This window comes from Tenrec ecaudatus, chromosome X (genome assembly GCF_050624435.1).
Source record: "Tenrec ecaudatus isolate mTenEca1 chromosome X, mTenEca1.hap1, whole genome shotgun sequence".
In the NCBI taxonomy this organism is placed as follows: domain Eukaryota; kingdom Metazoa; phylum Chordata; class Mammalia; order Afrosoricida; family Tenrecidae; genus Tenrec; species Tenrec ecaudatus.
This window is the reverse complement of record NC_134548.1, coordinates 49,178,244-49,322,422: the sequence shown is the minus strand read 5'-3', so window position 1 is coordinate 49,322,422 and position 144,179 is coordinate 49,178,244. Positions and strand designations below refer to the sequence as shown.

At 39.6% G+C, this 144,179-nt stretch overlaps 1 protein-coding gene across 1 annotated transcript; it reads left to right on the top strand.

Moving 5' to 3' along the window:
• The first annotated feature begins 59,033 nt into the window (after nucleotides 1–59,033).
• LOC142433996 (amine oxidase [flavin-containing] B) lies at nucleotides 59,034–134,379 on the top strand. Its single transcript, XM_075538643.1, has 14 exons — nucleotides 59,034–59,126; nucleotides 61,073–61,210; nucleotides 109,736–109,840; nucleotides 110,629–110,720; nucleotides 115,435–115,576; nucleotides 118,468–118,617; nucleotides 120,434–120,593; nucleotides 123,926–124,022; nucleotides 124,946–124,999; nucleotides 127,277–127,334; nucleotides 131,182–131,279; nucleotides 132,134–132,245; nucleotides 132,930–132,992; nucleotides 134,212–134,379. The coding sequence occupies exons 1-14, from the start codon at nucleotides 59,034–59,036 to the stop codon at nucleotides 134,362–134,364; spliced, it is 1,515 nt and encodes a 504-aa protein (XP_075394758.1). The 3' UTR covers nucleotides 134,365–134,379.
• Nucleotides 134,380–144,179: the final 9,800 nt, after the last annotated feature.

Sequence of the window (144,179 nt, the reverse complement as noted above, 5' to 3'; positions counted from 1 at the left end):
TCCCTAGGCTAAGCTGCCTAACACTACTATCTAGTCAATGCTGACTCTGAGAAAGCCCCTGTGGGTTTCCAAGACTGTAACTTTTTACTGGAGTAAAAGCCTAGTCTTTCTCCTGAGGACCTGTGGGTGATTTTGAACTTCCAGCGATGCAGATCACAGTCCAACTCATAATTACCTCCTGGGCTGTTGCAAAGTATTTTGTGTCACATAGTTTAACGATTGGGACTAAACTCTGAAACAGAACAAAAATACAAACCTATTTTCCTCTGCCAATGCTTTCAAGAGTAAACAGAATTTCTCCAATCATCCTGGCCTCTGTTTATAGCTACATTGACAGGCTCTCTTGGACCCCTTGCAGGCAACAACAATATAAGTGTGTTTTATACAATAAGTAGAACATACTTATATTAAAAATTATCATTATTTTTCTAAAATTTAAATTTGATTGAGCATTCTGTATTCATATTTGCTAGTCAGGCAACACAGTTTATTTATTTATTTTTTAATTGAAATACATTTGAGAGCAAAGGTTTGTTAATACTTTCTCTAGGGACTTGGAGGGAAGATGGTGTCCAGGTAGATTTACCTACCCAGAGCTCCTGCTGCCAGACCAGAAAATTAAGAGGTAAGGAGAACAAGACTGTGAAGCCGAGTCCTAAAATTAGAATCAGGATCCTGGAGTCTGACCCAGACCCCTGATTTGTTTTTTAAATTTTTCACTCACAAAACAAACTGAGAAGGCACTGAAACACTCTTGTTCTGGGCTCACGGGCTTTGGACCCGAACCCCTGCCAACGCTCTAGTCCCAAAGTGAGCAGCGATTAATCCAGGCTTCTCTCTAAAAGTGGTCCAGATTTTAACATGGGTAAAGCGGGACACCAGTGGGACACCATTTATAAAACTCATATCCTGGCGAAATAGCCACATGGCAGTAAAAAACCACATACCCTAGCTTGTCGTGGATTCTTTAAAAAAAATCGGGACTTTAAAAAAATGCTGCGGGACGCGGGAAAAATTGTCAAAAATCGGGACTGTCCTGCCAAAAGCAGGATGTCTGCTCACCTTAAGCTAGTCACAAGACCCCATACCAAAGTACCCTGCGCTTTTAGCTACCTTGTGCTCATAGCCTAAGTGTCGGGGTCTGTGCAGGTAGCCATAGATTTGCAGCAATTGAAAAGACCTCAGGAAATTTACCTGAGTCAGATTGCAGCATGGCAGAGCAAAAGTGGGTAGCCATAGCCTGGGGGAAGAATTCAATTCCAGTTGGCTAAGAAGAAAACAACCTCTCTGATAAGCTAGGTCTCCTCCCATGGAGGTCAGCTTGACAGGCCCCAAATCAGTGTACTCCACAAGCCAAATATAAAAAAGAGAAAAATTATTTTCCCCATAAAAACTGCAAATCCAAGGCTCATTGTTTAACTACAAGACAAACCTGCAGAACAGGTCCTTTAGCATACATTAGCATAATAAGGGAGCCACAGCTAATGAATGCTAGAAGGTAACTACAGAGTTCAGAGGCTTTCAATGTAACAAAGAGCCTCTGGAGCAAACAATAGTCCCAGAATGATTTCACTGAGCAAAAAACCCAGAGCCTATAGCCAGGGGACCATTTAATTTAATGCAATTCCAGTTGGCGCGGGAAAAAAAACCAAGGAACTTCTTAGAGCTACTAGGGCATCAATGGTCTTGGCACAACCTAGGGCAAACCCACAAGCCTAATGCAGGGAGCTACTGTCCTCCCTCAGTGGTCCTACATGCAACTGGGGAGGCCCTGTCTGACTTTCACATGGCTGGAGGGTCCCCTGCCTGTCCTGGGACCTACATGTGGCTGAGGGAATTTCCCCCTGTTTGTTGCTGTGCTGCATACGTCACAAGGCAGCTATATCAGTCATATCCAGTGCTCCACACCACTGCGGGAATCTCTGCCTGACCTCCGCTGTGATATTGCCTACGGGGGTAACTCTGCCCAACATCTCTGGGTCACTACAGCAAGCAGGAACACCACCCTGCCACCTTGGAGCACGGATTAAACCCCTCCAACCCTATGTTCAGGTGATCAGGGATCAGCTATCTCTCTACTCTTTATTTTTTCTTCTCTCATTCCCAGCAGTCAGTCTTAGCACAGTTGTTTGTTTTTTGTCTTTCTCTTTCTTTTCTTGTTATTTCTTCATCTTCTTGGTCCTCTCCCTCTTTTTCCTTCCACATGCCACTGCTTGCTTCCAGGCCACCACCCTCTACTTAGGGCAACTCTACTTACCCAGCAGGGAGAGCTCCAGCCTGCCCACTGTGGCAGTATTGCACACAAAACGAGGCAGTGCTGCACACAGCACAGCAAGGGGCTCAGCTATTTTTTTAATCTAACTTTTCCTTTCTTCTTCTTTCCCCTTTTCTTCTTTTTCCTCTTCTTCAACCTCTTCTCTCTTCCCCGCCACAAACTCAGCAGGCTTAGTTTTTTCTTTTTTGTTGTTTCTTTTATTTTTTGTTTTATCTTTGCTTTTGGAGGGTGTGTTAGTTTGTTTATTTTGGCTTTTGGCTTTGTTTTCTTCTTTCTTTTTCTTCTCTCCCCATTTCTTTCCTTTCACAAGCCACTACTGGCCTCCAAGCAATTCCTGTGTGCCTAGGGAAACTCTGCCCATTTGGGGGTGCTTCGACTCACGATATTTGGATTTACCCACAGCTAGAGAAATCACACCCTCTGTTGCACCCCAAACGGCTGGGGGGCTTACCCTTCAAATAGCTGGGGGAACTCCCACCTACACCCTAAGGCCCTAGAAGTGGCAGGGCAACTCCTGTCTGCAGTTTGTGGTGCTCCACGCTGCTGGGGTACATCGACCCAACCTTCACAGCAATCTCTCTGACTAGGGTAATTTTGTCTGCCATCCAAGGTGCTCTACATCAAGAAGAGTATTCCCACCTGCCCTCTGCAGCACTCCAGTTGCAGAGGGAAACACCCCACACCATCCGAGGTGCTCCAAGCCCTATAGGACACACCACCATGGCTTCCTGGGAGATCAGCCAGTGAAGGACCATCCATATGGGCCCACAACCACCTGACCAGAGTCCTATGAGAAGAGTATCCAACTCACATTCCAAATAACGGAATACCGGTTTGCCACAGTAAGAGTGAAACCATAGGAAGATACAGCATTAGCCTGACACCCCAGTGCAGCTACCTGATAGTAGTTCGAAGAAGCACCCCTTTGAGCCCAGGGCTCTTCAACTGTCTGGAAAGTGTCATCAGGATCCTCTAAAACAACACGTAAAGAGCAACCAGCCCCAACAGCCTCAACAAAAAAGCAGGAGACATAGAGGACAATGCCAGAAGAAGTCATGAACCTAACAACGTTCATAGAAGAAGCAGACATTGACCTGGCCCAGAAAGAAATCTTCAGAATGCTGCTTGGAGTCATACAGGGGGAAGCAATACAGAAAAATGGTGAAATAATACAGGAGATAATGGCCACACACCAAAGAGAAATACAAGACCTAAGGGATGAAATAACAAAATCAAGTAGCAAATTAACAGACTTTGCCAACAGAATTGAGGAGGCAGAAAACTGCACTATTGACTTAGCAGATAACCAGGAAGACTTCAACAAACTGTAAAGGCAGTCAAATAAGACAATCAGAGAAGCTGAAGAAAACCAGAGAGCCTATCTGATGCTATGAAGAGGAACAATATTAGAATAATTGGACTACTGGAACAGACCCAACAAAGAATTCAACAGCAAGGGAATTCTTAGAGAAAAACTTCCCCAGCTTAATAAACGAAAATCAGGCTGTAATCTAGGAAGCCTAAAGAACACTAGCCAGACTAAATCCCAAGAAGAAGTCACCAAGACACATAATAGTTAAATTATCCAACTCCGAGGAAAAGTAGAAAAGCATAAGAGCAGCTAGGGAAAAACAGTCACATACATAGATGCCCAAATAAGAAAATGCTTTGCCTTATCAGCAGACACAATGAAGAAGAGGGAATGGAGTAACATATTTTAAAAATTGAAGGAAAGTAGCACGAACCCAGGAATACTATACCCAGCCAATTTATCTATTAAGATAAATGGAGAAGTAAGAGTCTTTCAAGACAAGGAAATACTCAAAGAATAGGTAAAAAGAAACCCAGCCCTACAAAAGATCTGTGTTGACCCAATATGGGAAGATGATCAACATTCACTGAGCACAAATAAGAGACCATCACATAGAACAACTCCACCCAAAGGGTGACAAAGTGAAAAGAGCCCCCAATATAGCATTAGTTCAATGGTGGAAAGAAGGCAAGAATGAACCACAGACACACAACACAAACTGATAAGATAGGTAGGTAGGAAAACACCCAACATAAAAGATACAAGATAATATCAGAGTCCACTGGTGGATGTAATAACACTGAAATTCAATGGATTGAACTCAGACTAGCAGACTGGCTTAGAAAACATAACACATTGATCTTCTGCCTACAGGAGACATATCTCAAGCTTACAGACAAAAACTGGCTGAGAATTAAAAGCTGAGAAAAATATACCGAGCAAATGTCAATATAAAAAAAACATAAGGGTACCAATCATAATCTCTCACAAATTGATCTCAAAGTACAAGCCATAACAATGACAAGGAGGGGTACTACATAATGCTCAAGGAAATAGTAGACCAACAACCAGTGAGCATAATAAATATATATGTGCTCAATGAGAGACCCGAGAAATTCATAAATGAAACACTTCAAAAGATGAAAAAAGAAATCACAGACTCAACCATTATAGTAGGTGACTTTAATACACCAATCTCTGAAAATGACACATCACAGGGGAAAAATGTTAAAAGTAGGCTATAAATCTAAACAGCACAATTGGATGACTTGATAGTTTTCAGAGCTTTCCACTCAAATATAAAAATAATTCACATTATTTTCAAGGGAACATGGCACATGCTCAAAGATAGACAACATGCTAGAACACAAGGTGAACCTGAGTACATTCAAGAAAATATAGATTATACAGGTGTCTGTCTCCGACCACTGGGCCAAAAGGGTGGAAATCAACCAAAGGACGATCAAGAAAACAAGGGTAAACAATTAGAGGATGAATAACTATTACAAAATGAGTGGGTATTGGCCCTGATCAGAGATAAAATCAGGAAGTTTCTAGAAACCAATGAGAACGAAAATATGACATATAAAAACCCTTGGGACACAGCAAAGACATTTATCAGAGGAAGTTTGATAGCAGTACATGCACACATGAGAAAGGAAGAGACTTATGTTTCATATGCTGGCATAAAACGTACACAATTAGAGCAGAGTCAACAGGACAACCCTACTAATAGCAAAAGGAAAGAAATAATAAAAATCAGGGCTGAGAAACAGGAGAGGGAAAACAAGAAAACTATGTCCAAAGAAAGGAAGGAACAAATTTATATAGCGAGGATGAGGGATGAAATGGAACATTACAACAGACCCTAATGAAATCAAAAGGATAATTGCACAGTACTACAATGAATTAAACAACTTGGAAGACATGGGAAAATACTTGGAAAATCAATCCCTCTCTAGACTATTCCAGATGGTTTTCAAGGATCTCAACAGACTCATAACAATTGAAGAAATAGACAAGGTTATTAGGGATTACCAACAAAAAATCCCCCAGGCCAGATGGCTTCACAGGAGAATTCTGCCAAGCACTCAGGGACGAACTGGCACCAGTCCTACACAAACTCTTCCAGAACACTGGAAAAGATGGAAAAGTCCCAAACTTTTTTTTATGAAGCTAGTATAACTCTGATACATAAAGTGGGCATGGATCCCATAAGAATTGAGAACTACAGACCAATATCCCTAATGAACATCGATGCAAAGATCCTTAACAAAATACTGGCCAATAGAATACAAAAGTATATAAAACAAATAATTCACCATGACCCAGTGGGATTTATACCAGGGATGCACAGATAGTTCAACATACGTTGGACCATTAGTATTATTAGCCGCATCGACAGGAAATATGATAAGAACCACATGATAATATCGATAGATGTGGGAAAAGCATTCAACATCGAGCACATATTCCTGTTTAAGACACCCAAGAAAGTAGGAATGGAAAGAAAATTCCTCAATTATACAACCTATATATTAAAAACCATCAGCCAACGTGGTTATCAATGGAGAAAAGACTAAAACAATTCCACTGGAAAAGGAGACCAGGCAAGTATGCCCCTTGTTTCCACTCCTATTTAACATCATAGTACTTTCCACTCCTCCCTCCTGTAGAATATTTTCTTCCCTTGTGGAGGTGAGTTCCAAGACTTTTTCAGGCATGATAATATATGTTTTCTGAAGTGGTCCTGACTACCCACACTTATTGAAAGCACTGCCAAGATGGTGGAACAGTAATTGAGTCTGGCTAATATCCTCACTGACAAATAGATCTCAATTCTGAAATATGTCATAATATAAGGGTAAGCATAATTGTATTGCTACAAAATCATAGAAGCTCTTAGTAAATAAAAAACATGAAGCTATTGTTTTCAACATATTTCATCTGAGATAGTTAAGGTTTTGTGTGTCAAACTGGTCGCTAAACACATGCGGGGTTAATTGAAGGGTGGAGAGATAAATGGCTCGGTGAGCTTCACCTTTCTATTTCTCATGTCTCCTGCTCTCTGATGGTTGAACCAATGTGCGGCTGGCTACCTTAGCTAGTTTTCTGCCTCAGCTGGCAAGGTTCACTTCCTGTGAGATCCCTGAGGAGAAGCCACATGGACTTAACTTGATGCAGCCCTGGGTGCTGGAGAAGCCACGTGGAGACCTCTGTCAGCGCTGAGATGCCTACACCGCCACTGGATTCAGAGGCTTTCTACTCACTGGCCTGTGATCCTTCTGCATTTGGCGTCATTGTGTGTGTTTTGTGAGTTTGAGGCGGACTTCGTAGACTGGTGTCGGACATATAGTCTATGTTGGACTCATGAGCTTGGACTGGATGGGGTTGGGATGCTTTCTGAATGTACACTAACCCTTTATATAAAACTTTCTCTTATACATATATGAGTTTCTGTGGATATGTTTCTCTATTCTACCCAGATTAACTCACCATCTAAGCCTAGACACTTTTGAAGGTTGAGTTTATATCTTTCTTACATTCCCTAAGTGGTACTGTTGGGCAAGTATTGGATTGCTAACCTTAAAGTCATTGGTTCAAACCCACCATCTGCTCCAAGGGAGAAAGATGAACCTCTTTGCTCATATTGATACCCTTTGCAACCTTATATTGAGTCATTATGAGTCAAAATTGACTCCATTGCAGTTGATTAACCTTCCCTTCAGGAATTCTTTGTTCTTCAATTTACATGTCAAAATGGATGTTTTGGCATTCTCAAAAGATGGTCTTGCAATGAAATGTTCAAAGTGTTTTCCTTTCTGCCCTCAAAACTTAAACTGGTGTATTGCCACAATTGAACAAATTCTTCAGTAATACTTCCTGAGCTTTTTATCACCAATGCAGTTTTCAATTTTCTGAATATATCTTCTTATTAAACCTACATAGTTATCCGGTGTCCTTCAATATAATCTTTTAAGATTGCTCCTTTGGACTTCCCCCTGGTTACATAATATTTTGAGCTGACTACTCTAGCTGGAATAACTGGCCCAGCGGGCCTCTTTAGTAGCTATTAATTTTACTGAACCTTTTTATAGGAGTCACCTGCATAAGACTAAGTCTGTATTACTGAGAGAACTTGTGTGCAGCTATGCAAAGACATGTTTAAATACAATTTACTTTGGTAAAACCTCTGCACGTATGAACTGGAACTTCGGTAGCAATACTCTTTTATTTATCCTCATATATAATATTTAATATACAGTGTACCTATGTTAATATGTATAAATGTACATACGTTAATGTAAAATATATTTTTAAAATTTTAACAGATGTGCATAATGTTATAATATTGCAGAGGCACATTTTAGGTTTTTCTCACTTGTAGTACATTATTGGTTTTCTAACATATGTTCTGTACTTATTTTTACAAATGTCAGTGGTACAAAACCTTCACAATCAGAACATCCACAGAGAGGAATAGTTTTTTTTTCCAGGTCCCTAAGCACCCTTTTTTCAAATATGTAATCCAAACAGGCTTTCTGCTTCTTAGAAGAGTTCAAGTCAATACACGTCCCAGCTATAGCATCATTTAGTTCAGCCAGAAATATGAGCTACTTTGCTCATCTAAGAACTATAGGAGCCAGATCCTTTATTGAAATTGTTGTCTGGAATCTATGGGATATAAATACCTATGCATAATACAAATATGCAGATATAATTTCACTCAAAGCTTTATAACGATAGCCAAAGAATTGATTCTGCTTCAGTGAACCCACACTATTGAATTAGAACCTTATGAAGCAGAACAGCTCATTGAAACATAACTCAGTTTAACAACCAATAATTAGTATGCAGTGAAGTGCTAAGAATCATTTCTAATTTCTTCTTCATGAAAGAATTGGTTAAAGAAATATACAGCCTGGTGTACTTGGGAAGTGTCTGTTCTGATTTTCTTCTCTACTTGAGCTGGACATTTTGTTAGTTGCCCTTTCTGTGTGTGTCCTAATTTGTTATTATCATCTGTTCTGATATGCCATCTTCTGTTTAAGCACCTTTAATCTGATCTGTAAGGATCTCTGGTGGCATAGAGGTTTATTCGTTGGGCTGCTAACTGAAAAGTCAGTAGTTTGACACCACCAGCCACTTTTCAAGAAAAAGATGAGGCTTTCTTCTCTGGTAGAGTTATACATTCAGAAATCCATAGGGACAGTTCTTCTCTGTATTACAGACTCTCTATCAGGCAGAATCCACTTTATGGTAGATAATATGATCTGTAGAAATGTTAGTCTTTTCTTAGTCTTGACATCAGTCATGGTGAAGCATTCACTTTGTGTACAGATCGCTTAAAGTTTAGATCCCAAGTAACTTTGTTTGTTTTAATTGTTGTTAGCTCCCTGAGGTAGTTAGCTTATTGTGCCAACCTGGCCGATAAACACATGTGGAGTTAATTGAAGGGCTGAGGGATAAATGGCTTGGTGAGCTTCGCCTTTCGAGTTCCTGGGTCTCTTGCTTTCTGATGGTTGGACTAGGGTGCACCTGCCTTAGCCAGTCCCTGCTTCAGCTGGCAAGGCTCACTTCCTGCAAGACATCCCCAAGGAGAAGACACATGGACCTACCCTGATGCAGCCCTGGGTGCTGGAGAAGCTGTGTGGAGACCCCTGCTAGCACAGTGATGCTTACACATTCACTGATTTGGCTTTCCTCCTGCAGTCGGCATCATAGTGTGAGTTTTGTGAGATGGAGCAGGACTTTGTGGATTGGTGTTGGACATATGGGTTAATGTTGGACTTGTGAGCTTGGGCAGCACTGGGTTGGGGTGTTTTCTTGATGTGCACTTACCCTTTATGTAAAACACCCACTTATACATGAGTTTCTGTGGATTTGTTTCTCTAAATTACCCAGACTAACACACCCCCATTTCCCCTCATCCTCCTTGGTCATGCCCCTAGGGAATTATAAATCCAGCTTTTGTCTCCATAGTTCTACATATCCTGGATTATATATATATAAATGATACAAAACACAGACAGGAAGCAAACAAGCACTTAACAAAAAAACGCCATGACTACACAAAACATAGAAAATCCTTAATCAAAAAGAAAGGGAAATATATTAAAACCTGAAACACCTTTAGAATGTGTCAAAAGGGAAATCTAATGATAAGGAATACTAACTACATCTGCCAAAATTGACATTACAATTCCCTCTGTCTGATAGCAAAGCTAGCTTTGTTTGTTTTCAATATGTATTGTTATATGTCTATGTATGACTTCTATCTTCCTGAAACCTTGTAGCTTGGTTCTTCTGACTCTTTGGATCTGGGGCTAACCCGTTGTGTTAAGGTCCTAGGTTCCCTGTTTTATCTTTTCTATATTAATTTGAATTTGGGGAAAGGAGACACATTCAGGCTCTTTGGGCAGGAAGAGTATTTTTTCTCTCCATCTCAACCTTGTCTCTATAAGCCAAGCCAGTGCATCCACATAGACGCTGGCCTGTTAACATGAGTTATGCACATCTATCTGTTATTTTGCTTTTTCTGATCTAATTCTAGATTAGGATACCTGCTCAAGGAAAAGTCAAAAGTAATGCTACAAAAGTAATTACTAAAAAACAATACCAAAACGTGAAAATATTGCTTTTCAACCTATCCTCCATCTGGATCTGTATACTTCTGAAGGCAGTGTTTCTGTTTCTCTAAACCTTCCCTGAAGAATTCAGCACCCTTCAATTTACACCATGTCAAAACATTTGTTTTGGTATTGAGGAACTCTAATCAAGTTCATTTTAAATGCTCTTTGAGTTTGGGGGACAAAAAGAAGTTTGAAGGGTTAATATCAGGGGTGTAGGGTGTGTGGACTAAGGTTCTCCCCCTCCCCCTCCCAACCCATATTCCCATAGGACAGTCCTTGCTACTCTCTTGAAATGTGCTGGGGCCTTGTCAGGATATAAAAAAACAAAAAAACCTTGGCACAATGTCCCTTACCTTTCTACCACTGATAGAGTTTATCATTTTCTTTAAATGTCTTCATAAAAGTCCCTTGGATATCCCTGTGTCCTTTGAGGAACTCCATCCAAATGAACACTTTAGCAACCCTAAATGAGTCACCATACCCTTCTGAGCTGACTTCTAAGCCTTGAATTTAATGAGCTCAGAAGATCCCATTGGAAGCCATCTTTTAATTAAAGATAAACTAACGAGATTAAGATAAGTGTATTACTAAAAGAACAAGTCTACAACCTTCCACTGACAACAGAGACATGCTTAAACATTAAAAAAATAGCAAACCAGTACAAGCATGACCTGGATTCATAACAACTTTTTTATTTATCTTGGTATTTCATTTGGTGGCTTAAACCACCCTATGGGATTCTGAGTCCTCTAGTCCAGCTTCCTTTGGAGGGCTTTGATTTGGGTTAAAGCTGGGATCCCCCAACTTTTGGGCTGTTGATGGATATGATATCTCCCCGTGCAAGTCTTTGGGGCCAAATGCAAGGTCTTGGCCCATTAAAGGATTTCCTACTGCCTTCTCATTGCCGACAAGGAATGGCTTTCAACAGTCTCTAACTAGGATCCAAGGCGATTATGGATATTTTACTACAAAAACCTAGGAATCCTAGAACACTTCCAAGTTAATATTATTTAAAAGTAATGCTGACTGCATTTGCTGACCCTGTTGCCATTTTTATCCTTCAACATATGTTTTTAAAAAGTAATAAGTGTATGGGGGGGGGGAGTTCATAGGCTCTAAAGAATCTAATTAAAAAATAAAAATCTTTCCTCTGCTGTCAAGCTTCCAGCATTTAAAAAAAGAGAACTAGACCCAACTTAGATAATATCTGATGAACTCTGTTCTGCACAGCCTGCTTCTTTATTGAAACCTCCTGTGGCATCACAAGAAACCCACTGAAATATCCGTTAATAAAAAGCTGGACAGCGAGCAAGAGGTAATAAGGACATTTTATCTCTTTGGCAGTCTTCTAATAAAAAATGAAAGGCAAGTAAGTTCATTTTAATCGATGAAAGCAACATGGATTTCATCAATTCCAAAGGCAAAGTGCCAGAGGCCAGGAGCACTCCTTGGCACTTCTTGGTTAAAGATGCACTTCTTGCATCATTTCATAGGCACATAAATCAGGTTTATAGTAATTGTCTGTTTTCATATCTTGTTTTGCCAGGATTAGCATCCTTTCCTGTTTATAATGCTGAATACAATAACTAACAGAGTTGGTGCTTAATAAATTGTTCTGATTTTAGAGGTTCCATCGGCCCACAGATGAGAGAGAAAACTCAGAAATTACTGCGCCCAGGAGACAGCATACGCCTGATGATTACATTTATATGCAGAGATGGATCCAGAGAGAGCTTCTAAAGGCTCCTGGTCCTCCTCAAGTTCTAGTTCAACCCATTTTTAACCCCTTAATGAGCAATTGCCTGGGGACAAATTGCATTTGTCAATGAGCTTTCCTCACAAACACCATGGAGCTGTAGTTCCTCATCTGGCCTCACTGTCAGTCGGCACTAAAGAAGGAATATTAACCCTGAATTGGACACAGAACCTTGTATACCCAGGCCCCTGATTGACTTTGCATTGTTGCATCTAAACACAATGATCCCAAGTAGATCGCACAAAGATTCTCTCCACATATCTCATGTCACCTAACAGAAGACTGATTTGTAGACTAGAGGAAGGGACAGAGTGTCCACAACTAAAGAGCTTGCAGCTTCTGGGCCCTATGAATGGAGTTGGTCCCGGAAATGCATGCAAGGAGGAGACCAGTACAGGCCATATACAAGGTGAAGTGGCTTCATGCCCTGTATTGAGGGGATAAGGTAGGACTCAGGGTTCAGAGCCCCAAGTACAGCTGAGGTTCAAGGTCTGTCTGTTTTATCTCAAAGCAGAAGAGAAGGAAGTTTATAGAACCTGTATTAGTCTGGGTATTTTAAAGAAACAAATCCACAGAAGCTCATTTATAAGAGAGGTTTTATATAAAGGTTAAGTGCGCATCAAGAAAATATTCCAACCCAGTGCTGCCCAAGCCCACAAGTCCAACCTTAACCTATTAACCCATATGTCCAACACCAGTCCACAAAGTCCTCCTCCATCTCACAAAACAGATGCAATGATGCTGACTGCAGGGGGAAAGCTAAGTCAGTCAACTTGTAAGCATCTCAGCGCTGGCAGGGGTCTCCACATGGCTGCTCCAGCACCCAGGGCTGCATCGGGGTAGGTCCATGTGGCTTCTCCTCAGGGATGTCTCGCAGGAAGTGAGCCTTGCCCACTAAAGCAGGGAACTGGCTAAGGCAGTTGCACCCTGGTCCAACCATCACAAAGCAAGAGACCCGAGAACTCGAAAGGCAAGGCTCACCGAGACATTTATCTCTCCTCCCTTCAATTAGCCCCACATGTGTTTATCACCCAGGTTGGCACAATAAACGAACTACCTCAGAACCCCAGTCAGAGCTGCACCAAACTTTCTCTGATACTAGTGATTTTTCAATCACAGATGTGCCCAACCCCCCTTCTGGTTTGGGGCTGTCAGAAGTTCAGAATATTTTAGTGGCAAGTGGACACACAGAATGGGGCAGGATAATGTAGAGATTAGCTTCAGGCTTTCGTCAATTCACCAGACTTGGAACTTAGAATCCTCATCTGAACAGAAGCACTGCCCACATCATTTCTGGGAAATCTCCCCTCATTTCTTCCCACTTTTTGCTGCCACAGGAGGCTGTCCTAGTGTTTTACAGAGATACACCTCTGTTTGACCCGAAACCATCTCAGCTGAAATACATAAAGTATTGTTGAGCCGCCCTACGGTTAGCAAAGTCGGAGTCTCCAGCTCCGCCTCCCAGAGCCACATAACTAATGCTGATGGCTGCCCTGAGGGATCTCAGAACTTGGCTGTGGCCAGGGGAGGCTTCTCCACATCTCAGCCTCCAGGGCTATTTCCTCCATAGCACCAAGCCCTGATACCTTGGGTTGCTCAGCATTCAGTTGGCTCTTTTGATTATTTGCCAACATGGAGCAAGTTAAGGTAGGGGAGACTATTTCTCTGCAGGTGCTGTGTTTGGGAAAATCCTGGGGGTAATTGTGGCCCTAAGGCTGAGTGCATGCCGTGGAAAGTGGTGTGGGAGGAGGGCATTACCAGAAGCTGGATTAGTGTTGGCCTTGGAATCGCCCTGGCTTATTTCTTTCTATTTGTCGTGTTGCTTTCTCCACTCATTTTGCCATCTGTAAACTGAATGTAAAAATGTTGGAAGGTTTAAGTGGAAGAATGCATGTAAACTGCGGTGCTTAGAACCTTGAAACAAGCTCAGGAAATGTTTACTTCTTGCATCACGAAGGCCTTCTGGTGGTGTGGTGGGTGCGGTGTTGGACTACTATGGCAAGGCCAGCAGTTTGAACCCACCAGTGTCACCTGGGAAGAAAGCGGGCGGAGGCTGTCTGCTCTGATAGACGTTTACTGTTTCAGAAACCCTACATGGGGTCGCTGTGAGTTGGAGTTGACTTGGTGGCAGTGGGTGTAGCTTTGGGGGTTTATTATCCTTATTAGGGACCCTGGTGTCGCAGTGGTTAAGCATTCCATTGTGGGGGGTTGAAAGCTGTGACAGTCTACTTCCATGAAGATGACAGCCTGGCAGTTCGACTCCTTCCTATAGGGTAACTAGAAGTTAGAATTGGCCCCATGGCGCAGCACGACCTAGTCATTATGGCTCCACACGGGAACATCACTAGCACACTGAAGGCCTGAATCCTGATGCGCCCCCCCCACACACACTCCCGCCCCCATCCCCCAGCCCCTACGTGCCACAGTGCACTAGGGCAGCCAACAGGAAAACACCTGCAGGTCAAAGGGTGGTGGCCTGAAGAAGGGCCTCCCAGGAGCTCGCTCCAGGTGACCTCCTCGCCCCTGCCAACCCCGCTCCCTCCCGCCTCAAGCTGGCGCTGCGGGGCGTCCGTCCTGGGGCGGTCGCCCAGCTCCCTGCCCAGGGCTGCGAATCAGCAGCAGGCGGGGCTCGGCTTCCTGGCACGCCCGCCAGGAAGGCCCATATAGGGGATCTGCAGAGGCTTGAGCAGGCCGGGCAGCGAGCTGCGGAGGGCGGAGGCCGAGTCTGAGACCTGATCTGCAGCCGCCCGGGCTTTCCAGAACTGCTTGAGCGCCATGAGCAGCAAATGCGATGTGGTCGTGGTGGGGGGCGGCATCTCAGGTCAGTCTGGAAGCGCTGCAGGGCTTCCTCCTTTGTACCTTTAGCGCTCCCACAGGTGGCTGGCTGAGGGCCCGGTGACGTGCAGGGTCTGTGGGGTGGGGGTGGCCCCTGGGGGCTGCCATAGTCTTCCTTCCTGGGTGGGCATCAAGCGGGTTCAGACCACTGGGACAGGGACTCTCACCCCCAAGAAGGGTTTAGGGTGTCCCTGGACAGCAGCCCTGAGACTGGAAGTCTGCTGAAGGGCTGGGGCCTGATTGAGAACTTCTCCCCACTCTCAACACCCCTCTCAAGGCTCTCGTGCCTGCGGTGGCTGGACTCCACGCTGTACTTGGAAAGGGCTCAGTAAGGCAGGGGTTTCCTACTGAAGGGTGCTATAAAGGTCAGTTCTTGACTGAGTCTGACCTCTCCAGGAGGCTCTGCACCCCCACTTGCATGCACCACAGTGCAGTGCTTTGCTGGTACCTGGAAAGCGAGTTTGAACAGTTCCCAGGAGAAGAGAAAGGACGGGCCCTGAACAAGACCTTCATGGTCTGGACTCTATGGTTCCCTAATTGTCATGGGTTTACCTGAGATTGCAGAGCCTTCTTCTTAAATGCCTCCCTCCCTATTCCTCCCCCCCCATGGTCAAGCCACCCAGCAGGGGTGGTGGGGTAAGCTCAATGACAGGGAGGACAGGTGGCCTGTGTTTATACAAGGCCCCCCAAATCTGAAGTCAGAAGGGGGACTGGGCTTAATGGGATACCCTTTCTTGAAGAAAGGTCAGGTAGATCCTCCAGGGTAGGGCCAGTGGAATTAGTAATGCTTCCAGAAGAGCCTGTCGAACACAAACTCCCTCACTGTCCGGGGCTTGTGGAACCCACGGGTGGGTTGTCTAGAGACTTCCCTAACCAGATTTCAAGTGGCCTCTTTAGCTTTCAAAAGCACTGGGACATGGTGCCACGAGGAGAGTTTGAAGTACAGGGACGATCCACATGTGTGTGATGACTATTTGATCTTGTCAGATCATTATGTAGAGGATTTGGAAAATATTTATAACAGAACGGTTAAGTACAGCCTTGGAAACAGGTGGCAAGCTGAGGGCTTCCACCATTGTGTAGATTCGGTTTTCTTTCAGTTTGTGTAACATCACTCCTAAAACAAAGTGGTTAAATTGTAGGGACCATTACTAAGTACCTCTTGATACTGCCATACACAGCACCCCAACTTATACAGGCTGATGAATCTCTTTTCAGACCCCCCAGAATATTTTCCTTGCTCAAAATATTTATTCAGTTTCTTCTGTCCCCTGCCCCTTTACTTTATCCTCTTATATACACTCCAAACCTTCATATTCAGTCAAATAATTCATATTGGCCTCATTCAGAGGTGTAGATAAGAATCTAGCTACACCACCACCCTGCCCCACAGCACTGGTGAACCTCTAGAGTTATCATCGAATTCTGAACAAAACCAAGGAACTGATGAAGAGATCTGAGCTTTCTCTTAAGAAGATTGCACAGAGTAAACACTGGCAAGTAGGGCTCCAAGTGTTTGATCCGCCCCTGCGTTTTCTGTTGCGCAGAGATAATACCAACCAGCCAGCCATACATGGAAAACTCACTCACTGACATGGAGTTGATATTGATGCACAGTCACCCTGTATGACAGGGTAGAGCCGTCCCTGTGGGTTCCTGAGACTGTAACTATTTAAAGGATTGGAAAGCCCTATTTTTCTCCTGTGGAAAGTCTGGTGGTTTCAAACTGCCAAGCGTTCGGACGGCAGCACAACTCATAACCACTATGCCATAGGGTTATTGCAAAGGGAAAATGGAATAAAACATGTGAAATAGCTTTGTAAAGTGTGAAGTGGGTTACCAGATCAAAGAATGTTACTCATTTTTTCAAACAGCAGGCATCATGGTAGACTATAGAGGTGCTGGTACTGGTTGCTGTTGAGTTTGCTTTTACTCATGGTGGTCCATGACCTGAGGTAACAATGCCAGTCCCACGCCATACTTATGAGTGCTGACATACTTGTGTCCGATTCTGTATTTTGGTGCCTTCCAGCTTAGAGTGCTCATCTTTCAGCACTGTGTTAGACAATATTCTTCTGTGCTTTATAGTAAAACACCATTTCATTTTCCTTGCCAGTCATAGCATTGAGTTCTAAGACCCATGTCCACTATAGGTGACCCTGACGATATTTGAGAGACCTGTTGCATAGATTCCAGGCCACCAAAGAAATACAAACTGAACAATGGGTGGTGGAGGCTTGATTGGGGAAGCAAATGTCAATCACATTTTTCTAGTTCTGGAAGACTTTTTGATCTAAGAAGAGATGGGGGTATACTCAATGACAACACAGGGTAGAAAATGGTACATGCGACCAGTGGGGCTCATTCATTAACTTACTCTTTATTTGTTCATGGCACAGTTATTATCTATTCTACAGGCTGTTCCAAAGTGAACAGAAGGTGAGTTATATGGAGCAACTGCCCTAGAGACGATCATGGATAATTAACAATGATAGTCTAGGGTAGGTGATTTCGTAGCCCCTGTACAAAGTATGAGGGAAGGCATTAGGAGGGAGTCCAAAGTTCTGCCCAAGACAATTTGAGAAGAATTTATAAAGAAGGTAACACTTGAATGCGAGGTTGTTTTCATTAGTTGTTGTCGGGTTGATTCTGACTCATGGTAATGTGTATATGCAGAGACATGCTCTATAAGGCTTTTAAGACTGTGGCCTTTTGGAAGCACATCATCACGCCTTTCTTCAGAGGTGTCTCTGGGCGGGTTCAAACTGCTGAATTTAACTATTGACACCAGTCAATTACGAGGATTAGTGTGACTTCACCAGGAGACCACAGGGAGGAAGCATTTTAAACTAAAGAACAATTAATATGAAGTCACCAATATGTGAACAAACAGGATGGCTTATTTGGGAAACCTTAAAAACTTTGGAATGTTACAAAGCTACCTTTAGTATAGGAGCCCTGGTGGTGTAGTGGCTACAGTTCCGAGTTGGGCTGCAATCCTTATGGTCAGCAGTTTGAAACTACCAGCAGCTCCATGGGAGAAAGACTGAGCTTTCTACTCCCATAAACTGTTACAGTCTCAGAAACCTACAGGGGGTTACTATGAGTTGGCATTGACTCAATAGGAATGAGTTTGAGTTAGGAACTTGAGTGTGAAATATTTGGGGCACTGGTGAGATACAAAACCAGATAGCTCAGTAGGGATGAATTGTGTGTGTGTGTGTGTGTGTGTGTGTGTGTGTGTGTGTAGCGATAACAGAAGAGTAGCAGGAAGTTGGGAAGAGTAAAGGAAAAAGGGAGAAACTATCGAAATGATCAACACATAACCACCATTCCTCCCCCCCTTTCAGGAGGACGAACATTAGAAGTTGTGGGAGAAGGGAGACAGTACTCAGTGTAAGATACGAAAATAATAATAATTTATAATTTATCAAGGGGTCATGAGGGTGGAGGGGAGGCAGGGAAAATAGAGGAGCTTATACCAAGGCCTCAATTGACAGTAAATATCTAGAAAATAATTATGGCAACATATGTACAAATATGCTTGATACAATTGATGTATGAATTGTTAGAAGAGCTGTAAGAGCCCCCAACAAAAAAGTTTAGAGCCTCCAATAAAATTATAAGAAAGTTTAGCTGCTTTTGTAGTTAATAAGTGCCCACTATTATTTTTCATTCACTGAGTCCCATGTATTAAGCGACTGAGACTATGATAAATGTATCCTTATGCCATCAAGTAGATTGCAATTCATGGTACCCCAACAGGACAAAATCTCTTTTGTTTTCTGAAACTTTAAATCTTTATGGGACCAGACAGTCTCATCTTTCCCCCCTTAGATTGACTGATGGATTCAAACTGATGACTGACAGATGACTGGTGGATTCAAACTGATGACCTTCTGGTTAGCAGTGCAATGTGTGACCCACTATGCCACCAAAGCAAAAGATCAAATTCACCACCATGGAGGCAATGAAGACTCATAGTGACCCTTATAGAGCAGGGTAGCACTGCTGCCTGTGAGTTTCTGAGACTGGAACGATTTATAGGAGTAGAAAGCCCAGTCTTTTTTTCCCCTCGGAGTGGGTCCCAATTCCGAACTGCTTACCTTTCAGATCTCAGCCAACTATGTAACAACTACACCACCAGGGTTCCTTAATATGGTGATAGTGTTGACAAAAAGGGCGGGGGGGGGGAATAGAAAAGAGAATATTTGGGGGAAAGATGAGACCTACAGAGTTGGAAGTGCTTGGTGAGGGAGAAAATTCTGGTATTTGGAAATGTGAGCATGGAGTTGGGGTAACAGACATGTGAGGCAGAGACATTTTAGTTAGAGCCACTGACATAGAGGAATTGACTAAAACCACGAGATATGAGATGGAATCTAGGATAGAACTGTGAGGGTGTTTACTTCCCCCATGGGGAGACAAAGAAGATATTTCCCTCAGCCCACAGGTTCATGAGAAAGATGAAGAAATAGGAATGGAAAAATATTTAACCTCTAGTCTTAGCTCAGATGTCGTTTTGAAGGCAACCTTCTCTAATTCCAGAAAATTGCATTAGGTGCCTCTGTTTAATTCTTGCCTGCCTTTATTGTCCTTTCCATGAACTTTTAATTCTTCTTCATTTGGCTTTTATTCTTACCAGATCCTATGTCCCGGGAGGATAGGAATGTATTTTTTTTTTTTTTGCCATGCTGTGAAGGCCCTAGCACCTATCCCTAGAACTTTGCTTTTTACAGTGAGTGTTCGATACACATGTTGAATTAATGAACTTTAGCTTTACACAAGCAAATTGGCAATGTACTGGGTCTGAAGTTCAAATCCATTTATTATCAAGTCTTTGGCTTTTCCTACCAAATCGCATTGTGAATGGCAAAAGTCGTAAACATCAGAGTTTTAGAATGAATAAATGACTATCAGTATGATTAATTTTCTGAAGTCTCTGCATTTTACTCTGGTCTTTAAGCCTTGTTAACTATTAAACACGGGGCATTCTGGTCATTCTCAGATAATGTTGAATGTTGCACGTGTCAGCACATTTTAGTCACTCCCTTCAAGATAAATAGAGATGTACTAGGAGTATAGGTGGTTACTCTATAACTTTTTGTTTTGATGAGGGGAAAAATTTCAAGGCAACTGTAGAACAGCATTTTAAAAATAAATGCATCCTGATCCAAACATCGTTCATCCACGAATCAGGTCATCTCTGGATTCTTGGCAGAACAATGCCATCTTTTCCATGGAAGGAGAGAACAGCATGTATCTTCCAGTCCAGCCTTTTTATTTTAATGTTTGGGCTGTTGGAACCATGAGAACTTTCTTTTGAAATCCTTTAATGCCCCTTGCTTAATCCTCCAAATAAAAGCTAAAACAGCAAAACTCAAAGGAGAAGGAGAAAATTTGGGCCAGACTTGGGAGAGGAGATTCAGTCATCAGGCACTTGGCTGAGATCTCTGAAAGAACTGGAGCCAACCCTTCCAATTTGACCCAATACCTGAAGGTGGTATGCGTGGTCAGGGAAGCAAGCCTGGCTACAATTGGTGTGATTGGTGGCGCGGGTCTGGCAGAGAGAGGGCATTGTAAACATTCTTTACAAAAGATTGTGAATTGAGAGTTGGAGTGGGCAGATACTGTCACTTTGGATGAAGGGTCCTGTAATACACTCAAAAGTTCTAGAAAAACAACAGCATAGATACACTTGGAAATATGTATATTGTAGTCAAAGAGAAAACACACACAGAGAGAGAGAGAGAGAGAGAGAGAGAGAGAGAGAGAGAGAGAGAGAGAGAGAGAGAGAGAAATGGTGATGCTAAAACAGTATATGGCTCATTGCTACACAGAAACTGTTTTCTTCCACTTAATGTGACTCTTAGCAACCCTATAAGAGAGCGTAGAACTACTGCCCCACAGAGTTTCCAAGACTATGAATCTTTACAAAAGTAGATTTCTGCATCTGGTTCCTTGTGAAGTAGGTAGCTGTGGGGTTTCGATTGAAAAGCCACTGTTTCAGTCAATAGCCAATCATTTGAATCACTGCCACCAGGCCCTTGTAAGAGGAGTCTTGATTCCTTCACTTAGCTGCTGTGTTACATAAACTCCCTATTTTAGTTTCCTCATTTTTAAAAATCTTTTTATTGGGGCTCATAAGGCTCTTATCACAGTCTGTGCATACATCAATTGAGCAAAGCACCCTTATACATTCGTTGCACTCATCATTCTCATAATTCACCTTCCACTTGGGTTCCTGGAATCAGCTCCATTTCCCTTTTTTTCCCCGTCCCCCTCCCTCCCCGATCCCACCCCTGTTCCCTTGACAGTTTATAAATAATTATTATATCTTATCTTACACTCCCCGGCGTCTCCCCTCACCCGCCTCCCCATTGCCCATCTCCCAGAGAGGAGGTTACACATAGATCTCCAAGATCGGTTCTCCCTTTCTACACCCCCTTCCCTCCTGGTGTCGCCACTCCCACCGCTGGTGTTGAGGGGTTCGTCTGACCTAGATTCCCTGTGCCTCCAGATCCCCACTGCACCGCTGTACATCCTCTGGTCTAACCAGGTCCGCAAGGCAAGGCAGAATTGGGGTCATGATGATTGGGAGGGGAGGAAGCGTTCAGGAACTAGAGGAAGTTTTTGAGTTTCATTGTTGCTACACTGAACCCTGAGTGGCCCATCTCCTCCTCACTACCCCTCTGGAAGGGGTGTCTAGCTGTCTACAGATGGGCATTGGGACCCCATCACACACTCCCCCTCTTTCACGGTGATGTGATTCTCACCACCACCCCACCTTTGTTGTTGGAGACCTGGTCTCCTCTGCCCTTCATGGTCACCTATGTTGGTGTGCTGCTTCCGTGTGGGCTTGGTTGCTTCTGGGCTAGATGGCCGCTTGTTTGCTTTCAAGCCTTTAAGTCGGTTTCCTCATATTTTGAATAATACTCACAACTTCTTCATGGCAGGGTTGTGGTGAAGACAAGAAAGCATTTACCAGAAGGACTACACACAGGGTCGTTATGGGTTCAGTTTTTAGATGACTTATTCTGCTTTGGGAAACGTTTATCCTTATTTGGCTTCTAAAATTTTTTACTCTATGGGAGCAGAAACAAGCATTTATGTGTAATCATGGCTTATTCTTCACTAACCATATAGTTATTTTGTATTTGAAGCTTTTTAAAGGGGAAAAATAGGATGTCAAGTATTCAAATAGGCATCTGCAGGGACTTTCCTGGTTCTAGACTCTTCTGGCCCCACTTCATCCTTTTATTTCCTCCAGCTAAGGGTCTAAGGCTTATCTCGGGCTCTGAGACCCTCTGTTTATCATCAGGAGAAAATTTGGGGAGGCCTAGCCTCATACTTGTCTTTTAGCACCTTCCCAACCTAGCTATTTTTCTGACCCTGAACTGGTGGTCCTTTCAGCCACCTAATTGGTGTCTTAGCTGGAGTTAAGATTGACCTGTCACAATCAATGCATAGATGTCTTAATACAAAGAGATAGCATTATTAAAGGCTCATTGCATGTTGGGGAGTGTCATAAGAAGCTGATTCTGAACAGCAGCTCTGTGAAGGTATAAGGGTTAAAGGTATATATCAATTTGTCTAAGCAAACCCTGATTCCCAGTGGTTTTTGTTTGTGATCTGCTGGTAGGGGAGTTGAAGGGGGAGTTGCTCTGGTGGCGTGACCATCAATCAACAAAGCTTTGCCTCTCTTGATCTTGCATGCAACTCATCCTACTCTGACCTCTGGTCTTGGCACACGAGTCAGCAGATTCCTTTCAAATCTTCCGACTTCAGCTCCTGCAACAATGTGAGTCAGGGAAGGTCTCCAGCTTGATGTCCAACTCAGGGGTTTGGGATTTGCCTGCCTCCAAATGGCCTGAGCCATGTTTCCATAAGAAAATGACAGCCTCATCATTTTCCCGAGGAGAAGCGGGTTAGCTTGAACGTTAACCTGGCACTTAGCAGCCCAATGCTTAACCCACAGCACAACCAGGGTTCCTTTCTTATTCTAGCTACCAGTAATAGTCACTATATCTTGCTTGTCTGTGTGATCAATTTCAGACTGCTGAAGTTGCTAAAATATTTAATTTCTCCAGGTTTGACCTTCAAGATTGGTGCATACATTTTAATAATAATCATATTAACTGGTCTTTTTTGGTAGGTCTGTGGATAGCATCCTATTGCTAGCAGTGTTGAGCTTTGGGTTAGATTTTGAAATGATCTTTTTGATGATGAATGAAACACCATTCCTCTTCAATATGTCATTCCTAGCATTGTAGACTACATGTTTATTCAATTCAAAATTCATTTCAGCTCACCCAAATCCTGCATGTTGGTCTCTATGTAGTGTATTTTATTTTTGATCACTTAAAATTTTCCTGGATTCATATTTTATACATTCCACGTTTTGATGATTAATGGATGTTTGCAGCTCTCTCTTCTTATTTCGAGCTGTGCAACATCAGCAAAGGAAGCTTCTTAAAACGTTAGTGCACTCACATCCTTATGGTGACTCCATGCTGTGGAGGCACCTCTTCCTTCCTCAGCTGTACTTTTAGCCCGAGGGGCTCGTCTCCTGGCACACGCCAATGTTCTGTTGCTGTGCATGTGCGTTTCCCCGGACAATATTTTCAGACGTAGATCACCAGGTCGTCCTTTCTTGTCTGTCTTCGTGTGAAAGCTCTGCTGATACCTGTCCACCATGGTTGACAGTGCTGATATTTGAGATGCTTGTGGCATAGGTTCCAGCATCACAGCAATATGCAAGGCACCAGAGCATGGCAAATGGACAGGTGAGTGGTGAACGCAAATGTGTGCACAGGCATGTGTGCACATGAGGGCAAGTTAAAAGGTGTCACTACTGGGGTTTCAATTTATGCACGCATGATTTTATTCCACAGAAAATGTATTTAAGCATATCTCTGTGATTAGTGGACGGTTGCAGACAAGTTCTCTCAATAAGACACTTGTCTTAGCCTCATTAGATTGCCTTCTAAAAAGATCCAAGGAAAACATTGACTTCTGAGGTGATCCGTGAGACCAGTTACATTCAAGACAGAATGGTCAGCTCAGAAGCTTGTGGTGTCTGGGTTTTGGAATCTCCAAGGGAAATTGATAGATTTTCTCAAAGGACACCAGATGGTCATGGGAACTTATTGCGAAGAAGTGTTAACAAAAATTGAAAGCTGGTGAGAAAAGATCAGGAAAGTTTCACTGAGGAATTTTTCCCCCATCATGACAATGTACTGATTCATTTTTCAAGGGTGGCAAGGGCTGACTGGAAAACGTTACTTCATTCACACCACAGCCCTGATCTTGACTCTTCAGACTGCTTTTTGTTCCCCAAACTAAAAGGATATTTAAAAAGAACATGATTTCAGTCCCCTAAGATGCCAAAGCTGCCATTTTGAATTATTGTAAATCGGGGAGCACAGCATTCTTAGGGGAAGGGCTTGAAATATGAAAACACCATCTTCATAAGTGTATAGACCTAGAAAGGTTACATTGAGAACAGTAGTTTCAGATTTGATATTTTTGTCTAGTGCATTTTGGGTTGGAGTCAGATTATATCATGATAGGGTGTAGTTTAAGAAGATGCCTATGTGTTTCAATTTGACAAGGGTTGGGCAATGATGTCTAAGATTATTTGTCAACTTAGGTTAGGCTATGATTCTTGTTGGTTTGGTAGATGTTATGTAATTGTCCTCCATTTTGTGATCTGATGGGCAATTTCCTCACTGGTGCAACCTGTATAAAATATACATGAATATTCTGGCAAAGTTTACTTTCTCTTAATCCTGAATCTGACTCTTCAGTCTCTGACATCTGGTTCTTGGGATGTGAGTCAGCAGCCTCTCTGACTTACTGATTTTGAGATCATCAGTTCCTGTAACCACATGAATTGGGAGAAGCCCCCAGCCTGACACCTGACTCACAGATTTGGGACTTGCCTACTTCTATAACTCTATGAGACATATCCTTGAGATCTCTGTCATCCTCTCTCTCATAATATATATATTACGAGTTTATCTATTATGTGTGTATATATGTATATATACATATATATATGTATATATATACACACACACACACTGCATTCATTTTGATCCTCTGTAGAATCCTGCCTATGACAGGGGTCAGGAATGGCAAATTCAAATGCCTTCTGTTCTATTCAAACACCAGTGATAGATTAGCTGGAGGGGCTGGATTGGTGGGTTATGTGGGTACCACTGGAGCCACAGCTTCGAGGCCCTTCTATACCTTCAGTGCTCCTTAGAAGCAAGGAGCAAGCATCTGACATACTTGGGACATGCTGTCAGTAGAGACCAAGCCCTGGAGAAGGATATCATGTTTGGCAGAGTAGAAGAGCAGTGGAAAGGAGGAGGGCCTCCAAGACAGAGTATGGACACAGTGGCTACAACAATGGGCTCAGACATCGGAAGAGTCTGAAGAATGATGCAGGACTATGCAGTGTTTCCTTCCATTGTTCATTATGTGTCGGAGTTGACTCACTGTCACCTAAGAGCAACAATATACCTTCAAATGTTTCCAGGGAATATTGTAGGCCCAGCTTGGCCTTTGATGGTTGTAATAGTTTTGTTCCCAAGGTAGATGCCTAGTTCTAGTCACCCTGAAACACAAGGGAATTGGTAGAGTAGAGAGACTGAGAGTATGGAGTCTATCCTAGTTCCACCACTACCTAGATATGCCACCTTGAGGAAGCAGTTACTTTTTCATGTCTTTGCTTCCTCATCTGGAAAATTGGGATGACAGTAATAAATACTTCATAAGGAGGTTGAGAGAATTAACAGAGAAAATGCAATAGAATACCTGAAATTGAGCTTGTCTTCTGGCAGGCACACAATAGACATTGGTAATTAATCAGATGAAATGGCCACTACTCACAAGTAAGTACAAAGAGTCAGTGTGTCCACCCACTCCACTATCAAAATTTGGGTTAAGAAAGTTTTTTGTCACTGCATATGAATATGCCTTGATATACCTACCCACTCATATATACTCCCATCCCAACACACATGCATACCTACATATACATCTTGACACACACAAGCATGCACAGACACACATACACTCATAGAATCTTATTCTGTAACAAGAATGCTGGTATGAGCCTGATTTTCTTGGCCTGCTTATGATTTACTAAGAAAAAACCCCAAAACAAAACTCACTGCCATAGAGTTGATGCTGACTCATGGTGATCCTATAGGACAGGGTGGAATTGCCCCTGTGAGTTTCTGAGACTGTAACTCTTTATGGGAGTAGAAAGTTCCGTCTTCCTCCTAAGTAGCAGGTGGTGGTTCTGAACTGTTGGCCTTGCTGATAACAGCCCAATGACTAACCACTATGCCAACTGGCAGTTAAATATAAGGAAAAGGCTTAACCTGTGAATTTTTTAAATATACATCTAAAATCTAAATATATCAGAAACTATAAACACAAAATGTTTTTCTATGTGAATATTTTAAGTTCATTTGGTGTCTGGAAGATGTTTGGTTAATAATAGGGACATCTCCGCATTACTCCATTTACAAGTACGATACGTTCCCTGTTTCATTGCTTCTACCCTGAAGAAGATGCCATTCTAAGTGAAACTAATTCTGATCTCTTAACCTTTGCCCAGGGTTCTCCCCCCTCACATGGTCACGGACACACACGCACTGAGAGAGTTTTCATAAAGTGTTTTATCTTGTGCAACTGGTATGTATCTAATAAAAGTTTATTTGAAAAATCCTACCACATTGGGCAAACCTGCTGCACAAGACTTCATTCCTTTGAGGACCGAGGTGCTCCATGGTCTTTTCATGTAAAAGTTGGACATCAATTAGGGAAGACTGAGGGAGAATCGGTGCATTTGGATTGTGGTGCTGGAAAGGATGGTGCTGGAGAGCACCATCGACTGCTAAAAGGATAAACATAGTTCTCTTGGAAGAAGTACAGCCAAAGTGCTCCTTAGGGGCAAGGATGGGGAGACTTTGACTTGGAGGCTTTGGACATGGTTCAGGAGAGACTAGCTCTTGGAGAAGCGCATCATGCTTGGTAAAGTCGAGAGACAGTGAAAGAGTGTGTTGACACAGTGGCTGCCGCAATGGGCTCCAACATAGGAACGAGTGAGGATGGTGCCGGACCTGGCAGTTTTCGATCTGTTGTACCTCAGGTCACTATGGGTCAGAACCGACTCCATAGCACCTAATAACAACAACTACTTATAATGGAAGAAATTGACTTTTAATATTTTCTGCATTCTTGACAGTCCTCAGGTCAAATTGTTCTCAAGAATGAAAAGAGCTCATTCAGTTTTGTTCTATCTCAAACAATACTTCCTTATCAAGGTTCTACAGTGCATTACAATGGCCACACAGAACTCACAGACAATGTTCATTATTAAAGGGTTTATTAAGGAAGTTAATAGGTTATAATGTGGGCGAGAAATGCTCAGGATATAGCTGTTCAGTCAGAGCAGGCTACAAAGTTCTGGTAGGACTGCTCAAAAATGCCCAAAGTGTATGCCACTTTGAATTCTGCTCTGCTCCAAGGCACTCCGCATTAGCTCCATGGGTCAGCAAACTTAGCTCCTCAACTCGACAATTCAGTCTCCTGTCCCCAAACACTCAGCTTGACTGGCTCTTCGAGTTGTGAAGTCCACCACTCTGTCTTATGATCAGGCTCATTATCTTGCTGCTCCTCTGCCATTCTTCTGATGTCACAGCTGCCTTCTGGATCAAGGAGGTTCACTGTAGGGATCGCGGGGTTCAAGAGGACACACTCCAATCCCAGCTCTTCTTGGAAGTGGAATCCACCCTTTCCCCTCTTGCATCTCCGAAGGATAATTTTATACCCAGCAGCATGCCAATCACAATGAATGCTGTTAACAATTACTCACAGGGGAATCCTTTCAGTGTCTTCTCCCCTTAACCTCAACCTCACTACCCAGATCCCTCCAGGGAAAAATTTCTCCTTTGGAGTTAGAGATTTTGCTTGGAAGAGTCCTATGAAATAATTCACTGCCCTGAAAGTTTCTGAATTTTTCTCGAATCTTTTGGCTGCCAGTAATCCATATAGTGTTGTTTGGAAGTCCAGTATTATCTCTCTAGGTATTGATAATGATAACTAGCACATTATTACATTTTAAAATTTCTGTCAAGATTTATACTGTATATAAATTATGCATTACTTTATATATTATAAATTGAATGAGGACTGCCATAACTTAAATAACATCAAATGAGTATTAGATTATTGCCTGAGATAAGATGATAGCAGATGCATACTGGTACCTGGGACAAATGAAATGTGCAGAGTTGCATGTGACCCTGAACTTCAGTTTCATCTTTGGACAGTTAATGCAGTAAACAAGCATACTACAGAAAGCCAAGGTCCAATACGTTTTATTTCCCAAATTAGTATGGATTTATTTACTGAAGGGTGGTACAGAAAAAGAATAGGAGACACATCTGACAATAAATAGTTGGCGACAAAAGACGAGCAAATACTACCAATAAACACGTTATTCTTTTTTCTACTTACTCTCGGAATTGAGGCTCTGCTTTTATGTGAGTCATCTCTTTCCTCGGCTATCTCCCACTCTGGCCTCGGAGGTATCAGCATCGGTCAGAATTGCACAATGGTGAGGGAAGATGTCCTCCTGAATATTTTTCCCCCTCTTCTTTCTTCCTAAGTCACCTCTCCTTTTGCTAACTTCTCAAGCATTCTTGCTTATTATTTTATAATAAATTTGAAATCTTAGCACCTTTGGTTAGAGTTAGATTCACTTTTTATTCCTGTGATTCTAGTTGTGTTTCTATCTTAAATTGTTTTATTATATTTATTTTCATGGAATTGTACCTGTAGAAACTGTTGAATTGGTGTATGTTTTGCTGTGTGTATTCTGACAACATGATAAAATAAACAAATACCTATTTAAAAAATGATCGTTAACTATACCTCATTTTTTGGAACTATTTTCTAATTTTCTCTATTAAAATATGTTTTTTGGAAGAGAGCTACAGTTTTAATCTAATAAAATATCTTTTAAAATAAATTTCCGTTAAGATAAAATTAAAAATAAAGTGAATTAATAAGAAAATCAATGATAACCAAGATTCTCTCAGATTTTAAGAAGACAGATCATTGATAAATGATAGATGTAGTCACATTCACTCTTGATTTATGTTTGTGCAATTCTTTTTAGAGAATGGGGGATATTTTTGATAAAAGAAATTTAAAAAAAGTACATACTCAATGGGAAATTTTGTAAACAATAGAAAAATGCAAAAATTATGTTGAAATAATCTAGAATTTAAATCCACAGGAAATTAACCCCTGTTACTATTGCCATCTACATTTTCTTTTTACAAGTGACAGGTGTGTTTTCTTTACTCATTGGAAGCCCTCATAAATAATAACATATTAATAATGCTTAACCATGGTTTAGATGTTCTTCTCCCATATAATTTTGATACCTACAACATTATACCATATGATTTATTGTTTTTAACCCATCTCCTATGACTAGATAGGATTCTTGGGGGGCAGTGATTTTAAGGAAATAAAAGTAGAATCATTTGCAAAAGCACAGTGAGGATGTTAGCACAATTTGGAGAGTTGCAGCAACGTCACTGAACAATGCATGCAAAAATTTTTGAAATGGCATATCTTTGAGTATACTTTTATCCAAAAAAATAATTGAATAAAAAGAACCAAAGTACAATATTAATGAACTAACCTTCTACCTTAAGATGCTGGTTATGAAGAGCAGGTATAAAAAATTGTTTTTAAGTATAAGGAAAGAAATAATAAAGAACGGAAATCAATAGTATGGCAAACAATCATTAGATAGAACTTGTAAGACCCAATGTTGGTTCATTAACAGTATCAGAAAATGGATACATGTATAACTAGGCTAATTGAGAAAAAGAGATTTTAGTTACAAATATAATGAATAAGAGTGGAGACATTCCACAGATACTATGCCAAGGAAGTTACTTCGTGGTTGTATTTCCATAATGGGCTTCTTATCCACTTAATCAGAAATCAACATTTTCTACCTGGTAGCCCAGTAGACAGAAAACCAGGCTGCATACCCAGTTCCTAGTTACAATTAGAGGAATTGTAGATACTACACATTACAAGTAATTTTTTAATAAAATTTGAGTAGTGGCAAATAAATTTTACTTTCTATAAACCAGTTTTGCAATGTATACTTCATGCTTATCATTAAATGCTGGGGGAAAATATATATGATAGCACTTTAAAATTTATTGGATACTATTTACCTTGTGCTCCTAGAAGTTCAATATCATTCAATAATTCTACTGTGTTTTCAGTGCAAAAAATAGTCCTGTAACCAACCATTTTCTACAATTAATTTTTTCTTACTGTCTAGATAAGACATGAATATAGCCTTTGTCCACAGCATATTGTTACAGCTGATCAAACAGCTGTTTTATGTCGTACACTTTAATTTCCTTTCTAGTTTGCATTCAAATCCTGTGTGAGATTTTCATTTGTTTAGGAGATCTGTAAGATAGAGTTGACAGAGAGCAGCCCTTTCATGCTGTGCCAGTTAGTTGAAATCAAATAGCCATTGGAAAGCACTGATGGTAAGCACACATAAAGGTGGATGCTAACATGACTTATCCTCATTTTATGATAGATGTTTTCCTTGATTGTTTTTATACTGCAGAGCAGAAACATAAGCCAAGTTTATCCCTTCTTTCATTCCTTTCACAAACCCTTACTGAGTGGGGATACACAGGTGGGTACCCCTCTTTGAGGAGGACACCAAGCAAAGGGAGGTAGATATGCACAGGTGTATGCTCTGGGGGATGGTGTGATGTGAAAGGCATGTTCATCTAATTCAGCTAGGAAAGGATGACAATTTATCCTCAGGATGAAAGCCTAATGATAAGAGTTATTGGAGAGAAATTCAGTCTATTCAAGGGTTACTCATTAAACATATAGTTCCAAGTGGTTAAAACTCAAATCTATGCTGTGATACGAGGGCATTGAAATTTCATTTTCAATCTTTTTTTCTATTTGCCCTAAAAAAACCCTGTGGTAGACACGGGGCTCCTCAATATCCCTTCAGCACTGAAGCAATTATTGACCACATGTTAAGAATGTAGTCTTCTGTTCACTCATAGTAAATCCTCTAGAAACTACCCTTATCTGAAGGGAGTTGACTTGGCCAAGGTTATGTTCTCTCCCTGGGGCCATCTCTCAACAAATGTGGGGAAAAAGCCTGCTCGCCTTGCCTTGGCACAGGGCCTTGCAGCCAGACAGAGCCAAATAAAATCGACTTATGTCTTTCTTGTAACTGCATCACAGTTCAACAGCTTCCTCTGCTCAGTGTACTTCCCGCATTGCTTTGTTGGTGTGAGCTGCCATCCAACACAGGCTGCCCAGTCTCATGCCATCTTTATGCAGCTTTGCAGACCAGACGATAGTGATCCACATGATTTCCATTGGCAGATCTTTGGGAATGGGCCTTTCTGTCTCTTCTGCCTTAATCTGGAAACTGCATGAAACTTGTTCATCATAGCAACAGGAAAGCCTCTACTGATAGATCGGTGTGGCTTGCATTTTTTTCAAGTGTTGAACCTAAATAAATCTTTTGCGTGCAAACTTGTCTGAGTTTTCTTGATAAACTCACTGCCATCTAGTTGCCACTCAGCGTACTCTTTCTCCTAGAGTGGCTGGTGGTTTCAAACCTCTCACCTGGACATTAGCAGCCTACCACATACCTACTGTGCCACCAGGGCGCCTCCTTAGTTTACTTGATAGGGAGACTAATTTGGACAGATAGTGATTAAACAATATGTTGGTTCTTATACATCGATGAAGCTGTAGTCTCTCTCAGCACAGTCAATTGGGGGTGGAGCATCCCTTAAAGGACGCAGTGTTTTCAAGGATGCAAGAAACCAACAAGGCCTGGTTTCTATTTAAAAATTATTCCACTAAGTCTTATCCTTGGTCCTGGAAGACCTCTTCCAAATGCTCTGGGAGCTGCTGGGACAAGGGGGAGGGGAGGCTCACTGCTACAGCAGTCCATAGCAGCCCCGTGGACCCAAATTCATCTCCATCATTCTGTGGGCTGAGTTAGAGCTCAGATTCAAACTCCAAACTGAAGGTTTGTGGCAGTTCAACCTAGGGACAAATTATGAAACACACAACTATTAATTTGTGCAGACTAAATAGAGAGTGTTGAAAGCTGTTTATCTATCCCAGGCCATTCTGAGTTCGGACTCTGGATTCTTAGGAAAATAAGACTGATGTACCCCTTAAATTTCCCCAGAATCCTCCCACCATTTTATCCAGATTTGTAGTATTTCTCAGAGAGGTGGAGATCCTTCAAGGGATTATAAACATGGACTATGGAATAAATCCCAGTTGGATAAGGGAGAAAGTGTGGTTGTGAGGGAGCTGGTTGCTAATGATCTAGTGAAGAGTTAATTAAGTGAAAATCTCTGTCTAGTTGGTGGAGATTTATAGAAGAGGGATTTGAGCAAGTGAACTATCAAATCATAGTTGTGAGAAGGTGTGTTATAGGGTTTTGACTATTTACGACAATTCTTGGAAATGGCCTATTGATGGCAATTCTTGGGAATGGCCATTCGTAATGTTTAAACAAGTTGAAATATTCTGAATCAGTTATGTACAGAGTAATTATTTTCCTGTGTGGTTCAGCAGATGATTTAAGGACCAGGAAAATACCTTAAACTTAAAAAAAAAGTAATCTACTGTTGGTTTTGCAGTTGGGCAGATGTAATAGCTATTCATTTGGTTCAAGTTTAGAGAAGACTGGAAGATTCTTATATTTTCTGCTAGACAGAGGAGGGTAGGAAGCTTGCACTTTGGGTCCTGAAAATTCTAATTAGAGGTCTCAGTTAAAATTGCATGTGTATCTTCCATGACATGAATAAACCTTGAAAGCATTATGCTGAGTGAGATAAGCCAGTCACAAAAGGATGAGCACTGTGTAATCTCGTTAATCTGAAAAAGCAAATATATGGAACCCAAAGCTTAGTTGTAACTTTCAGGCATGGGAGGAAGGGGAATTAAGGGGGGGTCTTGGCTCAGGGACACTGAACTTTGTTAATGGTCGTGGAATAATTTTTAAATAGAAACCAGTGATGTTTGCACAGCGTGATCAGTGTTACTGATTTTTATGTGTAAAAAATATGCTATTGGAAAATGTCTTGTTACATATATTTTTACCATACTAAGGGAACAATAACATTTCAACTGCTGGTATGTGTGACTGATAGATAGCAGAATGGGCAGGTGCTATGAATTGAATTATGTCTCCCCCAAATATGTGTGTCAACTCTAACTTCTATTCCTGGGATTTTTAAGGACCCCTGGTTGCATACTCATTGGGCTGCTAATATCAAGGCCAAAAGTTGAAACCCACAAAATGCTCCACAGGAGAAAAGTGAGGCTTTCTGGTCCCAGAAAGATTTACAGCATTGGAAACACAAAGGGGACATTCTACTCTGTCCTACAGGGTAGCTATGAGTCAGGATCTACTCCATGGAAATGGTTGTGCCTATGCTTATCATCTGATTTGTTATGTTAAGAAGGCAAAGTAGAGTATATCTTGAGTCATTTTCTTCTCACATATAAAAATCATGAAATACGTAAGCAAGTGTGAGAAGCAGAGAAGCGAAAAGATAGATGCCAAGACACATGGAGATATCCAAGGCACTAGGAAGCAGGAGCTAAAGAAAGCAGAGCTTTCCTCCAGAGCCAACACAGACCAGCACCCACATTCAGACTCCAAACCTCCCTTAAAGCCATTCATTTGTATTCCTACTATTTCAGCAAAGTAGCTAAGCTAAGACGCAGTGTGCTCAGGATCTAGCAACTTGAAGCTTCTGGCACACAAGGACAGAATTTACTGCCTGCCACTGTTTATTTGTTTGTTTCTTTGCTGTTTTAAAAAAAGGACCAGTAAACTAGGAAAGAAAGAAAAAACAGAGACTATATATAATTCAGCATTCAATGAAGACAGCACTTTTTCCCATTCTGTGGCAAAACATAATAGAGAGAGTGAGATTCTGTCCTCTTGCCTCAGCAAACCAAAGATTTTAGAGCCAGACTATAAGTATTATAATGACATTACCCTTTGGTGATCTGTTCTGTGATTGAAAAAGAGAAAGCACATTATTTATTGAAGTGTCGTTAAAAGGAAATTGTGGGCTAGATTTTAATCCTGTGATTCAGCCACTGATATTTACTATCTACCCGAAATCTTCTCTGGGAGCATGCCACTCAATTTCCATCTGTCTGTTGCTAGTCTTTCATTTAGAAAACATTAAGTCGGTGCTTTCTCCATGTTGGGTGCTAGGAATGAACAATCGGGACCAATTTCAGCTACATAAACATAGGAAATTATATTAAATTACATGTCTTGTAATTTGTTGGCTCATGCAAAAAAGCCTTTGTACCTTTAAAATCTTGCTTTTAGACAAAATCAGAATGGAGGAAGATCATATTTTTATATATGCTTTCCAAGTGCTCTGTCCTGTTTTATTTCTCTCTCTCTCTCCCGCTCTATCTCGCACACACAGTTTTGTTCATAGCTAGATTGGTGTTTCTGGCCTTATGAGGGGTAAGTGGACTATCACACATGCTACTTATGTAATCAGGAATCTGGCCGCATGCAGGAACAACAAGAGTCTGAAAGGAAATCACATGATCCCGGCTGACAGAAGACAAAACATCCTAACTGTATTGCTTGTGCTCAGCCTTCCTCCCCAGGGTCCTTTCCCCCTGATTTCTTGGGGACAGTGTCTAAGAGCACGCTGAGTTTTCTGTAGATAAATCAGTCCACTAGTCAACCATATTGAGCTTCCAGTTGTTAGGTCAGGGAGATGGGGAAGAGTACAAAGAGGCAGAAATTTCTAGGTGTAGGGGAGGCAAACCCATAAGGAAAATCATTTTGTTGTTCTGCTTGCTTTATTTCTGTATTTCAGTATGTGAGCAGATAACTATAAAAAGATGATGGAAATGAAAAAGTATTTTCTGCTAGTGTGTACTTTTAAAGAGACATTTCAATAAAAACACATATCTTTTAAATCTAGCTTCCTTCTCCATTGAATGATTCCTTTGAAAGGAGTTCATAAATTTAAAGATAGCTTGCAAGTAAATTTAAAATATTTTTTACAATTAAAAGCAGCTGTGAACTTTAAATTTCCAATTAATGTATATGCAGGGACTTCAAAAAGTTTGTGGAAAAAATGTGTTGATAATTGAAGTTTCTCAAGAACTTTTTTAAAGCTCATTCATGTATGTGTGAATATCTTTTCTTCAAAATCAGGTTTTGCTTAAAAGAAATGTATTAGCAGTTAGAATATAAACTGATTTTTAAGTAATATATTCTATATGTAAAATTTGCCACAACTTCCCAATATTTTTCAAATATTTACAAAATGAAGACATTAATGATTTGGATAAATGCTATTCTGAAAGTAATTTTTGCATTTCCTTTTTTAAATTATATTTTTATTTTTAAGTAATTGTATATTTAAATGCACAAATCAGACAAAGAACTTTCCATGACTCCAGTTTTCACAATAATCATTCCTAGCCAAATTACAGCACAGCACAACATCTCAACCTAGAGATTGGCATGAACACAAGGAATATCCAAACCCCTCCAGGCCCTTTTCATCGAAACCCAGTTCCTCCTTAGCCTTTGGCTCTTATGGCTGTTAACGGGTTAATTCTCTAATTTTATCATTTCATGTATGTGATATAAATGGCAGCTTTGAAGATTGGCTTTGTAATTCACACAGTTCTCTGAAAAGTCACCCAGGTTGTTGCACTATCAATAGCTCCCTTTTGTGGCTGACTAGAAGCCCTGGTGGAGCAATGGCTGTTCATCCCAAGGTCAGCAGTTCAGAGGGAGAAGGATAACATTTTCTATTCCCATGAAGACTCACAGTCTTGGAAACCCATGAAGGCAGATGTATTCTGTCTTAGGGTCACTATGAATTGGGATTGACTCAATGGAAGTGAATTTGACTTTTTGGTTAGAAGCCCTGGGTGTAATGGTAAAACTGAAAGATCTTCAGTTTTTAACCACTAACCATGTCATAGGAGAAAGCTGGGGCTTTCTGCTCCCATAAAGATTTGTCGTTGGTAGGTGCCGTGAAGGTGGTTCTGACTCATAGCAATGCTCTGGACAACAGAAGTAAGCAATGTCCAGGCCTGCACCATCCTCATAATTGTTTTATTTGAGACCACTGTTTCAGACACTGTATCCATTCATCTCATTGAGGATTCCTCTGGTAAAGATTTACAGCCTAGGAAACCCACAGGGTCAGTTCTAATCTGTCCTATAGGGTCGTCATCAACTTGGTAGCAATGAGTTTGGAGTCCTGATGGCGTGCTGGGTTAGGGATTGCGTGGATAATGACAAGGTCAGGAGTTGGAAACCACCAGCTCTTCAAGAGTAAAAGGTAGGCATTCTACTCCCATAAAGATTTACAGTCTCAGAAGCTCACAGGGGAAGTTCTGTACTGTCCTATAGGGTGGCAATTAGTTGGGATCAACTTGATGGCAGTGTTAGTTTTGCTATGTTTTTTATCTTTATAATAGTTTTATTGGCATTTAATTCACATACGACACAATTCAATGGTTTGAATATATTAAGAGTTGCGTGAGCATCAACACAATCTATTTTAGAACATTTTCTTCATGTTTGTACTCACTGTATTAACTTCCCATTTCCCCACAACCTCCCCTGCCATAACATTAAGACACTATTGTTTTAGTTACTTTCTCCAGAGATTTACGTTTCCTGGATTTCATATTTAAAAAAATCATGCTCACCAAAAGCAACAACAACAACAAAATAAAACACAAACCTCAATCCCAAAGAAATCAGAAAATAATTTTTAAAACAGGACAAATTAAAAATGGGTCAAAACGGAGAGAACACATGATAAGATGTTAAAATTTAGTAAATTCTATCTTTATCAATCCATTTTCTGATGCGTTCTGTCTGAAGGCAAGATTTTTCACATTCCTGGTCAATGATCTAAGGGAATTCAATGGAGGCTTAATGCCGACAGGTACTCTGAAAGGGATTTGGGCTTTCACTCTCATCCATAGCCATCTGCCAACCGTATGCTCCAAATTTAAGCTCTGATTTTGGGTTTTATTATTTACAGCCATTGGATCACACAGGCAGGTGGGCTCCTTCAGTGTGGGCTTAGCTGGCACCGCACTTAGATGGCTGCTTGTTTTAACAAAAGCGTTGGGACCCCAGGCACCATTCACTTTCATCACCACATTTTGCTACAGCACGCATTTTTCTTCAGTGGTTTCTTCATGAGAGTAATTATTAAGCAGGGTTGCACCATAAGAATTGATTGTTTTTAGGCTAGAGCTCGCGGTTAAGTGTGAGTCCAAAATCCATTCCTATATCTAAGGTTTATATATAACCCTGTCCCACTACAGTGGCGACAGTGTCAGCACTGGAGAGATAACATAAATAACCTCCACGAGGCCTTTGGTAATTCTAGTTATCGTATCATGAAAACAGCCAAGTGTACATGATTTAAAATACCATTGAGATAAGGGCGATATTTGTGTATGTGAAAGCTTTGTAGACAAAAATACACGAGATGTTCACATAGACATATTTAAAACTTAATAGGCTGAATTCTGGTTATAAAACAATGAGGGCACAAAGTACAGTAACACTTATTTGCTGCAGCAGAATTATGTCTGCAGAACTAAGACATGTTTTTAAAAGCTAGGAACTTATGAATGTGGCAACTATATGGTATCTTTAAGTTGCTTATTACTGGACCGTCTCAAAAGGACGAGGTTTAAATAAAATCCCTGTGACTTCCAAATCCATGGCCTTAGGGTAGCAGCCGCTCTCTTCTTCTCTCATTGCAGCGCTGCAGCTCAAAGTCCCAAGGAGTCTATCCGTTCCTTTAATCTGCAACAGATGTGTTTAAAGTAACCTTTGGTTCACTTGGGTTTTTCTACGCAGAGCCTTTGATGTGGCTTCTGTAGTATACAGCACACCTCGAGAAGACTGATTCTGCTGGTCTCAAGGGGGAAGAGAGAGCCATTGACTAGATCATCTCATGAAACCATGGCCCCAAGCCCCCAGGCCAAAAGAACAAATTGCATGAGGTGATTGATTATGTCGAATTAGTGTCAGTTAGGTGTGGTTCTGCCCCCTTTGGTGGACTGTTATCGTTGCAAAACCATACACAACGTAGCATGACCGCAGTCACCCATTATTCCTAAACACAGATTATTGACATCAGTTAATATAAGTCATGCTTTGAGAAAAAAATGGAGAATTTAATCAATTTTGCTGTTAAAATAATTGGAGCTATGTGGGAAGAACAAAGTAATACATGTGCACAATATAATAATTGGGCGAAATTTCTGGAGGGTTTGGTTGCATACAATTCTTGTACAAATGATAATCATGTTCATATTTCTGAGCATCACATCCTATGTATTAATGGGAGATTTTAAATATCACTCCTCATTACTCCCACGGCACTACAGTTTCATGGTTCCCTCCTGTCTTTCCAACTACGTCCTCACCATCTCCTTTGACAGCTTTCTTTAGTTGCCTCCTCCAATTTACTTCAAATGGAACCACTTCAAGCTCAGTTTTACATTGGTAGCAGATAATGTAGGCGCCCCACCCGTATTCCCTCAACTATCATTCTCAGACACATGAATCTATGACTTCAAACTGCTACAGATCTTTGCTATAGATCTTTGCTATGACCCCTGGAACCTCTCTTTGCTCACACTCATAGCAGGCCAGGATTTAGGGCAGGAATAAATGCCCCAGGAGCATTCCTTAGCCTACCACTTACATGATCTGTGAGCCAATCATCCAGCTTTCACACCAAGTAACCATGGTTACTTCGTTAGCTCACTTCCCCAGTTTCCTACCAAGGCTTCTTTTACTTACATCCCAAATAATCGCTTGCTCCGAAATAATTGTTTCAGAGTGTGCTTTTGGACAAACCCAAAACCCAAACAAAAATCATTGTAGATACTTTCTTCTATTTTAATCACTAACACCCTTTTAGTTGCATTTTCAGAATATAACTTAAACGTGTCCACCTCACTGCCTCCACTGCCCTTTCCTAATCCAGGGTTCTCACCCAGACCACCGTAAATCTAAGAGTGAACTCATTAATATCCACATCGCAGTCAAGTCTCCTGAAGCAAAAGAACTTTGTTTATAATTGGAAAATATACACACTTGATGTTTTTAGCTTACAAAAAAAGTCATAAAAACGAAACGAATGGGGCTGTGCAAAGAAACAGCTATTCCTTTCTCCGCTCTCCCAACAGTCCTGACATGCTAGCAGCATAATCTGTGTCCTTCCAGGGATTTCTCCTCGCGGAGCGGCCTTTCTCAAATGTAAATCTCAGGAGACCGACCACTCTGCTCGAAACCCTTCGGTGGCCTTCCATTACCACCACCAAGCACAGGGGTCTCCTTTCAAGTCCAGGAATAATTCATCACGTTCTCTTGTCTTTGTATACACACTTTTCCATTTATAGAATCTCTGCCTACCACCGTGCCTCTCATCCACCCCTTAGATAACTTACACACCCTTCAAAACACTTGGTAGGGTCTACTTATGTGCGAAACCTATGCAGACTACAGAGGATCACCAGTCTACTCTCTCATAGCATCTTGTTGCAGGCAGACCTGGAATTTAGTTCTTCTTTTTCTGATCTCCCCCATTGTAAGCTCAAGGAGGGAAGGGCCTGTGTCTGTCATAGTCACCACCTGCTGCTGTGTCAGGTTCATAGTAAGTTCACAATACATGCCGATTGATGGATCTAACCTTTCTTTTAGGAATACGTTTAGTGTTTGGGGGCTTTAAATTGTATTTAAGCCCCCGTGTTGATATTATTTTCTAGGTTTTACTTTACTGTAGTGATTATATTGGACTAAAGAGCATAATTTATTTATAGTTGTTTTGAAATAACCTTTTTGGTAGAAAAATATATATTTATAGTGAAGAGGATTTCCTTATTTTCCCATTCTCAACAACCATCACCTCCTCAACTAATTAAGGAAAGCTGTTGCTCCAGTTCTCTGTATGACAAGGTGCACCTCTGTATCTGCTTTCCTCAAAGCTCCAGAGCTTGAAAACGTTGAAATGACTTTCTGGAATTCATAGCAGACTTCATTAGGAGCAACCCCCAGGAAGAACTGGTGCATCCAGATTTCCACTCATCAGGTGCTTCACCACCGAGAAACTAACTCAGGTGATTGCAGCATGGCTGTCCTTGCGGTCACTAGGGGCATGACATAACATGCACATATGTGCTATATTGTCTCTCTAAAATCTGAAACATTCTAAATTCTGAACCACATTTTCCCCCACAATCAGATAACCAAATTAAATAACATACATTGGACTATATAGTACCCATATTGAGATGGCTACAGATTGTTTTATTCACCATGTGACTTTTGTTGATTGGTTGATGGTTTTTCACTCATGTCTATAGTCCCACTATTTTTACCACCATATTGGAGACCCAGATTCTGTTCTTGTTCACTGTACTTCATGCACAGCCACCACACACATTTCAGCAGAGGCTTGCATGATGCTGTAATGCTGAACAGGTTTCAGTGCCAGCTTCCAGGCTAGCTTGACCGGGAAGAAAGGGCTGGTGATCTATGTCTGATAATAAACCCTTGAAAACCCCACGGATTACAAAGTTTCACTCAGCAACAGATCATGGGGATGACACATGACAGTCAACATTTTACTCTATTGCACATGAAATTCTCATGAGTCATGGTTGAGTTGAAGACAACTAACACCACATTCATCTAACTCAAAAGTTCAGTAAAGCCTCTGAAAGCCTGAACCTGTGCAAGAAAAAACCTGCATAGGAAGGAAAATTGAAAAATTGTGGTAAGACAGCTGGCTCTCAAACATCTAAAAACATAAGACCAGGAAACCCAAGGCAGCCCTATCAAATTCTGGAATGCATGCTTTCCCTATATTTTCCACCACAATAAACAATAGAAAGTTGGAAAGATTACATCTTGCCAAAGACAGAAAACTTCCAAGACCCACCTAAAAACAAGGCTGTCCTATTGAGTCCCAGCTCTCACCGGTTCCATTGGAAAGTATGGGGATTCTCCAAAGTTCTCTCGATTTTATGCCCTCAATACCTTTATGGCAGCACATCCATGGTAGAAACTTTTCTGTCCATATGAGAGCACCATTATTCAAACTGAGTGTCAGAGGACATAGAGGTTTCCCTCCTCACTAACAATCTCCTGACGGGAAATACAGACTTACTGTCATTCCTAGGCTCCTTGCTCTGCTTCTGGAAGCCTCTCATGCTGATTCTATGGTCTAGAGATGCTACATTTATTCACTCCACCAGCTTCCGCTGGGAACTGCTCTGTTTATATCTGCAGGGCGGAGGTCTCAGAAGCCCTTGCTTGGAGACTCCAGGGCTCCAGAGACTCTTGTCCCAATGACATAAGCTATCCCTTGGAGCCTGGTCTGTCACTTCACTCCTCCTTTAAAATTGGATATATATATAACATTTTATTGGGGGTTTGTAAAACTCTTATCACAATCCATGCAACATTTGAATCAGGAATGTTTGTACATATGTTGCCTTCATTTTTTCTAGATATTTACTTTCTATTGAGCCCTTGATATCAGCTCTTCTTCCCCGCCCCCTCCACACCACCACCCTCATAATCCCCCTAATCAATTGTGCGTTGTTATTATTTTCACCTCTCACACCGACCTCTTTCTTCCCCTCCCCGTATTTTCTGTTGTTCTTCCCCCTGTAGAGGGGTGTATGGTTATGTGTTGATCACTGCAATCAGTTTCCCCTTTCGCCCTTCCTCTCCCCTTCTTTCCCCTACTTTTCTGGTATCACTATTCCCACTTCTGTCCCTGGATTCTGTGTGTCATGAGTTCCCATCTTTTATGTGTTGATGTTCCTGTATAGTCTGAATTTAGAAATAGCATTGGGGTCATGATAGTGGGGGGTGAGGAAGCCTCAAGGAACCAGAGGAATACAGTGTGTTTCATTAATGCTTTACTGAACCCTGGTGACTCATCCCTTCCCTGTGGCCCCTCTGTGGGAAGATTGTTCCATTGTCTACAGATGGGCTTTGGGTCTCTCCTCCAACCCCCTCATTCTCAGCAATATTTTTGTTTGTTATGTATCTGCTGATGCTTATTACCTGGTCCCTATGACTCCTCATGATCGCACAGGTGGTATGCTTCTTCCATGTGGACTTGCTTCACTGCTGAGTGGGAGGCTTGTTTAACTTCAAGCCTTTAAGACCCCAAACACTATATATTTCAATAGCCAGACACCATCAGCTTCCTTCACCACATTTGCTTATGCACCCATTATGTCTTTAGTGATTATGTCAGGAGGGTGAATATCTCAGACTGATATTTTGGTAGAACAAAATGTTTTTGTATTGGCTGGCCAATATTTGCCCACATAAATCAGCAGATCTAATTCTAAATCCCTTTCTTTGTGTTGAGTAAACATATTACCCCAGAATTTTAATTATTTGGCCAATGTCACTTCAGACGTTTCTAGTGAGGAAAGATACTGCTATTCATTGATAAGCCAAGAGTCCAATTTATGTACATTGGAATGGGTTCCTACAGAAGCAGGCCGTGAAACAAGGATCTGAGGAAAGGAGGAAGGTGAATGAAAATGAGGGTAACCCTTAATGATTACAAAGATCGCACAGGACTGGGGAATGCTCCCATGGGGTTGCCTATGAATTGGAGCTGACTGGACAGAAACTTAAAACAACCAGTGTGAGAGTAGAGGAGAAAGGCAGGCAGCCAATGCAGGGTGTGAGATCAGGGCTGCTTTCACTGTGGAGTTCAGCTCTATTGGGGAGCTGGAGCAGAGAGCATAAGCTACTCCCCTAGGATAGGTTTGAGGGAGCCAGAGACTTCATGTCCTGTGAGAGATGCTGTGACAGATTCTCAAGAAATTAATGATTGCAAAAGGATGTGACTGAGGAGGAAATATGAGTGGGGCATTAATACACCAGCCATGGCTTTCATTAATACCTTCACATCCACTTTAAAAGGCAATAGCAATGATAATAGGGCACTCGGGTGGTACTGTCGGGTAAGCATTGGACTACTAACCTCACAACGGGTCTTCTAATCCTGCCAATGAATCTATGGAGGAAAGAGGAAGCTACCTGATCCTGTAAAGATGGATAGACTGGGAAGCCTATGAGTTGGAATCCACTCAACCTCAGTGGGTTGGTTTTAGGGTTGGAGTAGTAGTAATAATAACAATAATCATTAGTAGTGACTTCTAACATTTGGTCTTTGTAACCTTTTAAATAACAACTTCATTAAATGAAACTCACATGTCGTGTATTTCACTCACTGAAAGTCAATTCAACAATTTTTAGTATATTGATAGGGTTCTGAAATGATCAACCCAATGCAATTTTAGAACATTTTTCTCCCACCAATTATTGCCAATTTCTTTCCATTTTCCAACACTGCTTTCCATCCAGCCTCTGGCAACTATTCATTCATCTACCTTATGACTTTGTATGTTTGCCTATTCTAGAATTCTGCTTGAGGTGATTGAACTATGCAATCATACGATATATGTATTAACTCCAAAATAATAATAATATTTTTAAACCTGTAATAAAAAATATAATCATAAATTATGTGCTCCTTTGTAACAAGTTTCTTTCACTTAGCACCATGTATCAAAGTTTTGGACAGTATCAGCATTTCATGCTACCTCACTACTTGCAGTAAAGTGAATTATTTAATGATTCACCTAGTTTTGGTCTTTGTAACCTTCACTAAATGACTTTTTCCTGGTGAGTCTGCTAAGAGAAGATAGAAGAAGATATAAATGGAATTACACGATTCTGTTGTAAGTGATTGGCAACGGGGTTGGATTGTGATTGTCAATCTGCCTGGGATAAAAAGAACCATCTCAGAGACAGGAGGAAGGGAGATTGTACTTCCCCAGAAGTGGAGCACTCATTGGGGGCACGGAAATCACTGCACATTGAACTTCCTTTAACCAGGAGACATTTGTGACACCAGAGAAGCAACAGAGGAGAGGCAGGGGAGCAGCAGCAGCAAGAGAACTAAAGGCCAGAGCATCAAATAAAGCGGTGGCCATCCTGGTCCACAGAGAAAGTAAAGCCTCTGGTTAGGAAGCTGACTGTGGAGGGGGGTGCCTCCAGGGACTTAATTGAGGGAAGCTAGGTTTGTTGACCCACAGAGCGACAGCCAAGTGCCTTTTGGCTAAGTATTTTTGGGGAGACGGGATGCTGTTGGGCATTTATTGACAGTCCTAAAAGAGTTTTGTAACATTGCCCAATCTAGGCAGAGGCCAAGCAAGGAGGCTGGGGTCCAAAGAGAAACCTGCCTGAGCAACTGTCTTCTGAGCATTTCTCACCTCAGTGGTAGCCTCCTAACTTCCCTACTAAACTCCGTAATTTGAATATTGTCTGTGAGCTCTGCAAAGCCACTGTAATGAATTGTAGAGCCCAGATGAGAAGCGGAGGGCACAGCCAGAGAAATGGTTCCTGTCCAAATTTGTAAGAAGGTTGAGGGGTGGAGGCATGTCTGACTTCAACTTCCTAGGAATTAGTCTTAGTTAGGAAGTCAGAGGAGGGCATACATCAACCCATGTCATTCTTTTATACACTACTGAATAATATATTTCGATATAATACACCACAGTCCGTTTATCCATTTGTGCAATTTCCATGTTTTGACTACCATCAATGGTGCTATTACGAACTTTTATACATGCCCTTTTCTGTAAGCGTAAGTTATTTCTCTTGGGACTATACCGAGGAGTGGGGTGTCTGTGTTATAATTTTATGTTCAACCTTTGGAGCACTGTCTTTTAAATAAGTCGTTAAAGGCTACTATACATTGCCTTCTGGGGAGAGAAGTTGATTCTTGCAGTCAAGGAAGCTGGCCAGAAAAAGCAGCAGGGGCCTCAAACTTGAGTGTAGGCATACAAGCAGAAAGCGTGCCTTATTGGGTTGCCTGTCCCTCCATTATGCATTCTTCCCTTTTGTTGAGCCTGGAAGAGCTTGATGGGGATTTTCTTAACCTACTCCACTCATTCCAGCATGTTGCTGCCCTGAAAATGACCTAGTTTCTGACCTTATTCAACCTTCCAAAAGACATGATTAGCAGAGGCGTGATTAGGAAATATCCATGTGTCTTGCCAAACCACACTATTCCCATCTTTTAAAAGCTGACATGAAGCCTTTGAGTGTTCCAGTAACAATCACCCCTCTTTGATGTAGTTAATCCCCACGACCAAATAAGATCTCATATTTGCAGGAATAAATCCATGCATCAATGTGCTGCATATCCATCTGTTGTTTGAAGTCTTTATTTGCTGGATTATGCAATGATTATAGGTGTTTCTGGGAGATGGTGTGAAACAAAGTACATGCCTGGGGATGGAATGTAAACCAAGAGTAAATTCAGATCCAGGTTCCTTTGCTATTTATCAATGACACTTGTGAGAACAGTGAACATGAAACACCTTATTACTTTAAAATTATTTTCTTTAACAATATGTGTGGCAAGCATATTTTCCACAAAGGTAGATAGATAATATGTGTGTGTATATGAGTATTTATTTAGGATTAATTTATACACTAGTTAATACCTGCTTTAAATGTGTAGACACTTTCACAGCTATGAGAGAATTTGCCAAGCTGCATTTCTCACAGGGTTTTGACCCATCGCTCATCAAGCCAGCTTTTCCCCCCTCACGTTGGCAGTATTATGGTTTTAGCTTTTAAACTCTTTCAAATTGAGAGGCGAAAATGGTGGTTTTTCACTTGTAATGACTAGTAAAGTTGGGCATTTTTTTCTTGCATCTGTTACTCAATTTTGATTCCTGATAGGCATATTTTTATTTCATTGTCTCTGTTTTAAAAACAATTTTATTAGCGCACAATCCATATATCATACAATTCATGTTTAATTTGCTCTTGACTTAGGTTTAGAATATGGGGTGGGATCCATTCTTTTCTTGCATCTGCTCTCATGAAGATTCATAGTCTCAGAAACCCTTTATCGGGTCACTCTGAGTTGGAATCGACTCGATGGCAGTGGTATGTTTTATGTTCATTTATATTTATGTTTCTGAACTGATAGGTAACTATTACTGTAAATGCCGTAACACTTAGGCTAACAGTTAACAGTTTAAATGCTCTACCTTCAAGAGCCCTGTGACCTTCTAGTATATATATAACCTTTGAAGCTCACAACCATTTTCAGTGTATGGATTTCACACCCAGGTAGATGACCAAAAGATTCTGGTGTCCTTCAGCGGGGCAAAGAGTTCATGCACATGGCTGCCAACCAAAGGGTTGGAGGTGTGAGTCCATCAAAGGCTTGGTGATCTGCTTCCCAAACCCCTATGGAGCCATTGAAAATCCTATGCAACACGGTTCTAGTCTGAAACACATGGGAGTTCATTCTCCATCCTTCCCAACTGAATCAATTGACTTGACTGAGTTCTTTCATGCCAGCAACAAGTATTTCTCGAGCACGTCTACATGCCAAGTCTTCTTCCAGCTGTTGAAGGTAAAGCAGGATGAGTACTGCCTTCACAGAGACTATATTCGAGTGGAGATGGCTACAAAATAAATAATGAACCATGTAGACACCTACTTACAGGCAAAGAGACTAAAGTGAATGGAGAACATGGATCCCAGCTACAGACAACCCTGAAATAATTACCCAAACAGTAATCAAAGCTTTGTAGTTCTCCAAATCCTTTCACTGATGTAGGTTTGGGGTGAGAAGGCCTCTGCTGATACACAGTCTAAACTCTGAGTCCCAGGCCTTTCGCTGAGATCTAGCATAATCCCTTTTCTTTAATTTTGAAAGTATAATTTTCTCTAGAAAGGGCTGAGCCTAATAAACTCATGAGCATTTAAATCAGAGTTTCATTTATGACTCTTTCTTTGAAAACATTGCCAGCTTGTTTTGCCTTTTTATCTAGTCTTATCAAAGCTCAAGATGGGCTTTGGCAAGAAGTGGGGAGGTTCCCATCCATCTCCCCAGTCAGTTGACAGGAAATAACAGGAACAACCTCTTCAAAAATAATTCCACTTAGAAGTTTAAAATTGGGGCACTCCCAAGAGACTTTTGAGGACTGAAAGGAAACTCTGCCTACGTCGCTTTCTCCCGGCCTGCCATGGTCTCTCTATTTTTTGATTTGTTGCTAGTGATCTAGTAAAGGGTTCATTGGTTACTATGGAAACCTCTCGCTAGGGCTGCTACACTACCTGGAGGCTGTTAAGAGCAAACTGCATAGGAGAGTTGACACTTGAGTTATGTTTTGGAGGATGAGTTGGAATTAGGTGATAATTTCCCAGCAGAACCAAGGTCTAGCGTGGGGTAAGCAGTGACTCAAGGGAAATGGTGTTCAGCGTATGGTACAGGGTTGGGATTGGGATGATAATAGGCTAGAGAAGTTGGCAGGGCCCAGGTCATGCTGAACCTCAGAATGTTTTATTAGTAAACTGGAATGTGAAACCAGGACGATTCAAGGAAACAGCTCTGGTTTATAGACTTGAGCTCCTGAGCAGATGACTAGGCCCAAATAATAAAGCAAATAAAGCAAAGCACTAATAACAACAAAACTGAGAAAATGGGTAAGATTTGATTATTCATTGGTGTGAGATTTGTTGAATATCCCTACATTGTAAACCCGCCGCAAAGGGGTGATTTCCTTGGTGTTCAGATGAGAATCTTTATTTCAGAAGAGGAAAAAGGCACCCTCTGCTGAAGCTCCTTTTCGCTTGGTGACAGCAGGCCAAGGTGCCGGTGTAGAGCAAAAGTCCTAAGCTGTCCCCACAGGCTGAATCTCTTGAAATTGTTTCCCTGGACTTGAACTCTTCAGCCCTCCCCAGCGCTTGCCTCTCGCTACACTGTTTGAGACTTACCAGCTGCACACTTTACCTACCGTTCTGGGTGAAATCATGACAACCCCTCAACACAAAGGGGAAAAAAGCATGTGTTCAAGTCCTAACCCAGAATGCTTGTGAATAGGACCTTTCTTGTCCTTAGAAGAGAAGAGACACAATGGAGATGCGTATGTGAAGATGGAGCAGAGATGAGCGTGATGCACGTACTCCGAGGCTGGCCAGCTCTTGCCGCGTGCTTGGAAAAGGCAGCGGGGAGCTTTTTTCAGAACCTTGGGAAAATGACTTGGCCAAAACCTTGATTTCAGGCTTCTACTATTAAAAGCATTAGAGAATTCATTTCTATTGTAAGCTATCAATGTGTGGTACTTTGTTATGACAAGAACATAGGAAACTAGACAATGAATACATGTACCCTGCCTTGGAACAAAAGTAGAAGAGACCTTTGTGAAGCCCAAGAGCTACACTGCAGAGTAACACGCCCAGGTCATGCAACTTCCAGAGTCGAGGACTTTGGAGGTATGAGGTAGAAGTAGCTTGTCAGAATATCCAGAGGTGTGGGAGAAAATTCTTTGTCCGGAAAGCAGAGTTCAGGAGAAGATGTATTTCATTCATGCAATAAAGAGCTTGTGGCACTTCAGCGTCTCCCTGAGCTCTAATTTTATGTCAAGATAATCATGGAATGTGGAATCCATGTTGAGGTGCAAGAGAAAGGGTTTTCTAGCTGGTGATGGTGTTGGGGGACGCTGCTCCTGGTGATGGAGAGGGCAGAGACTTAGATGGTTTTTGGTTTAAAAGGTGCTTACCTAAATTTTTAGTTGAATAGAGCAAACAAAAACGGAGAGAGGAAGTAGATCTAAGCATGGTATAAACCATTGCTACAGTTGAACTTTTTCCAACTAGGATTTAAGGGTCTTTTAAGGAAACCCGCTGCTGCTGTCAGGTCGGCTTTGGATTGTTAGCTGCAAGGCCAGTGATTGGAACCCACTGGCTGCTCCACTGAATCGGATAAGGCTGTCGGTTCCCATTACGTTTTACAGCCCCAGAAATGCTGTACAAGGTTGGTATGAGTCAGAATCCATGACAGGGGGTTTTATCAGAAGTAAAATAATTGAAGACTTCTCAATATATCATGTAGAGTCTCTCTCTCTCTCTCTCTCTCTCTCTCTCTCTCTCTCCTCTTTCCTTCTTTTTAGAGGGTGCATTCCTAAGCCCTGAGAGGGGGGTTGCCAGCTCGCTCCAGTGATGGAGAATGTTCTTTAGCTTTTCTCCTCCAGGCTGCTGCCAGAGACGCTTGTCTTAGGCCAGAGGGAAAAATCAGGCGCCATCAGCTTGCAAGCAGTTGGGACGAGGCCATGCTCAGTGAAACGGCTCACACGAAAGCACTGGGTGCGTGGCCCTCACACCAGCTCCCCGTGGCAGGCGTGCCCGGCACGCAGTTCCGCACGGACTTACCTTCATGGTGTTTGCTGGCAGCACAGTACTTTTTACTTTTTTCCTTGGCCATCTGCTTACCTGCTTAAAATTTGTCCCTTTTTCAGAAAATTTAACAGGATTATTTGTATTTGTTATACAGGTGAGCTGCTAAAGCATGTCACCAAAACACTGACTTGCAATAATGATTTATGTCTTGGCATTTATATGAAAAATTCCCACACAAATGAAAGTGGAAAAACTGCCAATACCTGGTTTCTGTCCTCTGTTTTTCCGTTTGCAATCATATACTTAGGTACCTTTTAACCCATGATGGGAAAAACCTAATGTTCAGAACTGCCAATAACAGGAAGAAGATAATTTTTTAAAGAGAATGAAGTGTTTCCCATCATAGTGGATTCTGATGCACATCCTCTACATATGTTGCATGCTACCTGGTTGTCTTTGGGCATAATTGTTAAATGCTTGGTGGCTAGCACACAGGTTGGTATCTTCAAAAAGGCCAATCAGATAGGCCCCACTTGCCTCCCGCAAAGCACCAATAACTGTGCTCTGGAAGAGCAGATATGTTTTGAAGTTCTGAGCAATTTTTCGCACCAGACACAGGAAGGGAAGTTGGTGAATCACCAGTGGACTTTTGATAACATCTGATTTCACGAAGTGCCATGGGAGCCGGCCTGTAACCATGAAGTTTCTTCCAGTAGAGGGCGCACTCTTGCGGGAGGCTTTTGTAGCCAGCTGCTTCCGGTGTGCTTTACCACCGGGTTGATTTGCTTTGTACAGGTAAGCAGATGGCCAGGAAGAAAAGCCCTAAAAGATTTTTCTAGCTTTCTAACATTACCTTATCAAGGCAGAGGCCAGCCAATGAGACCAGAGTGCGGAGAAAGGCCTGCCTGTCCCTTGACAGAAAAGAGGCTTTTCTGACCAAACAATTGTATCCTGAGCATTTCTCAACTAAATTGTAACCTGTTAAGTTACCTAATAAACCTAATAAGTGGAGTCATCCTCATGAGTATTAACTGCGAATTGTTCAGTTTTGTGTGTGTATGTGTGGCCAGTGTAATTCATCATCAGACCCAGTTAAGAGTGTTGGAGACGGGATGGTTGTTAGGAAGATTGGAGAGTGGATCACTTCTGGACTCTTCTTCATAGGAACTGACCTTGGGCAGCTGCTTATGATGTTCTTCCTCCCACCTTGTGTAGCAAAATGAAGTCAGATGCCACCCTTACGTCACACTTTTTACACTAGCTGTTACTCTTGGTCATGTATGTTGCTCCTGTTTACAACATAAACACCCACACACCAATGTGCTAGACGGTGAGCATGAGGATATGTGCTCTAAATGGACCTAAATCTAAACAGCCTAAAGATAGGATGATAAAGTTTTAGTATGAGTCTTTGGTGTTATATTTTAAAGTAAACACACATATAAACAAGGGAATCTGCTTTGCTCATTATTTATAAAACGTTTTCTTGTCTCTCTGCGAAAGTACATCAATTTCTGCATATATTACTCAGTGTCATTGGTTACAGTCTTTACGTTGTGTCAAAATTCTCATTTCCATTCTAATGACTCCACTCACATTAACTTTTCTCCCTGCCTCTGCTTTAGAATCTCTGTTAAGCATTTGGTCTCATATAGATTTTTTTCCAGAGTGCAATTCTCAAGAATGGCATATTTTACATTTTGAGTTAACCTGCTAATTTCTTTTTTTACAAAGGTGGCTTTAGAACTACCAATAACAGGAAAAAGACAATTTTGTTTTGAGAAATAAATATTTCACATCGTAGCTGATTCTTTTTTTGGTTGTTGTTTGTTGTGTTTTTTGCTTTGTTTTTTTTTTCATCATAGCGGATTCTTAAGCCGCTTCAGTCGAAGATTGTAAGTGTATCTGAATGTCTTGGGGGTATCTCTGGTCTCAATGGCTCCAGTAGGTCTGGTTTCTTTAAGAATGGTAACTTCCACATTTTCTATCAGGATATAACTCCTGTAATTGGATCAGAATGCTCCATGTGGTATCCAGGCAATATCTAGACTTTTTTTTATATCAAGGTAGAGGAAGTTTTGGTTCTTGGAGAAAATTAGTCCTGTACACCAGTTTCTTCTCTGATTCCTGAATTTCCATCTTTTCATTTGGCTCCAGAGAGTAATTGCCTCTTCGATGGTCATTCATCCAACATCCGAGATGCTGCTTAGCGAACTACAAAGCTGAACATAATTTTTGAACTATATAATGTCAATTGACCGATTTTGTTTCATGAGACTATAACCCTAAGTCTTCAAACCAACAAAACAAATCTTGTGATATTGGTCATGTCTGAGAATTATCAGCACCTGTATCCCCTATTTCTGTAAGATGCCGATTCATACATACACATATATATTTTGGTAGAAAGCCAGCAAAATCAAAGAACAATCTTGGCACGCCGGACGACCTGGTGACTGGACGCCGTTTTGTTCTGTTATACACACGGTCTCCAGAAGGTGGAGCCCACTCCACAGCAGCTCCCCGCAATGAGCACAGGGATGGGCTACTATAAAGAAAGGGCAATAGTGTATCCTCAGACTACAGTCAAGAAAACTACCATAACATATGATTTTTCTCTCTATTATTAAAACTATTATTTGGAAATGTGTGCTTACTTATACATATCTTTTCTAACTCATATGTGGATTCGAGGCAGACGAGTGTAGATTAGAATTATAAAACATTTAAAAAATAAGTAATACAACATGCAAACTCGAAAAAGGCAAATCTATAATTTCTGGCTTTCCTCCATTTTTTTTAATCATAGGAGACCATGTCGAGGTAAAGAGAAAACACATTTTGTCTACCATGATTACAATATACAAAAGCTATTCCACCCTTTTCAAACAACAAAGGGTAAAGAGAAAAGCTTGGATATGAAACAAGACTCATTATGATGGGTGCCATTTCATGAAAATGCAATCATTTGCATTTGCATATAAAGCATGATGAAGAAACAATTTTTGTGGTTATAGATGCATTCTGAAAGACCTTGAACGCAATCTCACTCTAGTATCTTGAAGTAGCAGCAGTTGGATAAAGGTTTCTATGGCAACTTGTGAAAGCTTGCTGTCTTTTATCCATTTTAAGAGCATAAATCATCCAACTGTCTGAGGCCTCCGTAGAGATACCCTTTAAAAAAAAACAAGAATAAAAACCCCTAATGCCGTTGGATTTGAGATATACGTTTTGGTGGCATTCAAGCAAACAGTGTCAGGATAACAGTGCTTCCAAGAAAGCATGGGATTGATTTTTGAACATTTTTTAGGTACGATGTGAATAATGTAATTCTAGACTTTGCTTCTCAGTGACCAAATTGATGGTACTCATTTGTACATCTAGTTTATGTCAGGCAGAGTGTGGCTTTCCCAAAAATTATGAATGTCTGCAGATCTTCCTATAATGACATGGTCTCAGGCCTTTGCACACGGACAGGCTGTAGGTGATTTTCATTAAGTTAGTCTTTCTGAGAAAATTAATAAAAACTTAATTTGCTTTTGAAAACTTTGCATGCTCTGAGAATTTTGATGTGGCAACATAGGCCTTTTGTGTTCGAGGGAAAGTAATGCAGCAGAAATGCTCTGTGCGTTTCAGACCTAGTTTTGTCATTGCTGGCTGTTTAACTGGAACAAGTCCCTTAATTTCCATTAGGCTCCATTTCCTATCTGAAAAACGGGAATAATAATTCCAACTTCACAGGGTTACTGTTAAGGGTTCATGTGTATGAGGGTTGGCAACTGCAGTGTTTTCAACCCTTTCTCTTTGAAAGAGTCAAGGACATCCTAAAACATTTTTGGTGTGACCCGAGGAAACCAGTTTCAGCATGTGTAAATACCTTAGTTTCTTGTAACATATTAAATATACAATTTATATGAGTATAGGCACATGAGGAATCAATTTATTTATTGACTAAATAATCACATACCATCTTTGCTGACAGGTAATAAACCTACTCAACAAACTTTTAAGTGCCAACTGAAGTAACATTGGAGAGACAAAAGTAGGTTGAGGTGGTTAGTTTATTGTGCAAACCTGGCCGATAAACACACGTGGGGTTAATTGAAGGGCAGCGAAATAAATGACTCGTTGAGCCTCACCTTTCTAGTTCTTGGGTCTCTTGCTTTCTGATGATCTGACCATGGTGCAGCTGCCTTAGCCACTTCCCTGCTTTAGCTGGCAAGGCTCACTTCTGCAAAACTACCATGAGGAGAAGCCACATGGACCTACCCCAATTCGGTTCCAGGTGCTGGAGCACCCGTGTGGAGACCCCTGTCAGCACTGAGATGCTTACACGCTCACTGACTCAGCTTTCCTCCTGCAGTTGGCACCATTGTGCGTGTTTTGTGAGATGGAGGAGGACTTTGTGGATTGGTGTTGGACATATGGGTTAATGTTGGACTTGTGGGCTTGGGCAGCACTGGGTTGGGATGTTTTCTGGATGCAAACTTAACCTTTATATAAAACTCTCTCTTATACATGAGTTTCTGTGGATTTGTTTCTCTAATGTACCCAGACTAATACAATGGTTTAGGGTTCCAGAATAAATCATCCAATTCTTATCATGCAGAAAATTTGTTTGTTTTTTCAATTTCAAGGCCACAGCATAAAGCTGTTGGGGTGATCTCCTGGACAAAAGTACCTGCTGATGCAGTGACAGGGAAGGATGTAACCCAGGCCACACTCTGTTGGCCAAGCTATTTAAGTGATGGGGTTTGCATTAGCGTGGAGGAAAGACACTCTGGAAATTTCCCTACCAGGAAAGTATGCCTTCCTGTAATATGCACAAAGGCACTAAATATGCTAGCAGTATCCCTGCAGGGGAGCACCATTGTATTGGCAGTGGTGTCCAGTGGAATCTTTCAGTGTAATGTTGGGAAAATAAATTATGGATAAACCTCTTAGAAGCTGCCATGCCATCAGTGCTCAATAATGTGAGCTATTTTTAGTGATACTTTTACCTGTGCAGAGTCTCTTATCTCTGGATGAAAAACGAAACTGTTAATGTCCAAGTTTCACCTACTTGTTGCTCTCAGTTGCCATCATGTCAGCCCACAATTCATGACTATACCATTGGTATACTCCTTCACAGCTCCAGGATCAGTTGTAGATCGAGCCATTGTAATCCACAGGGTTTCCATTGGCTGTTTTTTTTTTCTGGAAATAGATCACCAGGCTTTTCTTTTTTTTAAAAAAATATTTATTTTTAATCGTTTTATTAGGGGCTCATACAACTCTTATCACAATCCATACATACATCAGTTGTGTAAAGCACATTTGTAGTTTCATTGCCCTCATCATTCTCAAAACAGTTGCTCTCTACTTAAGACCCTGGCATCAGGTCCTCATTTTTCCCCTCCCTCCCCACTCTCCCCTCCCTCATGAGCCCTTGATAATTTATAAATTATTATTTTGTCATATCTTGCCCTGTCCGATGTCTCCCTTCACCCACTTTTCTGTTGTCCGTCCCCCAGGGAGGTCATATGTAGATCCTTGTAATCGGTTCCCCACCAGGCCTTTCTTCCTACTCTCTTAGTCTAGAAGTATTGCAGCAGCATACAAGCTTCCACGGACAGGTGGGGGGTAGCTGTGCTTGAGATGCAGTTGCTTGGAATTGAACTAGAATTTTCCACTTGACAAGTGAGAATTCTACCATCGAGTCACCAAGGCTTTCTCTCCTACAGACACCACTTCCCTTCAATAAATTTGCTTTCAAATTGTGGAGATTTTGCTTCCTATCACAGATTGCATGTGCTTGCATAGCTGTATTAAATAACTTTTTAAAAACAACTTTCTTTTTAGCGACATCAAAAGAATTTGAGTTCTTTGATCCAAGGAACACTTAGTTGTTTCTAGAATTTCTTTATAAAACCACTGTATTTCCTCAGAAATGACAGAGGTGCTAGGGATATTTGCATATTCTTGGCTTTGATCCTTCTTGGGGGAATGCTTATCATTTACCAGCATTACAAGATTGGGGATGTTTTGAAGTAGGGTTAGTTTGTTTGTTAATTTTGGCTAGGATGATTTTTTTTAATAGTAGATTTAAACTGGGGAAAAATGTAATCCATATCAAAGTACAAATGTTACATAATGTGTTCAAATAACTGAATTTTGAAACATTTTAAAAGTCATTTTTAAACATTAGAGCTTTGATATGAAGGACATGGAACATACTGACAAAGAATGAAGCTGTTGGTGATCTCCCCCCTTGCCTCTATATCCTAACTCCCCTCCTTGTATAGTTCCATTTTACTTTGAACAAGCTAATTTCTGTGTTACTGCCAGTCTCCTAAAGCATCTAACGCTTGGACCAATTTCCATGGCACAGAATTAAAGTACAGAATGCCAATGTTGGCTACACACTACCAATTTATAGGGAAGTCAATATAATATGGGTATAAAGTTATGATCTATATAGTTATCAACTTGATGAAACATTTTTCAAATGAACAGAAATTCAACATTTTTACAGTGTGCACCATTAGACTGCCAAACTTGATTTGTGTCATTCTATGATTATTCCTCCATTGGAGACTCCCTGAGATAAATGCTATTAAACCAGCAACATTTGGAGACAAAAGTAGAGGCGACAGCCAGTTCAGAGGCCTGTCATGGGTGTAAAATATATTCAATTAGTGAAATAGTAATTGATCCTGCTCATTGAATTCTAGATTAATTCACTTTTTGAAAAGTATACAGTAATTATAAACATTAATTCTTGCAAAAATAGATATCTTATTTTAAGAATTTTTAATATTTAGATGTAGAGTAGATTATGAGGTATTCATCTTATTTTGAGTTTTTGTTTTTCCCTTTGGTTTCAAAGGTGCTACGAGTTCATGTTTACTAAATTTGTAACCTTATGAAAGGTCAGTGAACTCATCTAAGTCCCCCTGTTTACATGTGTAAACGAGCCTAGTAATACTTCTCAGCATTGTGGTGAGGGCCAAATGGGCTATTATGTAAGGCACATCACATAGGCCAAAGAAAGTGCTCAGTACTTAATGGTGGTGGCTGCTGTTATTGTGAATGTTTTCATTTTTAAACTGCTTTTGTGTAAATATTTAGACAGAGCCAATGACATTGGCCAGTTTTTAGAGCAAGGGTGTTTCTGTTACTTTATTATTTTTAAAGACTATTTTATTTCATTTTAGCATTTCTAGACTCAGCAGAGAAAGTAATATCTCCCATCTTTTGGTTTCTATGGAAAAAATATGTAAGAAATTCCAAGTAATCAGCATAGAAATCACTTGGGAAGTAACCTTCTTGTAAGATAGAAAGGCTGTTTGTAGGCAAGTATTTTTTATTCTTTTATTAGCCAAACTATTAGTTCTTAATCCATCTCCTCAGTTTCTTCCATAACCCAAACCAAAACCCACTGCCATTTAGCAGACAGCCTCCTATCATAATGGTTGTACATATCTTTATTTTTAGGGTACATAACAAGTAGAGAGATTGCTGGGTCATCTAGTATTTCTATGGGGCTCACCCAGGTGTGTTAGCACGGGGGAGGGGGTGACTTGTTTGAACAAGTGAGGGGTGTAGGATTTTGAGGATTCCCCCCTCACAAATTGTTTTCTGTGTCTCTCTCCTAGTGCTTTTTCAAAAAATTAAATGAAGGGAAACACCCCCCCCCCCCACACACACACAAACACACAAAAGCAAAACTAAAAGTTAAAAAAAAATGCTTAAAATCTGAATTGGTCACTACTTTTACTCAAGAATCCCATCTCAAGGTTGATGTCTGTGGATGACAAGGGGTGTGAATATTAGGAGTGGTCTCACTCTTATTGGGGCTATGATGGTGGTTTATCAAAATAAAAGAAAGAAGGGGGGATGTCCCAATCAGTTCTCCTAGCTACTGTAGTCCCATGTCACTCATGGAGATCAGGGACTCTGCTGGACCCAATTGCCAGGCTGGGTGGACATATCAGCCTCTGCCACCTCTGAGCATATGGGTGTGTGGACCAGCATTCCCTCCATGCACCAGAGAATCCTTGGGAATTTGGAATAATGATTCAGTATCTGCCTTCCCTAACCTCCTGAGCTGTGCAGCATTCCCATTTGCTCCAGCCTCTCTCAGACTGCACGTTCAGCCCAAGGAATGTGAAGGGAGGGGTGCAACCAGCATCTGGGTGCACTAGTTCAGGTACCATTCACTCCTCTGTTCACCTGGTTGGTATGGGAAGCCAATGGAGAGCCTACATTTTTCATCGTTAGGTGCTGGAGATTGTGCTGCACTGTGAGAGGAGTTAATTGGCTCATGCTAGCCAGCAGAGAATTCACTGTTCCTCTTGCAGCTATTGAGTTCCTGAGATGGCTCTGCACTATGGGCAGAGCAGTTCAACCCATTGCAGGTTACAGGAAAACTCATGTCTGATGTCCATGTGTAGATTTTTCCCTTTGTTCCCCTTATTGGTGAGCTCAGCTAACTCAGCCACCCCTTTCTCAGGGATTCAGAGCTCCAGGTATCTCCTCCACATGCTCTTGCTGATGCCCTCTTTGCAGATAAATCTGTTGAGGTTGTTGTCAGCCAATACAGAGTTTTTTTTGGAAACAAACATTTTGAATACCTCTCAATATGAAGAGTAGTGAAAAAAAGTATTTCCCAAATAATGCTTTCCTATTGTCTTGTTTAAACATATTTTAAAAAATAATTTTTCTATTCATGATTTTTAAGGCACATGAGCACTAGTGGACTCTGTTCAATGGTTTGATAAGAACCTGGATTATTTTAACAGCTGTTTCTATTTAGCATCAGATAAGAGTATGTGCCTTCACTTGTGTAATATAGCATGCTAGTGTATACAAGTAATGCTGTATTTCACTCTGAAGCCTTTTGTTTAAACCTCAACATGCTCAGAGAGTCTATCTGAGCTCACTGATAACAGCCGTTACCATGGCTGCATGTTTTTTTCATTTGTTGAATTGATGCTTGATAAGAGAAATGTCATTGAATTGTCTGCAATTTTGAATTTAACTAGAAGGTTCTTTTTGTTTGTTTGTTTGCTTGCTTGCTCTTGGAGATAGAATTAGGATATTGCCGTTAAGGATGCCAGCTCATTATTCCTGGAATTGCACAATGCTTGCGTGTAATATCCGGGGCTGCCTATGGAGGCATTATGCTGCCACTCTCCTAAGGAACTGGAAGCCCAGGAATTTGTATCAGAAGATTGATTAACACCAATAATGAAATGTCAGATCAGGCTTTCTAAAAAAAAAAATAGGTTCCCTCTTTTCAGAAATCCAATAAATGGTGACTGAAACCTTGGCATTTCATTATGACTTTTACCTTAGGATCATATTTTATGTTGTAGGGACTCCTGTCAAAGCACAGATACAAGTGTGTTCTAAGGACATATCGATCTAGATAAAGTTAAAAATATCTTTTGTATAATTTCTTCCTGTAGCAAAAACTGGGCAGATGTAATCAAAGGCGAGGATGGATATGAGGTGCGATGGATAGAAGAATGGCATAATAGATACATACAGAGACATTGAAGCTAGATCTGTCGGCTTTGCCACCTTCTCCAATATGTGCCCTTGAGTGTCTCTCTGTACTTCAATTTTCTTTAACGTAAAGTGGGATTATCAACAGTCGGTTTCCCCCACCTTTTGTGATACTGTGAATCGTGCTGCAATAAGCAGAGGTGTGGGCATGTTTGTTTGTGTCATTTCTCTTAAATTCCTAAGCTCTGTAACTTGGAGTAGGACCTGTAAGGTATTTTATTTGTATGCTGTTGTATTTTCTTTCAGGTATGGCAGCAGCTAAACTTCTCCACGAGTCTGGCTTGAATGTGGTGGTTTTGGAAGCCCGCAACCGTGTTGGAGGCAGGACCTATACCATTAGGGTAAGACATTACCTAGGGTGGGTGAAGAAAGTGAGACTAAAGCTGATTTTGTTGTTTTGGGTTTGTTTTGTTTTTCTTGAAAGATTTTACTGAGATGGTAAAAATTTCTTTAAAACTATCGCCTCTCTCTCAGTTATCCTCCTTTAAAAATTTTTTGTCTCTTTTCTCATCTTACCTCATGATCTTTGGCACTATAGAGTTGTGTTTGTGTGTGTGTCGTATGTGTGGGGGTATAGATTATTTAATAGGTATGTATAATACAAAGAAAAAATATCAAAATTATTTGTATTTTCCATCCTTAACTTTGAACTTCAAGGCCTTTCTAACACCAACACTATCATTCTAACCAATTGCACTAAATAAATTTTAACTGTCTAATTTTCCTTTTTTCTATTTATCTAGTGTGTCATCATAATTTTTAAATGAAGTCTTAGTAATTTTATTAGTAACTTTATTACAATTGCTAGTTAATTGTTTTGATTTTGACACTATTGACTAAAATTAATTATTTTCTATTATATCCAATATAAACCCTAGTAAAGCAGATTTCTCTGCAAAGAAATCCGCTATCTCCAGGCATTCAGAATTTGAGTGGTATCAATTAAATTTGATGCTAAGAGGGTAGTTTCAGTCCCAGGGAGAAGAAAAACATAAAATCTCAATTTAAAGCTTAAAATAACTTTGGCTGATACATGTCTAGCAGACTACTCATTGCTTATTTAGGTCCTTTCCTTCACAGTTAAAATTATCGTCATCAAATGTCCATTGAGTGCTTTTTTTGTTTGTTTGCTTTTAAATACTTTTATTGGGGGCTCTTACATCTCTTATCATAATCCATACATTCCTGCAATGTGTCAAGCATATTTGCACATCTGCCACCATCATCATTTTCAAAGCATTCTCTTTCCATTTGAGCCCCTAATATCAGCTCCCCATTTCTTTCCCCTCCCTCTTCCACCCGCCCTCCCTCATAAACCTCTGATAAGTTATAGATTATTTTTTCGATATCTTACACCATCCTCCATCACCCCTCACCCACTTTTCTGTTATCCGTCCCCCTGGGAGGGTGTTCTAGATTGATCCTTGTGATCAATTCTTATCAAGCATAGTAAGCACCAAAGGATGGCTTTGCTCAAGTAATTCATAGTCTGCTTCTAATTATAATTGTAATTACAGTTACAACCCATCAAGAGACATGCTACAGTGGAAGTAGGTTTCAGCCTGGAGTGGTATGTACCATAGGATATATGAGAGGACATCTCCCCCAGTTGTGAAGATCAGAAGTATCTCTGCCTGGAAACTTTGCCATTGACCCTGATATAAATCATATACCTTAGTTATTTGTGATTCCATAGAGTTCTCCAAACTTGCCCTAGTCCTCTTATCTTTGGGCCATTGTTTATGCCCTCAAAACCAAAAGCAACCTTTTTCCTGTGTGGAAGATTCTGACTCGTTGCAGTCTCATGTAATGCTGAGTAGAACTCTCCCAAAATCGTACACAGGGAGATCCTATCAAAATCAAAAATTTCTGCAGAGGCAATTCCACATTGTGGTATAGAGTCCATATGAGTCAAAATTGACTTAATGGCATAAGCCTTTATTTTGGTTTGGTTAACAAGATTAAGACAAATGTATTACCAAGAGAATGTGTCTGGGATATTCACTGAAAGTAGAGACACGCTTAAACACCCTTTGTTTGGAATAACCCCATGCATGCATGACTGAAACTCTTAATACCAATACTTTAAAATTTTATCCTTATATTGCGGATAATGGGGTTGAAAAGTCTGCCACCAGTTTTAAATTCAATGTTGATTTACATTGTTGAAAGATAATTTGGTTCTCCATGGATACACCTCGACATTTCTCTATAACCTGTGACATATAAATGTGTTCATTTGCTTATTTTAAAATTTTTGTTTCAATTGTTTTTCATTGCAAAACAGAATCAAAAAGTTAAATATGTGGACCTTGGTGGATCCTATGTTGGGCCAACTCAGAATCGTATTTTAAGATTATCCAAGGAGCTAGGATTGGAGACCTACAAAGTGAATGAAGTAGAGCGTCTAATCCACCATGTAAAGGTAAGCCTAGGACAGCTTTTGACGCATTTCAAGACTATTCAGTGAATATTGCTATATTTGAGATCCAGATCATCTTAAAAATCTCTCATTAGCTCAGAAAATCTCTGAATGATGCTCATGTATTTTAGACACTTTTATCAAAGGGCAATTAGGTGACTACTCCAAGCCTATTTAGGAAAGTTCTTGATGAGATGATATAATCCATTTGGTAAAACTTCTGACAACATGGATAGAGGAAAAAAAAGCAGGGGGAGTTGGTTTATTAAATAACTTCCTTTAAATATCTAAGACTGCTTTGGTTTATAAAAACAAACAAACCTGTATACAATTTTATAAACATTGCCATAGATTCACATTTGAAAAAGTATTTATGTCTATTTTGAAAGTTTGTCATTGTGTTTCATATATCAGTTAAGATTATCCTACTTTCCAGATTTTCTATAAAAAAATAGTTCAAGTTCCAAATTTCATTTTTTTTGTGTTGGAGCACCATTGATCTTCCTAAGATTTATGTGAATGTACTGGGTTTCCCATTCTCATAATCATTGTGGCTCATAGTTCCTACTTCCACTGACACCAATACCCATTCTTATATCTTATCCTGGGACTCCCTTTGCTTTATGGAAACCCAAGTTCAAACTCGTCACGTTGTCTCTATTTTCTTCAAACCATCCAATTCATTGCTGTGCAGAAAATTTGACTGAGGTTTGGAGCACAGGGGTGGTTTTAAATTTCAGAGTCAAACAATTTAGAAGCCAATACTAGACATTTTGAGTATAATAACCCCTACACTATTGCGCCACTGGAGAGTTCTCATTTGCCACATTTCTCTGTGAATCCCAGCCTCTTGACAAATTACTGATCCTCAGAACCCCATTACACCTCTTTGCTACTCTGTTTTTCCAACTCCTGTCTCTTCATCTAAAAGTTACAGATGGTCTCTGAAGAGACAGTTACTTCATTGGATTGCACCCTGAGTCCCTTAGGAAAACTGAGAGGGATTTTGAATTTCAGTCTTTTTTGCCCCATTTCTCCATCACTTGTCTCACTAGATGGATATGAGCAACATAGAAACACACCTTCCCACAGACAGAAATCATCCCCGAGTTCTGGGAAGATGTGCTGAGATAGTTTCCTGCCTAGAATTCCCCTTGGTAGTCCAGAGACTGACAGGTGAGGATGCCAGTTCTGAGAATGTAGATGTGCCCTCTAGAATCTCAACATTCCAGGAATATTTTAGAGCTCCCTCTCCTATTTTCACCCATGGAAAATTCTGCTGTCTCCCCCTTCCGGCTACCTCAGTAAAGTCAGTGTAGCAGCGAATTACAGCTTCCTCCCTTCTACCCTAGTTTTGAGACTTGCCAGTGTGGTGAATATCCTAAGCCAGACCATCTACCAAGTGGAAACCACAGTCCTACACTCTCCTGGACCACTAAGAGACTTAGATCTTGAAGCTCACTTCGGTCAGCAGAACAGAACCTTCAAAATGATTACTCTCTCTTACTGGACCCCCTCTCCTCCCCTTACTGAATGGACACAGCTCTAATCATTGCCAGATAAAAACTCCCAGCTAACTCAAAAGGGGTCCAGTCCTAATAAGACGGGAACACACTTGAACAATATGGGACCTTCAAGAATATATTAAATTTGCTCCTATATTCTTTTGAGGAAGAAAATCACTAAACTCTTTTTTCAACCAGATGGACATGAAACCCAGAATTTCTGTGTTTCTCAGTGTCTTCTTCTCCCCCAGCTAGGTGTCTGACAAAGGGACTTAGGTCCTTAGCAGGACCACCTAGCCTACTGATCAGAAGTCTCCCCTCTCCCCCTTCCTTGGGCACCCACTCCAATAGTCTACTTCCCCCCTGGGATCACATGCAAAGAGCAGATAATAATGAGTTGGGCAGAACCCACAATGAAGGATGTTTTATTATAAACACCATAAAATAGGGCTGTACTTTCCCTAAATAATATATAGGGTCAATACATAACTGGTAGATTTCTTAAACTACCCCTCACCTACTCCAACCACTATTACCTAAAGACCCCGCTTCCTCCACCTTAGTAACACACACTTTTATAACCTACTGAGTAACAGCATATCTCTTATACCCCTCTGTTCCAACTCATCAAAAATTACTATATTTAACAGGAAGGCTTCCTATGATTAATATTACCACTTAAAGCCTTATTCCTCCTATCTTATAATTCCCTCCTATTCTGCAGACCATATGATTTTTAGCTCTTATCTGATCCTCCTCTAATCTAAAAATCCAATACCTCCCCCCACGACACAACACAGAAACCTACACATCATCTGTTGCTCAACAATTATGTGGTGCAAACAACAGCAATCAGCATCTACCAGAAAAAATAAATAAATTGAAGCAAAATTCAACAACGGAAGATTACTCAAACCCAAGGAAATACACAGAAGAAAAAGTCTTGAACTTCCAGATAGAGAATTCAAAAAAATGATGCTTAGGCCCTTACAAGAGATAAGGGGCTCATTCCTAAAAAGAGATGAAAATAATGGAGCTACTAGATACCTCACACCCAAAGGAAATTCAGGAACTAAGGAAAAATGTAGCAGAAATAAAAAACAAAGTGCAAGACATGACCAATAGAATGGAAAATGGAATCAGCAAACAAAAAGAAAACAAAGCATAATTCAGCAAAGGAGACAAACAAAAAAGCAACAGAATCTGAAGAAAGTCTGAGCATGATGTGGGATACCATGAATCAAAACAATGCTTGAATTATTGGGGTGCCTAGGCAGGAAGAAACAAATAAGTCTACAGCAATTAGTAACGGAAATTGTGAAAGAAAATTTACTAATTATCACAAAGGAGGAGATGATAACCATCTAGGAAGCAGAGAGACCAAATAGATCTCTCTCTCTCTCTCTCTCTTTCTCTCTCTCTCTCTCTCTTTCTCTCTCTCTCTCTTTCACACACACACACACACACACACACACACACACAAAATATATCAACACAATTAGTACTCAAGTTATCCAACTTGAAGGAATAGGAGAGAATCAGGAGAGGAGCTCGAGAGAGAAAAATCAGTCATATATAAAGGTAAACAGATAAGAATAAGCTCAGACCACTCTGGAGTGACCATGCAGGAAAGAAGAATTTTGAGCACCATATTCTGAAAGTTCAAAGACAACAACAGCAATCCAAGAATCCTGTATCCAGCAAAGATATTCATCAAATTAGAAGGAGAAATAAAATTTTCTCAAACAAGGAAATATTTACAGAATTTGTAAAAACAAAACCAGCATTATAAAACAACAATGAAAAAACTAACTAGTTCTTTATGGGCATAAACCAATAGCTGCAGCCCTTAAACATGAGACTCCTGCAGGATGCAACACCACCCAGAAACCAACACATTGAAACATTACAGATATAGTAGAGAAATGAAGACACAAATAAGCTCCTCACACACACACACACACAATCCCATAAAAGGGAAGAAATGAAAATGTCAAGCACAAATAAAATGGGGTGACAGTGGCTAATCTACATTCAGATGTAATTACACCCACAGTCAATGGACTAAACACACCAATCAAAAGACCAAAAGTAACAGACTGGATTAGACAATAATATCCTGCTGCCTTCAAGAGACACATCTAAAACTCATGGACAAAAATAGACTCAGAGTTAAAGGATGGCAAAAAATTTATGAAGCTAATAGCAATAAAAACTTCAAGGGTGGAAATATTAATCTCCAACAAAATAGACTTCAAGGTACATGATATAACAAGAGACAAAAATGGACATTACATAATGCCAAAGGAATCAGTAGACCAAGAACACATAACCATAATAAGCATATATGCACCCGAAAGACCCTGGAAATGTATCAATAAAATCCTCAAATAGATGAAAAGAGAAATCACGAGATCAACATTAATAGTAAGTGATTTCAAGACACTACTCTTGAAGAAAAATAGATCAACAGGTAAGAAACTCAATAAAGGAACAGAATAACTGAACAACACAATCGAACCTCCTAGACCTCCTAGAGCTCTACAACCAACAGCGAGAGAAAAAAAAACCCACATTCTTCTACAATGTGCATGACTCTTATTCTAAAATAGGCCACCTGCTGGGCCATAAAACAAGCCAGAGAAAATTCAAACACATAGAGATATTCAAGCCATTTTATCCGATCACAGTGCCATAAAGCTGGAAATCAGCAATAGGAAGAATAAAAATTTTTAAAAAGGACAAAATCTTGGAGACTCAACAGCATACTACTAAAACGAAAACTGGGTAATAACCCAAATAACAGAGTAAATGAGGAAGTTCTTCAAAACTAATAAAAATGGTAGCACAAAATGTGGTACAAAAAAGTGGTATCAGAGGTCACTTTATAACAAAATTCACATGAAAAAGAGGAGAGAATCATGTTCAACACTTCACACAACACCTCTAACAATTAGAACAGAGTCAACAGCATACATTTCCCACCAGAAAATAGACAACATAAAAATCAGAGCAGAAATAAATGAACTGGAAAAGAGAAGATAAATGAAAAAAATCAACAAAGCAAAATGTTGATTCTTTGAAAGGATCAACAAAATTGACAAACCACTAGCAAACTTAGCAAAATAAATAAAATGAAGTAGCACATGGCATATTAGGGATGAAACAGAGGAAGTCACAACAGACCCTAATGAAATAAAAAGATTAATAACACATTATTATGAAATATTGTGTTCTAACAAATTCAATAATCTGGATGACTTGGACAAATACTTAGAAAAACACTCTCTACCCAAATTAACGCATGTGGACATTAAGAACTTCAACAGACCCACATCACAAGAGGAAACAGACAAGGTCGTCAAGAAATTCCCAACTAGAAAAAAGCCCTAGTCCAGATGGCTTCACAGAATTCTACCAAAATATTCAGAGAAAATCTTACATAAACCCTACACAAACTCTTCCAGAACATAAAAAGGGACAGCAAACTCCAAAATTCATTCTATGAAGCCAGCATAACGTTGATATCCAAACAAGTTTAAGACCCCACAAGAATAGAGAACTACAGACGGATATCCCTCATGAACATAGATGCAAAAATTTTCAATGAAATCTTGGCGGATAGAATCCAACTATATATAGATATATCATGACATCATGACCAAGTGGGATTCAAAACATGGATGCAGGGATGGTTCAACTTTTGGAAAAAAAATGTAATCCACTACATTAACAATAAAAAGGATGATCATATGATCGTATCAATTAAGGCAGAAAAAGCATTAGAAGATCTCCAATACCCATTCCTAATAAAAGCTCTCAAAAAGATAGGATTAGATGGGGAAATCCTCTAGACAATAAAGACCATATTTGAAAAGCCAATAGACAGTATTACACTCATGGAGAAAACTGAAAACATTTCCATCGACTAAACTAATCCAACAAGTTTGTCCTTTAGTCATATTCCTATATACCAGTGATGAGAATATCGAACTAGACTTCAAGGAAACAATACCATCACAATAAATATGCAAACGCTGAAATACTGAGGAATAAACTAACCATAAAAAGGAAACCTGTACAAAGAAAACTATAGATCATTACTGCAAGAAACTGAATGGAATCTACGTAAGTGGAAGAATATTCCATGTCCAGAGAGCAGAAGACTCATATAGTGAAAAAGTCAATCTTATCTAAACCAATCTACAAATTAAATGCAATCCTGACCCATATTCTAGCTTCATTCTTTAAAGAAATGGAAAAAGGTGATTACTAACTTCACATGGAGAAGGGAGACGCCCAGGATAGGCAAAGAACTCCAAAAGAACAACAAAGTAGGTGATATTTCACTACCTGACCTCAAACCTACTGTACAGTCACAATTGTTAAAACATTCTGGTATTGGTATAAGGAGAGATCCATGCAGGACAGAAAACCCAGAAATAAAAACATCCGCACACAGACAACTAATTTTTGACAAAGCCCCCAAAATAATTAAATGGGAAGCAAATTCCCTCTTCAATAAATGGTGCTGGAAAAACTGCAAAAGAATGAAACAAGATCAATATGTCACCTCATGCACAAAAACAAACTCAAAGTGGACCAAAAACCCAAAGCTATCAGGATCATCCATGAAAAAATTGGGACAAACCTAAGTGACCTAGTGCACGGAATACATGGGCTATCAGATAACAAAGGAAACAATCCATGAAAGACAAAATAGATGAGTGGGACTTATTAAAAATAGAAAACGTGTGTACACCGAAAGGCTTCATAGGTCAGTAAAAAGAGAGCCCAGAGATTGGGAAAAGATATTTAGTAATGAAATAACAAATAAAGGACTAATTACTGAAATCTACATTATATTATAAGCATACAACAAGAAAGAAACTAATAACCCTTTGAGAAGGTGGGTAGAGACCTGAACAGATGATTCACAAAGGATGACATTCAAATGGCTAACAAACACATGAGGAAATGCTCCCATTCAGTAGCCATCCAGGAAATGCAAGTCAAAACAACCATGAGATAGCAGACTTAAGTTGGAAAATACATGATGTCTGAGGAAGCGAAAGTCAGCTGTACCAAGATTGTTGGACTGTTGGTAAGCAGACAAACATGATCTTGCTATACCAATACCAGATATGAAGTATTAAAATATATCTTATTCCAGCAAACCTGTGATGAACATTCTCAGTGATTATTATTGTAAATTTCCCTGACAATTAACGCCCACTGTTTGTGTAATAGCATCCAGCCACGAAAGGGTTGATTCTGTAAGTGAAAAAATAAGATATGGGGATATAGAGTTAACCTACATTGGCCCAATATCCCCCTCTCAACAGGGCTTTAAAAAATTACTACCAGGGGTTAATCAAAGATAGTATTAACAAAAGATCATTATGCCCCATGGAGATTATCAGTAAGACTATACCATAAATTAACAGGGGGGTTTTGAATGGGAGCCAACGGCAGATAAAAAACAACAGAAAATGGGTCCAGGAGTGGGTTTGGGGCTAGCATTAAATCCTAGCTCCAAATTAAGAACTATTAGTTCTTACATCATGGCTCTACTCAACACTCACCCTAAGGAAGGGAACACAGAAGATAGAGATACTATAGCAAAATGACGGTGCCCATCTATCAGATAAAGTAACGTCTGCGGTCTTAAAGGCTTGCTTCCAAACAAGCAGCCATCTAAGTGAGATGCTAAATCCACATGGTAGAAGCACACTATCATCAGTAACCAAAAGATTGTAAATCAAAGGCGAAGGAGGGAATCATATCAGAGCCTAACTTGTGAGAATCTGCTTTGCAGAAAGTTGTGGACGACAGTGGGAGCCCAAGATACATTTGTGGGAACGACATAGCCAATAAGCCTCCAGCGATCTCCCTCTTTCCATAATTGAGGAATGGGAGGAAAGTGATTACTAAACAGAGTGCATTGGAGAGATGAGTACAGAAGTTCAAAGGAGTTCAAAGGGATAAACCTGACTTGAGCAGTAAAAACTTTGTCAATTGATCCCCCTCAGATGCATGCTGGATCTGATCTGGTTTTTGACATTTTAAATATTTTTGTTTGTTTGTTCATGTTGGGGTTTATCTCAGAGGTAAGTTATGTCATTGGAAGTCAACCTCTTGAAGTTGTGTTATAAATTTTTCTGTGTTTTGGTCTATGAAACCAAGGATTGATAGACCTAGAGGGACAGCAAGTAGAATAACAGTTTCAGGGGGTAGTGGTGGTACAGTTGTGGAGTGTAAAGGGAGATGATGTCAATGAGTCCAGGAAGAAAAAGAATGTTTGGAACCTGTGGAAACAATTGTATAATACTGCTTGATGTGATTGAACTGTGGAAATATGTTTTATATGCATTAAATCCCAATTAATGATGAATTAAAGTAAATATTAAAAAAGAAATCATCTTCTTAGAAGGCAGAAGAGACTAACAATGTGCAAAGTTTTTTTGCGTTTTTTTATGTAGAAATACAGATGAACATTTGCCTATTCAATATTTTTAACTTAAGACATTTAATAAAGCCAATTATACCAATTCTGTTGTGCAACCATCTCCAATTTGATTTACATAGGCATTTTGACACCCTTATATTATTTGTGGGGGTTCCTTGGTGGTGATTACACAACATGCTTGGCTGCCAATCCCAAAGGCTAGAAGTTCAATTCTACGCAAAGGCACCTTTGAAGAAAGACCTGGAGATTTCTGAAAATGTCAGCTATTGAAAACACTAGGGTCACACATGTAGGCATAGTCTAGACTCTACAGCAATTGGTAATGTTATTTGTGGGGAATGATACCAAGAAGGCCAAACAGCAAATAAATTAGCAATCTGCCTACATTGGTATAATATTGGTAAAATGTTTCCTGTTATATAAAGAAATTCTTTGATTTACTTTACAATTTTGTCTTTTCGTTGGCTTCCACATGTATCTAGCAGGGATTAAAAAAAACTCATGGATTAGCAATAAAAGTTAAACATGGTAAGGCTGTGATTTATAGGGTGTAAATCAGCAGTTCATACAAATGTCCTTTGTTGGGTTCCTTGCTTTTTAATGTAGGTCTCATTGACTTATTTCTTGTGACTTCCTTGTCTGACATGTAAAACTTACAAAGGCTGATTTTCCAGAACATTAGATTACTCACAGTCACCAATTTTAGAAACATTATTCCATATGTTTTATTTTTAATGTGGTCACCAAATTGCTGTTTTTAGATTATTTCATATAATTAATGTGTACCTGAGAAAATACAAGTAATAGTGTCCTTGACTGAAACAAATTAATACATATACTAAAAATATTCTTCATAACATTTTAAATTATAATAGATGTCATTATTTCTTAGTTACTACAAAATTTAATCACTCTGGTTATAAAAATAAAAAAATTATTAGAAGGCATAGGTAAAGAAAAGGACATTTTAAACCCTTCCATAATCCTATCTAGAGAAAATCTACTCTAAAATATTCTCTTGATTTAGATTATCGATTTCTGTATTACTCTTTTCTGACCTCTGGTGGAGAAAGTGGTAAGCACCAGTGTACTTTAACATGTATTCAACACAATCATGGTATAAAATATGCATATGAATATTGTATTGCATATGGAAATTCAATATAGTTGCCACAATATATTGATAGGGAGATGCCATAAATTCCAGCCAGATTCAGAAGAGGATGTGGCACAAGATATATCACTACTTATATCAAATGGACCTTGGCTGAAAATAGAGAATACCAGAAAGGTGTTTCTTTGTGTATTATTGACTATGCAAAGACATTAGACTATATGGATCAAAACAAAGTTTGGATAACATTGAGAAGAATGTGAATTCCAAAACTCTTCACTGTGCTCATGTACAGCCTGTGCATAGAATACAAAGAGAACAAGGAAATAGTGCATGGTTTAAAATCATGTGCATCAAGGTGTGCATAAAGGTGTGCATGAAGGTTGTATCCTTTCACCATGCTATTCAATCTGTATGCTGAGAAAAATAACACAGCATAATGTTTACTAACAATCTGGAATATATAAATGAGGCAACCTTGCCTGCTGAAAATGAGGAGGACTGGAAGCACTTGCTGATGAAGATCAAGTATAGCAGCTTTCAATAAAGATCAAAATTCAATGTAAAGAAAATTGTACTCTTCACAATGAGACCAATCATCACCTCATGATAAGTTGAGAAAAGATTGAAATCGTCAATGATTTCATTTTTCTTAGATCCGCAATCAATGCTTATGGAAGAATCAGTCTAGAAACCACATTTTGTATTGTATTAGGCAAATCTGCTGCAAAGGACTTTTTAAGGTGTTAAAGAGCATGGATGTAACTTTGTGGATTAAGGTGCTCTAATCCAAGTCATGTTATGACCTCATATGCATGTGAAAGTTGTATGATGAAAAAAGAACACAAAAGAAGAAAAATTTATATATTTGCATTGTGGTATTGGTGAAGAATTTTGAAAGTACTGTGAACTGATTGTCATAAGAAAAAAATAAATCTAACTTGGAAGAAGTACAACCAGAATTCTCTTTAGAATAAAGCATGATGCAATATATTCTTTAGGTCAAAGGATGGTGAAGACTTTGTGTCATAAAATATGGACATGTTATCTGGAGAGACCAGTCCCTGGAAAAGGACATCATGCTTAGTAAAGTAGAAGATCATCAGAAAAGAGGAAGATTCTTAACAAGGATTGACATGGTGGCTAAAACAATAGGCTCAAATATAACATTTGTTAGGATGACACAAGACAAGGCAGTTTTTGTTGTTCTGTTGTTCATAGGGTCACTATGAGTCAGAACCTACTCAATGGCACCTAGCAGCAACATTGCATGTGTTAAGTGGAGTCCCTGGGTAATGCAGAGTTGACTCAGCTACTAACCCAAAGGTTGGAGGTTCTAGTCTACCCAAAGGAGCTTCAGAAGAATAGCCTAAAGATCTACTAAAAAAATAGCTATTAAAAACTCTATCAAACACAATTCCACTCTGACACACATAGATCACCATAGTCAGAATCATTTTGATAGTAACTGACTGATTGGCATATGTTACATATACTAACCTACCAGTAATGTTAATTCTCAGTAATTATGAGACCAAAGTTTTTGGAATATTAATAAAGGTACTAATTTGACATATCTGTGGTGATATCTAAAAAAGATCTATAATAAAGACTTTATGGATGTGGCTTTCTCCTCTAAATAAATACTGTTGTCCACTATCACCACTATCATGTCTTGGACGGGTTATCATTTTTCTCAGTTTTAACCTGTAAAATTCACCTTGGATATCTACATCCATTTACAGAATTACTGACAAGAACTCTGATATTATATCTCCTATTACATATACACCAGAGAATATAACTGAGCAATTTATCTCCTCTGTGATGGTAATCAGGGTTTAGTACGTCTGGATATCACTCTCTGCTGCTTTCTTTTGTAACTGCGCTTCCCCAATTCAAACAATGACTGGCTTGTTAAATATATATCGGTCCCCACTTCTTAAGTGAGTCTATGTGCATTTTTAGTCAAAAGCTTAAAAGCATAAAATATGGTTACTTTCCATATTTCATACCTTGCTACTCAAATTAGCCTCTTGCAATGTATCTTATTTACTTTGCAGAGTTGTGGCATAAATAACCCAAATGAGTGACTTTAAAGAATGAAAATTTATTTTCTCACAGTTATGGAAGCTCACTGTCCAATCAGTGTCTCCACCAAGTCTAACTTTCCTCATCAGTAGCCCCAAGCTTTTGTTGATTCCTTGCCATTCCTTGACAGGCCTTCACATATTGCATGAATTTCTTTGCATGATTACTGTGCCTACTATTTTCTCCCTATAACCCCAAAATGATTAGTATTAGGATCCACCCTACACTGGTATGATCTCAATTAACTTATAGATTATGTTATTTTATATCATTCTGTGGAACATGATTGTTTTACATTTTATTGCATAGAAGGTATTGACATGAAATGGCATGACATGACATGTCATTATGGGAGAAAATCTGCTCTACCTAAGGCTAATTTATTTAATTCCATCACAATGATTAGACTTGCGTTTGGCCTAACAACTGAGGAACATAGCCTGGCCAAGTTGATTGATTAAAAATTATCTGCATTTTAAATTTATTGCATGGTCTTTAACAGAAGATAGCTTTATGTCTCAGGAACACTGGCCTAAGAACATAAAAAATGTTGGTTAAAATGGAAACTGATTAAATGAAACTACCCAGAAATGGGGAAGTATACAGTATTTCATGATAAGCTAGCTGCCCAAAGAATGTGTTTTCTCAAAAGAGAATGGCTCCTAGGATCACCAATTCTCTGGTAGCTGCAAAAGAAATGGTCTGCTGATACAACTCACTGCCATGAAGTCAATTTTGGCTCCCAACAACCATATAGGACAGGGTAGAACTGCCCCTGTGGGTTTCTAAGCCTATAACTCTTTGCAGAAATAGAAAGCCTCACCTTTCTCCCATGGAGCAGCTGGTGGTTAGCTGCCCAATGAGTAACTCACTATGCCACCACAGCTCCTACTGTTATAACAGTTATCTGTAAAAGCCAGGTCTGCTGTGGTGAACAAACTTCTATTCTGTCAGATTCAGATATGTTGTAAAGGCTTGTATTTACCTAACGGCACTTACTTTTATTGCTACTGTAGATCTATGTTATGTTGTAAAAATGTGGTTTTCCAAAGCCTTGTTCATGAATAAATGATATGATATCAAGCTATATTGGGATTTAATTATCAGTGGGAAAAATGATCAGTTAAGCTCAAATCTAGAGGGTTATTTCCTCACTTCTAAAGTCAGTGATGCAGACATTTGTACTTAACAATCATTGTCAAGTATCTACTGAGATTTTTCATCTTTACAAACAATCCTCCTAATTTTTGCTAGTATAGTTTAGAAGGCTGCTGTTGACATGCCTTGGAAAGACTTGCAGAGAATGTCCCCTTTTAGAGAATATTCCCTAGTTAAGAAATGAGACAATAACAACAGATTCTTGAGGAAGCTTGGCAGATTTTGACTTACGCCCTTCCTCTTTCACCATGATGATGTCTCTTCCTCTTTCATCTAGTTCATGTGCATACGTACACACATTTTGTTTGTTTGGGGCTCTTACTTTGAAGAAGCTGAAGAAAATACTAGTTTGGTATATTTTGAAATATTGGAAAGTAGATGTTTTCTGTCTCAGAACTCTGATCAGTATGAAATTTGAAACTAAAGCCCAAAGAGAGCATACAACTCCTGTAGACTTGCAGGCTTAACTGTTTTGTGTTCATTGGATGTTAAAAGGAAGCGTGACTTTGGATTGAGAGTAGTTCATACTGATAATTAGGAGGGGATTTTGAAAAATTCATAGGAAAATTGCACCATCTTTTAATTCCACTTTACACGAACTTTTTGAAGCCCCTTATATTTACAAACTCGAGCTATCTCAAGAAACTAAACAAAGATTCCATAGATCTTAGCTTACTTCCCAGTGGACAAAGCCCACACTCATTGTCTAAGCCCCAATGAAGAAGAATCATGTGAATGAACATAGACTGCTCATCTATGTTGTCTACTTGCTGCTGCTCTAAGTGGTGTTATCAAGGATGATATAACATCTGGCATAACCCTTCTGTCTTTTGACAACATTGAAATCCAATTGAAAATACAGTAGACAACAAACACAATAAAAGCAGAGAGGGGAAACTGTAGTATCTATCTATAAGGCTAGTTCAGTGAAGCTCTGAAAAGGTATCACAAGGGCTAAACTGTCCCTCTTGGTAGTGCAGAACAGCAACTGAATTAGAGTGGAAATAGTGAGAAATCAAATATTCACATTATAATTGCATTTGCCTAGCCCAAACCCTCCTGATGTACAGAAACTCAGCATGTCCTAGAGTACAACACTCCATAAGTATTGGCATTCTACAGCCTCTTAACATACACTTTTCTACTCTCCCAGTTCAGCACTGTTAATTCATGGAAGCCTGGATCAAGGTCCAAAGTACACAAGGGTTTGACAAATCCTTTCATTGCTTCTGCAAACAGTTGCCCACCTCACACATACCGCATTCTGCTCTCTGGCTCCACCATTCTGGCCTATCTGAGGGGAACTTAATGAACTTCTACTGCCCTCACCTACATTCCATTTATTTGTTTTATCATCTTTGGAGAGATTTTCAAATGTGGATATTCATAATTTACTTTACAGCAAGTGAAACACATTTATATAGTGATCATTCTGAAAAGGTCTATTAAATTATTCTAAAACCAATGTGCTCATTTGTGTTCCTCAAAGAATACAGGCAGATATTCATCATGTAATAATTTGTTGAAAATCATTCCTTATTAAGGGTATGCTTCTGAATTTAGAGCAGAATTTTAGGCGATGAAATGAGCTGATTTTAGGCCTCCAAGGTTTTTCTTTAGAACATAAGTTTTTACTTCAATGTTTAAACATAATCTCAGTATAAACAACCAAACATATCTAGATAAATCTGACAGTGACTAATGAGTTACACAGTTAGTTTTAAATTATACTTGGGGTAGGGCAATTGAGATAGTTAAAATTTATTGTGCCAACCTGGCCAATAAACACATGTGGGGTTAGTTGAAGGGTGGAGAGATAAATGGCTCCATGAGCCTCACCTTTCGAGTTCTTGGGTCTTTTGCTTTGTGATGGTCGGCCCAGGGTGCAACTGCCTTAACCAGTTCCCCGCTTCAGCTGGCAAGTCTCACTTCCTGCAAGACATTCCAAAGGAGAAGCTGCATGGATCTACCCTGATGCAGCCCTGGATGCTGGAGCATCCATGTGGAAACCCCTGCCAGCGTTGAGATGCTTACATATTCACTGACTCGGCTTTCCTCCTACAGTCGGCATCATAGTGTGTGTTTTGTGAGATGGAGGAGAACTTTGTGGATTGGTACGTATGGGTTAAGGTTGGACTTGTGGGCTTGGGCAGCACTGGGTTGGGATGTTTTCTTAATGTACACTTAACCTTTATATAAAACTCTCTCTTATACATGAGTTTCTGTAGATTTGTTTCTCTAAAGTACCCAGACCAATACAGCAAAATATTATGCTGTTTTTTAAAAGCTTTTTTTAATTGTTAAGTTAGGTGAGGATGTAACATCAGGTCATCAATTCTGACTTCAACAACTTAAACGTCTTATCAAACTCCCTAATAGCTTGATTTGCTGCCTCTTTGATTTCTTTTCTCCATTGCGTGGAATACTGTCTTCTTCTTCATCCAAGTTAACACCTTCTAATCTATTTTTTAACTCCCTTCTATATTCTCCTCCCTCCTCACCCCAGCAGCACCCCATAATCATCAAAGTATTTTTCTGTTTTTATAAAAATAATTTGTCTTGTTTTTTTTCCTTTATAACAATGGAAAATTATAGTGGAAGGAATGGGAAATATAATATTTGTCCTTTTGTGATTGTCTAATTGCACTCAGTATAGTAAGGTTCAACTATGCCATGAGGTTCTTCAGTTTCCTCACTATTCTTTGGCAATGCAGGGTATTCTACTGTGGGCAGTACCAAAGTTTATTTATCCATTCTTCCACTGGTGGACATTTGGATTGTTTCCATCTTCTTGCTTGTGAGCAATGTTTCAATGAACAGAGGCTTGCATATGTCTGTCTGTTCCTATTGCGACTCTTCTTTAGAGTAAGTACCCAGCAAGGAGATTGCTGACTCATATAGAATTTCTATTCCCAGGTGTTTAAAGTATCACCTTGCCAATTGCCACAGTGGTTGCCCATTTTTACAGGTTCATCAGCAGTATGAAGGCTCCAATCTCCTGCACCCTCTCTAGCACTTGCTACTTTCTGCTGTTATTTTTTTTTAATTTTGCTATCAATGCTGGTATGAGGTGATAACTCATTGTTTTCATTTACATATTTCCAATGACTAGTAATAGCAACCATTTCTCTGTTGGCCACATAGTGTCTTCTTTGATGAACTGTCTATGTCATCTATCTATTTTTTAATTGGATTATTCATCATTTTTCTTGTTGAGGTGTTGCTGTTTTCTAAAGGTTTTTTAGTTCAGTCCTTGTCTGATGTATCATTATCAAAATTTTCCCCATTCTGTGAGTTCTCTTCTCATGGATTTGATGAAATTTTTTTACATAAGTGCTTTATTTTTAGAAAGTCCCAGGAGTTTATTCTGTCTTCTGCTGTATATGTACTTTTGTTATGTTTGGTATTATGCTAATATTAAGGCACCTCTAAGTTTGTCTTTATTTTATTGATGGTCTTTATAATTCAAGGATTTACATTTAGGTTTTTAATTCATCTTGAGTTTGTTTAGTATAGAGTGAGGTATGGGTCCTGTTTCTTTTGGCATATGAAAATCAAGTTTTGCCAGCACCATTGGTGAAGAGATTATCTTTTCCCTATTTAATGTATTTTGTCCCTTTGTTTAAAATGATTGTAGGTGCATGGATTTGCTACCGACTTCTCTATTCTGCTCAATTGGTCTATCATGCCAGTACTTAATTATTGTTAACATCATGGCTGTGCATTTTAAGGTCAGGGAGTGGGAGGCCTCTTCCTTCTTTTTAAGGTATACTTTGTCCTGACTCTCTTTTATCTCCTTATAAACTGGATGATTACTTTTTTCCCATTTCCTTAAAGAATGGTGTTGAGATCTGGATTGGAATGATGTTATATTTATAGATTTCTTTGAGTCATTAGTATTGATATTTTCACAATATCGAATGTTCCTATCTATGAGCATTGAACATTTTCCAATTATGTCAGTCTCTTTGAGTCCCTTGTACTAGTATTTTATAGTTTTATTGGTACAAGTACTCCATTTCTATAGTTAAGTTAATGCCGAAGCATATTCATTTTTGTGTGGCTGTTGCATGTGACATTATTTAAAAACATTTTGTTATGTTTGGAGCATTCTTCTTTCATATACAGTAATCTGTTTGACTTTTGTATGTTGATCTTGTACCACATCACATTGAAAAATCTTTCAATTATTTCTAACATTATTCTTGTCAAATCCTTGATGTTTTATATTTATAGAATCATGTCATCCAATAAATAGAGTTTTACTTCCTTGCCACTTTGGATGCCTTTGATTGCTTTTTGTTGTCTAATAGCTCTGACCATGACTTTCAATACAATACCGAATAAGAGTGGTAATAAAAGAAATCCTTGTTTAGTTCCCTTTCACAGGGGGATTGCTGTCAGTTTCTTCCCATTGAGTGAAATGGTGGCCATTTGCTTTGTGTATACAGCATTTATTGTGGTGAGAAAGCTTCTTATTCTAGTCCTTATCCTTTTCCTTTGTTAAATTTGCCAGTGGTTTACTTTGTTACTCCTTAAAATAAAACTAACTTCTTGTTTTGTTGATTTTTTCCTATTGTTTTTTCTGTGTTCTGATTCATTTATTTCTGCTCCAGTTTTTATTACTTCTTTTCTTCTGGTGACTGAAAGTTTGTTTTTATGCCCTTGATCTAATTGTTGAAGATGTTTCATTAAGGCATTGATTTTTGTCCACTGTTCTTTTTTATGTGAACATTTATTGCTATAAAATTTCCCCCGAGGATCACTTTTACCCTGTCCCATAGGTTTGAGTATATTATATTTTTGTTCTAATTTGTTTCAATGAATGATTAAACTTGACTCATTATTTATTCAGTTTTCCAGTCATTTTTAAGCAGTGTGCAGTTCAATGTCCATGTATTTGATTTTTCCCCATTTAACTTTATTGTTGATTTCTAATTTTATAGTGTTGTGGTCTAAAAATGTTTTTTAATCCCCTGAAAATGGTTTTTAATATCATATTTTGAATTTATAAGGCTTGCTTTATGACCTAACATATGGTCTATTCTAGAGAATGTTTCATGCACACTGGAAAAGAATGTATATTGTGCTGCTGTTGAATGGCCTGTTTTGTATATGTTTAGGAAGTTAGGTTGATTGTTTTTGTTGTTTAGTTATTCTATGTTTTTATTGGGTTACTTTCCCAGTGTTATATCCTTCCTCTTAAGGTGACCAGATTTTAACATTGGTACAGTGGGACACCAGCAGGACACCATTAATAAAACTCATATCCTGGCGAAATAGCCACATGGCAGCTGAAAACCGTATACCCTAGCTTGTCGTGCATTCTTTCCAAAAATCGGGACTTTTTAAAAATGCGGCAGGACACGGGAAAAATTGTTAAAAATCGGGACTGTCGCACCAAAAGCGGGACGTCTGGTCACCTTATTAGAGTGGTATAGTCAAGGGTCCTACTTGACTTACTGTATTGTCTATTTTTCTTTTCAATTTTATAAGAATTTGATCAACAATACCTTGATTTTGAAGGCTTTTCATGAGATCCATAAATATTTATCATAATTATATCACCTTGTTCAATTGTCCTACTATTCATTATATATTGCCTGGCTTTGTCTCTCATGCTGCAATTTTTAAAATTCTCATCTATCAGAGATTAATATTGGCATTCCTGATTATTTTTTTATTTCTATTAGGATGAAATATCTTTTTTCAATCTATGCAACATGATCATGGGGGTATGGCGAAGTAGTCTGAAAGTTATGTAATGGAATGGGGCTCAGTTCACCAAAAATTAATGAGAGATACCATGTGACAGGATAAGAGTGTGAACAGCATGGAGTATTGAGGAATTTCCAGGAAGCACAAGATGAATTAAAATGAATAAGCCCATTTTAACACACCATCAGTAGTGGCACACCACAGAATAGTTTAGACCATGGATCCCAAGTCTGTTTTTTACTAAACTCCTGCTTTTATCTTGGCTTCTGCTATTATTAAGTGACATCAAGTTGGTTCTAATGCATAGTGACCATAAGGTCACAACAGAATGAAACATTGCCTTGTCTTGTGCTATCTTCACAATCGTTCTTATGTTTTCGTCCATTATTTCAGTACTGTGTCAACCCATCTCCTTGATCTTCATGTTTTTTGATGACCCTCCACTGTAACAAATGTGAAATCCAAATATGATAACATGCCCAAAGTATGTGACACAAAATCTCACCATTTTCATTTTTAAGATTTTACTTCTTCTAAGGTAGGTTTATTTGTCCTTCTGGCAGTCCATTGTATATTCAGTGTCCATTGCAAACACTGTAGCTCAAATGCATTATCCTTGTGCCATCTCCTTTAGGCCTTCCCTAGCGTTCGCATGTACATGAGGCAATGAAAAATGTCATCGCTTGGATCAGGCACACCATAGTCTTCAAAGGGACATCTTGCTCTTTAACACTTTAAAGAGGTATTGTGTAGCATATTTTCCTTGAGAAAAATGAATTCTTGACAGATAGACAAGTGTTAGCAGTTTTTATCATGTCTAGGAAATTATAACAATGATTTCAGTACTTTGCTATGGTCATCTAGAATCTACAAAGTGCTTTCATACCCATGGCACCTTATTTGGACTTCCCAATTTGTGAGACTCAAATGACTTAGCATGTTAGGACATCAAGATTTAAATATTAATCACAAATTTTATAAGTGATTGAGGCTAAACATAAACTCATGTCTTTGGATAGCAAGAGTTCACCAAAAAAAATCTTATTGTCTCCTAAATGGGGGACTCCTCTCTCATTTCTATACTTAATCTTAGCCAAAAGTCCGAGAAGCAATATTCTCTCATTTCTTTGTTAGTCCCAAAACACAGCTGGCCTGCCTAACCCACTCCAACTAATTTGTACTCTCCACATCTATCTTAAGATCATCTTATTCTGTAAAAACTTTGCACAATTCACTACTGTTATATCAGGGGCTCATTCCCAAATCTTGTATCCTTCCCACTTTCCTGTTTACTCTATGCTTTGTAAAAACCTGTTTAAAGTAGGAGCAATAGTTTCTGTTATCTCTCTGTTTATATATTTATACACATATATGTACATATAAAATATGTACATATATTTATACACATATATGTACATATAAAATATGTACATATTGATGTACAATATTCTGTCATAAGAATGCTATAATGTAATATATTTATATTTACAAAATTAATTACTACTAATTAAGCATCTATATTCTCTTCAATCAATCAACATTTATTGAACATCTAATATATAATTATTAATACATATTAATAATGTGAAGATACATTTGAGAAAATTTGGGGTAAAGATAGTAGAAATCATTGAATCAACAGTTCTCCATCCCTCAATATCAACTAAAATGGAAAAAATGACAATGATGGAATTCTCATTTCTAGCTGATGGAATGAATCTGATGGCAAGAAATCTTCAGCTTTACAATCCCCAGAACCATGTTCTTGCTGAATGTCATCATATTGCAAGTAAAAACCAGCAATCACTAAGATGCTTTAAAACAGTTCCTCTTAGAATATCAGTATTGGTAACGACTTGATCTCCCTTCCAAATTTTTGCGGAAATGGTTTTATTTACACTTTGCCATTTTCTCCACTCTTCAAACTGTGACATCTAATTTCAAGTCACCTTCAGTCAAAGAGCACATAATTTAAATGATTGCTATAGCAGTGTTCAACTTTAGGTGTCACCAAATGGTGACTCTAAATTAACAACTTCAGAAGAAACAAGCCTTGATGAAATTTAAAATATATTAAATATATCTAAGTAATGATTTAAGTATACATAATAGAAGGAATTGTTGTTTTAATACTGAATATTACAGTAAATATTATAAAGAAATATATATTAAATTATAGAAAATATTAGAAATCTTTTTACATAGTCAACAAAATCAGAAGGTGAGAAGACATGTAAAGAGGGTAACTCTACTTACATCTTTCACAGCAAGGAATCATTCTACACCAAAATTAAGCTTTTCCTTCTTTTTCTCCACCATCTGATTGTTTATTCACCGTGTCTACCACCAAGCCACTCCGCCAACCATCTTCCTGTAAAGAAACTGTACTGGCACACACCAAATGTTACATCTGTTGGGTTTTTTAAACCTGGATGGTGCAACTTAGGGCAATTTGTAGCTTTCTTCTTTGTACATTATAGTATTGCTTAGATTCCTTCTAAAGAACACCTCTCATTTTCTAATTTAAATGGTATAGTTGGATGAAGAATGTACCCTTGAGAATTCATGATTTGTGAAGAAGAGGGTAGTTTCACTATTTCCAGCAGACCTCTGGTGCTCATAAGCAGAGGTAGCAGTCTCCTGGGCTATGAACAACAATCAAAGTGCTTCCAGTTCAGGCTTAGTGTCCGAGCTTGGATTCTTTGTGTTTACAGAATCTAGATCCCAAAGCAGCTATTCTAAGAGAGAAATTCAAAGGCTTTTTCCCTCGTATTACTGAGCTGCAGAATTCCACCAATGTCTGATAAACACACACACACACACACACTTACTTTATTCTTAAACTTCTGTGCAACTTTGTGCATGTTATTTATGCTTTTGTATTTTGATTTCCTCATTAGAAAAATGGGGATATTTGTCTTTCTTAGTGCTTTGAGCTTTACAATGGGAAACGATGGTAACAGAAGGAACTGAGTGACATCATTCACACCGGTCAGGGTGCTATGATGCACAGAGGAAAACAATAACATTGTAGTAGAAAGGATAGGCTTTATTTACTTCCCTATTGAAGACAAACATCTCTAAGGTGCTGTGGATTCTTCCTAGCAAGTAAATGGAGCAACACCAAGTAGGGTGAAGCTTTATTAGTTATTTTCAAAAGAGAATTAGGCCAATAGACTCACCATAGTCTCCCTGTACACTGCCTGTTCCCCTTTAAACTCAATCTTCTCTCTTTTTTGCCTCCTATATCATTAGAAATATGGGACATAAGCATTACTTAATGACACAAACTCACTTCTATTGGTCATTGTCCTATCTTTCGCCCAAGGAATGGCTGTTGGTTTTGAACAGCAAACCTCGTGGTTTGCAGCCCAATGCATAACCATGAGTCCAACCAGAACTCCAGCTGTGACTAAGCACATATGCTTTGATACTAGTAGAACTCTATGCCACTCAAGTTAAACATAAGAATAGCATCCGTACATGTTTCTCAGGTTAATTAAATTTTTCCTTTGAAAAGTATAAGCATAATACAGTTTTAAAAGTACTAATTTACATATAAGTTCATGTTTAGATATAAATAAAAAGATAAAACTATGCAATCTTATATGGCATGGATGTTATAACAGGCCTAATATGATACCTAATTATATTGTTCTTTTGCAATAGAAAGGATGAACGTTCATCTGAAAACATCATGTTACTTTTAGTCTAGCACTGTTATATTTGAAGTCAGGATGTTTGTACTGTGCTATTTTAGCGGCCTCATATAGCTACTATACAAGTTCCAGATATGTGTTTCCAGGTTACAGTGAGGGTTTCTTGACTGTAGAATCATGGGAGAAAAAGTGATGGAAAGTAAGTTAGAAGGAGCAATAATAAAGTTAATTTCTTATTATGGCCCAATGTACCTATAGGATATGCACCTATCAATCTCCTGACCGTGTCACTCTATTCTAGCCACTCTGGTTTCTGTTATGCCAAGTTTATTTCCACTAGGCACTTTGAGGCTAATAAAAGATTACTACAAATTCTTTGACACGTGTTCCATAGAGAAGTCAGTTCTATGCCTTTCATTTTAATCTGAGAGGACTCTATCACAGCTTTGACCAATAAACTATGATGGAAATGAATCTGTTTCAATGTTAGGGTGAAGCCCTTAAGAAACTGGCAGATTGCACTTGTCTCTTGGGACACTCACTCTTGGAATCTGGAGTCACTATCATGTAAGAAGTCCAACTACCCAGGAGCTATCCTGTGAAGAGGCCACCTGTCAGCTTTCAGGTCACCTATTCCATCTAACTCTACCCTACCAGCAATCTACGGTATCTCTATCAAGACGATAGACTAGAGAGTGAAACTATTTTAGAAGTCAAGCACAGTCAAGGCTGCAAATGACTCCAGTTTCAATCACTGTATTTATGCAGTCACATAGCAACCTTAAGCAAAACTTCCCAACTAAACCTTGTCAACCCACTGAACTATGAGAAATAACAATAGATTGATGTTTAAGCTGCTAAGTTGTGCCATTATACAACAGTAGATCTCTGAAACCATTATCACCCTTCCCTCCAATTGGGAATGCTCTTTCTTGGGTCTTGTGTAAATATTACTTCATCAGAGAGGTCTCCCCAAGTCATTCTACCCTAAGAAGTGTCATTTTCCACCTCTGCAGAGTACCCTCTATCTCTCATGTAACAAATCCCTGTCTTTTTCTTTTTTCATAGTACTTATAAATGCCCAATACCACATTTTATATTATTAATCTGCCTTCCCCTGGTAGAATATAAGCTTCAGGAGGGCATTGATTCTTTTCCTATTTTGCTCAGCAATCAGATCAGGACCTAGCACACAGTAGGCCCTCAGTAAATATGTTTTGAAATACTTACTGAAAGAGTATACTTTTGCCCCTTTATAAAGCCTGTAGAAGCCCTATATGAGGTCTTTCCCTATCTGGAACCACAGAATGTCATCATATTTAGCAATAGGGTATTTTAAGCTATAATTATGACTCTTAGGTTGAAAAAAATCCTTGATTAAGGTGACCCTAAATCCAATACAAATTTTCTTAGCAAAGAAAGGAAGAAGGCACAAGAGAAGAAGGCCGCGTGAAATAGTGGAATACCAAGGACTATTGGAAGCTACTAGAAGCTAGGAGAGAGATATGGGATGCTTTGTCTTTCTTTCAAAGCTGAATCAGAGCTGGTGACACTTAGTTTTTGTGATCTGGCCACCACAATTATGAGAGAATCAAGTTCTGTTCTTCTAGGCCAGCTAGTAAGTAAGACAACGATCCTCTCTTTTTTGATAGCACAATCAAAGCAGGCCTTGATTTGTCATCACTCCAATGAGAAAAGCTGAAATATTTTAGTCATAAATAACCTGATTCTGTAGGAAAATTAAGTAGCTACCTAGTATGATGTCAAGAAACCAAGAGGGTCCCCCATCTCGACATATATAGCACTAACTCCCAGCAAAATTCTACAAAGACTACATTATTTGCCTGCCATTAAGTTAAAAATAAGCTGGAGATACAGAGGCAAACCAAAAAAAAAAAAAGAGCTTGTCCCTGTGGAGCCTACATGTTAGCTGGAGATAATCTATAATAAACAAACAAATAAAATGTATAATTTAAGGTGATGAGTACTGCGAAGGGGTTTGGGGGTAGAAGAGGGTACAATTACTATTTTAAATGTGGTTGTCAGAGAAGGCCCTACTGAGAAGGCTTTTGAACAAAAATTTAAAGGACAAATCCAGAAGAATACATATTTTCCTGTGGTGAGTTCGTTCTTTGCCTTCCTTTAGGCCTTTAACCAGTAACACAATAAAATAAAAATGCCCTAATATGATGATTTAAAAGTATATTTAGTTTTAAGAACCTTGGGTATCTCATCAAAGTGAAATTCAGCACACATTCTGAAGCGTTAACATATAATTAGTTCTATTGCTTCAGTCATTAACTGATGATAAGCGTTTTCTTAGAAATCTACTTCCTTCATGTATAGCATTCGTGTACCTTTGGTAACAATTAGTGTTGTCAGTAGATATGCAATAAGTTTGAGGAGGATAATTTAGAAACTGCAGTTAGACCAACTTGCATTTGTCACTATCATAGCTATCATTTAAACTCACTTCAAGTTGGCACAAGTTAGTTAGTACTCTGAAACCTGCATTGGAGTTTAAAAAAATCATATGAGACCATATCCTTGAGCAGAGGTTTTAAATAGAAGTCATATATGAAAATAATGTGAAAGTGTTTTAGGGACTTGTCTAAGAAGATTAATTTTGAATGTGTCTAAATAATACAGATCAAAGAAAGAGAAAGTACTTGAACAACGACAGAGTTATTGAACCGTCATGCATAAGCTTAAAGATGGAAGATAACAAAATGACTTCAACAAGAAGAAAGAAGTAAATGTTTATAAATTTAGCAACAGCCGTCTCTTCTAGATAGAGCCTTTGTCCCAGTAGATTTTTGTGAATATCTTCTTGCCTTCTAAGACAACTTGGCATTATATCCAAGTCCGTTGTAGTGTTGAAAATGCACATTATTGAATGTATTCTCTTGGGAGGGTCAAGAGATCTAAACATCCGTCTGGATGTAAAATTCTGCATGAGAACACCGATTAGAACCTACAGGACCTGGACTTGAATCTTGGATTCACAACTTCTTAACAAGGTGCTTTCAGACAAGTTCTTTAACTTCTAAGTCTCTGTGTCTTTACACACATGAGAAAATGGAGATACTCATGACTTCCTCATAAAGATGTTCAGAGAGATAAATACATTTAAAAATCCCTTTAAAGAATGCTGGCAACAGAGTAAATGTTCAGAAATCACAGGCAATGAGGAAAGAAGATCGCAAAGAAGATGATGGGAGTGATCATGATGACGTTAGTAACGGTGATGCTTGCCTACACGAGCCTCATGTTTCTTTCCCACGTTCTCCTTCCTTTCTCTTTTCAATGGTGTATTTGGAAGCATATTCGTGTCAATCAAAACGATCTCTAATGTGAGTTTCTTTGAGAAGTTTTTCTTCCTGAAAATAACTGTTTAAAATAAACGTATGCCTCTGGGATATCCTTTTCATCGCAGTCAAGTTGTAAAAGTTTTAATTCTCTGGAAGTATTTCCTGGATATATTCCATGTAAGATTCACATGTCACCTCTTTGCTAAGCTTAGATTGTTATTTATCCAAATTCTACTCCAGATTTCTCCTATGACATCATTTTCCTACTAGTCCACAGAATGTTCCCCTAATCAGAATATGCCTAGCATCTTTCCTACTGTCTCTATACTCAACAAGGGGACCCCCTTCAATCAAAACAATTTCACCAAAAAAGATTAGTATTTATAGCAATAAATTAAGGCCAATGAAGCATGTATACTCATACATATACATACATATTCTATTTTGATTTATTCTAACCTAGGATTCTTATTTCACATGATCAATTTTCTTTGGGAGAATCCTTGGGATCTCTAAGTGAACCATCTGTTTCTTTGTGCCACTAAGGAAAGTGAACATATTCCCCAAGCAATTAGGGAGTGAAAAGTTGGCATCAGTATTGATATTATCAGAACTGAGTGATACTCAACAGTGAGTTATTCAGTGATGGGATACTCACTCTAGAATCAAAAGAGTTCTTTGAAAGTCCTGGGATTTGAGTAAGTTACCCGGAACCTGAGGTACACAAAGTAATGCTTCTTAGGCTCAATTCCTAGTCAGTGAAGTGGGACTATTCATTTCTACCCCCTACGGTTGCCATGCAGATTAAATGCGGTAACATATTTTAAAAGAGCCCCGATGGTATAACAGTTAAGTGCTTGACTGCTAAACCCCAAATTGCCAGTTTGAACCTGCTTAGTCCTCTACAGGAGAAAGATTTATTGATCTGCTCTCAAAAATGTTCAAATCTTTGGACTTAGCAGTTCAGTGCTTAACCCACTGTACCACAGCCTAGAGACCAATATGAGGCAGTTCTTGTCTGTTACAAGGGTTTGCTGTGCGTCAGAATTGACTCAATGGCATTGATCAGCAACAACATATGAGAAGACTGCATACATGTCAAGTACTGTTTTCATCAGTGCTTTTCTTTCTTATATGGTAGAGAAACTCCATAGGAGGGGATTTATTTTTGGTCACCTGACTTTTAGACACAATAGTTCCAGACTTAGATCATCACATGTCCTCAGATTTCAAAACGATAGTCTGGTAGTCAAAGATAATGATTGGCATTTGAGCAAAAATCTATTTTGAAAAATCAATCATTTATTTTTGAAGTTCTGGTTCCCCTCGCTCTCATTTTCTCCTTTTATATTGCACTATTCATGCACTCAGGTTACAAAGAGACTTTTTTAATCTGGCTGTTACTCGGTATACTTCAAGGACATCAAACACATTTGGTTAATAGCTTTGAAGACTAGGGGTGCACCTGCTGTCTGGCACCTGTGACCACAATGGGGCTATAGATGGGACAGGGAAGTAGTGCAGTTGTTTAGGATTAACAGGAATGTTCCCAGAGGCTGGAATTTGGGGTCCAGGCCTGGAAGTTTGAAGAGGGCTTGATAGAGAAAGTAACTGCTTGAGCACCTGCCCTGACAAAGGAGTATTAGCGTGAACACTTGCAGGTGGATCTTTCTGATTGTCTCTTAGCATGCTCAGTGAGAATGGAAGGGCAGGATACAATGAACTTCCTCTGTGGTATTCCAGTTGTATTCCCCTACAGGAATTGGGGCGCTTCCTTCGTAGGAAACTCCAGATGTGCTTGCAAAGGGAGATTGGGGTAGTTATGACCATAATAATAACCAGCATTCTCCTGATCACTTTGCATGTATTACCTTGTTTAGTCTTCACTTCGTCACTAGAGACAGGTACTAGTTTTAGCTATATTTTTCAGATGATGAAAGCGTCAGAAAGGGAAAATAACTTACCTCAGGTCACCAAATTAATCTGTTAGAAGAGCCAATGCTCTCGACCTCTAAATGACCTTTGGCAATATCTTTCATGAGAAAAAAAAGATATTAGGGTAATAATGAGAATACGTGTCAATCTTTGTACATGTACTATGTGCAAGCACTATATAAAAGACTTATGAATTATCTCACTGATTGCTTGCAAGAGCACCATGACATTGAGTCTATTTACATCCTTGTTATACAGAGCTTCCGACAGTGTTAATCAAATGCCCGAGTCACAGGTTAGCTAATAGTATATTAGACATCACAATCTTCACTCTGATCGCCAAGGTAAATGGATTCAGATTAGAAAATCAATTAAGTGTTTACAATAATTATGGTAAAACTGAGTTTCCCCTTTTGGCTAATGTTATTGCATTTAGGTTAATTTCTTTATTTTTGTACAATCCAATCTTCAGGGAAATGATTTTTTCAGTAAAATTTTCCAGTAACATTTGTTTCCTCTATATTATTGTCTATGGAAACTCACATTAAATTTATTAATTAAGTGAGAATATTAGAGCTGGAAAAACTACCTTCTGTGTAAATTATTTATGTCATTTTTATGAAGCCTTATAGTGATATGGGAAGTAATATTTGCTCTAATTTAAGAATACACTTAAGGTAATGCATCCAGCGAAGCACGTTAAAAATGAATGGAAGAGATCATTTCAATAGTCGGACCTATTTAAGATTCGCTGGAATTTAGAGATCAATCATGGGCATTTTAGCTTCCTAAATAACTCAATACTTAGCATAGAGGATTTAAATTATTTATTTTTCTTTTAGATCCTCAGAGGTATTTTAAGTTGATAAATTCACTCTTGTTTCTGGCACAAATACTCACATGTACGTGTATGGGTTTTAAACATATAATCTGTAACATAAAAGTAGCTTTGTCTTTTAGGTCCTCAAGTCTGGCAATCCACTTTTGAAAGATCATAACCCAGTTGAGCACACATCTATTCTGACACACATGGGTTGCATGAATTTAATGGCAATTGTCAATTCGCCGCCTCATCCCATTCACTATCAACACATGCGCGCGCGCACACACACACACACACACACACACACAATCAACAGCTGTAGATAGGAGGGAAAAGAGGCAGGGTTGGTCATCAGAAGGAGTCAAACTGTGATGTGGTTTCAATGGAAGGTTCAGTAGATCCCTGCAAAGATGGAATAACTCTCCAGAACTGTCCCAAATTGAGCAATAGGATTAAACCTTTACATACACATGCATGCTATCTAGCCATCATTGAGTGTGGGCCATTCAGGACAGGCAGCTAGAATCATCTCTGGAGAGAGCTCACAGGCAGGCGGTCTGCCAGCTGCACTCCTAGCACCGCGGGGAGTAAATCTTTGTTTTGGAAGGGGGAACTGGCCCAGCTCGCCACAGAATCCACCTCATTGACCACTTGGGAAGTCTGCTCTTCTCTTTAGTGGTTCTAAGCCAAAATTTATTAACTGGGACTTCTGTAGACCTTGCCACATGCTTGACAGAACAGCTTTGGACAGAGGACCATAGGAGTATGGGGACAAAGAGAAATAAAGCCACAAATCCTGCTAACTACAATGTCCATACAACGACTCTTTTACCTGAAGATGTGGAGTGCCAGCAAGGGGCTTTTTCCAAACCCCGCTTGTAGTCAAGGGAAGCTTGGACGCAATATTTGTAACATGTTATTATAGTGTTGGAATTCTTCATGAGAATTCTGGAACTCCATGAGCCTGAGAACATACTTCTTTCATTTTTCAACCTCCAAGACATTGCATAGTGCCTGATTTATACTATGAGATAAATATAATTTTTTTGCAGGGTGTGGGAGGTTGTATGTGGGTGGGGGAGGGGTGCTGGAGGTAATAAACCAAGCACTAGAAGCATTCAAAGTATGATGCCTAGAAATTTCCCCGGGGCCCATTCAACTAAATCTATCATCATTTGATGAAATGCAAGTGGGCTTCACAAAGTCTGTCAAAAAAATCCATGATCTTTTAATGCTATTTTTCCACTAACTTTTGAAAGCCCTCTTGAATAGTGTTAGCTCTAATTTGCTAGTTATTTTTTGTTTTCTCTCTCTGCTTAAGACTCTTAGGGTCAAAATTACATATAAGCCATAGAAAGCCTGTAAGACTGAGTAGAACTGCTTTAGGGTTTCAAGATGGTAAATACTTATCGGAGAACAGCCTTTTCCGGGTGAAGTGACCGGTAGGTTTGAACCCCTGGCTTTTTCTGTAGTAGTCCAATACATAACCCACTGTACTCAAACTCATTACCATTGAATCCATCCGGACTCTTAGTGACCCTGTAAAGGGGGTCTGAAACTGCAAGTGTTTACAAGATAGTAACGCACTCATCATTCTCCCTCAGAGCTGCCTATGCATTTGACTACCAACTTTGTAGTTGGCAGGCCAAACCTTAACCCAGAACACCTACCAGGGCTCTTGGCTGAATTAAAAGGCCCCTGTCATTCTGAAGGCACTGATGATTAAAAATGGCTATCGACACCTCTTTCTCTGGCCTTGAGATAGGTTCAGACATCTTCTCTCATCATGAGTCATGTGTTCATGAGTAAGGGAATTCCTTGATCACAGCACTAGTGTGTTCAACTGTTTCTCTCTCTAAGCCACCCAAACATCAAAGAACTTTGTGTGTGTGTGTGTGTGTGTGTGTGTGTGTGTGAATTCCTCCCCTCTCACTAGTCTCAAGCTCCCTTAGGCCGACAGTGAAGTATGTTCATGACAGACTCAGCATTGAGGGTTTCTGTGGAGCACCGTGGGGCAGAGACCTGAATTCACAAACTAGAAACTCACTTTGAACACTTTCTAGATACAATACTAAGATATAGCTACCTTCATTCTATTATGATAATTATTTGACATAAATCACCCTGGGCTCTAAATATGGTTACTAGTGAACACAATATCATATGTTTATGTATTTATCAAATATGTATTTTGTGAATATTGGTCTAGGAAGTGAGAATTCATTCATAAAATGGCAACATTTCTTCCTATATTTGGGGTTAAATTTCAGAGGGAAGAGGTACTGAATACATACTTGAATAACTTTAGCACATAGTCTCAGGTGTTATGAAAATAATAAAGATAGATAAAATATCCCTATGAAGTAACATTTTGATAAAGACTTGAATGAAATAAAGGAGTAATCATGTGACCACATGGCAGAATAGTGTTTCTGGAAGAGAATGGCATGTGGAAAGGCCTGGGGGCAGGGATAAGCTTTATACATTTAAAGAACAGCAAGGCCAGTATGGCCTACACAAAGAGAAAGGATAGTAGTTGAGGAGAGAAAGGTGTGTAAACCTTGCTGTCCATAACAAGAATATTGAATTTCTTCTAAATATGATGGAAACTTATTAGAGGAATCTTGTCAGAGAAGTGACATGCTCTGAGTTACGTGTTCCAAAGTTTCTTCTGACTGCTGGGATATCCTAGATGTCAAAGTTGGAAGCAGAAAGAGTCTTTAGGAAATTCATACAGTAATAATAGAGACTGATGGTGGCCAGAGGGGTAATGGTCAAGAAGAAGAGACATGATTGAATTCTAGATGTAGTCTAGAATTCAAGAGTGCATAACTGGCAGTGTTTGCTGACTGTATACGGATTGAGAAGCTACAAAGAGGATTTAGGAGTGCAATTAGTCTAGGCAGCTGATTTCCAGCAGTATGTGTGTTTTTTAGGTGAATGGATTGTTGTTGTCTGACACAGTAATTGGAAAAGCATTAGGTAGAATAGATTAAATAAGTGAAATCCACTGGATGTCTCCAAGGGCTATTTCTGTCTGCCGTCGAGACAGAAAAGCACCTTGGTTGTGTTGTGGGTAAGTGCTTGGATGTTAACCACAAGCAATTTCAGCAGTTCAAACCCACCAGCCACTCCACGAGGAAAAGCTGTAGCAATCTGCTTACATAAAGATTATAGCCTTGCATGAATGACAGTGAATACACAGCTGAAGAAAATATTCTAAAATTGACCATTTTAGATTATACAACTCTTCTGGATAAGATTGAACTATTAAATTGTATGCTACATGGATGAAATGCCTATAAAACTATAAAAAAAGATTATAACCTTGGAAACCCTCTGGGGCAGTTCTTCTACTTTATGTTATTGTTGTTAGGTGCTGTCAAGTCTGTTCTGATTCATAGTCACCCTATGTGGAACAGAACAAAACCCTGCCCACTCCTGTGCCAACCTCACCACTGTTATGCTTAATCCCAGAGTTACAGCCACCGTGCTGGTCTTCAACTTCTCCAGGGCTTGGTCTCTCCTGACAGTATGTCCAAAGTATGTGCAACCAAGCCTCGCCATTCTTGCTTCTATGGAGCAGAATGTTGTACTTCTTCCAACACAGATTTGTTTGTTCTTCTGGCAGCCTATGGTCCTCTCAATAGCCTTCTCCCACATTATAATTGAAATGCATCAATTCTTCTTGAGTGTGCCTTATTCATTGTACATTTTCCCATGCACGTCATGGGTAAGGTGTACCTTAGTCCAGTGGTGGAATTTGAATAAATAAACAACTGGTTCGCTGTCCTAATTTAAGTATAAAAAATGATATACTAAAAGGTAGCTTATTATTTCATACTTAAATAAGAGCGATAAAAGAAGTTCTCAAAACTAGGTTATGTTATAAGAAAGCTTTAAGATATTAAGGCAACCATATTAAAAAATAGCTGAAAAAGCAATTGCTCTTTAAGGTTTTTCCATACTGCTTTTTGATTGGAACCCTCATGTAATATTCTTCGCTTTTATTGGAGAATCATTGGCTGGGTGACTTAAACATCTTTTAACTGTAGGAGTAGGGTCCCATTCCTTTGGAGGGAGTCCAATTAGATTCATTGTGTTTGATATGTTAGAAACAGGTGACTTCTTAGAACCTATCATGTTTATCTTTGAAAAATCCCTTTCTGATTCTGCTGAACTTACAGAAATTATTCTGACAATATTTTTAGCTCTTTGAACACTTTCAGGACTTTCATAGTTCATTCATAATATCTGGTGGGAATTTGGGGCATGTACAAAGCTGAAACACATGACAGCATGCCACCCTCTGGTTGTCTGGTACTTTTTCTCTTTACATACACTGTTTGTTTACTGAAGTAACAAATACAAGGGAATAAAAAATGTTGTATTTCATCAGAAGTATAACCAATTTCATGAAGTTAATAAATAAATGTTGAAAATATAGTTCCTTCTAATTTTGTATACCTACTGATGGAATAAACATTATTACAGGTGCCTAGAATGCACTGGAACAGATGAATATTAAAAAAGGTAAAGGGACATAAATTTGTGATTTATATATTAGATAGTTTCCCAGTCACCCACCTTAGAGGGAATCCTTGTTATAAGTGCCATTTTAATAACCAGTTCCCAAACTGAAGAAAAAAATTAGGAATTAGTTCTGCAGAACTGTTGTGAACCAGCTGAATCCCACCATGGTCTTAGTTCTCAAAGTGACATCCTTGCTCTTCAACACACTATAGAGGTCTTGTGCAGGATATTTGCCCAATAAAAATGTCATTAATTTCTTGATTGCTGCTTCCATGAGCATTGATTGTATACACAAGCAAGATGAAACCCTTGATAATTTCAAATTTTTCTTCACTTATATTGATGTTGTCTATTGGTTCAGCTGTGAGAATTTTGGTTTTCTTTGCATTGAGTTGTAATCCACAAATAAGGCTGCAGTCCTTGATCTTCATCTCTGTAAGTTAGCCCTACGTCAGAATGGAATGGACTATATAACAGAGAGAGAGAGAGAGAGAGAGAGAGAGAGAGAGAGAGAGAGAGAGAGAGAGAGAGAGAGAGAGAGAGAGAGAGAGAGATTTCCCCTGAGAGGAAGAAATGCTCCTCTGGAGGATGTCAGACTCAGGTCGAAGGTTATTGGAGAAGATGACATCAGAGTCTTCTGAAGCTCATATGATAAAGAAGCATATGACTTCTGCTGGAAGTATCAAACACACTATCCACCCATTCAGGAAGCTGGATCGTTTTTCTAAGGGAATCCTAGCAATCAACCGCCCGGTATACAATATCAATAATGACTATGGCATAGATAATGGCAATTGCTTCAAACCCTGTGCAATGGTAATCAAAGTAGTATTTATTTTAAGCTCCTTCCTTTTCTATGTCTTTCAGAAGAAATCCATTATCTACAGTTAGTGTGAATATGGAACATCCTTTTCCCAGGAAGAGACCCTGTATAATTAGCCAGATGTTATCTTAATGTATACAATTAAGCAGGAAGCTCTTCTATATTGAGAGGATCAACATAAAGAGCTACAGTAAAAAAAGCTACTTTCTGATCAATTAGTAAATGAATTTATATTTATTTTTGTTTTGAACAGTTTTTATTGTTGTTTTGAATCATTTTATTGCCATACACTTTACATATAATATAATTTAATCATTTAATCATATTAAGAAGGGCTGTGCCATCATCATCACCATCAACTTCAAAACATTTTCTTCTTGGATTCCTTAGTGTTAGCTCCCGATTTCTCCTTGAACCTCCCCTGCCATGCCCGTAGGTAATTACTAATCCAGTTGCACTTTCTAGAGATATGTCTTTTCTGGATTTCATGTACAGAAAATCATACAAAACACAAAGAGGAAACAAAAAAACAACAACTAGACAAAAGAGAGAAAAGGCTCAATCAATAATAAAGCAGAAAATATGAAAAACGGAGTTTAAAATTGGTCAAATGCAAAATCAAATGATAAGGTATTATATTTTAAGCTCACTCCACCTGCCACAATTGACTGTCAATGAACGCTTCCTGTCTCATAGTAAGGCTATTCTCCTCCCTGCCCTTGTATTTCTGAAGTTACACTAGCGCTTCTTTTCTGGATGCTGACCTTACTCACCCTGAAATCAGCAATTACCTCAACCAGACATTTTTAAAGCTTCATTGAGATACAGTTCGCACATCAAAAAATCATTAATTTAAACTGTATTATTCAGTGGCTTTTATTCATTGTCATATGATAATATATGCAGAAAAGTGCACAAAACATATATGTAAAACTTGATGAATTTTTCTCAAAATGAACACCATCATGAACTCTGTACTCAAATCAAGAACCATCTCCTCGAAGCATTTTCCTTCTCCCGTCATGAAACAACAATGCCCCAGGATAGCCACTATTCTGACATCACTCATCACAGATTCAATGACACAATACACAGAGAAAGCAAAGTTCATGCAATAAGAATGACATAAAAGATCACAATGAGTGTGAAGAGAGATGCACAAATGTGGGGTAGCTAAAGCAAATGGACGAAATGATGACCCGAACAAAGGAATTCAGAGTGACTCCTGAAATGTGCAATGACTTGACGTTAGAAAACCAAAAGAGAACATACTTGGTGTTTCTCAAGCTAAACCATTGAAGACCACATTTAAACCTTGAGTCACAATACTGAAGGGTTCTATGGGAAAATATTGACAACACAAAACATCAAGAGAAGATGTGAGAAATACTCAGAGGCACTGTAACAAAAACAACTGGTTGACCCTCCGCCACTTCTTTAGGTAGCATATGATGATATTGGAGGGAGAAGTTCAAGCTGCACTGAGTGCATTAGCAAGACACAAGACTCTAGGAACGGACAGAATAACAATTGAAATGTTTAAACAACTGATGCAGCACTGGGAGACCTCACTAGACTATGCCAAGAAATGTGGAGGACAGCTACCTGAACAAACTGAGTCCAATCCAAAAAAAATTGTGACCCAACAGCATATAGAAACTATCAAACATATTATCAAAAATATAACACACGCATAAAACTTTGCTGAAAATAATTTTAAAATAGCTGCAGCAATACATAAACAGGGAGTTTCCAGAAATTCAAGGTGGATTCAGAAGAGGATGTTGAACAAGAGATATCAATGCTGATGTCAAATGGATCTTTACTGAAAGCAGAGAATACCAGAAAGATGTTTCTTTGTTTGTCTGTTGACCTATGCAAGGGCTTTTGACTGTGTGGACCATAAACTATGGATAATATTAAGAATGGGAATTCCCAAAACACTTTTGTGATCATGTAAATCAGTACACAGATTGAGGTCATCTAAAACACAAAGGAATAGCACATGGTTTAAAATGAGAAAAGGTTTGTATCCTTTGACCACATTTATACATCTATTCAATCTCTATGCTGAGCAAATAACCTGAGAAGCTGCATGATAAAAAGAACATAGTATCCAGCTTGGAGGAAAACCCATGAACAACCTATGATATTCATTTGCAGATGACACAACCTTGCTTGAAGCACTTGCTAATGAACATCAAAGCTTTCAGTATGGTTTGCACACAACACAAAGAACATAAAAATCCTCACAATTGGACCAATAGGCAACATCATGATAAAGGAAGAAGAGCAAAGTTGTCAAGAATTCAATTTTACTTTGATCCACAATCAATGCATGTGGAAGCAGCCACTCACTCACTCAGGCACCCACTCACCCTCCCTCTCATTCACTCACATACTCACTCAGTCACTGCCATTAATTCTATTCTGACTCATATCATCCCTAGAGGACAGAGTAGAACTGCCCCTGTGGGTTTCCAAGACTAAATTTTTATGGGAGTAGAATGGCTCATCTTTCTCCTGCAGAATGACTAGTGGTTTCAAACTGCTGACCTTGGGGTTCATAACCCAATGCATAACTCACTATGCCACTAGGGCTCCTCTCCTGTGGGAGCAGTAGTAAAGAAATCCAATGACTTACCGCTTTGAGCTAATTTCCTGAGAAAATCCTAAAACTAGTAAAAAGCAAGGATGGGACTTTGAGCAATATGGTGTCCCTGATCCAACACATGATGAATTCACTCACCTCATAGGATGGATAAAGCATAAGGAAGACCAAAGAAGAATTGGTGCATCTTAGATATTGTGTTGGTGAAGAATATAACTTCAACTGTGGATGGCCAGAAGAGCAAACAGATTCCCTAGCAGTGAGGATGGTAATACTTATTCCCCCTGTGCTTTGGACATATCATTAACAGAGACCAGTCCCTGGAGAAGGACACCACGCTCAGTAGAGACTCTGCTTGATACTCTACCATAAATTAACAAGGAAGTCCCTAAAGGGAGCCAGAGGCAGATTAAAAACAAAAGCATAGATCTAGGACTGGATATGGGGCTCGCACTAAGTCTTAGCTTCAATTTAAAAACAATTCTTACAACATGGCCCTGCATGTTACCCACCCTTATGAAGGAAACACAAAAGACGAGTGCTATGACAAAATGTGATGAAAAATTAGATGGTACCCGTCTATCAGATAAAATGGCATCTGGGTCTTAAAGGTTTGTTTTCAAAAAAGCGCCATCTAAGTGAGATGTTAACTAAGCGCACATGGAAAAAGAACACCAACATTAGTGACTGAAGGATTATAAATAATATAATCCGAAGCTGAAGCAGGGAGTAGTATCAGAACTTAAATTTTGAGATTTTGGTTTGGAGAAGGCTGTGGATGACTGTGGAAGCCCAAGATACATTTGTGAGATCCACTCAGGAAATAAGCCTCCGGTGTTTTCCCTCTCTCCATAATGAAGGGATGGGAAGGACCTGGCTACCAAACAGAGAGCACTGGAGAGGTGACTGTAGAAGATCAAAATGATTAATCTGACTTGAACAGCTAACACCTCTCACTTGATCCCCCTCTGATACACTTTGGGCCTGATCTCGTCTTCAATATTTTCTGTGATTTTTTTCATATTTCTGATGTGTTTTTTCATTGTGGGTAGCCTCCTTTAGTTTTTGTTATGTGCTTTTCTGTTTTTCTGTATAAAAATCCAGTATTGATGAGCCTATAGAGATAACAAGTAGAATAAGGGTTCCTGGGGGGTAGGAGGAGAGGTGGGGGTGGATAAAGGGGAGCTGATATCAAGGAGTTCCAGAAGGAAGAATATTTTGAAGCTAATTGTGGTAGCAATTGTATAATATTGTTTGAAGTGCCCGAATATGTAATGGTATGAGATCTGTATCCCAATAAAATGGTCTTGGGGAAAAAATCTTTAAAGAGATGAACAGTGACTGCAACAATGGAATCAAGCAAAAACAATGATTTTGAGGATGGTCGGGGACCAAGCGATATCGTGTTCTCTTAAACATGGAGTCTTTTAGAGTCTTAACCAACTCATAGACACTTAATTACAGTCTCATCATGGATTCATTTCACCTGTTTTAAAGCTTTATGGAAATTAAATCATTCAGTTTTTGGTATCTGAGTTATTTTGTGTATGGGCGTTGTGTAATTCATCTTGGTTATTATGGCTAGTTGTCTCATTTATTCTCATTACTGTGTGTTGTGTTCTTGTGGGAATGGTGGTTGTTGTGGAACTAGAACTCAATCCATTTCTCTATTGTTAATGAGCATTTATTATTCTTTTATATGTGTTTGGTGACTATTTCTTTTTTTTTGGTGAGTATATCTTAATGATTATAATAAGCTACACTATCATTTGCAATGTATGAGAGTCCTGATTGCCCTTTAACCTTGCCAGATATAGGTAGTCCTAAATAAATGGGTGATATTTATTGTGATATATTAGAGCCCTATAAAATTTTGTCAAATAAACATTTATAGGTCTACAAAATGAAATAGTGAAAACATTGGCACAGAAAAACAGATTTGAATCTTGGGAATTATACTGTTTTGGAAGCAACTCTTTAGCATCAGTGGTATATGCTGGGTTCATAAAGTGTTATGTGCTGGAAATGACTGATACAAGCAGAGAATTAGGAGCATAAATCCATGCATCCTTTAGAGTACATTCTTATTCTCTGAGATAACTGTATTGGTGATTGTTCCCTATTGGACTTAGGCTGGTATTGGTGGCAGGTGTATCTACAACAGTTGATGAGGATAAAGAAGGAGTGAGTGTTAACATTTTCATCTTCCTAGTTTAAACACTTAATGAAAAATTTAAGAAGAAATTAATTTTACTATGTGTAGTGAGCATTCCACCATATTTCTACCCAATACCTTGAAGAATTCCTCTACTTATTTGAATAGTATTCATCTGGTTTTCCATCCACCTATCCAACACTTGTCATATACCAATAGAATATGTACCACGTTAATCATTGTAGAAAGCTACAAATGATTGATTCCTTTCCTGAAGTAGTTTTGGAGAGTAGGTACTCATGTGGAATACTTGGAGAATGTCAAGACAACTGGAGCAAGTACAAGCTTATAAATATAGCAGAGCACTATTTCGGGGGTGAATTTGGAAGGATTCTTTAAAAAAATGTCTGTCTTGAGTTGAGTGTATAAAGTAATATAAGCTTTCCCCAATGAAGATTAAGGTTGCCAACAGGGTGGCAGCAAACTGCAGCCACCTTCAGGATCGGGTCGAGGAGCTGGAATATGCTGAAGGAAGCAGTGACACAGCGCTGTTGGAGGAGAGGGGATGAGCTTCGCTTCCCTCCAGCTTCTGTATAAAGCATGCATAGTGGTGTCATCTAAGGATCCTTACCAGAAGGCTCTTCCCCAGATATCCTTCCCACAGATATCCTTGTGGATCATTCCTACAGTTACCTTCATGGTAATCCCTCCCATACCTCTTTCATGACGTTGCTCCAAGGTTGTCTTCTCAGTGACGATTCCCCTGGGGTTTCTACGGGCATTTAAGTTGTAACCATCCTGACACCCCTAATACTTCCTCTGTCTTCTCTCCTTTTTCTTCACAGTGCATATCATTTTATAATATAATACACGACTTGATTATTTTGTTTGCCGGTTATTTTGTTGTCTGTGTGGTTTTACCTACTAGAATGTACATTCCATGAGAGCACAGACCTTTGTCCGTTGTCTTCACTACTGTGCCTTAGGTAGCTAAAACAGTGTCAGGGACATAGGAAGGACTCAAGAAATATCTGTTGAGTGGAAGAATGTATGAATTCATGTGACAGTCATTTGAGGGTGGGCTAGCCTATGGAACAACCAGGCAAAAGATCAGACTGCTCATCGAGACCATTATTAGCTTTTTATCTTATTTGTAAGACTCCCACATTGTTCCTGGGTCTAAATGACTTCAGGAATCCTCTTCAAACCATCTGGAAAGTGACTCCTGGAGCAGAGACCTGTATGAAAGCCTGAGCTGGAGCTTTGAGCTCCACATTCACAAGCCTGAGGTTAAATTGTGTCTCTTCCTCATGTGCATCATGCAATTTGAAGAAGTTCCTTAAGGGATATGTGCCTGGGAGCTCATATATCTAATGAACATAAAATTGGAAGCTTATTCATTGAGTTATTGTAGGGCTTAAATTAGATAATTTAATTAAAGGCATTGACCCACCGTCTGCCCGTGTTTAGTAATCCATTGATGTATGGATTGCTCTAAGAGCTGCAAGAGCCCCCAATAAAATGATTTATTAATTTTTTTTAAAAAGAAAGGAAATTAAGAGTTAGGGCATTTCATGGCTGGGAGCATTGACATTAAAATGTCTGAATTTAAATGCTGTTGTTGCTATTTCTTAGTTGCAAGACCTTGGGAAAATTATAATGATTTCATCTCTCTGTGCCTCAATTTCCATGTCTGAAAAGGACAATAGTGTACTTATCTCATGTAGTTGTCGTGAAGTTTGAGTCAATATATGCAACGTGTACAGAACAGTACAGTAATCACTCCATATCAGCTGGTATCATTATTGTTCTTACTATTTTCCTTACAGGGCTTTTCCAGTTTCTCAGCCACTACCAACACAGTCCTCCTCATTTCCTCTAACATGTAAAATTCCAAGCCTTTTATGGGTTATGGCGCATCCAGAATTGCTCCAAGATCCAACCTGATTCAAGGCCATACAAAAAACACATCACCCTTGTCATTCTTTCCTCCTCCCTCAATGTGTAACATAGTGAAAAGACAATGTCAGTGCTATCTATAGTTGGGTGTTTAAAATGTAAATGAAGGACATGAGTGAAACATATGAATGTTGTTATTGTTGTTAGATGCCATTAAGTGAGTTCCAACTCATAGCAACCCCATGCATCACAGAAGGACATGATACCTGATCCTGCACAGTATGCATAATTGCTCTTATGTTCGAACCCATTGTTACAACCAACATGTCAGTCCATCTTGTTGAGGGCCTTCCTCTCAGTTTGTTGTAGTGTGGTGACGTGTGTGGCTGTGATGTTGGAAGCTCTGTCACCGGTATTTTAAATGCCAGCAGGGTCACCCAAAGTGAACCAGTTTCAGAGCTGCCAGACAAAGAACAGACTATGAAGAAGGAAAAGGTTGTCAACTTCTGAGGAAATAACCACTAAAAAATGTCATGGATAGCATCGAAGTACATGAATAGAGGGTGGGGGAGATCATTTACCTACATGGAGTTTACAGTACTTCTCCTCACTTCTTTGGGAACATTTAAATTTCCTTTCTTTTAAGCTACAAATATAGATTTTTATGAACTGTGTCCTCCCAAAAGGTATGTTGGAATTCTAACCTCTGTACCTGTGGCTAGAATCTTTTTTGAAAACTGAGATCTCTTTGTTATGTTAATTAATCATGCTAGAGTAGAGATGGATTCTTGATATAATCATTCTAAAGTTACAAAAAGAGCAGGTTACACATACAAACACACACACACATAGGTGTGCATGCAAGGTGGTAGGTGATATACCACCTGTAGATCTCCATGGAATTAATGAATGCCAGAGGTGACTGACACTGAAGGAATTGCCATGGCCGAGACCCTGACTTTTACTTGCATCTTTCAGAGTTTAAAGGAAATATATTTCTGCTCTTCAAAACCACCCACATGTGTTTTTTTCTGTCACAGCAGCACTAGGAAACTAAGCCAACGCCATCAAGTTGATTCCAATTCCTGGCAGCTCCATGTGTGCCAAAGTAGAACTCTGCGCTCCACAGGGTTCCCATTAGCTGATTTTTCTGAAGTAGATTGTTACACCGTTCTTCTAAGGGGCTTCAGTGAACACAAACTTCCAACAGTTTTATAATGAGCTAAGCGCTTTAACTCTTTGCACCCCTAGTGTCTCCAAGAAACTGAAAATTGAAGAAAAATAAATCTTGTTTCTCCAAATTAGCTTATGATGCAAGAAGAGGTTCTGTTGACAGCTGTGAAAAGGGCTAAATTGTAAGGGGAAGGCAGCTCCTAATGGTTTACAGTGGTTTTCAACCTGTGTGTCACAACCCCTTTGGGTATCAAATGACCCTTTCCCAGGGGTCACCCAATTCATAACAGTAGCAAAATGACAGTTATGAAGTAGCAATGAAAATAATGTTATGGTGGGGGGGGTCACCACAACATGAGGAACTGGATGAAAGGGTTGAGTCATTAGGAAGGTTGAGAACCACTGGTTTAGAAGGCAACCTTTCTCTAATAAGCATAGGAGAGCTCCTGAGGAAACAAGCGATTTGCAGTTAAGAAGGAACTCTTTACTGGAAGAAAACTGAGACTAATACCAAAAATTAGATGGTAATAAATTTACACAAGAGGGTTTTGTTTGTTTTTAATGAATATGGGAGCCTTTGCCTCCGGATAACAAGGTTTAGGAGAAGATCAGGACATCTGGAACATTGACGTTGATGGTAGTGATGGAAACTTTACCAAGCCATTCACCCATTTCGTAGGTGAAGAATCCATAAAGCAGCTTTCAGATGCTGTTGTTGAGTCTACCACAGTTTACAGGCTCTCAGCTAATGTCACGTGAGGATCAATGTATTTGCTGGCTGTGTAGTTGCTATAACAGAAATAGTACGAGTGCATAGCTTTAAGAAATGTATTTTCTCACAGTTCAGGGGCCTCGAAGACCAAATTCAGGGCTCTAGGTCTAGGAGAAGGCTTCTTTCTCTGTTGGCGCTGAAAGGTGGTCCTTATTTCTTCTTCAACATTCTCCATGAAGTTTGGTGTCTGCCTAAATTTCCGCTTCGCTCGTTTTTTAAAATTTTTAATCTTTTCTACATCTCAAAGGAGGTTTATTTAGAAAAGATCCTATGTTAATCTTGCCTCATTAACATAAACAAGACAATTCACTCCTAAATGAGATTATAATCACATATGTTGAGGAAAACAAAATTCAGTCCATAACATAACATTGACTGAAAACTAGCAAAACACTCATTGGCTGTACAATAAGATTTCAACTGAATAATATATAAAATGTAATTGCAATTGATGTGATAAATTTTTCCTTGGTGAAATTATGAGTGATTACTGTTTCCCTGCAGTTTTCTTTGTCCTCTTTTTTTATAATGGATAAAACATATATTATCTATGTATATTATTTTATCTATCCATTCACTCACACATGCATCTATTTATCTATCATTTATTGATACCAAGCATAATTCTTGGGCTTGCCTTTCTCCACATTAGCTGACATGAGTGTTTTCAACAGTGCCTGATTTATTTCTCCACAGGTGCTCACCATCTCTAAAATAAAACCATTCAAATCACTTCCAGCAATTCTATTTCAACTCATAGTGATCCTACATAGGATCTGTGGGGCTGTAAACCTTTACAGGAGCAGGTAATCTCCCTGTTCTACCTCAGAGTGACTGATGGTTTTGAACCATCAAAAGAGCTACCAGAGCTCTTTTTCCTAACGTGCTCCCTAAAGACCCTGGGCTGCCTTTGACCTCTCTCTACCATCTATTTGTCTTTCAACTCCCTCCAGTACTGCTTGCAGGCAGAGCAGATGACAGTTGCTCGATTCTCAAATTCTGAAATCCCTGTGATCAGGTCTCTTTCTCAAGGCAATTGCCACTAGTACTTACTTAACTGGTGGAACTGTTGGGCACGCATTGGACTGCTGTCCCCAAAGTCAGTGGTTCAAACCCCCCAGCCGTTCTGAAGGAGAAAGACAAGGCTATCTGCTCCCATAAAGATCTGCAGCTTCAGAAACCCTATATAGGGTCATTGTGGATTGAAATCAACTCAATGGCCGTGGAGTGTTTGTTTATCTATCTATCTATCTATCTATTTATTTGTTTGTTTGTTTGTTTGTTTGTTTGTTAAGTCCTTGGGTGTCTATAAACAGTAACATGCCTAGCTGGTAGTTGAAAATTTTGAAAGTCCCAATTTACCCAAAGTAACTTCAAAGAAAGACCTGATGATCTATTTTAGAAAAATCAGCCATGAAGGGAGAAAAATGAGCTGATACCAAGGACTCAAGTATAAAGAAAATGTTTTTAAAATGATGGCAACATATGTACAAATGTGCTTGACACAATGAATGTATGTGGGGATTATGATAAGAGCTGCAAGAGCCCCCCAATAAAATGATTAAAAAACCCCAATGGGCCACAGTTCTACTCTGATAGATATGGATGTTTCCGTGAGTTGGAATCAACATTACAGCAACTGTTTTATATGCTTATTGGCTAATGGATGGCTTATGACAATTTTTCAGATGTTGATACACACACTTGTGATTTTGACAATTACTGTAAATTAAACTGAACTTCAAGTCATTTCTACTCATGCGCTATATGATTTTTAACAAGGCATTTAAACTTATGAGAATTTTCTATTCTTTACCTTTGGGGTCTACCTCACAGAGCTGTGAGAATAAAATTAAGAAATTATATATGTAATTAGACACGTAACTTGGAAGCACTCTGAGCTGGAAGTTCAATTTGATATCTCCTCATGATTTCCTGTAAAGGACAGGACTTCTAGTATTGGAGAGACCTGGGAGCACAGTGGTGAAAAGCTTGGCCAAAAGGTCAGCAGTTTGAACCCACCAAATTACTCCAGGGGAGAAAGTTATTGCAGATTATCTTTTCAAATTTTAAAGCTTGCGCACTCTATGCTACGGCATAGTTCTACGTGGTCCTTCAGGGTCACTGAGTCAAATCATTTTGAATTGATTGGATAAATAAATAGAGGAAAAGGGGCAACTATTCCTTACAGAAAAATTCTAAACAATATACAGATTCCCTCCTGTACTTCCAGGAAAAACCAAACCAGTTGCCATCGAGTTACTTCGGACTCATGACAACCTCACCCGTCCAGAGAGGGACCACTCCATAGGGTCTTCACGGCTGGGACCTTGCAGAACCAGCCCTTTTTCTGAGGCACCTCTGAATGAGTTTGCAATGTCATTGTGGTTAACAGACCAGCATGTAACCTTTTGTGATATGAGTATAGTTTGAATTTAGGGACTTGCTTCCCCCAAAGTATGGGAATAGAAATATATAATCTTCATAGTAGAGAAGCCTGACAGAAACAATCTTGATCTTCTAAAGTTGACATCTTCATAAGTAATTGTGATATTATGTATTCATTGCTATGAAGCCATTTAAAGTCATTTCACCTCTGCTTCAGTCTTCAAAATAAAACCCACAACCCCAGTCTAATGCAGAAAATACCTTCCACAAAGCCAACTCACTGTCATTGAATTGATTCCATTTCATAGTGACCCCATGAAACATAATAGAACTGCTCCTTTGGGTTTCCAAGATTTTAAATTTCATAGGAGCAGACAGCCTCATCTTTCTTCCATGGAGGACTTGGTGGGTTGAAGACACTGACCTTCCAGTGAGCAGCTCAATCTGTAGTCCACTATACCACCAGGGCGCTTTGAAAACACGTTCAGATAGATCCAAATTCAGGAACCTTCTACAGAATACCTGGTCAGTACTCTTCAAAACGGTTAAGGGCATTGCGGTGAAATGAAATCCCTTAATCTGACTTTTCTATGCACGTCTCTCGAACTCCCGCAACATGATTGAATGGGAATATGCAGATAGGGTGTTTAACACTCAGAGAGGGCATCAGTCAGTTGTACTTAGCTGCTGTTACCTGCTGACATCGCGGATCTATTGATGGCTAGAAGAGAGCTATTTCTGAATCAGAGATGGAGAATTCTGCCACCATCAGGGAGAAGTGCCACCAGTGACACTTTGCCAACCCTCGCCGGAAGTGGGGGAGCCAGCCAGGGTCTGAAGCATGGAGACCATAAGACAGGGAAGAAGAGCAGTTTTGAAACTGTGACACACAGCAATAGGTGGGCTTCTTGGCCCATGGTAGCACAGGCTAAGGGACCACATGGCTGAGAAAAGGCTGAAAAGCAGAGACAGCTGGCTGAGGAGCGGTGCTGATGTGGACTCTTGACCATATCCTACTGGTTACCGATTTTGACTGTGGTATCTTGTCAACTTCCCTAAAAACAAATAGTTGTGTCAACTGTGTGTTCTGTGTGATCGTTGCAATGAATTATGAAATCCAGTAAAAATCCAGTCGTTTGTGTCAAAATAGGGTAAAGAAGGATGGAAGGTCTGACCGCAATCTTGGGGCAAGAAGCCTTGAAGTGGAATGGAGATGGATTCTCTTTCCCACTGTGTAGCCAAGGGAGGTCACTCATATGCAGCATTGCCTTTTCAGAGTTATGAAGGGCAAAGAGAGACTGAGAAACTGTCACAGAGCAGACAAGACTGAGGAAACATGATTAAAAGGAATATGATATCCTGGATGGGTACCTGGAACAGAGAAGGGACATTATTGGAAACACTAGTGAAATTCAAATACGACCTAAAATTCAATTACTATTAATGTTAACAGTGTTAATCTCATGGTTTCAATTAACGAACCATGGTAATGTAAGGCATTAACATTACGGGAAACCAAGTGTAAAACATATGGGGCATCCTGTGACATATTTGCAACTTTTCTGTAAATCTAGTTATAAAGCAAAAAGTATGTTGGTCAGTGATTTCTGACTATTGGAAACTGCATTCCCCCAGCAACACCATTTATGGTGCAAATTAGAATAGTGTTTTCAAACTAAATACAACCAACCAAGACAAATATTTATAGCTTAAAGTATAAAAGGAAAGTGATCAAATGTTGGCCAAGGGTCAAATTGTGGAGCAGATATAGCTCTCATGCATTGCTGGTGGAAATGTAAGTGATGTGATCATTATGAAAAAACTGTTAAACTTAAGACATTAAGCTTACATTCTTCATATGACTCAGCTTTTCCATTCTTAAGAATGGAAAACATATGTAAGTAAAAAGACTTTTACAAGTATTAGTGTTTCCACTCTCCCCTGGGAACTGTATTGCTGCCTTAGGGAAAGAACACCAATTTGGCCACTAAGTTATTGCATACATGACATGAAATCAGCCCATTTTACACCACTGCAGTATCTCTGTCTACGAAATAACCATGCTATGAATCTTTACTGAATGATTCCGAGATTTGTTGAGATTTAAACTGAGAATCCAGAGTTATTCTGATTGAGCTGAAAGCTGCTGTCAGAAGGCACAGTCTGACTTCTGAGTCAGGTTTTCAAATGACCCAAAATCTCTTTGTCTGAAATCCATGGATTTCAACAATAAATTAATCCTTCAGTGGCAATTTATGGGCTGTTTAGTTTTTAATCCTTGGACACAGGTGTTCCCTTTAGCTCTGTGTTAAGGTGTCACTGCCAGGAGAACTTAAATATGGCCTGAGGAGATGCTTGTACTTGTCTTATCTTTCTGCTCTGATCTTTCTGATTTCTGGAAACTCTCATGGTGACCTAAATAGCAGATCTGACATCTTGGGAAAGCCTGTTGGGCCTTGTCTGTGGTTCCCCCTATAGATGGTTGCAATCCAGTGGGGGACTCACCGAACTGCTAACGGCAATGTCAATAGTTTAAGCAAAGATGAGAGTTGTCTGCTCCCATAAAGATTCACAACGTCAGAAACTCAAAAGAGAAAACTCCTTATATCGTATAGGGTTGCTGTGAGTCGGAAGCAACTCAATGGCAGTGCGTTTGGTGGTGAATATTTTTTTCATTTCTTTAAAAATATATGGATATTTTTACATATCATAAAAGTCAATGGTTTAAGCATAATCAAAAGGCTTGTACAATCATCACCACAATAAATTTTAGAACATTTTCTTCATTCTTGTACTCATTATTATTGGCTTCCCATTTCCTCCAAACTCCCCTCCATAACTCTTAGAAACTACCAATCCAGTTACTGTCTCTACAGATTTACCTATTCTGCATTTCATATAAAGAAAAACATGAAAGAAAGGGGAAGAAAAGCAATAACAAAATAAAACAGAAAAACATCAATCAAAAAGAAAGCAGAAAACAATGAAAACAAGAAGAAATTTAAAATGGGTCAAGAGGGAGACCAAAAAACAAGGTATTAAATTGATCCACTGTCTGAAAGCAAGGCCATTCATATCCCTGGTCAGTATTTAAAGGGGATTTCCCACCATCTTGAAATTCTTTTGTTAAAATTATTTGCAAATACTTAATTTTTTCTCCTGTTATTATAAAAAACTACTTTCTTAATTTATTTATTATTTTTGCTACTTCCTTTTCTCAGCAGCTTCATTCCCAAGTAATTTACGTATCATATAATTAAGTAGCTCAACCATATCATGGGGAATCGTACAATTACCCCTACACCAATTTTAGAATATTCCCCTTCCCCGTGGTTAAATCATCTTTAGGATGATTCATGCAATCACAATCCAATCTTGTGCTCCCTCCCCACTCCCGTCTTCATTTGTTACTATCAAAATCTCCTTTCCCTCCCTAGCTACCCTCCCCTACCCCTCTATTCCCTATATCCCCTTTTGTCCCTTCTTATCCTTAGGCTTCCACTCCTGTGCTTCACAGCTGGGAGACCCAACAAAAGCAATAGAAAACACAATCGCACTAAGGTGGCAAGGGTAAAACCATATTGGTTTTGAACTTTTAACTTCTATTGCACCGGTGGTGCTATCAGGTAAGCACTAGACTGTGTGAAGGAATCAAACCAACCAGACATGTTGTAGGAGAAAGATCAGGCTATGTGCCCCTCTAAACGTTTGGTCTTAGAAACCATCCTATAAGGTATCAGAGCTGACTCAATGGCAGTGGGCTTATTTTTCTGTTTGTGTTAATGTATGTAATGTTTACTTACCTACACTGCCATCGAGTTGATTCGGACTCATCGTATAGGACAGGCTAGGACTGCCTCTGTGAATTTCTGAGGATGTAACAACCCTTTACAGGAGAAATAAACCTCATCATTCTCCCTTGGAGCATCTGGTGGTTTTGAACTGCTGACCAGCTCAACCCAAAACCACTATGCCAAGTGGGCTCCCATGATGTTTATAGTTGGGTTTTTTTTGGCTTCAGACACACAGGATCTCCTGATTCTAAAATATTTGCAAGAATCACTTTAGAACGATCTTGGTTTAGCTATTTCTTTATTGGTGTTTAAAGTTTGTATAGCCAGAATTAAAATTTTCAGACAGAAATCTTTTTATATCTATGGCTGTTATGGCACGAAACTTATTAATTTGACTGAGAATTATTTAGTTGCCGGTAATCCATGCTAAAAATCTAAGAAAGGTCTTAAGCATATAAAGAACAAACATACTTGAATGTATATCACATATTGATCACTAACATGATTTAGCTTGTAAACATTTATCAACTAGTCAGATTGAATTATTTTACATGGCAATGAACATTTACTTTAAAATAATTCTCTTGTATTGCACAGGGAAAATCATACCCTTTTAGGGGACCATTCCCACCTGTGTGGAATCCAATTGCCTATCTGGATCATAATAACCTATGGAGAACATTGGATGACATGGGACGAGAGGTAATATTTCCTAAAGCTTCTTTGACTATCTGTGCATTTATCCAAGTTAGATTATTCCAAGTTAGGTTATTTTTTTTTAAGAACAACGAAGGAATAACATTGTGCCACTAGCACCTAGCATATTGTCTAACAGAACATGGTAATTCTCAAGAAGGATTTGTGAAGTGAATGAATGAACTTGTTTGTTATTTATTAATGAATTTGTTTCTAACCACTGAAAGAGTCAGATGTCAAATAGACTGTTCTTTGTATATGACTACTATTGATAAGAGACAATGGATCATATATCAGTCAGCCTAACTGGCATGATGTTTACATATTATTTACCCCTTAGGATATAACAAAATAAAACTTTTGAGTGTTTGAGATTCCACCAGGTCCAATTTTTCAGCCCATAAAAAAAGCCTGCACAAAAAGTAGTGTAACCTAAAAACTCCAATTTAAACATTTTTTATCTAGATGTCTAATCCGTAGAAAGAGTCAAAATAACTAATGCTATCTATAAATCAACAATTAAATAATACATACTTGCACACAGTCCAATTTTGCAGTTTCCTCCAATTAGTGCATAGGAAGTATTAGTATAAATTAAATTTAGGATAAGTGGTATAGCTCTAAATAAAAGAGCTCCATGAACAGCTTTGATTATGCTGTAAATGTAACTATTGAAGGAATTTAGAAAGCTTCCCATTTCTTTTATAAGCTAGAGTATGGGATACTATTTAAATGATTATTTAAGATTGAAAATGACATCGGTTTTTCATCTCAAAATGCTCATCTGAATGCAGATTCCCAGTGAGGCTCCATGGAAGGCCCCCCTTGCAGAAGAATGGGACCACATGACAATGAAGGAACTTCTGGACAAGATCTGCTGGACTGAGTACAGCCACTCGTGACAATATTTCAAGTTTATTTAGCAATGTTATTTGTCTTGGCCTATGTTCTCTAAAGAAGCAAATTCACAGATAGATATATAGAGATAGATGGATGCAGATAGAGAGATAGAGAACATTTTATATCAAGAAAATGGCTCACAGAGTTGTAGACATGAGCAAGTCCAATCTGAGTTCGACCAAGAAGGTCCCAAATCTGTGGGTCAGATATAAAGTGGGAGGCCTCTCCTGATTCATGTAGCTCGAGAACTGATGAACCCAATATCACCTACAGGCTGGTTGGTGGCTGCAGTGGTGAATGAATTCAAAGCCAGCATGTCAGGCTTGTGACTAGAGAGACAATTGAATCTGAGGTCTGCAGGTCAGATGGCAGGCTGCTCACAGCTCCCAGGATTGCTAGGCAACATGGCCAGCCATTGGCTTCAAATCCAAAAAACTGGAGGTTGATGAGCTAGATGGAGGAAAGAGACAAAGCAAAAAGCAAACAATGTTCCACATCGTCTACTTATATAACAAAAGTATACCTCACCCTGGAGGAAGCCTTCTTTCAAATGTACCAGAGCTGTGCCATTCGAATTTTCTTGTAACTGATTGTCTGCTCACAGCATATCCCATTATGGAATTGATTACAAGGTGGTGAGCATATACTGGTTGGTTCTGAGGATTTTATTCCACGTGTGTACTACAAAAACTATACCCAGAAAATTAGGATTTAAGATGTAGACAGATATCATTAGGGCAGGACCCAGTTCCAATATTTTCCAGCACATTTCTTGGTGTCTGGCATGGTATTAGACACAATAACTCCTTGTACTTAGAACAAATAAAGACCATCAGCATAACTATCAAGTAAACTCATTAAATTTCATTGAATTAATGCCTATCCTGACAAGCCTTATCTAATGCTATTTAGGATACCCTGGCTGGTGCAAACTGTTAATTCACTAGAGTGCTAACTAAAAGGTTGGGGGTTCAAATCCACCCACAAGCACCTTGGCAGAAAGGCCTGGCAATTTACTGCAAAAACCAATCCATTAAAAACCCGATGAAGCACAGTTCTATTCTGACCTATATGGGGTTCCCATGAGTTGAAATTGATTAGATGGAAACCAGTTTTTAAATACTATTTAACACTTTTGTGAAGATAGACTTTGTAAATGTAATTTATTTTTTCATACATGCTATTTATTTTCAAATGGTATCATTTGGATTTTTACATATAGTGAGTATATCATGGCTGACTTCATTTATAAATTTTTTAATGAAAGTTTTAAAAGAGGTCAGTCAGCTGTATTATCCACACAGAATGTTCAAGTTCCTTAAAGGTAAGACCAATTAGATTACTGAGACCTGACTTTGTTATATTAGCCCTTGACCCAATGCGGTACTTAGTGAACATTCTTAGTGTTGTTCTTCGATTTGCCTTATGACTAAATCAATCCATCCCCGGTGGCACTGTCAGAGAATCATTGGGCTGCTAATCACAAGATTGGTGTTCCAAACTCACCAGCCACTCCATGGGAGCACGTTGAGGGTGCCTGCTCCTGTAGAAATACACACGTCAGAAACACTAGAGAGGGTCACTGGCAGTGGGGATCAGCTCAGTGGCAGTGGGTTTGGATCCGGTCTCTGAGGTTTTAGAAGGATAAGAGCAGAAAGCAATTGTGTAATTTTCGAAGAAAGATATGCGTGATATCATTTCTTGGTTTGAAAGGAAGTAATCACCAGGATATCCAGTCTATTCTTACTTAAAGCTCAATCATATTCAAAGATTAATGTTGATTATTCTTTCAAAATGCCTTACCAAAGCATATATTATATTTTCAATTTGATGACAGCTATATAAATGCATTTATAAAGCTATGGCCTGAGGAAAAATATGCCAAAAATAAGATAAATGTTTACTTTTAGAAGGCAGAAATATGGAAGATATTCATTCTGTCATCATCTTTTTACTTTCATGAGATTCCTAATATTTATATAATTTCCATATATTTTTCATGTAGAAAAAGATAACATTTATCTTTTTAAAAGTCAATAGAACAAAGAATGTGAAAATATCATTGTACTAGCTTCCTTGACCTTCTTGCTCTCAGAAATTGGTCTTCTCTTTCTTTTCTCATTGATGTTTACAATGTAGATGAAATAAAGGTTTAGGAATAGACTGGCCATCCTGAGAGAATTCAATCTTCTTTACTGCCATTTGAAACCAGGATTATTTCTTTCCTACTAAATTGGCAACAATAGAACTATAATAGCAGCAATATCCCTATGTTGAATATAAACTGTCCAGTTGGACCAATGTTAAGTTTTACTATTTATTACTCCATTTATGGTATGTCTCCAAATTCACCTATGAAGCAAACACCAAAAGAAACAGTATATCAGTAAATAGCAAAGGATATTTTCAGTTCAACGTATTATTTTAAATGATTGTCTGGGTATTTGTGTTAGATCAATACTACAGATTGCCTACACAAGGAAGGTATGAGTGAGAAATTTCTAACCCTCCAATTATCAGAAAGAATATTTCTGAAAAAAACAGGAATTCTAAGTCACTGAAGCACATATATTACACCACTTTGATGGTATCAATGGTTGGTAGGGGCACAAAAGTGCTGTCAGACTGTTGTGGCTTCTTCAGATATTGTAGAAATGAAAGCTACTTATGAAGCTGCAAAAAAGATGTGCTAGGTAGATACATGCTCCTTTGGGAGTATTTGTACTACCAACCTGGTTAGAATATTTTTTTAACACATAAAAGCATGAGTTTTAGAGTTAGTTATAATCTGACTTCAAGTTGTTCCATTTGATGAGCTATGTAGTTACATATTATTAAACTCCCAGAGACTGGAGAAAATCAGTAACTATTTTATATCGAAGTGATGACAATTTAACAAGATAATTACTTTAAAGACCATGGAGTGTGAAAAGATTTCAGTAAATGGAAGAGTGTAATTTATTTCACTCATCATTAGCATGGGCAAATTCTGCTTCTCATCTGACCAAATTAACGATCCTCCAGAGGACACTGGTGGTTCAGTGATAGAATTCTGGCCTTCCATGTGGGTTATATTCTTGGCTGATGGACATCCTGTGTAGCCATCACTGGCCTGTCAGTGATGCGTACATGTTACTTTGATGCTGAATAGTTTTCAGTGAAACTTCCAGAGGAGCTTGAAAGCTTGCTAGATACAAAGAGGGGAATCTACTTCCAAAGCCAGCCAGTAGAAATATAGACAATCACAATCGTTCAGTCTGCAACCCATCAGGGGGTGGGCACAGGACTGGGTGGCATTTTTTTCTGCACAGGAGGCAGCCATCAGACAAGGATAAATGGAAGGCAGCCAACAGCCACATTACTCAAACTTGAGGGGATTTTTATAACAAAAGATTTTATTAGTGACAGAAAGCAGCTTAGTGCTGGTGAATTTCAGGGTGTGCTAGATATTTTGGATTCCTTAAAATGGTATGAGATTGTTCACTTTTTTGGTGTACTTCCAAAGAGGACATAAGTTCCCTCCATTTACCTGCCTTTCCCTAGCCAAAATTCACCTATTGATGCTCTCTATTAGTCACTTTCCCCTTTTCCTCCAATCATAACTTCCAGAAGATAGTAAAATAACTGAATAGATACTGTGACTTTTCCTACATTTGATGCCACACCTAGCAGCTCCTTGGCACCTTTTCTATGATTTTAAAAATAGTTTTACCTGACGTGTCTCATCAATTACTTACTAATTTAATCATTCAACAAGTAACTATTCAATCTCTATTCTCATGGGTTCATGTCCTAGTGGGGGAAACAGCAATAAAAAAATAAACAAACTACTAATTAAGGTAATTTCCAGATAGGAAATTGCATTCAAGAGTACCAGAGGGCTGGGAAAGTGGAAGCTAGCGATAACTTCCTTAGACAAGTAATAGTGGGTCTTTTTGAAGAAACACAAAAGAGAGCAGGAATAGATACAGGATGAGAGGTTGTTTTTTAAAAAATCTAGACTTGAGCTTGATCACTCAGCACTTCAGAGATCATAGTACAAGTTCTGAATCTTATTCTGGTTCCGATAGTATGCCACTGGAGGCTGTTAAGCAGGTTGCGGGAATGATTTTGTTTACATTTCAGGAAGAGAACCATGGCAGGGAGGGAGGCGAAAAGCCTCAAACATTCCCTGTATGGTGAATAGATACTGGTGGAGAAGAGTGGAGGCAGCAAGGCTAATGGAGATAAAACCATTGTGATGCACCTAGAGGGAGATGTTGCTATGTTGGTGGTGATGATGGGGAGAGGTGGAGGTGGAGAAAGGTGGATCTAATTCACTTCCCCGGGTTAGATGGGGGAGAGTGATGGAGAGAGAGAAAAGTCAGGATGATTTCTAGATGCTTGGTCTTAGATGAAGGGCGGTGCCCTTACTGAAACGGAGGTTGCAGTTTCATAGAGAGAAGTAGGGCTAGCCCAGAGCACGAGCATCGAGTCAGGTATTGTGATTTAAAGAGAAATAAATAAATTGTATTTCCAAAGTCTCTGATATTTATAGTGTTGGGTTCTCACTACAATTTTATGGGACCAGAAGCACTGTACTTTAGGTAGCTATGGAAATCTCCTACTTGAATAATTCCTACTTGAATCGAAAATTAAGAAGATGGTAGCCACTTCGTGTTCTGTGTTTGCCAATCTTGTCCTCATTTCTCTCTGAGCAGATCTTCAAAGCAGCTTGCCACTCTCTTTGTGAACCTGTGCGTCACTGCAGAGACCCATGAAGTGTCTGCGCTCTGGTTCCTGTGGTACGTGAAACAGTGTGGGGGCACAACCAGGATCGTATCAACAACCAATGGAGGACAGGTACCCAGCCATCTTCCCACCATTCCAACAGAAAATCCGCCACTGTGCCAAAGGAAGATTGACAGCCTTCATGGTCATCCTTCTTTTGTGACCTAATGAAATAAAAGGCAGATGACTTTTATACCATTGTCATGGCTGCACAGGACAGCTTTTATGAGGCACACCCAATGTGAGAGCCCACTAGCCAATGGAATTTTGAAATTAGGCTTACCTCTGTAGGTGATTTTGCAGTTTTCTGTTTGGATATTATCTTTGTTTACTAGAGTTGCTATACCACAGGTGAGTGGCTTTCACAAACAGAATTTTCTTTCCTCACATTTTACGAGTTTGGAAATCTAAGTTAGGGTACTAGCTCCAGAGAAAAGCTTTCTATCTGTCAGCGTTGGAATCCATCCTTATCTCGCCAGCTACTGCCGCTTTGCTCCTTAGAGATTATCTTGACGGTGGGTCTTATCGATCTGGCTTGTGTGTTTAATTTCTTTTATAGCTCAAAAGAGATAGACTCAAAATGCACCCTACCTGATCATATCTCATTAACATGACTAAGACAACCCAGTCCCAAATGGGATTATAACCACAGGCACATGTAATTTTGGGCGGCACAATGTAATCCATGGCAGATGTCCATTCTCCTGCTGCTAATTCCCTAGGAGACTATCTGAAGAATATGACTTGAGCAGTTCTTTGAAGCTTAAAGATATTCAAAAAGGAAGACCAGAAATGCATTTTCATAAACAACACCCTCCCATATATTAAGGGTTTATGAGGGTGGTTGGAGGGGGGGTGGGGGAGGAAATAAAGAGGAACTGATATCCAGGGGTTCAAGAAGACATATAACGTTTTGAAATAGTTGATAGCAATATTTGTACATATCATCCACTTAATATAACGGATGGATGGACCTATATGTAAGAGCCCTCATTATAATGATTGATTATTTTTAAAAAACACTGTTGAAAAAATCTGTATATAGAAATGCAACAAAGCCCATTTTCAAATAAAAAAGAGAACCACACATTTTCAATGAGGTTTATGGACACAGTGGCAGCAGCTATATGCTCAAGCACAGGAACAATGGTGAGGATGGCGCAGCACCAGGGAGTATTTCATTCCGTTGTGCCAATAGAATTTTGAAATTAGGTTGCTATGGGTAGAATCCATCTTAATGGCAGCTAACAACAACTACTACTCCTGCTCCTCCGGTAAAGAGTTGCCAGAGCGCCAATTCTACTCTATCTTGTAGTGTCTCAATATGAGTCAGAACCAATATAATGGCAGTGGGTGAGTCAGTTCAACTCTGGTTGCACAATGGCGCAGAGGACATTTGAAAACTTTAGCAGGGCTCCAGACTGGTGAGTGCAGTAATTGACATGACTATGTGGCTTCAGAAGGAGCAAGTACCTGATCCAGTATGAGAAGAGCAACTGCTAGCAGGGATTAGACTGGCTGGGTGGGGCGATGAAGTTCTGACCCAGGGTAACCAGAATGATGAAAACAGCTTTAAGTGAGCTCAAGCAAACAGTTGCCCAGCATTAGGTAAAGCTTGATCAAACCCAGCAGCTCAGTAAGTAGGATGCAAGCAAGACACACAATAGGGGTGGTAACCAGACAGGTGGAGACTTGGGTATCAGGCCGAAGAGGTCAAAGTGAGGTAGGAGCCTGGTAATTTGTAAAGCACAGCTTGGAAATTGAATAGTAGAAAACCTGTAACTTTGTTAAAAATAGCAATCATTAGGTAGAAAATATTATGGCTTAACTTGTGTTCTTCAAAAATGTGTTATTAAATCCTAACCTCTATGCCTGGGACCATAGTCCTATTTAGGATTGGGTTATCTCAGTTATGTTAATGAGGCAGGATTTATACAGGACCCATCCTGTACTTGAGTCACTTTCTTACAAAGAAAAAAAGAACAAGTTTATGAAAACAATATAGAAGATTGATGACAAACTACACAGAGATTTCCAAGGAACAAGGAAACAAGCTAAAGAGACAAGGACTGTCCCTCACAGATCAACTGCCTTCCCCTAGAGCAGGGGTGAGGAAACTTTTTTCCTGCCAAAGTTCACTTTGGATATTTCTAAGGTCATTCACAGGTCATAAAAAATATCACCTTAAAATTAGCCTGTTATATTGGGTCAAAGATTTAATTAACTCAATTCTAATGTGATGTCTAGGAGTCCTGGTGTCATAGAAATTATGCTTTGGGCTGCTAACTACAAGATCAGCAGTTTGAAACCACCAGGCACGCTGCTGGAGAATGATGAGGTTTTCTACATCTGTGAAGAGTTACAGTCTCAGAAACTCACAGAGGCAGTTCTCTCCTGCCCTATAGGGTTACTATGAGTTGACAACAACTCACTGGCAGTGAGTTTAGTTTGGTTTTAGAATGTGGTGACTAGAATTAATTTTCTTTGGTGAGGTGTATGATGTTAGCTGGTATTAATGATTTTGCCAGCCATGTACCATATATACTCGTGTATAAGCTGAGTTTTTCAGCACATTTTAATGCCGCTTTTGTGGTAAAATTAGGTGCATCAGCTGATATTCAGGTTGGCTTATACTCAACCATATATGGTATATATGGCCTGTGGGCCAGAAGTTCTCCACCCCTGCTTTAGAGCCAACTCTCTGAATTCAGAATTCTAATCTAAACTGTGAGAAAGCTAATTTCTATTTCTTGAAATCATTCACTTACAGTATTTCTGTTATTGCAATATTAGATACTTAAGACAGAAAATAAGTCAAGGAAAGATACTATTCACGCAAAAATATGAAATTTTGCATCACAGAGTAAAGGTATATGAGAGGAACTTGCAATGTAATCGTCCGTATTCACGCCTATGATTTGTAAACCATTTCTTGAGTCTTTCATTTTCTTTTTTATTTGCAGGAGAGGAAATTTGTAGGTGGATCTGGCCAAGTGAGTGAGCGGATTATGGATATCCTTGGAGACCGAGTCAAACTGGAGAGGCCTGTGACCTATATTGACCAGACCGGAGAAAATGTCTTTGTGGAGACCCTAAACCATGAGGTGTATGAGGTAACTCAGCTCCTGGTAGTGGAGAGATGAGGCCAGAATCCCTAGAAGTGTTGTAGGACTGCCACCTCCACACCCTCTACGGCTTAAAACACACAAATGTATCCTTATCTAGTTCTGGAAGGTAGAAGTCCAAACTCAAGGCCTATGCTCTTTCAGTGCACTCTAAGGGAAAAGCCTTCGTTGCCTCTTCTAGCTTTGGGTCCTAACAATCCTTGCTGTTTCTTGGATCGTAGATTCATCAATCCAATCTCAGCCTCTATCTTTACATGCCTTCTTCTCTGTGTAACTGCTATTTTTCCCTGTACTTATATTGATTGTTGTTCGGCGCTCTCAAGTCAACTTTCTACTTTCATGTCATAAATGACACCATGTGACAGATTCAAACTGTCCTGGGCTGAAATCTGTAGACAAGCAGATCCTCCGATCTTTCTCCTACAGAGTCTCTGGGTGTACTCCATTGGCTGGGCACTTAGCTGCTGTGCTGTCACAGTTCCCTATTTTTATGGTGTGACACTGCCCCCGCCCATCACCATTATGACCTCATGCTCACTTAACTGGTATCAACTTCAAAACCTTTATTTGAAAACAATATCCCAGTCCCAGGTACTAGAGGTTAGGACTTAAGCATTTCTTCTTCTTATTTTATGTGATACAAGTAATCCCATAACCATAACCAAATATTTCATTCAGCTACAAATACCTTAGAATTCATAGACAGTCCTTTGCCAAATGTGAAACAAACAAAATCTACCCAAAAAAGGAAAAATTGAGTCAGAATAGGTAAGATTGGAATTTATAAAAACATATGTTATCAACCAATTCCCTTGGCTTGGTACATAATTATAAAAGACACTAAAACATTTTTGATAAACAGATTACATCCATCCTAGGTGCCCAACATTCCAGGAATTAGGAGCACAGCCGTGAACAAAACAGACAAAAATCTTCATCCTCATATAACATATTTTAATTAAGGAGAAACCGCACAATCAAATGAATTAAATATAAAGATATCAGATAGTAATCAAATTAAAAAGCAATCACATGGTCGTTGAGTCAATTCAGACTTACAGCTACCCTATAAGATCAGGGATAAGTGCTCCATAGTGTTTCCAAGGCTGTAATGTTTATAGAAGCAGCCTGCCTGCCACATCTTTCTCCTAAGGAGTGGCTGCGAGGTTCCAACTGCCAGCCTTTTACAGTTGAGTGCTTAAGCACCACATCTTCAGGACGCCTCCAGATAGGGAAAAGTAATGGAAACAGTAAAGCAGGTCAGTGGAGACAGTGGGCAAGGTGAAGGTCGGGTGAAAGCTTGGTCATGGATTTGAAATATGGTTGTCAGAGAAGGTCACTCTGAGGTGGTGCCATTTGATCACAGAACTGAAAGAGGCAAATGATGAAATCATGTGGCTATCTGAGGGGAAGTGGTCTAGGCAGATGGTGCAGCCAGTGCGAAATCCCTCCTGGGGGATGCTTGGCATGGTAAAGTGGCTGCTAGGTAGTCAAAATAGCAGAGACAAGGAGAGTGTGAGAAAGAGTATCGGGAGATAATACCAGAGATGTGATAACTGTTTATTTCATGACCTTGAAGGAACATACAGGACTTTGAGGAACTTGGCTTTGACTCTAGGCATGATGGGAAGTCATTGGAAATTGGAACAAGAGGTCTAATTCAGGTCTGAACTGACTCCCTCCAGCTTCTGTGTTAAGAAGCAGCTGAAGAGGCACAAGGGTAGAGGTTGAGACAATCATTGGGAGAAAAAAAACAACAAAGCAAAACAGCCAACCAACAATGCTTTACTACATTTTTTTCTAGGCTAAATATGTAATTAGCGCTGTTCCTCCTACTCTGGGCATGAAGATTCATTTCAATCCTCCTCTGCCAATGATGAGAAACCAGCTTATCACTCGTGTGCCTTTGGGTTCAGTCATCAAGTGTATGGTTTATTACAAAGAGCCCTTCTGGAGGAAAAAGGGTGAGTACTTCCCTGAAGTGTCCTGATGGTGGACCACCTAAAGGGAACAGAGACTCTGAGATCTAGGCCCAACCTCCAGCCCCTAGAAGTGGCAGGTCCAGTCCAGTCCATGGTCAAGAGGAGCCCTGAGATGGGGCACTTGGGTGCCTGCTGTCAGCAGAACCTCGCTTCAGCTGATTGGAACTTAAACAGCCCTTATACTTCCTCAAAGTCACCCCCCCCCCACCACTAGTATGGAAACTAGTGAGTGCAGCTACAGTTTAACGTCAAGGACAGAGGTTAGGCCTCACCATTGTAGCCTGAGAAGGAGGATGTTTTTCATCTCATTGGGACAGAGGGGATAGTGCTGTCCATTCAGAAATGTTTGGGCAAGGATGTAGTTGGGGGACCTAGTGGGCAGCAGGGCCTCCCCCAAGATTAGTCACCTAAGTCCTTCTGGCCACGGTCAGGGAGTGCCCTGCCCCTGCAAAGCCAGAAAACAGCTATCTACCAGGGCCAGCCTGGCTTCCTACACTGGATCGCTGCCAGCCCAGTTTATTCCAACACAATCAGTGTACACTTGCCCTTTTGGCTCCTCGCATCCTGTCCTTTTTGTCCCCTCTCTTTCTTCCCTTTGTAGCCAAATCACTCCTTAACTCTTTCTCATAATTTAAAAATTGTTCTTGAGTTCTTACACTTCAATCATTGTTTTCCCCCTGTACTTCAGGTTTTCTCAACTTTTCCCTTGCTCCAGCACACTTGAGGAGCATAAAAGCTCATGTCAATTCAGTTTCTGACTTTGACATTGAGTCTCCTGGCTGCGCAATAATAAACGGATGTAGAGAGAAGGAATCAAACTGATTAAAACTCATTGCCATCAAGTCAATGTCAACTCATCTTGACCCTATAGGACAAGGTAGAAGTGTCCCTATGAGTTTCTGAGACTGCAACTTTTTACAAGAGTAGAAAGATCCTACTTCCTCTCTCAGAAAGACTGGTGGTTTGGAACAGCTGACTGACTCTGTGGTTCACAGCTCAATGTCTACCCACTACGCCACCAAAGTTTCTAGAAGGAATCAAGTTCATTTGAAAAAGGCTTACAAGTAGATATGATGAAATAATAATTATTTATAAATTATCAAGGGTTCAGGGGGAGGGGGTGGAGGGAGGGAGGAGAAAAATGAGGAGCTGATACCAAAGGCTCAAGTAGAAAGCAGGTGTTTTGAGGATGATGATGGCAACATACGTACAAATGTGCTGGACACCGATGATGTATGTACGGGTTGTAAAAAGAGTTGTATGAACCCCTAATAAAATGACTAAAAAGAAAGAAAAAGGCTTACAAGGGAGTCTGAGCCACATGTGTACATATCGGGACGGATGTGCCCTCCAGAGTTGTTTCTCTGTTTTTTGCTTTCCCATCTCAAAATACTCTTTTTAGATTTCCTGTACAACATGTACTCCAGACTCATTGATCATAATCGTGTTCAATTTCATTTGATAAGGAAATGATCGAGCAGGAGGATAGTTCACCGGCACAGGGTATTATTATCGCATTTCAATGGCTGCCCTGAGCTCTCCTCAGTGCTCTGCCAAAGACTCACTCATTTCAGCAACTCATGGTGTCATGCCCCGTGTACCTCATCATGTAAAAGACAGTGCAAAATTCTGAGTAATATTTATTCTCAAGTTTCCTCATACAATAATATGTGGTAGAGTTATAAATTGCTCACGTGTAATAAAAACAATCAATTTCTGCAGACACACCACATGGAAGCCATTTTGGTCACCCTCTCTTACTGTGTCACCTTGTATGACCCCCACACACACCCCTTGTGATGTCACTGTGCTCTGTCACATTCTTTTGTTGGAATCTTGTCTAGGTTGTTCAGGATAAAAGTGAGAAGTGCTTTTTTTCCCCAAGGTGAACTGAAATTGTTGCTCAAGCTATTATTGAAGAGGAAAAGAGTGAGCCTACATGAAAAAATGAACTTGTAGAGAGCTATAACTCATAGTAATTAACTGTCATCCCCTCCTAGTGAGCTTACGGTCATGTATGTACTTATATAGTAGTTAGTCTGTAGATGAGTGAGGTGATATTTATTGTGAGGCCAGCCTCCCTCTGACTCCTGTGCCAGGAGGGAGTTGGCACAGGAAATCTTTTCTGCACACATACGGCTTCAAGTTGCTGACCTAGGCAAATGACAAAGAGGTTTTAAACCTCAAAATGTACGGGAAAGGGAAAAAGAACATTGTTTAGCCCCTTCTAGCCTGTTCATCTTATTGACAGATTTTGAAGCAGCAACCCAGAGGGGTTCATGTGTCAACTTGGGTGAGTTGGAAGATAACAATCCACAAGAGGTGGAAGAGAAATCAATGGGATAGGTAAACTATTGGAGGTGGGGGGTGGTAAGTAGCTTAAATTGTTGCATACAATCCCCAATAACAATAAATATTGATTTAAAATTCAAATATCACTTAAATGGCAGTCCTTTGACTGGGTCTATGACCAGAAAGCATCCCCACAGGATCAATTACTTTACTACACTTAAGTATTAATATAAAGAGAGAAAATTACTGTGGGTTCAGAACAAGCAGGAAGACTTCTCAGACAAGGAGAAAGGGCTGGGAGAGTGAGAGATCCAATTCCTTGTCTTCTTATCAAAGAATGCTGAGTTCAAAACCACAGCTTAGCCAACCTGGATGGGAATTGAAAGACAGACCGTCTTCCCAGCAGAGACGAGTGAAAACTGGAATTTAATTATCCATATGTTTCTGCGCTGTCTCTAAATAACCAAGAACTGGTAAAAATAGAGTGGTGGCACCTTATAAAATGTTAAATGTCAGGCCTTTCTACTTACAATAATGGAGTATTATTATTTCTTTTACACATCTTTGACTGTGTTCTATTTTTAACAGCAAAGTTCAAATCCACCAGCTGCTCTGCTCCCATTTAGATTTACAGCTTCAGAAATCATATCTGGGGCTACTATGAGTTGGAATTGACTTGATAGCAATAGGATGATATTCTACAGTTGGCCTTCTCAAAACTCACTGCCTTTGAGTTGATGCTGACTCTTAGTGATCCTATAAGACAGGGTAGAACTTCCCTTGTGAGTTTCCAAAACTGGAACTATTTATGGGCGTAGAAAGCCCCGTCTTTCTCCCATGGAGTGGCCAGCAGTTTTGAACGGCAGACCTTGCAGATCTCAGCCCAGCTCCTAACCACTACACTATGCAGGCTCCTCCGACTTGGCCTTAGGACTTCTCAAATTGAAAAACATATGGTTCAATTGTAATTGAGTACTTTGATGAGATAATGACGATCTTCTTCCTTTTTGCTGTCCCCCAAGATTACTGTGGAACGATGATCATTGAAGGAGAGGAAGCTCCCATTGCCTACACACTGGATGATACCAAACCCGATGGCAACTATGCTGCCATAATGGGGTAAGGCAGAGTTCTGGCGATGCAGATATAATTTAATGTTGACAAGAGCATCCTACACTACTGATAATTGTTCTCCACCACCTTGTTAAATATTTTTTCCTTAAAATACTATTCTGAAAACCCAGCCATGAAAACTCTTCCTGCTTTTAAAAAGTATACTCAATGAATAAGTTTTTCTTCAAGAAATAGAATCCTGGTAACATTTTAATATTTGTTATATCTAATTTCATGTTCCCTATATAATGCTGGGAGGATTTCTTGGGAAGGTTGTGTGGACTTGATCTGATATTTCTATTTTGTTGGCTTCTGAGATTGTCCAAGTCTCCCTCGAAATGAATCTAGGGCTTCCCCATCCTCTGCCTGTCAGGGGCAATCTGTGCTGTGGGGCTATGACTTGTGGTCCCGAATTTGGCCCAGAAAGGCAGTTACCAGGCAGAACAAAAATTGAGCTCTGCCATAGGATAGGTATGTGTTTATCTCAGCGAGAACCAAGGATTAGGATTCACGTATCAAAGCCTGTTGTGAAGTTGAAGGCAATCATTGAGCAAGAAATGGGAGAGAAATTCCATAAGGCTGGATGCTAATGAGCAAAGGCTGAGAGAAAATGGGAGGACTCAGACATTGCCTTAAGCAGACAGGTAAGGTCTGGCTCATTTACGTTGACCATCAGCCATAATGGGGGTTGTAAGCCAGTCCTAGTAGTAGCCCAGGCAAAAACTATGACCATTCATCTATTTGTTAGCCTTTCGAATTCTTGAAGCTAAAAGGGACCTTCAGTGTCAAGAATAAAACTAATATGTAGATAGCAAAACTTTGAACTTGAAAAACAAAAAAGTGTTTCTTTGGGCTTTTGAGGCTGTAGTTATGGGACCAGGATTAAAATAATCAATAATTTATTCCTTTTTCTTGTTTTTGTGCTTTAGGTTTATCCTTGCCCACAAAGCCAGGAAACTGGCAGGTCTTACCAAAGAGGAAAGGTAAGAAAAGAAGTTCATCTTCTTTCCCTCATTCCTTCCTTATTCTCCTGCCTCTCTCCCTCCTTTCTTTCCCGCCTGCTTTCTACCTTTTAAAAACATTTTATTGTGTTTAGGTGATAGTTTACACAGTAAATTAATCCTCATTCAACAATTCATATACAAATTATTCATTAACATTGATGGGCATCCCCAAAATGCATCTGCATTCTCTAGCCTGCCTTCTCACGTTCTCTCTCTCCGGTTTCCTGCCCCTCCTTACCTGCTCTTCTTTGTTTTGGGACTCCTTTCGTTCATTTAATCGATTTTTCTAAGAAGCACATACCTCATGGAGAAAAGGGAACCACTAGAAGAGGCTTCACTCCTTAATGGAAAAGATACGTCAGGGCAATATTATTTGGGGTTTTCCACTCGTAATCAGCCCAGTAGGCCTGGTCTTTCCTATGAATTTGAGATATATGCTACATTTTTTATTCCATTCTAATTGAGACCATGCATCATGTCCTGGGTCATGGTGTATGTAGTGGTAGAAAGGCACCATCTAGACCTCCTGGTCTTTGGCTGGAGGAGGCTGTGGTTTGTGTGATCCACGGGTCATTGAAGACTAACTGTTTCCTTGAACTTTTGGTTTCTTTCACTCTTCTTGGCTCCCAATGGGAGCTCCCACTAGTTGTATCTTATAAGGTCACTCTCAAAATTTTAAGACCCCAGATGCCACTTTCCAGTCTAAGATGTTTCCATACCTGTATTTTCTATGTGCTTTATTATATATACTCTAGTAGCAGTACTTATTATACATATAAATATATGCAGCATATAAAAGAATACAGAAATGTCTTCAACTGTACCTATATGTGCACAGACATGTACTTCCATATGCCCTTTCACTCCAATATAGCATACATATGTAACCACTCACAGATTGTTTTGGTTGTTACTACTATTGTTACAGAACTATGTTCAAAACCGGCCTTTATTCTTCATAGAATTTTGCAAAACTAATGACTTATTCCTTGAAAATATTTTTAAAACAAATAAACAATGTCAATGCCAATGCCAGTTGATCTCACTTTGTTTGTGGATCAAGAAGATGGAGAAGCTCAGCATCATCAATCAGAACATGGTTAGGGCCTGACAATGGAGCAGTCCATCAATTGCTTATATACATCTTCAAAGTGAAGCTGAAGAAATGAAAACAAGTTCATGAGAGACAAAGTACAAATCGGAGTATAACTCACCAGAATTTAGAGACCATCTCAAGAATAGATGTGATGCACTGCACACTTGTAGTTTGTTTACTTCCAATTCCCCCATTATACTGAATTTCTAAAGAGCTGAAATTCATTTAACATTTGTTGTATACAATTTGTTGGACTGAGCACGTAATAAATTTAGTTCAGTAGCTCTTAAACTTGAGAATTTCATGAACAGTTAAGAGCAGATTGCTGCTTCTCCGCTGTTTCGGAGTAAATTGTTCTGGAAAGAAGTACAGCTAGAAAGCATCTTAGAAGCAAACATGGTGAGACTTTTTAGACATGTTATTAGGTGAGACCCAACCCTGGAAAAGGCCATCATGCTCAATAAAGTAGAAGGGTAGCCCCAAAGGCGGAAGCCCCTCGAGCTGGATTGACCCAGTGGTGGCAATAATCGGCTCAAACACCATTCCTGGCAGTGCCCAGGGATCCTATGAGTCTGAGCCCATGACAAGAAGGGGGGAAGGGGTCCTCCAGAGTTTTTACTGCTCAGGAGTGCCTAGGTGGTCTGATGAAATGGTGGAGACCATCCTGGTTTAATTTATTATTGCACAATTTATGGAAGAGTATAGATTGAAATGAAAGCTCAGAGATCTTGAGTAGCCTGCTCGGGGTTTCCCAGTATTTCAGAAGTGGAAGCAGAATTCCAAGCTTTTCTTACCACCCACTCTATCCACCGTGCTCAACGCCTTTTAGGAAGCAGAGGAGAGGGATAAAGAAGTGGTCTAGACCATAGGCTAGTTCTCCAAGATTTTCCAGTGCTGATTAGGGTAGCTGACACTGCAAAGGAATGCAGTGCTTTGTCTTGAATGAGTGAACGGATTGCCCTGTGCTGCCACGGATTGAAGCAAATCATCACTACAATGTCTTCAGTAATATTGCCAATCACAAAGATTTTAAACATGTCAGAAAGGACTAAGTGCTTTCTCTTTAAAAATTAAACTGAAAGGTCACAGTGGACACACTGGCTCACTGGGCCTTTGGTATGAGGGGCTAGATGACTCACTTTTGTCTTTTTTGCAAATAGACTAAAGAAACTCTGTGAGCTCTATGCAAAAGTTTTGGGATCCCAAGAAGCTCTGCAGGTAAGGCTGGTTTTCTACCGTTTCTTAAGGTGGAAAGGTCTGGATTTTCCCTCCAAAGTCTAGCAGCAACAACCCAAAACAGTTGCTATTGAGTTGACTGGAACTGATGGTGCCCCTCGGTTTTTCAGAGCAGAGCTATAGAGATTTTAGTGGCTGATTTTTAAATTTTTTCAGAAATACATAGCCATGCTTTTCTTTGGAAGTGTCTCTGGGTGTAGTCGAGCCTCCAACCTTTCAGTTAGCAAAAGAGCATGTGTAATGTCAGCATCTACACAAACAGGACCCTAGAGCCCTTGATTTTCCTTTACATGTTTGCAGAGGGCATCATCGTGCTACTCGATTTTTAAGTAGTCTCGGGGCATGTGAGCCCTCTGTATTGGTGACAGGCTCAGGGTCCTACAACACAACTATGGCGTAAGTGGTGCTAGCATTTTGCTGGAATGGGAGAGTCGTCTTTGAGCAAAACATGACCCTACTGTGCTTTGTTATGGAGTCAAAGAAGGGAATTTCTGCTGCCCATAAAGTCCCTAAATAGCTGTGTTAGTCTGGGTACTTTAGGGAAACAAATCCACAGAAACTCATGTATGAGAGAATTTTATATAAAGGTTAAATGCACATCAAGAAAACATCCCAACCCAGTGCTGCCTAAGCTCACAAGTCCAACATTTTTTACCCGTATATCTCATACCAATCCACAAAGTCCTCCTCCATCTCACAAAACACACACAATGATGCCGACTGCAAGAGGAAAGCTGAGTCTGTGAACGTGTAAGCAAGTCAACGCTGGCAAGGGTCTCCACATGGGTGCTCTAGCACCCAGGGATGCATCAGGGTAGGTTCATGTGGCTTCTCCTCAGGGATGTCTCTTGCAAGAAGTGAGCCTTGCCATCTACAGTAGGGTACTGGCTAAGGCAGCTGCAGCCTGGTCCAACCATGAGAGAGCAAGAGACCCGAGAACAAGAAAGGTGAGGCTCACCGAGCCGTTTATCTCTCTGCCCTTCAATTAGCCCCACATGTGTTTATCAGCCAAGTTGGCACAATAAACTTTAACTGTTTCAATAGTGTAAACAGTTAACATGCTCAGTTGATAACTGGGAAGTTTGGGTTTCTAGTCCAACCATAAAAGCCTTAAAAGAAAGTGCTGGCTATGTACTTCCCCCGCAAAAAAATTTGTCATTGACGCATCGGGTTTTTGTGAGTTGAGACTCAGTCAACTTAATTGGTTTCCTAAATCTAGGTGAGTGCCTAGGTCCTGGCAGCCTAGCCAGGAATAAGAATTTGTTCTATTTATCTCTTGATGTTGCACAAAGATGTTCCTGATTCTCAGTGATATACATAATTTAACTTATAAGCAGCCCCGAAGACTTACTCCACCTCCCATTGCTTTGCACATAAAAACAGGACCAGCAGCTCCCCTTTTCCTCTGCATCCCCTATTTCTTGCCTTGATTTACTCTTGGACATTAGGAATGGAAGGAACACTGGAGAGTTGAACTATTTTGAAGTAGCCTGCCAGAGGACCCATGTACTCATAACCATAAGCAAAAGTCACTTCCTATATCAATATGTAGTGTAATAAATTAGTATTCTGGTTACATTCACTAGGCTGCTGGGTTTGTAATGTTTTGACATGGTTCATGTTACTTTTTTAAAGTGATGATTAAAGCAGTTATTTGTGAAGCATCTGAAGACAATGGAGACTGGTGTACAAATGAGCATTTACTATGTGAGGACAAACAATATAATGAGTAAGCTAAAATGTTTAACTCATTAAACATCTGAAACCTCTGCAACACATAATCTCTGCAACACACATGGATTATTCCTATTATGCTAATATAACTTGTTCAACTTTGGATTGGCTTTTTTTCCTCCTCGGCAAATTGTTGTGATCTTTAAATGTCATTTCTGTTCATTCTTTTCAAGCAACACCCCCCCCACTTATTGCAAATGTTTTGTTCTTAAGATAGCAGAAGCACACATTCTTGAGGTTTTTCTGAATTTTTATCCAGAAAATGAATAAAAATATTTCATCGATGAGTTTGGAGAGAAATACAGCATTAATGAGACATGTACTCATTATGTACTTTTGGCTTGTATACACTACTCATAAAATTTAAATATAGGCATAGCTTCTGTGCTTTTCCCTCTAGGATAATGAGAGGGAAGTAACAAATCTCAAAATGTACACACTCTAAAAAATCACTTAAAACCTTAGCTAAAAAGATTAATTTAATGTACTTGATACAATTAATGAATGTATGGATTGTTTTAAGAGCTGTAAGAGTCCCCAATTTAATTTTTTTTAAGAAAAGAACAACAGTTTCCATCAAGAAATAAACAAAACAATTAATTTGTTTAAAAATGTTGTTCAAGATGATTCACCCTGTTAGTCAAGATTTTTTTTGAAGTTTAATTCTGAGACTCTCATGCTAAGGCACTTTGCAATGGAGGTTTCTCAATCAATGTGGTGTGGTTGTTGGGGAAAACTGAAGTCAAGGTGAAATCGATTGTTCTCAAATTTCCAAAAAAAAAGTGATAATTTCATTTTATTTGGAGAATACTCTCTTCCTAAGAAGAATGCGCATAGTTCGGTCCTGATGGTAAAAATGAGCTAGTTCTGTCCTTGTGTGTTCTTAGTTTTTACTTTGCACTGGTGTTTGTTGTGTGGAAGAAGACAATTCATGAGAGCAAAGAAAGGTGAAAGAAAAATTCACATCTTTCTTTTGATTGGTTGCTCAAGAGATGTGTGTAGCCCCCATGTTCAGATGAAAGAGGGCTGACGGCTGTTGTGTGCTAGCTAACACTACATGCAGCTGGGAACCACTTATACCTATTGGGGAAGGTTAACTTGCTACTAAATAACGATCCAAGTTCAGGTAAGAGATTGCAAATTTTTGGACAGACTGTTTTTTTTCAAAGCCTATTTTTAACCAAACCTTTTCCTTTTACAACTTTATTTTCTCTTTTCAAAATAATGCTCAATTATTTTAATATGCAGTTTTAGCTTTGAAAAAATCCATTAATGTTTTGCCTTATCATTGCAAAAATGTGTAGTTCAAGTTGAATAGTTGTGTTTAAGTAACACCACCAATAGAAATGCATAAATTCCATAAACATAAATTTATTTGATTATGCATCCCTTGGAAAGCTTATTTCTACAAAAATATAAATCTGGTAACCCTTTTTCCTTCATGAACATATTTTACTGTTGTCTTTTCTTGATTCTACATTTCCAATAAGCATAAGTTCTTCTTAAAATAATTTTTCAAACCAGTAGGCACTAAAATCTTCCTAACAAGTAAATTTACTTTAAAATGCAAACAGATCATTATAGTTTATGAATGCTACCTAAGACATAAATCAATCAAGTGAATAAATTTTCTAAAGTCAGAATTTCTGAGGAAGTCATTACCAAAGATAGTGACCCACCAAATTATATATTTTTTAAAACATCAGGAAAAAAAAAGAGTCTACTTCAGGGAGACGCTTTGGTGGTACAGTGGTTAAAAGTTAGGCTGTTAATGGACCAGTGAGCAGTATAAAACCACCAGCCCCTCCACTGGAGAAAGATGTAGAAGTTTGTTTCCTTAAAATATATATATATATATATATATATATATATATATATTATTGTGTTATGTCCTGTGGTCACTCTGATCTGAGTTGGAATTTATTCATGACAATGGGAGATTGCCTGAGTCGGAATTTATTCATGACAATGGGGTATTCCAGAGATATATTGGTTCTCCTATAAGAAGCCTACTGGAAAAGCTTGCTTTTGATTTATTTTAGAGGAGATCCTTTCCTTTGAGCCTCCAACAAGGTTTTGCCACTATATCTTGCAGCCTGTGCACTATGAGGAGAAGAACTGGTGTGAGGAGCAGTACTCTGGAGGCTGTTACACAACCTACTTCCCCCCTGGGATTATGACTCAATATGGAAGGTACAGTAAACATATGCTAAGCTGCGACTGAAATTCCTTGAGCCTGAACTGAAACTCTAATTATATTCAGGTAACTGTCCTTCATTGTTTCTAATAAATAGTAAATGAAAGGGAAGAGAAACAAACACCCAATTTCTTTTATACTAAAAAGGACAACACTTCTAATTGTGAATTAGATCATCACTTTTAGTATTCAATGATTTAAACAACTTCTCAAACTTCCAGTAGCTTGCTCTAAATGGAGGTGGACAAAACTGACTTCCCCTATTGCCACAAAGCTGGGGTCAGGCAAGTCTCCATGGTCCATCCTTCTTTATAGCGTTGCTAGTTTTTTTTCCACTTCTTTCCTCCATTTGGTGAAGGCATCTAAATGTCATTCTGTGTTCTATTTATGGTAATCTCAGGGCCTATTTGGCAGAGTAATCCATTCGGTTTGGGTGATTTGGGTTTGTTTGTTCATGTTTTTCATGATTTTTTGTGTGTCCTGGGATTAAGTGCTACTTCTGTGACATTGTAGAGCAGTAACTAGTGGTGTGTAGGGTGCTGTGCCATGTAAACGTGGTTGGCTTATCAAGTGGCATGGGAGAGGATTATTAAAGGCCAAATAACAAGCTGCGGGAGAAAAAGGGGCATGAAAAAGAAAGATAATAAAGGGAAAAGAATATAAGGGTTTATGAAAAAACCAAATTATTTATAAATAAATAAAAATCTCTGACAATAAACAGTCAAGAGCTGGAAGAAACCAACGATCATTACTCCCAAACTGCCAGTGTACTGCCTGCCATTTAGAATCCAAAGTTTCTTCTCTGGCGCTCTGATACTGACCACTTATACTTCTTTGCTTTCATTGGAAGGGTTCTCCGCCAGCCAGTTGGCAGGATTTTCTTTGCAGGCACCGAGACTGCCACACACTGGAGTGGTTACATGGAGGGGGCTGTGGAGGCTGGAGAGAGAGCAGCTCGGGAGGTAAGTGCCAGGGGCACAGGGTGTGAGATAGGATGTACCTTGTGGGCCCGAGAGGTGAAGTGGAAACCCTAAGCCCAAAGTAAGAATGAAAGTATCTAACACATCAGCCAATAGCAAGAGATACCACCAGGCAAAAGATCATTAAGGCCATAATTGAGATATTTTTTAAAAACTCAAAAAGTATTTACCCAGTTGCCATTGAGTTGATTCTGACTTGGCCACCCCAAGTGGTTATGTGTGTCCGAGTGGAAAACTGCACCGTAGGGTGCTCAATGACTGGTTTCGCAAAAGCAGATGACCCAGCTTTTCTTCTCAAGGGCCTCTGGGTGGATTCAAACTGCCAACATTTTTGTCATCAGCTGAGCACATTAACTGTTTATGCCACTCAGGAACACCAATTGAGAGAAAACTTAGATCTAGGTTATCTAATACATTTCCATTGGGACTCAGAATTCATTTATAGATTTCCCGAGAATTCCTCTCTTCTTATCCCTTTGAAACCTCCTAAAATGTATAGTGAGCCTAGTGATTGGAATTTCTTATCCCATGGGTGGAAGACATTTGCAAACCTTTTTACAGCTTGTGTGCACTGCTTTGAGAATTTGCTAAGATTCAGTTAGTCCTTTGTTTGAGCAACAGATATGATGCAGTTTTCCTACTTGCCAAGATGTTCTTTGATTTCAGATTCTGCATGCCATGGGGAAGATCCCAGAGGATGAAATCTGGCAGTCAGAACCAGAGTCTAAGGTAGTTTATATTTTCATTCATGAATTTAAATTTCTTTTCCTCTAAGAGCATTTATTAGGCAACAGATCATATTCGTATGTAGTTGTATATTTTTTCCCAAGTGACTTAACCTATGTAATGCGTTAGGAGGTACCATTGGTTAGGGCAGGAATGAAGGATTTGGAAGAATTTTGCTAAATTCAAAGACCCATAGTGGGGCAATGTGTTAAGTGTAGGACTGCTTTTTGAATGGTCTGGACTGACCAACAGCTCTTCATGAAAGATGTAGCTGCTTGCCTCCAGAAAGATCTGCAGTCTCAGAAACTCACGGGAGCAGTTCTACTCTGTCCTATAGGGTTGCTATGAATCAGAATCAACTTGATAACAGGGTTGAATAAAATCATGGCTAGAATATGTATTGGAGATTATTATGAAAAAATAAGCATTTGGTGGGGGAAACTTCTGTAGGACAGTTCTATACATATTAGGCTCTCATTAAAGAAATTTGTGTTAAATCAATCTGCCTTGAATCTGGCGATTAGAAATCCGTGTTAAATCAATCAATCTGTCTTGAACCTGGTGATTCCCAATAGGGGATAGGACGTGAAAAAAGTGTGTGTCAGTATCTCCTGCTTGGGAGTAGAGTGAAATGGAGTGTATCTACATTAAAAGTACATGTTCAATATATCTATCATTGAAATAAAACCCCATGAAGCCTTCCTGGTTGAAAGGAAGGATACATAGAACACAAGGTAAAAACATCATATATGTCAAGGATCAAAACAGTAGAGCATACATAGTCCTCTGTCCTTGTAAGTGCAAATCCTTATAGCGTGTGGTAGAGATGGAATTATGGGATGGACAGATTATGGGTGCATTCACTCATCAAATATTTCTTGAGCACCTAGTCCTAAGGTGCAGTGGTGTCTTCACAAGGCTTAGCATCTGATCTGGAATACAGATGATAACCAAAAAATTCAAGTAGAATGAAAAAAAGAAAGCATGCTGTACAAGAATGTAAAAAGAGGAGGTCAGCCTTGTCCAGGCACTCACGAAAGGTTCCCCAAGGAAGTAAGATGGAAGCAGAGACCTGAAAGATGAATGGATGTTCTGAGTGAAGGGGGGGTTATATTCCATGGCTGATAAGTTGGAAAGAATGGGTCACATTTGAAGAACTTCAGGAGACTTTAAGGAATAGAGTACATACGCCCCGCACTAATGCAATGTTTTCTGAACCTAGGATGTACCTGCGAGACCCATTACCACGAGCTTCTTGGAGAGAAATCTACCCTCGGTGTCAGGCCTTCTGAGATTGATTGGATTGACCACTGTCTGTTCAGCAGCTGCCCTTTGCTTCCTGGCCCACAAGAAGGGGCTACTTGTGCGGTTTTGAAGAGAAAGGGCCTCTGTCATCACACTTCTTAAATTCTGTGTTGTGCATACAGATAACTCAGACCTCTGACCACTGGAACTACATTGTTTCTTTCTCTGCTTAGTTCCCTATCATCTTTTGCCTGACTTTTAAGGTCTAGCACCATCTCTGTCTCCCCTTTCTACAAGTGTTTATTCAATTCCATGGATCACTTCATAGCAACCCTGTAGGACAGGGCAGCACTGTCCCATAGGGTTTCAAAGGCCACAACCCTTTACAGTAGCAGATGGCCACACCATTCTCCCCTGGAGAGGCGAGTCGATTTCAGCTGCCAACCTTTGGGTTAGCAGTGAGAGATTTACCCACTGCACCTCCAGGCATCCTTATTTCTAAGTATATTACCTCTTAAATTTTTACAGTAGTTTAATAGGCTTGTTTAATACTTTGCAGATCAGAAGACACCTTGCCCTGTGCACAAACAATTTCCTTTTTTCCTTCCTCTGGCTTTGGGCTTGTCCTTTCTCTTACCAGTAATATCCTCAACTTCCCAATTCCCCTCCATTGATGCTATATTGTGATTGTTGGAAGACCTGAGAAGCTATCTAGTCCATGACTTTCCATTTTAAGGGCTGAATGACCTGCAGATAAGAGAGACGAAACTTATTTGACTAAGATATACAAAACACCTACTGGGGACTAGAACACAGGTCCATTGCTTTTCGCATCTCCTAGGATGTATTTCATTTCCCAACCTCCCACCTCTACTTTCTGCTGTATCCCTGAAGGTCTCCCCTTATGTTGGTTTGCTTTGTACTAACTTGTGTTGAAATAATCCAGTGCTACTTAGAGTATGCCCTTAAGATTTGCCCTTGGTGCAGTGTGTCTCTATCTGAGTTTTTAACCTTGGAGTCTTGTCTCAGCTTCCTTTCATATCTTCTATGATGTTGTGATAGATTAGTGCACAATAAGTAATTACAAATAAAGTTTATTCACCAGATGTCTTCTTTCTTTTCTTTTGGGATAAAGACTTCAACACATTTTCAAATCAAATAAAGGTCCAGTATTAGGCATATACATATGGCTTTACAGCATATAGTTTATAAAACAAAAGTTGTTGAAACCCAGATGATGCAAGTGTTTTGGTGGTGTGATCCATCATGGGCCGCGTGTGTGTAAACACTTGGTAAACAACTTATTTTGATTTGGTAAGGATGCCAAAAACATAACTCCTTGTTTTCACACCCTCATTCCCTCACCCAAACTGTCCAAAATAATTGACATATTAATAGACAATATGTTTAACTTTTAAGATAAGTTGAACATTGAAGTGGATCTTTCATATTCCTTACCAGTGAAAAGTCACTAGGCCGACTCATCAATTTAAAAGTTCCACTGTCTAATAAATCCTATTTGAACATGAGCAGAGCAAACCCAATTCTTAGAATTAGGTCATCACTTCAAAATACTCATACCGCTCAACTCCTGAGGTCAGTTTTTATCGGACTTTATTTTAAATCCACGAATGATCATTCTCACACTCTCAGAAAACGGAGCTTATTAGTTTTCGGTAAGTGAAAAAAAATTAACCACCCCCCCAAGAGTAATCAAAGAGTTTGATTTTACAGTGGTACTTATATACATGAATTTATAAGAAATTTAAACTAAATGAAGATATTAAATGGCACACTAAGACTGCAATTGTTTTGATTTTATAATATGTCTTAAAAAGTAATATGTTGGTAGAGACTTATCTTCTTGAATATCTTCTTTGCTGCTAGATAACTAATATCAAAGTGAATGACTCCAACAAACAAAAATTTGTTTGCTCGTAGTTTAGGAGGCTAGAAGTCTGAACGCAGGGCTTGATTGTTCAATTTCTTTTTTTTTATTTTTAAAAGATGGACTCAACACATACCCTATATTAATCCTGTCTCATTAATACAAAACCGCCCATTCCCAAATGAGGTTCTAACTCTGGGCAAAGAGTTTAGGGTTTACACTGCATATTGTAGGGAACACTATTTAATCTAAGAACACCTCCCAAAAAATGTGTTCCCCAAAAGAAAAACACTCATTTCCACACACATCTTAAGAGTAAAATAAGACATTACTTTCTCCAGGAGTCTCCTAGGCCAATCATCCTCCAGTTGTGCTCCTTTTCCGTGTTCTCCCAATGACATAAGCATTTATCTTTCTGCACTTAACTACATGATACCGAAATTTTGCAGCATGGCCAATGACATTTTTTGACTGAGGTACCAAGATATGATATTTATTAGTTACTGACAGGAGGTAGACAAGAATGAAAAGCTTCAAAGAAAAGACTAGAAAACCAGTTTCCTGGTTGAAACTCCTCACCAGTTTTGAGGGTATGAAAAAGTAGGGAGCCTTGCATTTTGTTCTTTGGTTTTGTTTAGGGAGTATATTTGTGAGAAGAGCTCTTTGCGTTAGGTCCAAATCATGCCAAGTAGGAGGGGTGGGAGTGCTACCTTCTTAAATAGAGTCTAAAGAGAAGGGCTCAGGGATACCCTTTGGCGAACTTGACACTCCTCCCAGGAATGCAAAGTTCTGGAGGCCGCTCAAGGTGACTTTGAGCAGAGAACTAAAGCTGTCACGGAGGCCACTGGCAAGAGAATTGGAGTGGAGGAGCAAACTGTGCTATCAAAGGCGGGAAACTGTCTATATTATGCTAAAGTCAGAAGGTCCTAGGATTGGCAATCTCTGGGGAGAAAGCCCCAAACATCACAAGGAATAATATTACATTGAAAGTCAACTCTCATAACCACCAGGCCTAATGTATATGAAACTATTTCACAACCGGCCCAACCAAGCAGGAGGGATCAAAAACATGCCCCCTCTCTCCTCCTTTTCCAAACCCAGAATCCATGATTGGCACGCTAAGCAAGGTGGAGGAGATAGAGATGGAGATGGAAATAAAGGATGTAGAAATAGAGAAGGAGATGGAAATATAATGGCATGTTCCTGGAATACACCTGGTAAAGACCCTGAAGCTGACCCTCACTGAAAGAAGATCTAATTGAGTCAAGTGCAGACATTTGATTATTGCACAGTATTAGACATTCAAACACTGAAATAAGATTGTGGTCTGAGACTCAAATAAACTACAGGATTTCTCTTCTTTAAGAGCTATTGGTAAAGTCACAGCCATGCTGGAGTTGTCACACATAAGCAGGGTTGGAAACTCCCCCAACTGAGCAAATTTAATAGAAACTAAAGTTGTCTTCAAGAGCTTGAAGAAAAATAAATTTCTTCATATTGCGATTCAACACACTGGTGCTACTGTCTTTAAAACAAAGATTCTTTGCGATGTGTCATTTCATCCTTTGTGTCTTCTATAATGCCTGCGCCATCACCAATTCTCACATAGTCAGTGAATTCCTGTAATCATCCGTTGATGCCCGGAGGAGCAGCAATCACTCCGTGTAAGCAAAATGACTCTGGGCACTCTCCCGAGAGCCAGTTTTATTGTACCTCCTCCTCAATGTGAAGGTACCCATGGTGATTTCGATGATATTTTACCGGACTTTCACGAACAATTGATTGGCTTCAGTTTCCTTCCTGAGTAGATTGACATAGTTCTCAACTGCGGTGCATCCTCGCAGTGGGGGGTTGGCAAGGATCCATCTCCCTGGCTGAGCCCTACTCATGCTGTTGTCGTGGGCCATCATGTCAATTTGGGCGCCTAGCAGCCATCAGAGTTGATCTGCCCCATAACGTTTTCCAGGCAGCGAGCGGATCGCCTGCGGGACAGCTGGTAGGTTTAAAATGAGCGGCTGACCTCTCACTTTCAGATGGTAACTAAACCGCGCGTCATTGGGCCACCGGGCTTGGAGTCGGCCCCATGGTGGCTGTAATTCAGCAAACTGGAGAGGGAGCAAACAGCTTCACAGAATTTTTTCGGTGATTGTTGTTCACCGAGGGATCAGATGGGGGTGTAAATGGGTTCAAAAGGACAGCAGGGTTTGGCGCTCTAGAGTGGGGATTCCCTCACAGGACACACGCTTCCGGTCATTCAACTTTTACAACAGGAAGTCATGGGCGAATTGTGTCTGGGGTCTTCCAACTACAGGAGTTCAACAGAGGATTCTAAGGACAAATTCAGAGGACTTGGGAAGAGATATAGTGGGATGAAAAAGGATACTTATAAAGTACTTAGAATAAAATGAATCTGAAAGCTTATGTGCAATCCATCAAGTGAAAGACAGTGAAATGTTTCCTGGATCATAGGAAATCCTTGACTAAAGCCAGCATGTCTTGATTAGAAGGCATGATTGCCTTAACCTGTGCTCCTCCAGAAACACAGAGCCCCAGGTAATGGCATTTATGCAGGCAATGTATTTGAGGATGTGATTGGGGACGGGACATGAGTGTGAGTCTAGGAAGAATGAAACAATGAAGAGGGGCAAGTTAACTCAAGGTGTTGTCAAACCTCTCACTGCTGTAGGCTGCTGAGGCTCAATTCTGCTGGGGAAACTGGAGCGTCCTGCAGAAGGCACCTCAGAGTAGAACGCCTGAGGTAACAAAGGGAAGCATGCGTATACACTATAGGTTCAAGTTTGTTAAAGCCTGTCATTTCCAGGTTTTCCCCTGTAGCATTATGACTGATTCCATTCCCATTGTGGAGGTGGCAGAGATGCCACAGGGAGAAAGTAAGAGACTGTCAACGCTACTGAGGAAGTAATTTACACAGCAGGTTGTTGTGGCAACAGCTGGAGTAAAAAGATGAACTAAGAGGATATGGGACTGACTCCCCAAGAGAGATTCCCTGTATAGGGGCCAATATATAACCTAGAAGAGTTCTGTTGACAGAAGCACCATATGGCTTCCCTGCCTCCACCCCCAGGGAAAGAAATGTCGAATCCAATTTACAGATGTGTAGCCACGTGGACCTGTCAGTTCTGAAGAGTGTGCTCCATTGTGGATTCTCCAAGGCTGCACAACTGGTGTAAATCCTGGTTTTTATTGAAGTCTCACATCAGAGAGGTGTCTATGACAAAATGCTTATCATGCCTGGGGGTTCCCTTTTGAAAAGTGATCAGAATTGCATCCTTGTTCACAGGTCACCAGGTTTTATGACCCTTTGACCCTAACTATAACTTATTAGGAAAAAGGTTGATTCCTGAGTCAAAGACAGCCATTTTAGATGGCCAGTGGCCCATGATTTGGTCTGGCCACCAGTCTTCAGTGGCACAGGTAGAGCCAGGTCACATCCCAAGACTAGGGGAATGATGCCCAGCTCTGCAGGAGGTGACAGTAGAGCAACTGCTATGCCACTTGAACCACTGCAGAGATATCTCAACAGCAATAATCAATGTTCTAGGACACCACGAAACTTGGCACTACCAAACCAAAAAACCAAACTCGTGGCCATCGAGTCGGTTCTGACTCATGCCCCTGTGGGACAGAATAGAACAGCTGTTATGACTTTCTGGGGCTATGAATCTTTATAGGACCAGAAAACCTCATTTTTCTCCTAAGGCGTGTCTGGTGGTTTCAAACTACTGACTTTGTGCTTAGTAGCCTAACATGTACAGGAGTCCTGGATGTGTAGTCAGTTAAACATTGGGCTGTGATTTGCATGGTCGGCACTTCAAAACCACCAGCAGCTCCTAGGGAGAAAGACTGAGCTTTCTACTCTGGTGAGGAACTACAGTCTCAGAAACCTATAGGGGTCGCCATGTGTCAACATTGAATCAATGGCTGCAAATTTGGTTTTTTGGGTTGGGTAGTCCATCTGGGATCCCTCTTGGCACCACTGTGGGACTGATTTCCCCTGGTTACTCATTGTTCTGAATGTTTCCATGAAAACAGCATGTCTATCAAACAGCTCTTTCCGCTGCCAACATCTCCTGCCTTCTTACCTTCTGAGTTTCAAACCCAGATCCTCTTGGCTCCATTTAGCTAGTCTTCTGCCTGCCGCACTCAGTTATTACTGCACACCCTTTAGAATCTTGTCTCTGGGCCAGTCTGTTGTAGTTGTTAGATGTCATCGAGTGAATTCTGAGCCATAGCTTCGCTATGCACAACAGATTAAAACACTGCACAGTCCTGTGCCATCCTCACAATGGACCCTGTACCTGTCTGTCTGCTAGCATCCCCTTTCCTTCCTGGGAAGAAATATGTCCTATTGTAAAGCATCGGGGTACTTTTCTCACTTTGTGTTTCAATAGTAAGTTTTTTAACCAAATAAAATAATCTGAAATGCATTGGACTCCAGGAAACTATTCAGACAAGTTGCTGTATTATGGCTGAGAGTTTCTGTTTTGGTTTTTTTTTTTTTTTGAGAATAGAGCTTTTATTGGATTATACTAGAGTGTAGGTCTTTTGTTTTTCATTTTATTAGGGGCTCATACAACTCTTATCACAATCCATACATATACATACATCAATTGCATAAAGCATATCCGTACATTCTTTGCCCTAATCATTTTCAAAGCATTTGCTCTCCACTTAAGCCCTTTGCATCAGGTCCTCTTTTTTCCCCTCCCTCCCCGCTGCCCCCTCCCTCATGAGCCCTTGATAATTTCTTGATTGTTATTTTGTCATATCTTGCCCTATCCAGAGTCTCCCTTCCCCCCCTTCTCTGCTGTCCATCTCCCAGGCAGGAGGTCACATGTGGATCCTTGTAATCAGTTCCCCCTTTACAACCCACTCACCCTCCACTCTCCCAGCATCGCCCCTCACAACCCTGGTCCTGAAGGTATCATCCACCCTGGATTCCCTGTGCCTCCAGCTCCCATATGCACCAGTGTACAACGTCTGCTCTATCCAGTCCTGCAAGGTAGAATTCGGATCATGGTACTTGAGGGGAGGAAGCATCCAGGATCTGGGGGAAAGCTGTGTTCTTCATTGGTACTACATCGCACCCTGACTGACCCATCTCCTCTCCTAAACCTCTCTATGAGGGGATCTCCAGTGGCCGACACATGGGCCTTGGGTCTCCACTCTGCACTTCCCCCTTCATTCACTATGGTATATATAAAAAGGATATATATATCCTTTTTTTTTTGCATGATGCCTTATACCTGGTCCCTTGGCACCTCGTGATAGCACAGGCTGGTGTGCTTCTTCCATGTGGATTTTATTGCTTCTGAGCTAGATGGCCACTTGTTCACCTTCAAGACTTTAAGACCCCAGACACTATCTCTGTTGTTTATTTCCTGCAAGTTTGTTTTGCTAAATCCTGAGAAAAGCTCATCTGACTTGAAAATTCTCTTGGAGAACAATATTAATGACATTTCAGCCTGTGGCTGTTAGCAGTCAAGCTTTCGTATTTAAAATAGCTGATGTATCCTGTGTTTACCCTAGCTGCTACTTTCTGATGTGATTGATCTTGTCATTTCTTCTGACAAGTCACAAAGCACTCCAGATTAATGACACTCTAGCCCCGGCTTCAAGCCCGAAGACCTTGGCCTCTTCTTCCACCTTTGCTTGCATCACTAATCTTCAACTAGTTCTTCCTTGAACGCTCTGGTTTAGTTCATTCTCTGGCATTTCTCCACTTACTTGAAAGGCAAAATTGCTGACTGGCACTGAACTTTTACCCTTGACACTGACATATCTAACTTGCTTACCCGTAGGCTATTTCATGACATTATATTTTCATTTCGTCATCCTGCTGTAAAAAGCTTTCATACCCAAATCTTCCCTAGGCGATAGAATATGGGAGCGAAAGCTGTTTTATTGGGTGAAAGCGGGAACAGTTGTTTAAGAAAAGGGGAGGACTGGGCTGGGCAGTAAGTCTCTTGTCCTCATGCTGCAGCGTGCTTCTCTGGGCTAAGGTTGACCTCTACATGAACTTCTCTTCCACTCCTCCTCTTTCAGTATTGCCAAAGGCCCTTTGGTCCACAGGCCAAAGTTGACTTTGAAGACATTTAATTACTTTGGAGCTCAAGGGTTACGAGAAATGTTGATCCTTAAGAGTTCATATTCCTACATTTTAGACGCAGCATTTAAGGGGACATAACATTTTTTCAAAATAGTTTTTTTCCCCTAAAATCATTTTGAAATGTTGAAACCAAGAATTAAATTTTGTGTCCTTAAGCCATATATTGCAAGAGCTTTTGTGATGACTTCAGGAACACCCTCCTGCATCTTTGAGTCCCCTTCCTTCGTTCTAGACACCCACGGCCACAAGCACTGCGTAGGTAAAGGAAAATAAAGGGGGTGAAACTTCTCATAGAAAGGAGTAATATCAGAACACTATTCACAGAAGAGGCTCTAAAAAAGACAGGACATCCCCTCGGAATTGGCTATGTTTTTTTTACCCAAATGTTAGGATAGAATGTTGTATATTATATTTACTCAATATGCACGCTTCCATTCGCTTCCTAAAATAATCTTGATTTTAATGGGCCATTATTCCACCACTATACTTCAAAAAGGTAGGTGAATCATACCACCAATCTACAAAGCTGTTTACTTAAGAATCTAAGCCAGTCAGTGAAGGAATAGATTAGGAGAGCCAGTGTGGCCAGAGGAACAGAAAATCCGTGGTAAGACATTACTTTGGAGAGTTAGACAGGGACAAGATCATGTGGGAAGTCTTGGTTCATGGTGAAAAGTTTTGGGTTTATTATAAGCTTTTGGATGGTTTCCATTAGGAGAGTATACGGTCTGGCAAATGTTTACAAAAGGCACTGTGTCGTGGATACTGTGGTGCGCTGCCCAGATCCCCACTTCAAGACTATTGCACTAATTCCTCTGGGAATTGGGAAGCTGACAGCTTGTAGCTGTGTCCCTTTCTGTAGACCCTTGGGCCCAAAGACATGCTCCTTCATAGGCAAAGCCCACATCCAATGACTTGGAAATGAGAAGATACAGGAGAATGCCCCAGTTTCAAGGTTCCCCAGAGGATCAGTTGAAACCTTTATTGCAAGTGCATCAGAGTTCATTTTAATCCTCTGCCAAACTTTGCTTCCCTCTCCCTCCCTACCACATGTTGACCCCTAAGGCCTCCCTCAATAATCTTCTTGTATGCAAGGTTTCATATCAGAGTCTGCTTCCTGGAAAATACAGCCTATGACATGCAATGTGATGAGAATAGTGGGTTCTTGTGTAGTCAGAGTCAAAGTGGAAAAACTAGTTAAGAGGCCATAGCAAATGTACAGGTCATAAATTATAGTGGCTGGGACTTGGGGTGGGCATCTAGTGTAATGGTCTAAGTCAGAGATATCTATTAGATGTCTGAGGAAATTCAAACGGAGATGTTGATTCAAATGTAGAATGTCGATTATATAATTCCAGAGTTCAGAGGAGAAGCTATGGTTTAGAATATAATTTGTAGAGATATGGAGTTCAGTGTAAATAGATAAAGGTCTGAGGATGAGACTGGAGACACCCAAACATTAGATGAGAAATATATTCTCACAATTATGGGCAGCTGGGGATCTCTCAAAAAAGCCCATATCTAATATGTATCACCATTTATTATTCAGAAAAAACTACTATGACTTCATGGCAAGAATTCACTATACTTTACATGAATATAATATTTCCATTGGTTTAGTAACTTGATCTTAAAAATTAACTATTATTTAAAAATATCTTAAGACCATTTCTAGTGTATAGTTATGGCATTCAGATTCCTGATTAAACAATCTACTGTTGTATTGGTTTATTATCTGCTATTTCCCAATGAATTTGAGGCAACATCCAGAATCATACAGACATTTAAAATTAACAAGACAAATTTTAGAAATCAAGCCTTGTGCTCAAAAGAGATGTATGTAGGGTGTGATGAGTTTAGTTGTGTCTCTCCAAATATGTGTCACTTTGACTGGAGCGTGTTTCTCCCTTATTCGGCAATTTTACAA

Excerpts from the sequence above, each read along its gene's own strand:
- LOC142433996 (XM_075538643.1), top strand. The coding sequence starts at position 59,034 with ATGGCAGCAGCTAAACTTCTCCACGAGTCTGGCTTGAATGTGGTGGTT. Across the intron at positions 115,577-118,467 it reads CAACAACCAATGGAGGACAG|GAGAGGAAATTTGTAGGTGG; the intron begins GTACCCAGCCAT and ends TTTTATTTGCAG. Across the intron at positions 132,246-132,929 it reads GAGAGAGAGCAGCTCGGGAG|ATTCTGCATGCCATGGGGAA; the intron begins GTAAGTGCCAGG and ends CTTTGATTTCAG.